Source organism: Carassius auratus, unplaced genomic scaffold (genome assembly GCF_003368295.1).
Source record: "Carassius auratus strain Wakin unplaced genomic scaffold, ASM336829v1 scaf_tig00038295, whole genome shotgun sequence".
In the NCBI taxonomy this organism is placed as follows: domain Eukaryota; kingdom Metazoa; phylum Chordata; class Actinopteri; order Cypriniformes; family Cyprinidae; genus Carassius; species Carassius auratus.
Genome location: NW_020526430.1, coordinates 1 through 120,961, shown reverse-complemented (window position 1 = coordinate 120,961; position 120,961 = coordinate 1). Strand labels below are relative to the sequence as shown.

At 37.9% G+C, this 120,961-nt stretch overlaps 1 protein-coding gene across 3 annotated transcripts; it reads left to right on the top strand.

Moving 5' to 3' along the window:
* Positions 1-46,946: 46,946 nt before the first annotated feature.
* On the top strand, positions 46,947-114,988 carry LOC113083476 (collagen alpha-6(VI) chain-like). Of its 3 annotated transcripts, XM_026254534.1 has the most exons (43): positions 46,947-46,999; positions 47,310-47,363; positions 55,279-55,371; positions 55,939-56,508; positions 56,750-57,319; positions 57,465-58,082; positions 58,201-58,764; positions 58,963-59,526; positions 59,989-60,552; positions 62,231-62,821; positions 68,384-68,727; positions 69,245-69,323; positions 72,718-72,854; positions 73,516-73,608; positions 73,897-73,950; positions 75,724-75,795; positions 76,743-76,769; positions 76,988-77,032; positions 78,447-78,500; positions 78,640-78,702; positions 78,799-78,864; positions 79,628-79,681; positions 80,517-80,552; positions 80,956-81,021; positions 81,161-81,223; positions 81,455-81,517; positions 85,548-85,610; positions 85,708-85,758; positions 85,946-85,981; positions 86,118-86,180; positions 86,371-86,433; positions 87,154-87,189; positions 87,302-87,338; positions 87,521-87,532; positions 87,637-88,133; positions 91,028-91,103; positions 100,384-101,025; positions 101,725-101,815; positions 102,114-102,122; positions 102,159-102,361; positions 102,553-102,723; positions 114,029-114,067; positions 114,411-114,988. In XM_026254534.1, exons 3-43 carry the CDS (start codon positions 55,296-55,298, stop codon positions 114,605-114,607), a joined length of 7,719 nt encoding a protein of 2,572 aa, XP_026110319.1. In that variant the 5' UTR covers positions 46,947-46,999; positions 47,310-47,363; positions 55,279-55,295; the 3' UTR covers positions 114,608-114,988. The 3 variants fall into 3 exon arrangements, with proteins under 3 accessions (XP_026110319.1, XP_026110318.1, XP_026110320.1); XM_026254533.1 differs by having other exon boundaries at positions 102,114-102,361; XM_026254535.1 differs by lacking the exon at positions 102,553-102,723 and having other exon boundaries at positions 102,114-102,361.
* Positions 114,989-120,961: the final 5,973 nt, after the last annotated feature.

Sequence of the window (120,961 nt, the reverse complement as noted above, 5' to 3'; positions counted from 1 at the left end):
TAACTCAAAATCCGTGAAGCCATCACGGAATTGCCCCAAATTCCGTGACCCGGCCACGGATATTTCTCCAACGCAAGTCAATGACACTGACCTCCCGTGATCCACACACGGATACCCGTTTCAATGACGGAGTACAGAAACTCGCTGAACGGACGTGCTTTCTCATTTGGAAACGCAACATTTGACGTATTTGTTTCTTTTCCAATATCAAATGCCATAATGACATTAACCAGACAGCTGTTGTAGTTATTGCATTGTCCTGTCCTCATAAAAATTACGTTTGTTTCAGTTACAAAAGTCCCGTGATGGCACGGACCTCCACAACCTGACCTCACTCACTTGTTTAGGAACTTACAAGCTTTTCGTCGACACTGTTGCAATGGAATGTAATTAACTTGGCATTTTTTCTCGTCCTGTCATCATAAAATCCAGTTTGATGGCGTTTTACACACATTTTGGCTATAGTCAGAACTAAAATCTGTGATAGGAGCACGGAGTGAGTCTGTGCTTAGATCACGGATAACTCTAACGCAAGTCAATGACACTCATCTTCCGTGGTCCGTACACGGATCGTTTCAGTGATGGAGTACAGACCTCACTCAATGGACGTGCTATCTCATCTGGAAACGCAACATTTGAAGTATTTATTTTTTTCAAACACCAAATACCATGACCAACCTGACTGTTATTGTAACTATTGCATTGTCCTGCCATCATACAGATTCACTTTGATTCTGTTAGCCTAACTAAAATCTGTGATACGAGCACGGAGTGAGTCTGTGCTGAGATCACGGATAACTCTAACGCAAGTCAATGACACTCATCTTCCGTGGTCCACACACGGAAACCCAGTCTCACGGCAGTTCGTGATTTTGTCACGTAATTTAATCTATTTATTCGTGGCAGGCACACGTTTATTTCCTTATTTTCATGATTGCAGCACGTTTTTTTAAACTAATGCATTTCAACTGGAGGCATCTTTCGTGCATCAGCACAATATTTTCTGATTAATTATTATTATTATTATTAATTTTTTCACAGGACAACAGAAGAAACTCACTGAAACTTGAAAAAAAATCGGAGCTTAACTTACTGTACAAAACTGAGCAACATACTGTATTGCTGGTGACAAAAACACATTAAAACTTTTTTAGCTGTAAAATGCGCAATGGTTCTTTTTTTTACTTTTCATTGATTTTTATTTTTTTCATAGGCCTAGATTTTAATTTTTTTTAATTACAGAATTCAATATCAAGTCCTTGACACATAACTGTAACACATTTTCAACATTAAGAAACAATTTAGTTTAAATAAAAGAACAAAAAATATCTAAAAATAAATAAATTATTTATTAGCGATAGGCCTACAGATTTATTTTTTTATTTATTTTTTATTTTTTACTTTAGACTCTAAAGTTAAAAGTTTTTATTAAGGCTATTGTAAAGGCTTCTTAAAATGATGTCGCTGATGAGCCTCTGATCGCTCTCAGATTCTGTGATATGAATGTCCGCTAATGGGTTTAGAATGAGCCCCGCTCGGCCCCGTGTTCTGGCTTACTGTAATATTTCACCTGTAATAAGACCGAAATAATATAATTAAAATAAAGAAACATGATAATATGATAACATCTAAATAAATGTTGATAGATTTAGCGTTATAGTTTTAAAAATATTAATAAACAGCAAATCAACACAGAAAGACCTAAATAATAATAATACATAATTAATAAACAGCGCCGCCCCTCCCACTACGCGCATCACGCGCTGTGCGTCAACCCCAAAGCGTCAAAAACTGAAGCGTGGTCAAGCGCCTCTAGCGTCACTGACATGAGATGTTTATCGCTTTGAAATCACGTTCAAGAAGTCTCATTCAGCACACATCGCGATACTTTCCATCAGTTTGCAAGAGCCGCAGGTTGGGTGAGTTATACAGTCTATGGTGAGTAGTAGTAAATATGCTCTTTTAATGCCTGTCCTAAAACGTATTCTGTCTTCTTTATTAATCAGATGAGCGCCTTATGTTTACTCTCTGTATTACATCGGTCATCCGAGGCTGTCTTTGAGTTTCATTGTGTTTAACTAAATGAACACAGCTGCTAACTGGTTAAACTCTATCGGTCACGTGACGTGCCACAGACCTGGGATCCGTTTTATATTCATTTCAGGTTCAAAGATGTAAGTTGTATTTGTAGTAAATCATGGTAACCATGACACCTACACAAGTAGGTAAAACCCAGTAAACAAGACATTTACCATGTTTTTTTTTTGTTTTTTTTTTTTTTTTTTTTTACCACAGTAACTGTAGCTTTACTGTAGTATAGTAATGGCACATTAATCACCAAATTAACTATAGTTGTACCACTGTAATGGTAGTGTTTTAATGTGCTTTTATATGACTTATTTCACAGTAATCACATTTACTGTACCATGCTTGTAATACCTTTTTAATGTAAAAAAAAAAAACATTTTTCCCATCTTGCAGTTCAATTCATATTTGTTTATATCTTAAATATTTTGCTCACAGATCACTATTAACATTCTGTATATAATTCTGTTTTATTTTCTTTCCCCTTGTATTAATCTTTTAGCTGAAAAGACGTAAAAGTAAGCAGTCACCCCAGTGGTGTTTGTGGAGAGGTATTCCTTCAGAAATGGAGAAGACAGAAAGCTGCAGAGGCAGGTTGGTCTGTGATAGTTTGTCCCTTTTATCAAACATTCCTGTTGTTATCATTTGCACAGCATTTTGTTGTTTCTTAAACTGTTGTACGGTCCAAATACCCACACTTGCCATCTTTGCACATTTCCTTTATTTGGCCCAAGTGAGCATGAAGAATCACAATGTGTGTCGATCTTAACATGACAAAGTTCGTTTAAACTTTGTATTTTAAAAGAAACTTCTAAATGTCTTTTCAATAGTCCCTAATAATACATTTTAATGCGCTTTTCTAGAACCCAAAGCGCTAAAATTAGCGCCCTATTAACCCTATTAAAGATGACAATTTATTTTGTGGTGCTTCTAATTAAGTGATAAAAAGAAGTTACAAATGATGTACAAAATAAATATACTTTTCTGTGCACCAAGAAAACATGCAACACTTTGTTTTACTACTAAATTAGTCTCAATTTCTAATTATTATAATTAATATTTCACAAACATTGGAAAGTTGCGTGACCTCTTGTTAAACCCCTGCAAAAAGTCTCACATTAATTCCAAAACATGATGCATGATGGGATACACTAAGCGTTGTATAGCGCTCCGGAGCAGTATTGGAGAGGTTTAGTGTGTGTTAAGGACACCGTGCTTTGGCATTATTAAGACCGGGGACAGTCTCATAGTCACGTACACACACTCTCAAGTGAATAAGACCTCAAGTGTGGGTATCTGGAAAGGGGAAAAGTCTTTAAAATGATCCCTAAATACAGTCCCACATCAAAGTCTTAATAATTCACTAATGCTTTCATGGTCTAAAAAATAATGTATGTAAGTAATGTATAAGTTAAAGTATATAGTAATGTATAAGTTGCATGTAATGAAATAATATTTCCTTTCTTTCTGTCTTACAGGATTGTTTGCAGATAATGCTGTTTCTTCTTTTTCAGAAGTTTTTGGGGAGCCAACCCTCACAAACCTTCCTAAAAACTAAAAGAGCTATTACTGAGTCTCAGCGACTCTTGCCACGATCAGCTCTTCCCAGGTACATTTGTTTACTCATCAAATGCTCTGGTCTGAATCTTACTTTAAATTAACTTAATTATATGTTTAATGAGAAATATTGCTCATTGCACACAGAGTAAGATTATCTTGTTTCACAGAAGAGAAGGAAGACCAAGGAAATGATTTGCTCAGGATGAGAAATGAAGATGGTCATCTTGTGCTCAAGCAAACAGAAGTCCTCTGGTATGTGTGTGTTGAAGCAATGCTGTGTTACAGGACTTTATGATGATCTCTCACAGGACTGGTCATGTCAGCCGTAATTATTCTTTCCAATGTTTTTATATTTATTTTATTTTATTTGATACAGCTATAATAATTATAGCATGTTAGCAAAGTTTGACTGGAACATTTTTAATCTAAAGTTTTAAAAAAAACACCACCTGTTATTCTTAAAAGCATACAAGTGTCATAAAAGTGGTTTAATTGATATAAACACCAATTGACATTATCTCACTGTTTTGTGAATGTTGTGTTATAAATTGTGAATTGATAGTTGATTGGTTTGAGCAAAGCCTTACACTGCACAGACTAAAACACATTTGTGAGAGAAGTCATTAGCTCTGGAGAAAGACTCTAGAGGAAGAAAACACATTTACTGCAACAAAAGATGAATTCTAGAGTCTCTGAGAAGTACACATGCTAATGGAGTCTCATGAGCAAGCCTCTGTAACTTTTTCTAAATTCTTGCATAATGAAATTGTTTATTGCAGTATTTTAACAATTTACTTTGTACAGATGATCTCATCAACCAAATGAGGGGTTTTGACCAAGTGATGCTCTTGAAAGGAGTGAAAGAAGAGGATGTGGTAAATTGTCTTCAGAGAAAAAGCTTCTCAAAAGATCTTAAAACAGCTTGAAGAATGGTAAGTGTACAGTACTACAAGGGTCATAGTTACTCATAAGATGAGCTCTATGTCCATTAAACAACTTCATCTGGATTGTTTGTTTCACTTTGACCAGGTCTGGGATCTTAGGACTGGGAGATCTCACTTGCACCCAGTTAACCTCCATAGAGAACATTTATCAGAAGCGCTGTCTGGGTAGGGCAAGAAACATCATCAAGGATGCCTCTCACCCTAACCATGGACTTTTCACCCTCCTTCCATCCGGCAGGCGTTACAGGAGCCTACGCTCTCGAACTAGTACCTGCTCTTTTACTGCACTGGTCACAGTACTTTACATACATGTATTGCACTACTCATATTTTGCACAGACTGCACATGGTTAAATCCATTACACTATAAACTGTCTAAAGCTGTTACTGTACAAGCACAGTAAACTATTTCTACAATAAATATAATTGCACTACTATTATTTTGCATATAATAAATTGTTAAACTATACTTTTGCACACTCATTCAACTGTATTTATTACCACTGTTCTCAAGTTCCTGCTATTCATAATGTATATATAATTCTTCTTTGCTCTGTTCATAATGTACATACAATCCCTACATTAAATTCATATTTATATTCTGTATATACTCTGATCAATATTGTATATAGCAACTCCACTGTAAATTCGGTATATCATAGCTTTACTTACTCTGCACTTTTATGTATATAAAACACTATATTCTTGCACTTCTGGTTAGATGCTAACTGCATTTCATTAGCTCTGTACTTGTACTCTGCATAATGACAATAAAGTTGAATCTAATCTAATCTAATCTAATCTTCTGGCTGAGGACAAGCTACACCACATCAGTGCTGGATATCAACCAAAAGCGGTTTCCAGACACGAGAGAAGATCACGATGAAACCAGTTTAGATGTGTTGATAAGGAATCATTATTTTCTGAAACAGTATCACATGTCTTATATGTATCACATGATCTGTATCACAGTTGACTGGATGGGACTGTGACTTTTAAGGACATTTCATCACTCATCTGTGTGAACTGATTAATATATGAGGTTAATGTATTTTTGATTATGAATAATTATTTTCCTTGAATCTTATTTGTCTTGATGCTACTTTATCATCTTTATAGTCTATGCTTCAATAAAATGAATATGACGAATATTGTGTTCTGAAGATTCTTGTTAAATACATCATTTTACTAGGTAGGCTCATATGTGTTTATTTTAGACTTGGAAAAACTACATAATCATTATTGGGATTATTTTTTACTTAAGACATAAAAATATTTGATCAGATTAATGACATCTGGGACATCAGTACACCAGAAAGTTATTATTGTTTATATTTAGTAACAAATGGCAATTGTTTTGTGAAAGAAAGGGAGTTACGAGAATAATTATTTTGCATTACAAGATGGTGCCATGGGCTTTATAGTTACAAACACTTGAGGGATAACTGAGAATGTAGCAGGAATGATCAACGTGGATCTTGTACTGCATTAAAACCAAGAGCACACACATTACCGATGTCCAGCACATGAGGAGCAAGATACGGGGGTGAGAGGACATTTTTACACTGATTTTTGCTAATTAGTTATTAGTAATATATATATATATATATATATATATATATATATATATATATATATATATATATATATATGAATGAATTTGTCCTTGTGTAATAGTGAAGTATCACAATGTGTATACATTGTCCTTGATTACTGCTTAACAGTGGGGAATAGATAATGGCATGTTGTTGCAGGTTCATCCATTATATTTATTGATGTTTACTTCAAAAATCAAATAAATAATCTATTATTTTTATTATCAAAACATTTCTTTATAATTTTTCCATGTTTCATCAGATGGCCTCACAATGTCCTGTCAAAAGGTATAATAGCAATGATGTAAGAATTAGAAAACAGAGGACTGTGAAAACTGTCAGATATAAATGTGACTCAGCTCAGTTTGTTGTCCATGATGAGGAGAATACATATATGTAGGTTTTACTGCCCTGCTACCCCCAGGGGCCCAGTAGCACCCCCCGGAAGAGCCCAAAACTGTACATTTCAAAAGGCTGTAAATCAGAGTCCAATTAACATATCAAAGCGAAAATCAGCATGATTACTACTTATGCTATGCTGATAAAATAATGTTGGGCACAGTTTTCAGAAATGAATGGAAAGGTGGCATAAAGGCATTTTACATATTGCATACTCTAAAATACTAAATTTCACCATGCCTCTCAAATATATCATAGTGTTTTACACAGTGAACATATTTATATGTCTAGTTTACCATTCAATATATTATTTATTTCATTTCGTTAATAAAACTTTTTAAACTACATTACCCATAAGCCTCCATCGTTCTATCTATGGAAAGGGAATACTAGGCGCTGTTTTTTGTAGTTCATTGAAGTTATTCTTAGGGTTAGTGTTAGGATCTCGGTAAAAAGGTGATTTTTCTCAACATAGAAACACCCAATGTTGACTTAATATATTTACTAATGTGATAATAGCAGCAAAACATACTTTTGTAACATGATTCGCTGTTTAATATGGGTTAAAAGATAATCCAACCACAGACAGTCCTGCGATGACAAGGGACATTCACAGCCAATGACATCAAAGCTGAGCAGCGTCATCACACTTCCTTAACCATTTATTGTCATTCATGAACGCTGTTTTCCGTTTTTCGGCTAAAGGGATAGATTGGTTAACAATAAATTAAATTTGCCACCTATTAGATAGTGTTTTATTAACGTCTACACCTTCCAACAATAATGCAAATACAGAAATTATTGTTATTCAGCTTGACAACAATTTGGCAATATCGATGTGTACATGTGTGTGTACAACACGTGATGTGAACTGCACAGTCACAGTTGTATCTTATCTAACCAATAGATTCATTTCATTCAATTTAAAAGATAAATTTTTTCCTGACCAAAGACAAGAGCATTTACTAATAAAAAGTAAAGAGTGAAATTATTAAGTTATTAAATTATTTAAATTTGTTTCTGTGATTTGCCTTGCTTTACCAATTAATCTCTAGTAATAAAAACTGAAATAAAGCATAATGAACATACATAATTTTGTAAGAGTTTTCCAGTATTTATTGATATGTCAAACTCATTTAAAGACAAAGTGCGCATATTATTGCACTGTCACCAAGCTCGTTTTTAAAGAATAAAACTATGAAGAAAAAAAAGGCAGTTATGTTGTAAACGTTAACATTTTTCAGTGTGCAAATTCTTTTATTAAAAAACAAAACATTATAAATATGGTATATATCTTTCAGAGAACACCGTAAAAATATACATTTTCTTAAAAGATTCTATTGACCAAAAAGTGATACAACACTTAATGTTTCAAACTCACAAAAAAACATCATGAAGACATGCATGTCAAGTGTGCAATATCATCTATAAAACTCAATCAGCAGAGCATCACGTAAACACTGATTGTCCGAACAATGGAAGAAAGATAAAGTGTTCAGGAAAACAAACACCTGCTACATAAAAATGCAGAAATATAACTTTAACAATAACATCATTCACTTCATGACTGGAACTAGGGGATTGCTGTGCATGAATATGTCCTTTACTAAAACTCCTGATGAGAACTGAAGCTTTTTTATGATAAAAGCACCAGAAGTAAAGTTTACTGTATGAAGCTTGACAAAGAGAACACAATGCTTTATCAATATGATAAATGCTATTTTTTAACTACTGTTGTCATCACTGGTTCTGTATACAGTACAGTATATGGGTTGCTGGAAGGTCACAATGTATTCATTATAAGGTTAATTAAAACAAAGTTACATCTTCTGCAGAAATCAAACCACTGCAAAGTCTTGAGTCACTGATCCAGGAACCATTTCTCTGTGTGTGTGTGTAGGGGGGGGGTTAAAGAGTTAAAGAGGTGAGTCCTTGTGCATGACGGAGAACTACAGTGTTATCTGGAAACAATCCTGTAAGACAGAAAGGATATAAATATTATGTAATTAAATGCAACATTACTGTGTTTTTTTTAGACCATGAAAGCATAATCTGCAAAGATGCTGTATAATTAAATGTTAAATGCATCCATTATTAAAAGCAAGTCATTAATAGCAATATCTAGTCATGGAGATCACGTATAGTGGAAACATGAACTGATGGGGCTTATTTGAAGTAATTTAATGAGAAGCCAATGAACAATATAAACTTTCTGACTGTGTGGGGCAACTGATTTTCCAATATTGTGATAGTGTCAGATGAGATTGTCCAGGGGCTTGTACAATATCATACAAGTGTTAAATTGAATTAGTGAATTATTAAGACTTTGACGTGCGACTGTATTTAGGGATCATTTTAAAGAGTTTTCCCCTTTCCAGATACCCACACTTGAGGTCTTATTCACTTGAGAGTGTGTGTACGTGACTATGAGACTGTCCCCGGTCTTAATAATGCCAAAGCACAGTGTCCTTAACACACACTAAACCTCTCCAATACTGCTCCGGAGCGCTATACAACGCTTAGTGTATCCCATCATGCATCATGTTTTGGAAATAATGTGAGACTTTTTGCAGAGATCTCACAGGAGGTCACGCAACTTTCCAATGTTTGTGAAATATTAATTATAATAATTAGAAATTGAGACTAATTTAGTAGTAAAACAAAGTGTTGCATGTTTTCTTGGTGCACAGAAAAGTATATTTATTTTGTACATCATTTGTAACTTCTTTTTATCACTTAATTAGAAGCACCACAAAATAAATTGTCATCTTTAATAGGGTTAATAGGGCGCTAATTTTAGCGCTTTGGGTTCTAGAAAAGTGCATTAAAATGTATTATTAGGGACTATTGAAAAGACATTTAGAAGTTTCTTTTAAAATACAAAGTTGAAAGGAACTTTGTCATGTTAAGATCGACACACATTGTGATCTTCATGCTCACTTGGGCCAAATAAAGGAAATGTGCAAAGATGGCAAGTGTGGGTATTTGGACCGTACAACAGTTTAAGAAACAACAAAATGCTGTGCAAATGATAACAACAGGAATGTTTGATAAAAGGGACAAACTATCACTGACCAACCTGCCTCTGCAGCTTTCTGTCTTCTCCATTTCTGAAGGAATACCTCTCCACAAACACCACTGGGGTGACTGCTTACTTTACGTCTTTTCAGCTAAAAAATTAATACAAGGGGAAAGAAAATAAAACAGAATTATATGCAGAATGTTAATAGTGATCTGTGAGCAAAATATTTAAGATATAAAACAATATGAATTGAACTGCAAGATGGGAAAAATGTTTTTTTTTTTTTTTTTTTTTACATTAAAAAGGTATTACAAGCATGGTACAGTAAATGTGATTACTGTGAAATAAGTCATATAAAAGCACATTAAAACACTACCATTACAGTGGTACAACTATAGTTAATTTGGTGATTAATGTTACTGTGGTAAAAAAAAAAAAAAAAAAAAAAAACATGGTAAATGTCTTGTTTACTGGGTTTTACCTACTTTTGTAGGTGTCATGGTTACCATGATTTTACTACAAATACAACTTACATCTTTGAACCTGAAATGAATATAAAACGGATCCCAGGTCTGTGGCACGTCACGTCACGTCACGTGACCGATAGAGTTTAACCAGTTAGCAGCTGTGTTCATTTAGTTAAACACAATGAAACTCAAAGACAGCCTCGGATGACCGATGTAATACAGAGAGTAAACATAAGGCGCTCATCTGATTAATAAAGAAGACAGAATACGTTTTAGGACAGGCATTAAAAGAGCATATTTACTACTACTCACCATAGACTGTATAACTCACCCAACCTGCGGCTCTTGCAAACTGATGGAAAGTATCGCGATGTGTGCTGAATGAGACTTCTTGAACGTGATTTCAAAGCGATAAACATCTCATGTCAGTGACGCTAGAGGCGCTTGACCACGCTTCAGTTTTTGACGCTTTGGGGTTGACGCACAGCGCGTGATGCGCGTAGTGGGAGGGGCGGCGCTGTTTATTAATTATGTATTATTATTATTTAGGTCTTTCTGTGTTGATTTGCTGTTTATTAATATTTTTAAAACTATAACGCTAAATCTATCAACATTTATTTAGATGTTATCATGTATTCATTCATTTCTTTATTTTAATTATATTATTTCGGTCTTATTACAGGTGAAATATTACAGTAAGCCAGAACACGGGCAGGGCGGGGCTCATTCTAAACCCATTATCGGACATTCATATCACAGAATCTGACAGCGATCAGAGGCTCATCAGCGACATCATTTTAAGAAGCCTTTACAATAGCCTTAATAAAAACTTTTAACTTTAGAGTCTAAAGTAAAAAAATAAAAAATAAATAAAATAAAAAATCTGTAGGCCTATCGCTAATAAATAATTTATTTATTTTTAGATATTTTTTGTTCTTTTTATTTAAACTAAATTGTTTCTTAATGTGAAAATGTGTTACAGTTATGTGTCAAGGACTTGATATTGAATTCTGTAAAAAAAAAAAATTTAATCTAGGCCTATGAAAAAAATAAAAATCAATGAAAAGTAAAAAAAGAACCATTGCGCATTTTACAGCTAAAAAAGTTTTAATGTGTTTTTGTCACCAGCAATGCAGTATGTTGCTCAGTAAGTTAAGCTCCGATTTTTTTTTTCAAGTTTCAGTGAGTTTCTTCTGTTGTCCTGTGAATAAATAAATAATAATAATAATAATTAATCAGAAAATATTGTGCTGATGCACGAAAGATGCCTCCAGTTGAAATGCATTAGTTTAAAAAAACGTGCTGCAATCATGAAAATAAGGAAATAAACGTGTGCCTGCCACGAATAAATAGATTAAATTACGTGACAAAATCACGAACTGCCGTGAGACTGGGTTTCCGTGTGTGGACCACGGAAGATGAGTGTCATTGACTTGCGTTAGAGTTATCCGTGATCTCAGCACAGACTCACTCCGTGCTCGTATCACAGATTTTAGTTAGGCTAACAGAATCAAAGTGAATCTGTATGATGGCAGGACAATGCAATAGTTACAATAACAGTCAGGTTGGTCATGGTATTTGGTGTTGAAAAAAATAAATACTTCAAATGTTGCGTTTCCAGATGAGATAGCACGTCCATTGAGTGAGGTCTGTACTCCATCACTGAAACGATCCGTGTACGGACCACGGAAGATGAGTGTCATTGACTTGCGTTAGAGTTATCCGTGATCTAAGCACAGACTCACTCCGTGCTCCTATCACAGATTTTAGTTCTGACTATAGCCAAAATGTGTGTAAAACGCCATCAAACTGGATTTTATGATGACAGGACGAGAAAAAATGCCAAGTTAATGACATGCCATTGCAACAGTGTCGACGAAAAGCTTGTAAGTTCCTAAACAAGTGAGTGAGGTCAGGTTGTGGAGGTCCGTGCCATCACGGGACTTTTGTTACTGAAACAAACGTAATTTTTATGCTGACAGGACAATGCAATAACTACAACAGCTGTCTGGTTAATGTCATTATGGCATTTGATATTGGAAAAGAAACAAATACGTCAAATGTTGCGTTTCCAAATGAGAAAGCACGTCCGTTCAGCGAGTTCTGTACACCTTCATTGAAACGGTATCCGTGTGTGGATCACGGGAGGTCAGTGTCATTGACTTGCGTTGGAGAAATATCCGTGGCCGGGTCACGGAATTTGGGGCAATTCCGTGATGGCTTCACGGATTTTGAGTTAAGGACCCGTGGACATTTCACGGAATTCTGTGAGACCAGGTTGGCTAGTCACATGCTAGTCATGTTAACAACATGTTAATCATGCTAGAAACATGTTAGCGACATGCTAGCAAAATGTTAATCATGCTAGAAATCAGTCGTCAGTTTCCCGCCACTGCCTTGTCACAAACTCTGTTACTATGAACCTTATTCTGGATAGACGCTGTATTTAAATGGATAGCTCATCCAAAGATGTCAATTATGTCATACCCTCAAGTTGCTGCAAATCTGTATGAGTTTCTTCTACTGAGCACAAAAGAAAATATTTTAAGAATGTTGGTAATCGAACACTTAACGGTAGCCACTGACTTCCATAGTATGGAAAAAAAATACATAAATACAACTTGCTGTCATTATTTATCTCCTTCATGATCTTATTTGATCAGTGGAACACTTTTTACTTTCATTAAAGGGGGGGTGAAATGCTATTTCATGCATACTGAGTTTTTTACACTGTTAAAGAGTTGGATTCCCATGCTAAACATGGACAAAGTTTCAAAAATTAAATTGTACGTTTGAAGGAGTATTTTTGTTCCAAAAATACCTCTTCCGGTTTGTCACAAGTTTTGGAAAGTTTTTTTTGAGTATGGGTCTGTGTGACGTTAGATGGAGCGGAATTTCCTTATATGGGTCCTAAGAGCACTTCTCCCCGGAAGAGTGCGTGCTCCCGTATAGCAGAGGACTGAGAGCAGAGACATTCACTGATCAGAGTAAGAGACCGAATTGTCACAAAAGAAGTGTGTTTTTGGTTGCCAGGGCAAGACAACCCTGCACAGACAAAAAAAAAAAACAGCATTAAGGGACCAGTGGATGGAGTTTATTTTTACAGAGCATCAACGGAGTTGTGCAAGTGTTTTTGTTTGTTCCCCTGCATTTCGAAGATGCTTGTTTTACAAACAAGGCCCAGTTTGACACCGGATTTGCTTCAAATATCTCTGTGTTGTTAACTTAGCTATCAGCGCGTAAGCACATCAAGTAAACAACATGCGATGTTGGCATCAAACTGCACTTTCCACATGTACAGCTTAAAAAAAAAAAAAAGTTGCTATATGTCAAATCATTTTTTTTTTTTTTTTTGCAGTTTTCACAAGTCAGTTGAAATGAGTAGAACAGACAGGTGTTCTTACATAACTTTCGATATTTATTGCACGTCAAAAGACAGCAAGAGTTTTATCCTGCACTTCAAGTATCATCTTTGTAAGAAAAGTGTTTTTGGCCACTAGCTTTGTAGATGCGTGCGTGTGTCACACATTACATGTATGCACGTTCTTGCCTTTGACCACAATGAAGTATCGCTTATATCTCCACGGATCTTTCATCAGATTGCTCCTGACTTGCCATTTCTGCTGCTGCTGCGAATCTGTGCTGTTGTGTGTGTGTGTGTGTGTTTGTTTGGCGCCGCTGGCGCGTGTGCCGGCATGTGTGTAAAAACACTGGCTCTGATTGGCTACCATGAAACATATGACTCTGCCTTAGCTAATCATAATCGCTTATCTCGTTTCTAACCCACTTCCTCACTCGCTGTGTGAGCCAGGGGTGCGTTCGGATTGCATAGTTTATTAAATCAATGCATAGTAACGCACCGCATTTAACTTTCATTAATGGTAACGGCGTTGTAACGACGAGAAAAGTAATTAGTTAGATTACCCCGTTACTGAAAAAATAACGTCGTTACCTAATGCCGTTCTTTTAAACGCCGTTATTCCAAACACTGGTAATGTCACAGCTTCCAAACGCTCTCAACGCAAAAGCCTACTCGCGCTCGTGATTCTTTAGCTCCGCCCACACGTCACGCCTCCAGGCGCTCGTGTTTTTCCGGGAAAAATCGGTACAGACTATCTTTCTCTTATAAATATAATAAAACTAAAGACTTTTTGGAGTTATGAAGGATGCAGTACTACTCTGTAGGTACTCAAAATTAACAGGATATTGAGTGAAAACGAGCATTTCACCCCCCCTTTAAGAAAGGATGCATTAAATTGATAAGAAGTGACAGTAAAGACCGTTATAATGTTGCAAAAGATTTGTATGCTGTTCTTTTGAACCTTATATTCATGAAGGATCCTTCAAAAAAAATCGTATCGTTTCCACAAAAATATTAAGCAGCACAACTGTTTTCAGCATTGATAATATTCAGAAATATTTATTGAGCAGTAAATCAGCATATCAGAATGATTTCTGAAGGATCATTTGACTGAAGACTGGAGTAATGATGCTGAAAATACAGCTTTGGGTCACAGGAATAAATGACATTGTGAAATATATTCAAATAGAAAACAGTCATCTTATGCAGCCTTGGTGAACATAAGAGACCTCGACTAAAGTGAACTGAGGCTGTGTGGCAGTGTTACCGTAGAGACGTTACTCTTTTTGTTCATGCCAGCTCGCCAGAGGTTTGATTTCACATCATGTGAGAGTCTCTGTATTTAGAGGAGTCAAAAGCAAAAGACATCTATATATTTTTTTTTGCAGCTTATAGACTTCTGTCTAGGGATGGGAATCATAAGGAATGTAACTATTCCATTTTCACTTTATGATTCAGTTAACAATTATTTTAGTACGTTTAGAGGAAGCTGATGTTCTAAAATTTTAAGATGACTTCAGTTTGATTCTTTCTGAAAGATTCATTAAAAAAACATCAGTCCACAAATCAGACTGATCACTCAGCATGGGTTGCAATGCAAGACATATTGCCAATTTATTTGATTTATTTGATTGTTAAAATTAGCAAAAATAACTTTTTTTGTGATTCCTAACCCTACATATGAAGTATTTCTGCAGACACCATCTGTATATTCTTTTAATATTATTTGTTATTGTAGTATTTGATGTTTTGAATTATTAGTTGAGGTATTAATATTCGATTTTCAGTTTCTTTTTCTATTTAGTTGAAGCTGTCAGTAAGTTGTCAATGAGCCTTTACCATTTTTTATATATTATTAATGTATATATGTTATCTACATATAATCATATATACATTTAGATATTATATTATATTATATATAAATGTTTTTTTTCTTCTGCTGAGCGCTGTCCATTCATACAAGTAATACACTTATTTTATCATGTCTTTAAAATGTAGTGAAGAACTCCAGTTCAGGGAGAACTTTACCATGCATATTTAAAGTGTTGTTTTTCTGGTGTTTTGAACATGTATTCCCGGCTCTCTAACATGATCTGAACCGCTTCTGATGTTGTAGAGCTGTTTGCTGCCCTGTGTTTTTCGGTTTAACTCATTCTGTTTTTGGGTTTTTCCACAGATGACAAAAGCAATACAGAATATATATATATCTTTTTTTTTTTTTTTTTCAAATGACTAAGTATATTGACATTTAACATTTTCTGTTACATCCCATAAGTTTTTTTCTTCTTCTTTTTTTGTAAATGTATATATGAATATAAAATATATGTGTATGACAATAACTATATATGTTTTTCTCATTTATTATTATTATTATCATCAATTAAATTTTTTATGGATTTGGTTGCTGAGGCTAGCTTTCCTCTTCCTAATTTCCCGGTGTTTGAGGTTTGTGTGGAGTTGGATTGTGTTTTTTAAGTGGTGATGGTTTTGTATAGACCAGTTGTCTGCCTTCAGATGTGTGAAAATGGATGGCAAACATTACAGCATACAATAATGAAAAAAAAAAAAATCTATTTAAACGAGAATCTTATTTTTTCTATTAAAATGTATTTTTGTATTCCTCTCTGCATCTCAGCGCTCATGGTTTCATTTCAAGTTCTTTCTGTTTATATAGTTCATTCTTCACCGGGCTATACCCATCCAATAAAGCACTGAGGAAGTAAGTCACAGTATTATAATTACTTTAAAGAAAACTGTGGTATTACTATCATGGTAGTGTCTAAAAAAAGCAAAAACATTGTATTACCGTGGATGTCTATGGTATGTTTTTATTGAAATACAGATCTATTTTGTGTAACATGTTTCCCTTTGCCCTACAATATACTTGAATTAATTTCAGGTTGAATCTAAGTGCAGAAATATATTATTTACCTGTCCGCTTAACTTTTGTTGAAACATGATCATCATAAATAAGCAATGAACTGATATTTAACACTGTGGATTTGACTGAAAAATTCAATTCATTAGACTTCATAAGTAAAACATTTTTGTCAGGAAATTAAGATTTATTTTGTGGTAAGTAATCCAAATATTATGTTTCATATTTAGATTTTCTTTTTGTGGTTTCATTTCAGTGGCTATGCAAGTCAGTCTTCAAGTTTTAATGAATAGACGGCGCTGTCACGTAGTTTTCACAATCATTTATTAATATTCATGCCTCTTACTTTTGAGTAACAAGTTACTTTTTCAGTACTTTTCAGTTTTTCGCTCGCTTGTCAGAATAGACCTACCACAGTCGTTTGAGGTTGCTGGAGATGGTATAGTTTGTTATTTTATTTTTTATTTTTTGCTAATTTTATTTTCTTTACTATTGTAATCGTCTCTGCACACCTTGAGCCAATCACTGACAGTTATGTAATTAATATTCATGAGGTACACGTTTTTAATAGTAGGATTCATAAATAACTATATTTTTATATCATAAGTTCGGTCATCTTCACTTGCGTAATTCTAAAATTATTTTAAAACATGTGAATAAAATTCAGGTTGTATTTTAAAAAATCACATGTTCTGGTTTCCAGCCAATCAGAAGACGAAGTGTGGTTGGCAAATTATGAATGTCAGGTGTAATCCGCAATCTGAAAGTCGAGGATGGATTTGATTAACTGAAGTTAGATTAATAGCACTTCGAAACTGAACATTTTATTGTATCCGACAGGTTGTAATCTGCACTCAATTCTTTAATTTTCATAATTATCATCTTAGAAAACAGTGTGTTCGAGGGTTTTTACAAACTCATTGCACGCATTTCACCAAAACCCGTTTTTATGTTGTTTGAAAAACGAAGATCAATTGTTTGCGAGTTACTCGGGCAAGTATTTATTTAAACCATTGTTTGTCCTGATGCATTTCTTTAAAATGCATTTGATTAAAATCAAAAGCCATCACACTGCCTCGGTCAAAGGTCAATCAGCCTGTGACCCCTGTTGTGTCCGTCCCTCTGTCCAAGTGCAAACAGAACTGGATAGATCAAGGTCGGGAGAGCTGGTCTCCCTCCCAGATTCCGGCTCTTAAATGGGACAGAGAGGTTCCTGTGGTTGAGATATCATTGCATGCGTCTCTAAATTTTGATATTTGCAGTTCAGTTTCTTTAGATGGCTCTCAGGGGCCTATGAAAGATGAGGTCCGGGAGGTTTTGTGTGATCTTATCCCAGTCTGTGAATCAAATTCCCACATCGCACCAACTGTTGTCCTGGTGAAAGAGGAGGATGGAGTGTCTGTCAGTCAACAGGCAGAGCCCAAGGTGACTCTGGGAAATGAAGAAACCACCGCAGAGAGCTTTGAGAGTGCACAGGTCCAGGTTTTAGCTCCATCCTTTATGTACTTGTGATAGTTTTACTAGTTTCTCTTCATTATTTACTCTTCCTGGGGCCTGGACCATGGTAGTAGCTGAACACAATAAGAGTTAGAGGATTAGTTTTGAGTTGACACAACCAAACCTTTCCAGTCCGGCTTTGTTGGTACCATGATTCTGATCATCAGCTTTCTTTGTCAGCTCGGGCTTTGATCCTGAGTTTGTGAAGCCTCTGCACATGAATGTGACATCACTGGCGAACAGCCAATCACGAGCCTTGCAACACAAAGTATAAACTACCCCAGAGCAGGTTAGCCATGGAGTGTAAGTTATGGCAATGAATACCGCTAAAAGGAAAAGACACTGTTACATGGCACCTAAAACCCTGGATTGGTGCAAACTAAAACTGAAATTTACCTGACCAGCTAATCCTTCATGATACAGGCCCCTGATGTTGTTTTTAACCAGTTTTTCTGTATTTTGTCTATACTGTAATACCCAGAACATTTGAAGCTTTTTTTTTTGCAATGACCATTAAAATTTGCAACATCTACATTCTTATGAAGCCATATGAATTATTCATGTGAGAAACAGACCAAATTTAAACCTGTAGAGTATTTTTGTAGCCAAACTAAACTCTCTTTTTTGTGTCATTGTTTAACGGTCCCTTTTCCCTCTGAGCAGGTGAAGTCTGAGGTGATTGATCCAGACAACACAAAGACCACCAGCAAACCTCTGGGCCCGTATTCATAAAGATTCTAAGAAAACTCTTAGAAAACTCTTAATTTAGCTTAAAAACTTTTACGTAGGAGTCTTAGCTTAAGAGCGATTCGGGACCAATCTGAGAGCAACTCTGAGTTAGGAAAAGACAAAAACTTTCATCTTGGTGTGGAGGCGGGGTTGACCCCGTTGCTATCTATGACACAATCTTTTGAAGACTGAAAAGAGTGATTTTAAGTATAGGGTCTACTCTAATTCTCACTTTGAATTTACATGCGTAATTTATCCTATTTGACCGTTCTCTCTCTCTCTCACACACACACACACACAAACACACATTATATGTGTGTATATAAATCCTTTTTTTTTTTTTTTTTTTTTTTTTTTTACTGTGCTATTCTTTTCCTATAAGGTATTTGATTGGCTTAGAATGATAATTTTTCCACTCTTTCCAATTACAGTGATTGCTGTCCTATTTACGTGGTGATTTGAATGTTGGTTTTAATGTATCAAACATGGAATCAAAACTAAGAAGGGCTAGAAAGCCAAACTGGACAGAGGAACAGTGTTTACTGTTAGCCCAGTTAGTGGATGAACACAAGGCCATTCTTAAAGGAAAATTTGGGCCGGCATTTGTGTCACAGCAAGGGACAAGAAGCAGACATGGGAGCGTATAGCACAAACTATTAACGGTTCATTCCCCCTGCTTGTGCGCACCTATAAGCCTGCTATATTCATGAATGCAGCTTTTTGAGCCTGCAAGGTGGGAATGTCCAGTGGAAACTAAATGAACTGCGACACAATAAGATGTTCTGAAAGTGCTGTAATTGTTTGTGTGACCACTCTGCTTACCGAAAGTTGTGACAGACCCAAATCATCACTATTGCATTGTTGTTTTTTCCCAGTTGCCAAATATCGTAATGTAGTGATTACTTATATATAAATTAATTTATATATAAAATTATCAATTATTATATAATCTATACCTTCTTACTCATTGTCATCCATTGTCTGCAACACATTTCTTCTGTCTCTTCGCCTTTCTTCCATTTTCTCCTCTACTAAAGAAACTCTTAAGCCTCTTAAAAGTCCTCGTCTGTGCTCCTAACAAGTTTGACCTTAAAGGGGGGGGGGGTGAAATGCTCGTTTTCACTCAATATCCTGTTAATCTTGAGTACATATAGAGTAGTACTGGATCCTTCATAACTCCCAAAAGTCTTTAGTTTTATTATATTCATAAGAGAAAGATAGTCTGTACCGATTTTTCCCGGAAAAACACGACCGGCTGGAGGCGTGACGTGTGGGCGGAGCTAAAGAATCACGAGCGCCAGTAGGCTTTTGCGTTGAGAGCATGTGGAAGCTGTGACATTATCGTGAGGGAAAAACCATCATCCAAAACAAACCATGGCTTACAGTCAGATTCAGCCGTTTATTTATGATCCAGAATCAGATCCCGAGGCTGAAACTGAATGAGAGCAGCAGCAGCAACGATTCGCTCCGAGCGGGGCTCGAACCCAGGTCTCCGGCAGGGGAGGCGGACGCACTAACAAGGAGGCAGAGATATTTGAAGCAGTTTTACTCACCGCTTGCGGTTCCAACACACGATCGTGACTCGTTTTCGTTGGGATTGCATCATCCTTAATTAATAAACGATATGCAAATCCATCGTCAAACTGGGCCTTGTTTGTAAAACAAGCATCTTCGAAATGCAGGGAACAAACACAAACACTTTTTTTTTGGTAATCTGTGCGAGGTTGTCTTGCCCTGGCAACCAAAAACACACTTCTTTTGTGACTTTTCCCGACGCTCTCGCTCTGATCAGTGAATCGCTCTGATCAGTGAAATGTATGTGCTCAGCCTCGCTATACGGGAGCGCGCGCTCTTCCGGCAGAAGTGCGTCAGGACCCATATAAGGAAATTCCGCTCCATCTAAAGTCACACAGAGCCATACTCTATAAAAACTTTCCGAAACTTGTGACAAACCGGAAGGAGTATTTTGGGAACAAAAATACTCCTTCAAACGTACAACTTAATTTTTAAAACTTTGTCCATGTTTAGCATGGGAATCCAACTCTTTAACAGTGTAAAAAACTCAGTATGCATGAAATAGAATTTCACCCCCCCTTTAAGACCTCTTTTAAGGGTTAAGATGCTTTCTGATTACTTTTTTCCTTACTAGGATTTTTTCTTAAATTTTAAGAGTAAACGCCCACATTTCTAAGAATTTTCTTAGAATTTTGTCACTAGCACTACTCGCTGGCCTCCGTTACACTTCATGCTAAAATATGAATCTTCTATCAGAAAAATGCATTTTATTAAGGTTAGAAATGTATTTACAATTCAGTGAGTGAAATAAGTATTTGATCCCCAAGCAAAACATGACTTGGTGCAGAAACCCTTGTTGGAAAGCACAGAGACCAGATGTTTTTGCAGCTGGTCACCAGGTTTGCACTTATCTCAGGAGGGATTCTGATCCACTCCTCTTTTTAGATTCTCTCTAAATCCTTAAGGTTTCTTAGCCGTTGTTTGGCAAATCAAAGTTTCCGCTCCCTCCACAGATTCTATTGGATCTGAATACTGGCTAGGCCCCTACATGAACTTAATGTGCTTCTTCTTGAGCTACTCCTTTGTTGCCTTGGCGGTGTGTTTTGGGTCATTGTCAAGCTGGAAGACCCATCCATGATCCATATTCAGTGTTCTGGCTGGTGGAAGGAGGTTCTCGTTCTGAATGTTTCCTCCTCCGTGCTTGACCGTAGGGATGGTGTTCTTGGGGTCATAGTCAGCATTTCTCTCCCTCCAAACACAGCGAGTCGAGTTAATGCCAAAGAGCTCAGTTTTGGTCTCATCTGATCACAGCACTTTCTCCTAAGCCTTCTGTGAATCATTTAGATGTTCATTGACAAACTTAAACAGGCCTGTACATTGGATTTCATTTCATTGTGTCATTGTATGTAACCAAAGGTTTGCTTGGTGACTGTGGTCCCAATTGCTTTAAGATCATTAACAAGCTCCTCTTGTCTAGTTCTGGGCAGATCTCTCACCTTCTCATGATCATCTTTGCCCCATGAGCCAAGATCTTGCACGGAGCTACGGACCGAGGCTGTGGATATTTCTGAATAATCGCACCAACAGTTGTCTCCTCACCAAGCTTCTTGCTGTTGGTCTTGTAGCCCATTCCAGCCGTGTGCAGATCTACAGTCTTGTCTCTGACATCTTGTGACAGTTCTTTGGTCTTGTCCGTGGTGGTGGAAGAGGTTGGAATGGAAGATACAGATTGTGTGTGGACAGGTGTCTTTTAAACCTAACAAGCTGACAGGAGTAACTTCTTAATGTGGCAGGACTAATCTGGGTTCCACTTGGGCACATAACCAATCTGTGGGAGCCTCTATTCTTTCTTGTTGGCAGGGGATAAAATACTTTTTCAAATACTTTTCACTCACTGAAATGTCTCCAACCTTTATATAAATGATTAATGTCCATTAAAAGAAACCTCCCATAAAAAACTCTTAAAAGACTCTTTTTTTCTCTAATTTCTTTGTAAGTGGGCAAACTTACTAACTCAGCAGGAAATCAATTGTTTTCCCCACTGTAGGACACTGTTGATTGGTGGTGTGACGTCTGTGTTGGCAGGTGTCATCACTGAGCTCCATACTTTGATGAAAACTGGAGGGAATGGACCACACTGGCAATACCCGTCAGACCTCACACAGAGGTAAATATTACCAAACCTGTCAAGAACTTTTTCTGGGTCACGTTTTACCCCCAAATCAAAAGTTTGTTTAGCTGCTTAATTCAGTCTTATGTACCAAGATTGTTGATCATAATTCTTATCATAAAGTCTGGCTTACTTACCACCATCAAACTTGCAAACTCATTGCTATTTATTGAAACAGGCAAATGTGATTTGTGCAAATCAAAAAGAAACGTTTTTTTTTTTTTTTTTTTACTCTCATGACAAGTACTGTTTTTTGAGGGGCCAATCAGCTTAATACTATGATTTCTGAAAGATCATGTGACACTGCAGACTGGAGTAATAATGCTGAAAATTAACCTTTTCCATTACAATAATAAATTCAAATTTAAAATGTATTCAGTTAGAAAGCAGTTCTTTTAAATTGTAATAATATTTTACAATATTACTGCTTTTACTGTATTTTACTGCCTTGGTGAACATAGAAAACTTAATTCAAAAATCTATTCCAAACTTTTGGCCAGTAGTGTACCTCAACTGACATGATTTGTTTGTGTCTATTAACAGAGCCCCTCCACTAGAGGGAGGCTACAGACTCTAAAATGCTAAATTTACAAAACCCTGAGATCCTATAAAGGATACCAGAGTCTGCTTTGTTTGAAAAGAGTGCCTTCTGTCATCTAATGAATAGTTCATGCCTTTAAAGTTAAATTCATTTCAGTGTAATTGCAAAAATGTATTTTGTTGTGAATTTTTTTTTAATCATTTTTAAAGTAAACATCAAACTACTTTTATATTTTTAACAGTATTTTAACTTGAACATCTACTGGATTGAAGTAAATTGGGTTTGCTTGATTTATATAATCTTTAGAAAAGTTATGTTAAAATTTCAGTATCAAATGTGATCCATCAGGTTCTCAATCATCATTGGCTTGCATTGTTTTGTCTCCACAATAAAAACTACAGAGCTTTGCATCATAAAACTAAGCATGTACATCCTAAGACGTACTTTATTTAGAGAGATAAAATGCATTTTATATGCTTTTTATGTCAGTAGCCTGTTAAACTTTTAGAAAGATCTCACTGATTTACAAGCATAAATTGGCCATATATTGGCCATTAGAAAATAAAACGAGCTACATCACATGACATCACAATGGTTCATTGTTTATTTCACAAAAATAAAGCCAAGATGGAAAATGCATGTGTGACAAAGTTAGGGACAACTTATGATTCAATTGCCTGTAGATCGACTATTAGCAGCAAGGATAAGTAATTTTCAGTCTCTCACATTTGTTCTGGAGGAATTCTATCTCATTTACAACGTTGCTTAGGTTTATTGAGGTTTATCAGCATTTGTTTAAGCCAAGCTTTCATCACAGCATTTCAGTCAGGAAGAGGTCTGGACCCCTTGATTTATTTTTCTTTATTTTCAGCTGTTCTGTTCATTTTCTGATGTGTTTGGGATAATTTGTCCTGTTCCATGACCCAATTTTTGCTCTTGGACAGACTCTTTACCTCAAATTTGACTCCAGTATACTATGCTATGGCATATAGAGGAGTTCATGTTTGATTCAGTGATTTAAAGACAAGCCCAAAATCATCAGCCCCTCCACCAGCATGTGTGACTTTTGGTATGAGGTGTTTGTGCAGAATTGCTCTTAAGTTTTCACCAAACATGGAACTGTGCATTATGTATTTTTATATATGTATGTATTCAACTTTGCAAACCTAAACCGTGCTGCCATGTTTGTTTAGAGAGAAGAGGCTTTCTCCTGGCAAGCCTTCCAAATGTGCCATATTTTTGTAATTGAAGTGTTGTGTTAACTGTGGCCTGTAGAGTCTGAGGTGTAGTACGGTCTGTTCTCGGGGTGAATTTCCTGGGATGTCCACTTCTGGGAGTATTGGTGTCTGTCTTGAATGTCATCTGCTTGTGAACAAACCTCCTCAATGTAGAATGATGGACTTCAAATTGTTTAGAAATGTCCACATTATTCTTCCCAGATTGATAGCAGCAACAGTTGCTTCTGTAAGCTCAATTCTGATGTCTTTCCTCTTTGACATTGTGTTAACACACACCTGAAGGCTCCGGACCAGCAAACTGCCAAGACTTCTTTAATAGAGCTGCTCACACCAGGGGCGCCTGCAGGATATGCAAGGGTGGATACATGAGGTGTTGGATGAAAAGAGCATTGAATCATGGAATAAGGTGGATTAGAGCCCTGCACAAGCCTCAAATATAAACTGCAAAAAAGCTTAGACCTAACTGAGTTCGAGCTATGAAAATAGTTCAGTTTCATATGTAATGGAAAAGGTTTTTTTTTATTATTATTTTTTAGTAAAACATTTTGTGCACTTAAATGTAAGTTGTTGTCTTTTAATTACTCCCTTTAGTGAAAATCAAGGTTTAATTTATTTGTCTGTGGTGTTTTTAACATGCCTTTACACAAACTATGTGCCTATCCATTAATCCACACCATTGCTGAGCATTTTCTCCTTAAAACTGTAGTTTCCCTATGGCAGTCCCAGAAATGCCCCTCTGTTTGCAATGTCACAATCCAATGGCCAATCACTTCGAAGAATAGATTAATCACTAGCATGAAAAAAATACAGATACCAGCACAAAAAAGAAAAAAAAATGAGAGAAAAAACTCATGAAGCTGTGGTTTAATGTGTATGTAGAACTGTTAATTCCAAGAGGGTCTGGCTGCAGACTTGCACTTGCACTGTCAGACTTGCATTCTCAGACTTGCACTCTCAGACACTTGCACTTCCGCTAGCGAATTTTTTTTTTTTTACTTTTTGTTTGAATTTCTCAACATTTTATAACAGTAGCCAGGTGGCGAAGACAAGAAAAAAATAAACTAAATTACAATGTCACTTGCAATCGCTACTTGCACTCTGGTACCTGTGACACTTGCAATCGACACAAATCGTGCATGTTGTCAATGGAGACAAGATTAAACGCAACGCGAAGTTTCGCGTTAAGCATTTTTCCATATGGAATAAACAGTCTACAACTCATTTATATCACTGTCTTTGTCCATTAAGCCACATTATGTGTTTTATTTATAATGATTTTCTATAGGAGGAAAACGTTATGTACAATTTAACGCACTGCGTTCTGTACTCGTCTGCTTGCCTGTACAGAGCTGATCCTTTTAAAATCACTTAATGGATTTCATAATGCACGTTCATATTTGCTGGTCTGTATATACATTGAGTCAACAACAAGACAGGCTATGCCTAAATTGCCTATATGCAGGGCCAGATTAACACTTTGTTGTACCCTGGGCAACAATATTCAAGGGCCCCTTCATCACGACCCCAGGATCACCATAATATGGTCACATACAGAATATATTACTGTAATATACAGTAAATATACAATCTGTCAGTTTCTCTGAAGAAGACAAGACATAAATAAATGCTACAATCTGGCAAAACACACAATTTAAGTCCTAAATAATGACGAAGTGCATGTTTGAATTTGAAATGCTCTTCGCTCTCTGGGCTGTAAACGTAAGCTGGCGGTGTAGAAAAGTCCTGGCTAGCTGAGTTGTCCTCGTCGTTGACGGAAGCTGACTTAACAGAACTGTCGGCAACATTAACAGGAGTGAAGGAATTGCCTATTTTAGGTATATACTTTAAATTTTCTGCGTTTCTGATGTGCTTTCCTTTTTTAATTTCTGCTTCGCGCTCCCACTTAGCTTCTCCATGTCAGAGACTTTTTTTCTGTTGTAGAAACATTTGACCCACCTCATGCAGACTGACCAATGAGGAGAGGGTCTTAACTTGAGGTCCTCTCTTCATTGGTCAGTCTGCATGAGACTGACTCTCAGCCGCTCTCAACTATTATTTATGCCATGCAAAAACTACAAGATGACTTGAAAATTACTAGTCATCCTCTGAAGGCAGGGGTGATGAAAATTGTAACTCGGGTATGTTTGAATTTGGATTGGGGGAACTGACTGGCTTAGAGCAGATGCGGCCCTGTTGAGAGGGTGGAGGTTGAAGGGTGGTGAAGGTTTTTGGAGGTGGGGTATCAGGAGGTAGGAGGGGTGTACGATTATCAGAAAAGAATGAAGGGTGGGGATAGTGAAAGGGACCAGCAGAGACATAATCCTGGTAAAAGGGGGGAAAGGGGTGGCCATCATTTTGGGGAAAACTTGGGCGTGTGTGATCCTGAGTAAAGGGACCAGGGTGGGAAAAATCTTGACTAAACCTAGGTGGGTGAACCTGATCTGGGTAATAGCTTGACCCTGTGGCATGGCCTGGGTGAGGTGGTGGCTGGTACGATGGTCTTCCTGCAAGAAACTGTGTAAACAATGTCATCATCTTTAATTCGTGGGCGTGCTGGGCTGCTTGCAATTTAAGCTGTAGCTCAGTATCATCTGCCTGAGACAGGGCTTCTTTGATGGTCTTTGAAAAAACATCCATTGTGGATTCAAGCTTTTTTCGCTTTCTACGTGTGGTAGGTGCACCTGTAAAAAGACAAATGTTTTAGATAATGAGCTATTTGTTTGTTGACTACTTTATCAATTACTACACTATGAGTGTTGACCAATGACATAGCTGTATTGCTGTAATATTTATTTTTGTACAAAAAAAACAAGTACTTAACACCGTGAATGAAAATGAAATTACCTATTTATATAAAAAAAAAATATATAAATTACGGTTATACAAATGACTATTAATCCTACCTGGTGTACTACGGTCCGGTTGATTTGAGCAAGGTGTTGGTGTTGAGGCCCTTGTAGGTACTTCTGTGTGGCTCACACTGGTTGAGGCTCTCTCATTGAATGATGTGGTATCACTGAATGAAGCACTGGTCTCACTCGAGGTGGTCTGTGGCGTGTCCGGGGCTCATCTGTTTGACAAATGTTGACTTGTAAATTTACAAAACGTGGCTGATATGAACTAAAGATATCAGATATTACTCTTAAGAAGTATGACTAACTGTGATCACATGTTTGTCTAGAGTCTATGATAACAAAAAAAAGTAATATAAACAAATGAAGTAATAGCCTATTGCATACTATATAATATTGAAGCATTCATCAAATTAGAAAGTCATGTTAGCTATCATACTTTGTAATGAATGATGTTAGCTATAATACTGTAATTCCTAACATATTTTTCTAATCTGTCGATTACTGAAACAACTTTAAAATGGTAGACTATCAAAAAAAAACTGTAGCTTGTCCTTACCTGTAACGTTAATGTTCTCACACTCCGGCTCTTCACAGTCCGCTGATGAAGCGACATCATCTTCTCTGAAGCTATCTAGTAATTCGGGTGGTCGGCAGCTTGGCCTGTCACCCAAAATGCCTTCCATTTGGTCTAAGAATGGGAATGTTGCACGGCTATTTCCACTATTATTGTTGTGGTCTTTTATCGCTTTGTATTTGCTTTTTAAGCCTTTTATCTTAGGTTGGCACTGTAGCCACGAGCGCTTAAAACCATGCCTCCCCATATCTCGTGAAATGTCTTCAAACACGGATTTATTTCTATAACAACCCTGCATTTTTGCCTGCACTGTCTCTTCGCCCCAAAGACTTAAGAGACAGGAAACCTCCGCATTGCTCCAATGTGTGTAGCCTTCGTCCTCCATCGCGCCTATAATAAGTCATGTGATCTCAGTTGGTGGTGTCCACCTGAGTTGACGTCACTGACGTACGACTCGCATTTTTTGGGGAATATCCGATTTGTCTGCTTACATGGCACACGCAAATGCACGCATCCGATTCGTATCCGATTTATTACCACATATGAATGAGGCTTGAATCCGATCTGAGAAAATCGGAATCCATGCGTTTTTTTTTCCTGCTTACACGTTCACTGGTCATATCCGATCTGTGCCACATGAGAGGAAAAAAATCGGAATTGGGTCACTTGAACCATGCAGTGTAAATGGGGCCTTTTAAAAGACTAGACAATACTCAAATCTGTTAACACTGCACACATGCACTATAAAGATAAAATATAAATCAAATCTATGAATAAAATGCATTTATTGATTCCCTCTGACAATCATCTGTAATTTGAATGTTTATAATTTGACCTGATCAGGGGGCCCATACCATGATGATAGTTGAACTAATTCAGAGTTACAGGATTACTTTAAAATTGACAAAAACAAACCACTTCATTCTGGCTTTGTTAGTATGCTGAACATCATTTTTCTTCGTCAGCTCAGGCTTTCATCCTGAGTTTGTGGAGTGTGTGCGTATGAATGTGTTATATCAAGGCAATCACAAGCTTTGCAACAGAGCGAGGAAGATTCCCTTCTCGCGAGAGTATGGCCCTGTATGACATCATGAAAGTCAGAGTTGCTTATATGGACACTTCTCCTGAGCGTGCAAACAAAGCAAAGAGAGCGAGAGTGCACCAATCAACATGCTTCATTCAGGTTTAGGGATGAGTATCGTTTACAATTTATTGATACCGTAAATGCTTATCGATACTGGTACTTATTTATATTGTTATCAATACTATTTGGTCCAAAAAGATGTAAAGTGAAAAGTTGTTGAAAATTTCAAGTTATTTTATTACTGCTGAACTTTAGCAACTGTATCAAAGTTCTTCAATCAAGAGCAGTGAGTTATTTTATTAACACAATACATTTTAGTTTCACTTTAATTTTCGAGATTCACGATCACACTTATTCATGGAGCGGCAGTACTTACCACACAGTTTACATGATTGAAAGTTTGTCAGTGGTGCTGAGGAACTGCAAATCTTTCACCATGATCCTCAGTCAGGTCAGTAAGCAGGTTTATGTTTGCTAATCAGCTTAGCTACAGCCATAGTGGGATGCCTTTGTCCATAGGGATTTCCTGGCGTCAAAAGTAACTTCTATCATATGAGTCCGATCTTGAATTTCTGTAAGAAACCACCTTGCGGCTTCGAGTATGAATGAACAACACAACGCATGAATGTACAGCGCTCTTTGATGTTCACATCGTTTTGGATGAGAATAAGGTGTCCAAAAAGTTTTATTCACATTGGCCCTTGTAAACCTCTATGTGAACACAATTGGCTGAGAAAAAGTGCATGGGAAAGTGTTTAGGTTTTATTAAAAGTCGGCTAATAAGAATAAACTGCAACCTCTTGTGTACTTGTGAACTGTGTTTGTTTTAATCTAGAGCTCCAAAAACAATTAAATATTTGCATAATATCAGGTGTCTGAAAATCAAGATCCCATGTCTTTCAAAGGTGATGTGTCTGAACAAAGTAAGATTTGTTGTCCGATGGGGGCAATGGATCTCTGGTACTACCACTACATCCTCTGGGTCAGCATAAGAAGTTTGATTATGGAGAAGTTGCTCTGCTCCCTGGAAATTGAGAAAGGACATGTATTATAGTCTAACAATACAAACTGCTTTAAACTCCCATGACACATTTAAGGCTTAAAATATGTCAAACAAATAAATACACAATATATAAAATAACTCAAAATTATGCACCATTTATGATCTGTTATACCGTTGTGTAACTATTAGATGGGTGTAATCCCCCCATCCCCACCCCCATCATTGCATTATTATTACAGTCATTATGTTCAGGGCGCACGCAGAGACGCATCTCAAAGTCTTCTTGCTTTTGTACCGACAACAAATACATACAAAATATGTCAAAATACTCGTCTTGGAAAGTGTGTTCGAAAAAGTCTGTGGTTATGTCTTAAGTGAAAGTAAAGAGTTGAGAAAGAAATTGGATGTGTATCATTACAATGGATGCATTGTCTCTTAAAGTGACCGCGCCTAATTTACTAGCTCTGCTGTCAATGTCTTTAATGTTAATCCAAGAAAATTAAAGTAAATCACTCACTGCTCTTGATTGAATTATTTTGTAGTTTTAACAAGAATTTATCCCCATTCAATCTAAAAATCAGATATAATCAGTGTTGTGCTAGTTACCAAGAAATAGTAACTAGTTACTTAATTCAAAAAGTAACTCAATTACTTTGTTGATTACTTACACCAAAAAGTAATGCATTACTGTTAAAAGTAACTTTTTAGTTACTTTTTTAAAGAACTTTCTTTAATGTTCCCATTAATGCGCTTTTATGCTTTATGGTTTATACAAACACAAAGTAAAACAGAAAGTAATTTTTAAACATTATTTTGAATGAGGCAGACCAGCACAAACTGAATATTATATATCACAAGGATTTCTGAAATAAATAAAACACCTGAATAATATATTCAGAATCAAAAACTTAAGTGGCTTCTGCATCATAAAAGCTGTTGTGTTGAGCCCTTAAAAATTTTCGTGATAGTATGAAAACTATCAACAATGGACAACACAGAACATTTTGAAATAAATAAATGAAAGCAATCTGAATTATTCAGAATCAATTTCGAGAAACATACATACATCCATACATATACATATGTATATATAAATGCTGTTTAAAAATGAAATCTATGTTATCATGCTAAGGAGCTGACTGAAAGCTGGCGACAGTAGAGACAGGCTGCATGTTTCCAACAATTTTTCACCTGTATGAGAAAAACATACAGAGAATCACTTAAAGAGCCAGTAAGATGAAAATTCTAAGCTTCCTATCACTGTTTATAAGTCCTGTACAATAGGTTTAAATCCATCCAAGGTTAAAAAAACATTGTCATTTTGTCAAAATATCATTTTAAAATTACCTCAATTCTCAGAGATCCCCAAACGGTTCGCGCAAAGCTGTTCAAAAGATTCAGTTTCCTTAAACCCCACCTTTTGGTAGCATACTGTGTTCTGATTGGTCAACTAACATAGTCAGGTTTGATTGGTTGTTCCGCACACAACTTCATGGTAAACAATGCGTTAGCATCTTTTTGGGGTGAATTATGTCTTATTCCTCTCATCGCGAAGCAAACAGTAAAATAAAAAAACTTGTACAGTCTCCCTGCTATTTCTTCTGTGTGGGTGTATTCAAGCCGCGCTTCAGTTTGAATCTGAATAGCGCGTTCAGCGTGGGGCGTGGTCACATTAGATATAATGAAGGGAGACTTGAAAAACGGGCATCGCGTTGTTTTCATATGGATTACTTTATCACAGAATATCTGTTAGCAGCACTTGTTTAGTTTTAAAGAAGACATGTCAAGCTTTCTATAGATATCCCTCTCATGTCTCTTCGTTGAGTATTCACGGAGTTACACTTCATTTTAATGACGTGTTTGTAAATGAAGATCAGTGCAGAGAAAGGCTGCAGACAGCACACATACTGATAAGACACTCGGGAGAAAACAAACACATAACTTCATAATCATACTTCACGTTGTGATTCGGAGATGCTTGTTGGTCTAAATAAAGTTGGTAATGAACCCTCTTTTATGGCTTTTAACGCTTTGAAAATCCCGCCTTGTACTCACCGAGATTAGAAAAGCAGTCATCAGTGAAATGTTGTGAACACAACAAAAGGAATTTGTTGTACTGCTCTGTTACTGTGGTAAAAATGAATTTTAGCCATTGGTTCTTCTGATCTTCATTCTTTGGCAGTGAAAATAAAACAAACTTGCCTTTACAATTAAAAACACACTGTCTCCTCGACATGATGCTCTCACACCAACCAGAGCGTCTGTGTGTGTGGGGGGGGGGGGGGGGGGTGGACGTACATAGAGATGGGTAAAAGATTTGAAATCTATAACGACTCGTTTCAGCGATTCAGAGTCGACTCCTTACTTTAGAAGCCAATAACTTTATAAATCGTGTACTTTTTGGTTTTAATTACTTTGCACATTGTTTACACTGATGGACAGCTACATCATACACTGTAATACAGGCAATTTTTGATTGCCCATCAGTGTGGCTCTTTAAGACACTTTGCTGTAGACCCATTCCACATAATAATATTCATTAAAACTGTATGTTAACACGTAGGGGCTTGCTGCATGAATCCGTAAGTAGTCTACAGTTTACAAATCCATGGGAATGGATTGCGAAAGTGTGCGCGCAGATTATGAATTTGTGGGTACAGATTCAAAAAACCGAGGGTACGGTTTACAAAATTACTAATAACATGATACTGCCCAACACTGGACAACACTCTTAGAAAAAAGGGTTCATTGGGGTTCTATATAGAACCATAGTGTTCGCGAACCCGCTCCGAACTCCCGAACTGACTCAAATGATTTGCGAACCCGCTACGAATTCCCGAACTGATTCAAATGATTCGCGATCCCGCTCCGAACTCCCTAACTGACTCAAATGATTTGCGATCCCTCAATTGACTCAAATGATTCGAGAACCTCTAATTGACTCTAATGATTTCCGAACCTGCTCCAAACTTCCAAACTGACTCAAATGATTCGCGAACCCGCTCTGAACTCCCGAGCTGATTAAAATGATTCACGCTCTGAACTCCCAAACTGACTCAAATGATCCGCGAACCCGCTTTAAACTCCCGAACTGATTCAAATGATTTGCGAACCCGCTCCGAACTCCCAAACTGATTCAAATGATTCGCGATTACCAAACTGACTCAAATGATTCGCGAACCCACTCTGAAATCCTGAATTGACTCAAATGATTCACGCTCCGAACTCCCAAACTAACTCAAATGATTCGCGATCCCACTACGAGCTCCCGAACTGATTAAAATGATTCACGCTCCGAACTCCCGAACTGACTCAAATGATTCGCGAACCCACTTTGAACTCCAGAACTCGCGAACCCGCTCCGAACTCCCGAACTGACTCAAATGATTTGCGATCCCACTCCGAACTCCCGAACTGACTTAAATGATTCGGGATCCCGCTCCTCCGAAATTGACTAAAATGATTCACGATCCCGCCCCGAACACACGAGAACTCTTTGACCACGGCTGCTGTGCTTCAATAGCTCTTGCAGCAGCTCAACACTGGTTTTCTCTGAGGTGGTCGGATCACATCAGATTGTGGTTAATCTTGCAGATCATGACTTATATCTACTCTTCCTCTCCCTGCAGTTTGCTTGGTAATTGTTCAACAAAGTATTGATATTTGTGTAAATATTGTCATACTGACAGTTGTCTGAAGTTTTGGTTGATTCCATTACATATCTTTCTATCAAAGCTATCTGACATTATCAAGAAGAATTTGTTCTAACAGAGTTTAACTCTGAGTTCTTGTCATATTTTATTACCAATTTCTAAACTATAACAAATAAACTGTGATAATGTTAGAAATGTTGTCTGAATATATTTTTGGTTTGACTGTGTATTTAATTTTACAGTGAAGACTATGCCGTGCTATTTTAAATTAACAAAAACAAACTTAAAAAAATGTAAATTGTGTAAATAGCACAAATAAATAAATAGAACAAAATTAAACCATTTCAAACAGGGCCCACTGTACAACCTGCACCAGGGCCCCTCTAACACCAGCTACGGCCCTGGGTTAAGGTACCAAGACAGAGCAATGCACTGTGTGTACTGTAAGAAATAAAACAAGAAGGTATGTGGTTTAAAAGATGCCAAGTAAAATAAAAAGCACATCTGTATGCAATACAGTTTCATTATTGTTCATTATTATCCAGAGCGGCTTACTTTAAATAATTTGTGCGACCAAATCATGTTTTGCGCCAGTAACTGAAAAAGTTAGTAGCGCAAGTGCCACCAGTGGAAAAGGTTAGTGTAGTTCCCTGCCTTTACTTCAATCAAAAACTCAGTAGCCAATAAGAGCACGCCATTGCTAGCCCAGCCCCCACAAGAGATTTGTGCCACAATTGTGAGCAAAAACTTAAGGAGTGTAAATGAAAACTCTGGACAGAGGAGAAAACAGCAAAACATGCAGTGTATTAAAAACAAATTCAAATATTTTGCCAGCATAAGTTTTTTTTTTTCAACATTTGCAAAGACATTTTATTTAGTTTCAATTTATATTTTCACAAGTTTCTTGAAAAATTACATTCTATTTAATTGGCATAGAGGTAATCCCACAGAAGTGACTAAAATTGAAAGTCAAACTGGCTGCTAGAGGCGGTCTCCAAAAGGGAGTCAGTCCCCATAGACTCTCAATGTTAAAATGCCCACCTTTACAGCAGAAAAATATATGTTTACAGCCTGGTTCAAAAAGTGTGTAATGAATTCAACCTTCGTAATCATCGGGAAGAAGGAGGCGGGAACCGGCGGACAATCGAATAACATTTTAATAATTCAAAATAAACACAAAACAGCGCACCAGCCCCTCACGGACGACCGGTGCGCATAAATAAAAAGCAAACAAAACTAAAAACCCAGGCCTGGTCCTCTCTCGTCCTTCATAGTCGTCGCTCCAGTTTTATATCCTTCCATCTCCTACGTGGGACTCGAGACCGATGGTGGGGCGCAGGTGTAGCTCATCTCCAATCACTACACCTGGCCTCACTCCTCGTTCCCACGTCTCTCGGCCCCGCCCCACTCGTCACAAAGTGGTTTTGGTCTAATATAGCTAATTTTGCCCTTCATGACAACTGTTCATTATCACCATCGATTTGCGCAGCTTGTCAGTTAACAATGGCTCTGTGTAGTAACAGCTGCTCTGTGAAATCACACACCTGATGGAATTTACCACTGATTAGAGTACCAGCTTTACTGACGAGATACGCATTAATCATCGGCCGATATATATCGTGCACCCCTAAACAAGTGAATTGTTCGATTGACGTTCAGGCAGTGTCCGCCGGAAATTAAACGGAAAGGAACTTCAGCACTGCAACGTTTAGCGTGTTAACTTTTCTGAAATATCTCACAGATCTTTAGGACTTCACACAGAATGACAAAGTATCATCTAGTGTTCGTTCTTTAATGAAGAGAAGACAAGGAGCTATATCGGAAGAGATGGGAAAACACGGCAAAGCAGTGATAGCAGGGGCGGGTAGGCAAAGCTGTGCTGTGAATGGGCCAGAATGGGCAGAATCTGATGAAACCGAGAGTGAAGATCATATGGAGTTTAATCAGGAAATTAATAGACAAATAGATAAACGGGGAGGCGCGACTGTAAAAGTGGGGTCAAAGAAATTTAAAAAGATGAGTATTTCTGATGAAATTAATGGTAATATGGAGGGGGATGATGCTGAGTTCAAGGTAATACTTAGATTTAGTGAAGAAAAGAATAGAGGGGTGATTTGGGGGATACCTGTGGATGTTAATATGGAGGAAATAAAAGCAAACTTGAAAGGAGGAAAATTGAAAAATGTAAGCAGATTACATAACTTTAAAAATGGGATAAGACAAGACAGGGAAAGTGTGCTACTGGAATTTGAAGATGAAATACTTCCAAACAAAGTAACATTAGGATACATGTCATATAATGTGAGGGAGTATGTCCCTAAACCTTTGAGAAGCTTTAGAAGTACAACTAAAATGCTGTAACTGCGGGGGGAATCACAGTGTGGCGTATGGAGGATGTGAAGTGATGAAGAGGCAGGTAGAGATCCAGCAGATTAGAGTACAAAATAAGATCTCGTATGCAGAGGCTGTTAAGATGGTAAACTACAGGGAGGAGAGAAAGTTAGACAAAACAAATGGAAAACTGAGCAATAATCATCAGGAGCAGACAAAAGATGGTCAGGTACTGATTGATTTAAAGAAGTTAATTATTTTCATCGCAGGAGTCATCAATGATACAACGGAAACAAAATCAAAAACGGAAAGGATACAAATAATAGTAAAGGCAGCTGTGAATCACCTAAACCTTACTGACTTGTCCTCGGAAGAGGTGAGGAATGAATTAAGTGCTCAGGCTAGTCAGGAGGTTTTTAACTGTTGGCTGACATAATGGTTCTTATACTACAATGGAATGCAAGAAGTTTAGTGGCAAACGGGCAGGAATTTAAACATTTTATCAATTCATTACCAATGGCACCTGATGTATTATGTATACAAGAAACATGGTTGACACTAAATTTAGATTTTAGAATAAATAATTATATTAGTGTAAGAGGTGATAGGGAAAATGGTATAGGAGGTGGATGTGCTACATTTATCAAAAGGAATATTCCTTATCAAATTATCGCAAAAGGAAGGGAAGAAGAGTATATCATAATAAAAATATGGACTAATCAAGGACAGCTTTCTGTTATAAATTATTATAATCCGTGTAGAAAACTAGTTTTTGATAAATTATGTCAGATTGTGGGAAAAGTGGATAATCAGATTTTTTTATGTGGTGATTTTAATGCTCATAGTTCATTATGGGGAGGAGAAAAAAACTGATTTAAATGGACAAATAATAGAACAGTTATTGGAAGAAAATGAGATGGTGTGCCTTAATGATGGGAGGAAAACAAGAATAGATGTTCACACAGGCAAAGGTTCAGCACTTGATTTAACACTGGTGTCAAAAGAGGTGGCAGGTATTTGTGAATGGGAGATATGGGAGGATTCGACTATAGGTAGTGACCATTATCCTGTTTTATGTAAAATATATGTAGGAAGTGATGAGAGGGTAGAGGAAAGAGAGGCTTAATGGATATTTAATAAAGCTAAGTGGGAAAAATTTGAGTATTTATGCGAGGTGGAAAGTAGTGAAATAGATTTAAACCAAGATATAGATAAAATTGATGTTAAGTTTAGGGAAGTAGTTTTGAGAGCTGCTAAGTTATCTATTCCAAGAAGAAAAGGGAAAATGAATAGGAAAGCAGTTCCATGGTGGACAGAAGAATGTAGTAAAATCATTAAAGAAAGAAACAGGGCATTTAAGAGATTGAAGAGAACGCACAACTTTCAAAGATTAATGGAGTATAAAAAGGCTCAAGCACAAGTTAGGAAAATAGTGAAAAAGGCAAAAAGAAATAGTTGGAGAGAATATTGTAGTAGTATAGGTAGAATAACTCCATTGGGGGATGTGTGGGGAATGATGAGGAAAATGAGAGGAATTAGAAAAGATTGGCAGTATCCAGTTTTAAAATCAGGAGAAGTCATAGCTGTAACAAATGAGGAAAAAGCTGAAATAATAGTTAAGGCATTAGTGGAAATTTATAGTTCTAATAATTTGTCAGAGGCAAGTAAACGGGGGAGAGAAGAGACTAGAGATGCATATCCAGAAGCACTAAGAAGAAAGGAAAGTACAGAGGATGCTATGGATACTCCATTTACATTAAGAGAAATGAATCGTGCAATAGATAAGTCAAAAGTAACTGCCCCGGGAAAAGACCAGATATGCTATAGTATGTTAAAGCATTTAGGATTTTTAACTCAAATGAAACTTTTAGGATTATATAATAAGGTCTGGGTAGAAGGCAGATTACCTATAAATTGGAAAGAGGCGATTATTATACCTATAACAAAACCAGGTAAGGACCCTAAATCCAGCAAACTATAGGCCTATTGCTCTCACATCGCATGTTGGGAAAATAATGGAAAGGATGATTGTAGAAAGAATGACTTTTTATGTAGAAAATAAGGGACTTTTATCTCTTTATCAGAGTGGTTTTCGGAAAGGACGGGGAACAATGGATCCTGTGGTTTGTTTGGAAACTGAAATTAGAAAAGCTCAAATAAATAAGGAGTCTGTTATGGCAGTTTTTTTAGATGTAGAAAAAGCGTATGATATGGTATGGAAAGAGGGATTAATGATTAAATTATATAAAATTGGTATTAAGGGAAGAACTTTTAATTGGATTAAAAGCTTTTTATATGAAAGGTACATTCAGGTTAAAATTGGTACTTCAGTGTCCAATAAATTTAGAGTTGAAAATGGGACTCCGCAGGGTAGTGTGATAAGCCCATTGCTTTTTTCTATCATGATAAATGATGTGTTTTGTAAAATAAAGTATAATATTGGGAAGTCATTGTTTGCTGATGATGCGGCCCTTTGGAAAAATGGCAAGAGTTTAACACTAATTCAAGAGAAAATGCAGGAAACTGTTAGAGTGATTGAAGAATGGTCTTATTCATGGGGTTTTAAATTTTCAGTAGAGAAGACAAAGATGATGGTTTTTACTCGGAAGAGGGTTAAGGATGCTAGGATTTTGATGTATGGAAGACAAATTGAGCAGGTAAATAGCTTTAGGTTTTTAGGGATAATATTTGACCCCAAATTAAACTGGACAGATCATGTAAGAAAAGTAGAGGAAAAATGCAAGAAGATTTTAAATATAATGAGGTGCTTAACTGGGTCAGAGTGGGGCGCTTGCCAAAGGGCATTGAGAGATTTATATATTGCTTTAATGAGACCAGTGATAGAATATGGAAGTGTAGTGTTTAGATCAGCGTCGAAAACATCAATAAAGAAACTAGAAGCTATTCAAAATCAAGCACTGAGAATCTGCTGTGGGGCTATAAGGACCTCTCCAGCTTGTGCAGTTCAAGTGGAGATGGGTGAGTTACCTCTAAATTTACGATTCAAGCAGTTGATGATGAATTTATTGGGCAAACCTAAAAGGGCACAATGAAAGAAGGTACCCAACAGTAAAGTATCTAAACCCATGTTGGGAAAGTACAAAGGGAAAGGTGGAATGTTTTGCTTGGACATCGGGAAAAATAGCAATTGAAATGGAGTTACAGGACAGAAAGTTCAGTCCTACTGTCCCTTATCTAATCACACCACCTTGGCTGTTTCCACCACTAATTGTTGATCTCCATTTTCAAGAGGAAATAAAAAGACATAAAGGGAAGGGCAACTGGGCAGAGATAGTGGATGACAGACTAAGGTCAGTATATAAATCTTTTTTAGCAGTATTCACAGATGGATCAAAGGATCCTAAGAGTGGTCTTACTGGTTTTGCGTTCACTATTCCAGAGTTGAAGATAAGTATTAAAGAAAGAACTTCCGATCATCTAACAGTGTTTACAGTTGAGTTGTTAGCTATTTTAACGGCATTGCAGTGGATAGAACAAAATAAAATTGGCAAGGTTGTGATATTTTCAGATAGTTTATCTTCATTGATGTCTCTACAGTCTTTATCATCTAATAACAGACTTGATTTTGTATATGAAATGTATGAAATTATGTTCAGACTTCAGCATATAAAAACAGAAATCATAATTATGTGGATTCCAGCTCATAGGGGGATTGAGGGGAATGAAGCTGCAGACGCGTTGGCTAAGCAAGCTCTGAATCACGATAGAATTATGGAAGTAGCATTTAGTAAAGCTGAAAGTAAAGCAAAAATAAGGAATAATATTATGAAGGAATGGCAGAAACAATGGGATGAAGGGAAGAAGGGACGTCATTTATATAATATTAAACAAGTGGTAGGAAGAATGAAATCAATAGGTAGACATACAAGAGAACATATAATTATTTCAAGGTTGCGATTGGGGCATACTGGGTTGAATAAAACAATGCATTTATTGAAAAAACATCCATCAGGTATGTGTGAGTGTGGAATGGAAGAAGAAACCGCAGAACATGTGATTAGCCAATGTGTCAAATATGAAAATCAAAGAATAAAATTAAGAGATGAATTAAAGAAATATGGAGTGAATACATTAAATCTTAAAAACCTATTTAAAGTTGGAGATCAGATATAAAAAGCTTTGTGTATTTATTTGAAAGAAACTGGTCTAATTAAAAGAATTTAAGTCCTTGTGGATCATTGTAATAATTTAATCATTGGTTTCCTTAATGTTATATAGGTAGTTAATAATAATAATAATAATTATTATTATTATTATTATTTTTTTAATTATTATTATTATTTTATTTTTTTTCTTCTCCTGAAGTATAAGTTTCTGGTCCACACTCCAGCACAGTAGGGGACGGATATGCATCTTAAACGTTAGTTGCCACCCGCCTTTATAAATACAAGAAGAAGAAGAAGAAGAAGAAGAAGAAGTGAATTGTTCATTGTTTGTTCATGTTAATTAATACATTAACTAGTGTTTACCAATGACACCTTATTGTAAAATGTTACCTATAAAATTTACCTTCATGTGACTTCATATAACATTTTAGGGTCATTGTCAGTGTGAAGAAATACAGAAAATAGGCCCACTTCATGTGGCTAGATAGTTCTTTAACTCCTTAACATGTATTAAGTACTGTAAAAAGTATAAGTGTCTGTTTCTTTTCATCTCTCTGTCTGTCTCCTCTCAACTATCTGTGTTTTCTCTGATAGGCTGTATTGCCAAGTGTAATTTTTTTCAATTGAAAATACTTCAAACTTTCAAGCTATGCCAATCTAACATAAATTTTGGCTTGACAAACTTTATTAATTTAGTTGAAGTTAATGCTGGTTATAAATTAAATATCTAGGTACTCTACAGACAAAGCAAATAACACTTTCTAACACCATCCTATAATATATAAAATATTTTCCTTCTATGGCTCTTCTACCTTTCTTCAAAATTATTTAATATTGCTTTAATATTGTTTGTTGTTTTATGTAAATTAGGTGCCATGAACTGGAGTGCATTTTCTGCACATACAACCAGGGTTTCCGTGTGCCAGGTGCCATGTTCTCTGACCCAGTGCCTACAGTGCAGTGAGATATTTAAAGACTGCTCACCTGGGTATGTGGGGAATGGCTGGAGGGGAGTCCTGCATGGGTTTTATTCATTCAAAAAATCTGAATGGCTACTGCTCAGCTGATTGTTTTATCAGTGATGGAGATGAATTGCAGAACGAGTAGATTATTATTATTTTTTCCTGTGTAATGTCAATAGTCTTAATCTATAGTTGTATATACAGTAAAATTATATTTTCTGTTTTGCTCTTTGAAATAATAAGAAAAGATCACTGTTATCAGTTTAGTTTTTTAGGAGGTACCATGCATAAAATGGGAAGCAGACACTGAAAATATCCTGTAGGCTATGTAGTCAGTTGAACTTGAAACTACTTTATTGGCTTAAATATCTCAGAAGCAGAATTGCCAAAGCAAAAGAAAAATGGCCAAAATTAGAGTTAATAAATAAATAAACAACAACCATGGCAGAGGAAAAAGTTAAATAAGAAAGGCAGTGGCTATTTGCAAGTGCAAATAGCTATATATTATATTTACACTGTTAAAATAGCAGAATTTTCTGCTATTTATACTTCTTATTGCAAATAGTCGCAATTATCTGCAGCTCAGGACTGTAGTACATCATAAAACAGTATGTAAATTATCATTTTCATTCAAATTGTTAAATGGATGCTACCTTATTGGGACAATAAAGCCCTTATTTCCTTAATTTTGATTGAAAATAAATTATTTTCAGGTGTGATCTGAGATTTGAAAAGGGAGAAAAAACTTAGTCTAAAAGCAGATTCAAAGCTGGGTCGATCCCATCAAATTGTGAACAACACGCGTTTTACCATCTACACCACTAGAGCAGACAACTGTTCTTTATATGTTTTAATGTTGACTAGCTTAAGAAATATATGAAGTGCCATTAAAGTCTATTATTACAGCATACACAGTGAAGTAAAGTGCAACAGAATGTTAATATATTGTAAATTGTAAACTCCATATAATTTTACCTCAGATGAAACATGGGTTACAATTTTCCCTTGTTTTTTTCCATCTTAATGTTCTTTATTACTTTAACATTTTATTAGAGTACTATTCTGTTAAGTATGCGCATGCATTTTAACGACGTGTCACGTCATGCACGACGCAAACAACTAACGTCATCGTGCAATGCAAATTACAAATGCATGTGCTGTCACCATGCTCCTTTGCATGCATTATAGACATACCTTATGTCACTTTTCGCATGCACGGTAAACACATACCTGTAATAGGTACGTGATGTCAATGCACTACAGTCTGCACCAAGGGGTGAAACCTTTGCAGGTGTTTTGAGTTGATAAGCTGATTGCCATGTCACCATATTCTAAGTTGTTACGATAGTGAATTGGTGTTTTTTTTTTTTTTTTTCTAATGTGAGCCAAAATCATCACAATTAAAAGAAACAAAACTTGTATGCATTGAATTTATTTAATACACGAGTTTCACAATTTGAGTTGAATTACTGAAATAAATTAACTTTTTCACAATATTCTAATTTATTGAGATGCACCTGTATCTGTATGTACTGAGAAAACTCAATGCCCTGTTAATCCACACATGATCTCTCCTTATTACACATTAAAAACCAGCACTGGGACTAACCATCAACTTGACCCATTCATGTTCTGCAACTGAGCAGTAAAGTCTAATTCTGGCTTCTGGAATACTCTAAACTTCTTTGGAAAACAGAAAAGACTGAAGGACATATGATCAGCAGGCATCTCAGCTTTGTTGAACTGAGGAAATCAGTCTCATTTAGTCTGAAACTTCCAGATAAATTTCTTCAGAACTTCTCAGTGACCATAATTTTAAACATATGTTGTTTTGGGGGGGTTTATGTGATTCCTCCGCTGCAAATGGTTTCACGACCAGTATCAAAACACAGACAAATCAAAACAAATTACAGTCGTAAGTCTTGTCACCTTTCATTGTCAGTTGTGCTTATTCCTGTTACCTGTTTTCAATCTAGCAACACATGTGAGCATCTGAGGAAGAGCCGGCGGGAGAAACAACTCTCTCCATTATTTAGAATTTCAAATACAGTACCCATTTTATCCATTAGCTGTCAATATTATATACTGCCCCTTCAAAGGCCTTCTTTATTTTACTAGAAAGCGTGACAGCTGACAGCCTCACAATACGACAACACTTAAACTTGTATGTGAGAAACTTTTGTGATGAGACAAAATAAAGCATTAGGTTGAAAAGTAAATATCCAAAATGTGGGGGAGTATGTCCCACAGGGAGCTGCACCAATTAAATTGTAAAAGAATGTTAGCTTTACTTGTTTAAAAATATATATATTGGCCACTGGACCATCCTAACTCGATAAATTTGTGATTTCTTTGGAAAAGAGAGTAGAGAGTTTAACAGCTGTAAGCTCTCAGTAGCTCAGTTTGTGTGCCTGGAACTTCCTGAGAAATTTCTTTGGAAAAAGAGCAACACAATACTGTATGTGTGAACGGGCAAAAGAGGTGAAATTGGAGTACCATACTGAATGTGTTTTGTTTATATGTAGGAACTTCTAATTTCTCTCAAATTAAGCTCTTTTATCAGATGAAGAAATTGTGATTTTTAATCAGTCCTTGATGAGTTTTTAATCATGAAACTGCATCATTTCATAAGAACAATGGTATATAGATATTAGAACATCTGCTGTATTTGATTCCCATTCAGAATGGCCCTAAACGACACACACAAAATAAAATACAATGAACTGTGGTAAGTTTACATGTTGGCCCTGTCTATGTAAATCTGCTATGTAAATTCAGCCAAATTTTTATTTTTGGGTCAACTATTCATTTACTTCTTAACGAAACACAACATGTCAAGTAATAAAATGCCTATTGAGATTCCTCTGGTTTATGAAATCGTTCAAGATTGTAGAATATGTGTCAGAAACAGTGGTTCACAACTGGTTTTTCTTTACAAAACTAAACAAAAATCTCCTTAAACTAAAATATCGAATTGACCCTTTCAGAATTAAATTGGTGACCCACCCCTTAAGAAATAACAATATAAATAATATTGTATAAAAGCATAATGTATAATGAAAAAAATTAGCCAAGTTTTTTTGAACCAACACTGTACACATCCACGCAGGACATCTGAACCTGAGCTAAGTGAATAAAATAATGAATAAAGCAGGCAGTGATGTCGAAGATGGCGATAATCTTCTGCAGAGGTGAGGTTAAGTCACACTATTAAGACATAAAATGGCACATTCAACAATCTGTCTGTCACAGCCGTTAACCCATGTGTCCATGAGAGCCACCAGAGGGCACTCTTCCCAGATGATTGCCTTTTGTTTTGGACTACAATTCTCATTAAACTTTGCCAGACTATCATGCCTCATCATATCCAGATGTGTGTAATTTAACCAGTTTAGCCCACCTTAATATATACCATGTGGACTCAGCCTTGTTTGATGAAGTACTGTTTTGTTACTCTTGTTTATTTTATGGCCTAATGGTTAAAGGGGTGGGTTTCGGGTTCGATTTTCAGGTCCGGCAGGAATTTGTAGGTGGGCGGAGTGAATTAACAGGGCTCTCTTCCACCCACAATACCACGATTGAGGTGAGACCCTTGAGCAAGGCACTGAACCCCCAACTGCTCCCAATATAGCTGCTCACTCCTCCAGGTGTGTGTTCACGGTGTGTGTGCACGCATTTGGATGGGTTAAATGCAGAGCACAAATTCTGTGTATGGGTCACCATACTTTGGCACACGTCACTTTAAAATCTGTTTTTACGAGAGAGTTTTGAGCTGTAAAACTTACAGGATGTTTTTATAGTGCTATGATATTTTCTTTGTCAAAAGATCAAGGGCATTTTTATTTCTCTGTTCATGATCCCTTTAATGGTGTAGTCAGTGTGGATTCAGCATAAAAAAATAAATAAAACAAGTATCTGTTCCAGATACAGTTACAGAAATGCTGTTTGCAGATGGATTGAGTTATCAACTTTACTGTTGCTGCCACTGCTGCCGCCATGTTGTAAAGCCACTTTGTGTTTACTTGCGAAAGCACAGATACTTTGTTTGGCCTTTCAAAATAGGACATGACTAAAAATGTGTGGTTAAAGGGGTTATATGATGCTTTTTTTAAGTTAATTATTTTGTGTATTTTGAGTATTTGGTGTTACAAAATATTGGCATGCTTTAATGTTCAAATAACACATTATTTTTCAAATACTGTACATTATTGTAGGCCCCGCCTCTCTCAAACTCGTTGTTTTCTATAAAGTCCCTCCTTCCGTCAAGCACAGTCTGCTCTGATTGGCTAGCTGACCCAATGCATTGTGATTGGCTGAACACCGCAAGCACTGTAACGCCCCTTTCCATAAGCGTCAGCTTCATCTTTCAAAATATATGTAAAGACAGTAGTAATTTCCTTAGTTTTACCATTAGTTAAAGCCCGAAAGGGGAACAGAGTTATGTGACAGACACAGTGATGAAGCTCGTATGTTTTTGCAGTACACAAGCCACGGTTAAAACTGTGATGTGACTCTCTCACTCACACAAAATGCAAAACTCCTCATTTGAACATTCAATAGAAAATGCTTAAACTAATAACAAAACATACTTACAGTAGCTGATTCAGAAGCACCAAATTGTCGTAGCAAAGTCAGAATGACCTCCTCTCCTAGGTTCACCATTGTCCATAAAATGCATTGCAGTTCTGTTGTAAGTAATCTTAAAGATTACAAAATGCATCTACTTTCTGAAGGCCAAATAAAGTACTTTTGCTTTTGTCTAGATACACACAGCATCTCCCTGACATAACTGCTTCAACTGCATGACCATTTAGGCAGCATTACGCAAATATTTCCACGCAGTGATGTAGATGTGGAGCATGTTTGAACGAGCCATTTCAGAAGGGTGTGGCGGAGTCTTAACTTTGATAAGGAATATCTCTTTGGTTTATCTATGCACAATCACCTTGTAACACTCCAAATAGAAAGGAAAACTTGACTTTGCATCATATGACCCCTTTAAGTTGTATTTACAACACTGTTCCAAAACAGTTCAACCCAAATATTCAGATGTGTGCAGCACATTTTATTTTATGTAATTTTTACTGTTTCCTGATCCTGGGAGAGTGTACTACAAGGCCGGCTGTACTAAATCACAGTTTGAACATATGTTTACATAAGTAAAGGAGTTGCCACTGATGATTCAATGTGAGTTTTGAGCAGTGTAGAGTAGAGCTTGTTGTTTGTCATTTCTCTGATCACAAATGCAGACAGGATTTTCTATTTAAGTGGCACGATATGCAACGCTTGAGATATTCAGCCAATCACAACGCACTGGATAGCTGGCCAATCAGAGCACACCTCGCTTTTCAGAACGATGAGCTTTTAAAAATCATTGTGTTTCAGAAATCAGGGCATAGAGGAGAAACAATAAAGTACAGTATGTGGAAAATAATATATATATATATATATATATATATATATATATATATATTTTTTTTTACCTTAAACAGCATAAATACATTTCATTACAACAAATACACAAATTAATGTTCATTTTAGCAACATCATATGACCCCTTGTCTTCACATAATGGTGGCCAAAATATTTTTTTTTAAGGATTTGCAAGAAGTCACTCATTCTCACCAAAGCTGCACTTATTTGATCAAAAATACAGTAAAAAAACGGAATATTGTGAAATATTATAGTTTAAAAGAACTTTTCTATTTTAATATATTTTAAAATGTTATTTATTTCTTTGTTCTGCATCATTACTCCAGTCTTCAGTGCAACATGATTCTTTGGAAATCATCAAAATATGTCAATTTGCTGCTCAGTTATTACTGATGCTCAGTTCTCAATGGTTTTAATTATTATCAACACCAAGTTTGAGGTCATTGAGGGCAACGTTGCAGAGAGCCAGTATGAATGGCAATACATTTTCAGCGAATAGCGACTTAAAGGCAGCCTGTGTCTTACAGCTATCAAATGAGTTCAGTAGATCTGCAAATTTAGAAAAAAGCATATGGGAGATTTTTTTAGTGCTTATTCCATAGAGAGAGAGAGAGAAACAATGTTTGAAATGACATTAGGTTAAGAAATTGACAGAATTTACATTTTTAGTGAACTAAATTATTTTTTATCTAAGAACGTAGGGAAACAACAAACACAAAGCTGTAAACATCTCCAATAATCCAAAAGTGGAATATGAACACATTTCATTCAAGCTTTGTAATGTGAAGCTAAATAAATTAAAAATATATAATCCACGTGCGGGTCTGTATGTACATGTTTACTTAAAAAAGTTTCTCCTTAAAAGGAAATTACGATGTTGAGGAGTGGCTTGATAGGTTTTTGTGTACCGTTTCAGATGTTCAGTTTCTTATCCACAGTCTCGGTTTAGACTCATCTCATTCGTGCCTGGGCTCTGTGTAAGTTCACCTCTTTACTCTATTTCTATATTTAGATAGTTTTCAGAGCTGTTTGCATTGAGGTAATTGGAATATAAACCATGCAAAAGCATTATAATATTATAATGTATTGTGTTTTTAATCTGAAATTTTAAGAAAATAAATTTACCATTAGCTTGCAGAGATGCCTATGTTTTTAAGTAATAATTTCCAGAAAAGGTGACTGACTTTTCCAGGTGTGTTTTATATACAAAAACTATTAAAGCAATCTTAAGCATAGGTTTTATTCACATAATTTATTCAAGTGCCCTTTTCTGTTTCTGATTTTTAGTTTCTCATCCAGTGTCTTCGGTTTAAATTCATCTCATCCGTGCCTGGGCTCTGTGTAAGTTCACCTCTTTACTCTCTTCTTATAGAGTATACTCCATGAAAAAGCATGATGATATTATTATGCGTAGTGTTTTTTTTTTTTTTTTTTTTTATAAAAAAATAGCTTGAAGAGATGTTTATAAGAGCTACTTCTCAGAAAAGATTATTGACTTTTCCAGGTGTGTTATTATAAACAAAAATTATTTAAGCAATCTTAAGCATAGATTTTTTTTCACACATTTTATTGAAGTACCTGTTTCTAGATTCAGATATATCATTTTATTTAAATAGGACTGTCATGGTATTTAGTTAATGAATGTTTAGGCTCCACTTTGAGTTTGGATTGTCATAATGGTGCAAAATATCATTTGGAATGCACTTGCCAGAGGGAGCGAGGTAATTTCATCATTAACTTCAGCTGGTATGTTCCCTTGACAACGAAGCACGGTGTCTTCGCTTATGGACACAGGTATAAAATAATATACATTTTACATTTAAAAAAGTTTATATATATATATATATATATATATATATATATATATATATATATATATATATATATATATATATATATATATATATTTATATATATATATTCGAGTTCACATACAAAGTATGTAAAATAGGCTAATTAAATTTGTCTATTTTAATGTAAGACAAAATATTTTTCGTCATTGATAGAAATATGATGTAAGAAGGTAGTGCAAGCAAGTTTAGTTTGAAAAAAGTTTAAAAGTAAATAAGACATAAATTGACAATATTTGAAAAAATAATAATAATAATTATTTGCAACAACTGATGGAGGGCTGAATGCAGGTTTGCAGGCGCAGAATTGTCAAGGTAACACTTGGTCAGTCATTCCCTTCGCCAAGGGAGGTTATATAATGACAAACGCTTTTATGAGACAGCAATGCCAAAGAACACACTTCAAGGGCTCTGCCTTTCGAAGGTGGGAGGGTATAGGGATTCTCATTTCCTTTTGGAATTCTTTTGCAAATATGGCTACATCCTTCTGAAAGTTACAAAAAAATGTATAAGTAAATGTATTGAACCAAAAATTTTAAAGACAAGTAATTTCCTGGCAAATAAAAGTGTTATATAGTCCACTGAATCAAACTCAAACTTAAAGTTGGCAGCAGTCGAAGCACTTAAGGAAAAAAATGCTGGGTGGGTCAATATCACTGTAGGGTGCCTTTTGGTGTCCTGAACATAAATAACTCATTTGCCATGATAACTCAACATACAAATGGCTATGAAAGGTATGTTATATTAGGCTAAGTTTTTTTTATTCATAACAGAAGCATTACTTGGCTCTTTAAATTCATTTTCAATAATTTCTTTAGTTTTGTATGAGAGGATGTATGTTGTTTTGCTATGTCCCAGACACTGCTCATTAAATTCGAATGAGAGTAAAATAGTCGAATAGTAATAAAAATAATAATAATTGTTTTCCTATTAATATTTTGTTAAATAAGATATTACTCAAATTGAGTGTATTGATCATTTTGTAATAAAAACAATATTTTTATTTAATAAAAAAGAAGAGTTTGTCCATGTCCCTTGAATGGTTGTCCACCCTGTCGTATTGCGGAATCTGTCCCTTTAAGAAGAGGCCTTCACCATTAGTGACATCATCACAACAGATTTTTTTTATATCTTCAGTGGCGGGAATTTCAACTGCTGAGATGAGTAGCAGCTGACTTTTCAACTGACAAATTTTCTTCATATAAGTTTGCTTACTTGTTTTGCCAAAGCTTAACATGTCCACCCTGTCGCCATAAAATATACAGGAAGTGATTAAAATACAATATTTTAAAAATATGTAAGTTTAAATATACAAAATTGTTTTCAACAACCAGACTAACTATTTAGCTAGTCACAGTTTGTTGTAAGCTAATATGCTAATTGAAGCTCAAAATGTCCACCCTGTCATTGTTACAAAATGTCCACCCTGTCGGCCACTTAGACTCGATGGGGTGGACATACACATGACAGGGTGGACATAGCATTAATTTGTAGTTAATATGGCAATTTATAGAAATGTTATATTACATTTTATAGAAACATCTGCTGTAGATAATAGTTGTAATAATAATAAAAAAAATATCAATGTGATTGAGAATGTAATTATATATATATATTTTTTAAGTTGAATAAATGTTTCATTGTCATATTTTGTCATGCTTTTTGTGTTCTGCTTTATGTGTCCACTCCGTCGTGGGCTCGTCCACCCTGTCATCTTGGTATTTTTAGATTATATTTAAAATAATAATGTAATCATACCTATATAATCCATTGTGCTAGGTGTGGGGTCAATAACATGCAAACAAAAAACTGCGTCCAAATATTCAAATATTTCTCCAAATAAGAAAAAATACATGTGCGAATTGTATGAATTTCTTTAAAAAAAACATTGTTTACACAAAATCTTTTATGTATTTATAATTTGAAAGCAAACAAATAACCCTGTTTAGGAAAGGGACATCATACCTTTCAGAAAGTATAATTTGTATCTTAATAGTGCAATGAAAACATATTTAACTGTAATTTATATGTCCACGACAGGGTGGACATATCTATGCTTTATGCTCTAAAAAATGGCCCATAATAATAATTTAAAAAAAAACATTGTGGGAGCTCAGATAATATATTTATTATAGTATTTGAGTGTCTACTATTATGACATGACATAAAGTGAATGGTAAATTAAAATCAAAATGTGTGAGTATTGTGAGGGTTGAAAGGCACCCTAAGGTGATACTGACCCGGGTGACTTAGCATAAAAGAGGACAATGGTACAAGAGGAATACCATATAATTGTTTTAATTGTGAAAATATAGCAGAAGTAGCACCGACATTTAAAAAAAAATTACTTGTGATAAGGCTTCATAAACAATCAGGTCTTCTCTTTAAGTTTTCATTTAGTGATGGGTGAAATTTGCTAGAATAAGAGCAGGATAAATAACACGCGTGTCTAAGAGCTGACAAAAGCTATGAAAAGAATGACACTTTATCTCACAGAATATGACGCAGCCTGCAGAAGTACAGTATGAAGGTAAAACAGTAGCAAAACTCAAGAGCTTGTTGATCTGAATGTGAGAACTTGTCATATTAACATTAGTATTTGTAAGTTAACATTTTTACTCACAGCTCTGATGTGAAAAGCTGAATTTTCACACACTGACAATTATCAAAACACCTGTGTTTTAAATTGGAAAATTAATAGTTACAAATGTGTAGAATGATATTCACATAAAGAAAATGACGGACACAAATGTTTACGACATATTTACTTTTGCACTTTACTTCAGTTCAGTGCCAAGTCGGCACTTAAAACCTCTCACATCTGACAGTACAAGTTCAAATCCTAGCTCTCTGACTTTTGCTACTCCTTTTGCAGTATTGCTGTTGCAAAACTCACCTGCGCACTTAGATGTGAGAGAGCAGAGCCGGGGGCGAGGCTTTGGTGCGAATAAAGACATTTCATTGGTCGATGCCAGGCCAGTGAACAACGCCAGCCATCATGACTTGCCAAGAAAGAAATTTGTGTTTTTTGCATATGTATCAGTTATTTGTAAAACACAGCAACATCTTTCCTGTCTATATCCATGTATACAGTAAACTCGCTGTACCACAGCAGCTGAGAAACAGTTGTGACATGCTTTGATCTCACCACCATTCGGTCACGTGCTTCATGGAGCTATCAATCATTTTACACAAATCACGCTGTCATTATGTTTGAATGGGATTAATCAGGACAGACAGCAGTTTCACTATGTTTGCAGCTATTTCTAGTAATTATTAGCACATAAAGTGCATTGATCGTGCATTGATAAGCTGACTTATGCTTTACGATAGCAGTCGAATGTGATCAAACACCTTAAGTGTAACTTTTAACCAATAAAATAACTGTTCCACATTTTAGATAATTTCTGTTTAGTTAATTTGAAGAGATTATGGTACTAAATAAAATGGGCAATAATTATGGTCCATGAATTACGATTCAAAATATAACATTTTCTAATATGCTTATTATTTATATTACAATGAGTGTAGTATTTAAGGTTAAAATAGAGAACATGTATTTAAATTCCAGTGCAGAGACAAATTAGAGGCATTTGGTTGCCAGAAAGATAATATTCATATGTAATGCCATTGTTTAACCACTAGATGGACTTATGGATGTTTAATAAATGGCCTACATGCATTTAGCTCTACTTCAGTAATAACTGATACATGAAAAAAAAAAACAAAAAAAAAAAAACATCTTTCTATCTTGGCAAGTCACAATGACGAGTGTTTTGATCATAGTGTGTGCAAATTGAAAGATTTAGCTTTTCACATCAGAGCTGTGAGTGTAAAATTCAACTTACAAATACAAGTATTAATATGACTAGTTCTCACATTCAGATCAACAACCTCTCGAGTTTAGCTACATGCATGCTTGTTGTCACCACTACTATAGCAAAGCAAAATAAACCAGTCCCTTTTTTGGCATCATTCTCCCAAGGTTAAAATCTTTTATTTCACCCAATCGCAATGCTCTTGATCAGCTGTGGGGGATTCTGTTGAGTTGAGCTAAGCAAAACTCCTCATTAAAGATCAGAGCATTTAAGGAGGTCGTCCAGGAGTTAAACAGGACAGATGTGAAAATTTGCCATGAAGTTGTGAACATGAACACTCAGTGCCAAGAAGCGTCAGAGCAGTGTTCTTCTGGAGTACAAACTAAGTACTAGAATATTATTATTTTCTTATTCTTATTATTTAAATCTAGGGTGTACTCATTTCTGTAATCCTTAATTTAAACAAAATGGGCTTTTTTTTTTACTAATCTTACAAAAAATATTGGCATACATTTTGTTTTTATTAAGTATATATTTAATATGTTTAAATTTTGCCATCTTTCCATGAATTACAGTATATTAGTGATCTTTAAGAAAATACATTTCAATCGTGAAATCTCTCTGAAAGTTTTAGCATGGTAATGGATATGACACTGGTAATGTATTTGTTCTTGGTGGAACAGATCTCGGCTGAGTTTCCCAAAGGCTTCGTAAGTCTAAAAAGTTCGTAAAAACGATCGTACAAATGATCTTAATATCACGATCTGTTTCCCAAAAGCATCGTAACTCAAGTAGCACTTGAAAATCATTGTAGATCTACGAGTGCTCTGGAGTAATCTCAAAGCCATAAATGCATCTTAAAAAGACAGATTTATGCAGTCACCTGCAGGACAATCAGCAGATTACACCTTTAACTTGATTCAAGTGCAATGTGATTATAATATAAGGATTTGGTTGTGCTTTATCGTACACTTTGACTCGTTTTCTTTATTTATTTTTAATTAATTTATAAATTAATTAAATAAAAAGGGCAGTAAAAAAATAGAAATACACATTTAAATTTAATTACTAAAAAGCAACAACAACGTAATTTTACGATCGTTTGTTATTATTTTACGTGCGTCTCCTCACATGCGTCATATGATGCTTTTTTAAAGATCATAATTTTGTGTATTTGGTGTAACAGAACATGCTAACATATTTACTATTGTAGGTCCTCTATGCCCCGCCTCTCTCAAACGATCCTTTGCATAATCACGAGCTTCATCTTTCAAAATAAATGTAAAGACTATACAGGCTATAAGAAATAATGTCCTTATTTTTACCATCAGTTCAAGCCTGAAAGAGGAACAGAGTCACATGACAGACACAGTGATGAATCTTGTATCTGTTTGCAGAACACAAGCCCCAGATGGTTAAGACAGCTGACTCCACTGTGGCACCCTCTCTCTATCTCTCTCTCTCTCTCACACACACACACACACACACACACACACACACACACACACGCACACACACACACACACACTGTGCAAAACTCTGCATTTGAGCAGTCAATAGCAAATAAACTTACAGTAGCTGATTCAGAAGCGCCACATTGTCGTAGCAAAGTCAGAATGACTTCCTCTCCTAGGTTCACCAAACGGTTGTCTATCAAATGCGTTGCAGTTCTGTTGTAAGTACTGTAATCTTAAGATTCCTAAATGCATTTACTGTTCTTTTGGAAGGCCAAATAGAGTGCTTTTGCTTTCGCCTAGACACACACAGCGTCTCCGTGACACGACTGCTTCAAAACTAACTGAGGTTACTGAAACCACGGCTACTTTCTTTGCGTGAACATTTGGGCAGCATTATGAAAATATTCCTACATCTTGATGTAGACGTGTGGGGGAGTGTTTGAATGAGCCGTTTTAGTGAGGCATGGCAAATTCTTAACTTTGATAAAGTGATACATCTCTTTGGTTTTGAGACTTAGCATCTTTGCATCTTCAGGAATCTTTTCTATGCACAATCACCTTGTAACACTCCAAAGAGAAGGGAAACTTGAAATCCCTTTAATGCAATTGCACGTAGCCGTGCTTTAAGTGCTACTTAAGAGTTGCAATCCATTTCTCAAGAGCTTAAATGTCACCTTATAGAAATGTTAACCTTATGCTGTATTCCAGATAAAGTGAATACACATACACACATAAACATTGAACACACATCCAAAGCAGTGGGCAGCCTTTTGCTGCGGCACCCGGGGAGCAGTTGGGGGTTTGGTGCCTTGCTCAACCCACAACCCTAGGATTAGGAGTCAAACTCTCTAACCACTTGGCCACAACTTCCCCTTAAACTCGGATATAATAACAATTATTCTATTATAATATACTTTATATAACAATATATATATATTCTAGGCTGCTTTATAGGGATGTCCCCGACTAATTTTCTTCATAGTCGAATCAGAATTTTTGAATCTTGCTGATAATCGGCTGATAGTCGAATCATATGTTTTGGGGCGGGGGCAAAATACAATGCATCCATGTGCCGTAGCCTCTGTTGGCAATTGATTCCACCTGGAATCTTTATTTGTCAAGCCTCTTTCTTCCAATCATCCACATTTCATTTCATGCTTGTTGGTGATGGTGTGCAGTTGACATGGCGACTTGGCTGGGTGGTTGGCTACGGAGGACCACATGCACAAGGCTCTGATGATCTGTGTGCAGTGACATTGCCTTGGTCACCACTGGTGTAGTAGCTGCTGGAGATTTGTCACACTGTGGCCTTGCGGTCAGTGTGAACAATGCTCAATAGTCTCCGCTCCTCTCTGACATCAATGAGCTGTGGATGACACACGGCTGGATGGCAGTTCAACCATTGATCCCTTTTGAAACATACTTACTACAGCGTTACGTGAACAACCCTACAACTGCTCCATTTCTAGACCAAAGTTACAAGGTGCTGTGCCACAAACATTAGCCTTTTGGAGGAGAACCCTCTCAGTGCCATACCAGGTAAACAATCAGACTGCAGTGGATGTGTTTTATGTCATCTTATAACAAGGACATGCATACATTACATATTTTTGTCTAAAGATGTATTAAATATATGTATAGATACAGAGCCTTGGCCATCTACGTTTTGCTAATTGCTGAATTTGTTTGCATTATAACAAATCTGTAAGGCTGAAATGTAATTTCGGCAAATGTTGATGCATGCATGCTGTACTAGAGTGCATTTCATTAAGTTTGATCTGATTCTTCCTTGTGGTTTTGCTTACCAGATGCCCATTGTTTACACAAGTAAACACAAAGTGTACATTTTTGGACAAGGCCATTGTGTGTTAAAAAATAAGTTGTTGAACAGTAACACACAAAAACAATAGCTCTCACATCTCAACCTGACAATTTTTAAAAGCGTTCCGTTTTTCATACAAAACAGGAAATGGGAAAATGGGAAGATCTCAGTCTCTTTCTACTTGTATATCTTTCTTGAAGTTGAAGTGTGTAATTTGTATTTTTAATGCGTGCTGTATTTTCAATTCTATTTGTGAAATAAGCTGTGCAGCAACTTTTAAACTCATTGTTTTTTTTGTTTTTTTTTCAGGAACAGGGAACTGAAGCATGGAGAAGGAGTGGAGATTACTTGGTTTCCTTGTTCTGTCATTATGTTTTCTGTTCAGCAATGGCCAAAACATTGGTAGGGACAGATTTTACTTGATCAGATTATTCAGCACGGTTTCTGTATATTACATTTGGTCTAGTTGTTGATTAAATTAAAAGTCTCTGGTTTCCTTCTCTTAGTCTCAGATGAGAAATCAGTAGCAACAAACAACTTAAATTCTAAAAACTTCAGAATTTTTTTGATCCGTATAATATTAGTGTGACAAAGCCTTTGCTTGGGTGTTAAAAACATTTTGAGTGTTAGTTTGAAATCCGTAGGTTATATAGTTTGAATATTTGTATCAAATCAAAAACATTCCAAGCAAGTCTCAGAGTATTCTGTCAATGTAAATTGGGATATATATATATAAATGAATTCTGATTACATAGAAAAGACAGAGGAGGTTGAGTCAGAACAGGCTGACATTTAAAATTATTTTGAAGTCTAGGTTAAGGCAACATAGAAACAGTGGCACATTTGCAGCAAATACTGATTACACCCTTAAAATAATCTTTGTGTTATTTTGTTATTTGTGCAAACGTAAGAACTAAGACCAGAATCAAGTGGTCAAAGTTAAAACAAAAATTCTTCCATTTGGTTTAGGCTGCACCGAAATTCAAGCAGACATTGTGCTCCTTGTTGACTCATCTGGTAGCATTGGAGAGAGTGATTTCGAAGAAGTGAGGAAGTTCCTCCATTTTTTTGTGGACAGTTTTAACCTTGGACCCGACAAGGTGAGAGTGGGACTTGCTCAGTACAGTGACAGACCGTACCAAGAGTTCCTGCTCGGTGAATATTCAGATAAGGGAGACCTGCACCAAAAGTTGAATGATCTCATCTACCGTAAAGGACGCACCAACACTGGTCAGGCTCTGACTTTCATCCGTGAGAATTACTTTACACAGGCCAGAGAGAAAGTTCCTGGCATTGCCATAGTCATCACAGATGGGGAATCAAATGATGATGTGGAGGAACCTTCCCAAAGACTACGAAGCCTAGGAGTTTCCATCTTTGTCATCAGGGTGGGAAGGGCCAACATGGAAACACTGCGTACCATTGCTAATATCCCACATGAAGAGTTCTTATTCAGTATCGACAGTTATCAAGAACTGCAAGGTCTAAAAGAAAGTATACGGAACAAGGTGTGCCTTACTGTCACACTCCAGTCACAAGGTAACACATTTTATTTGCTATGCTTTCCTATTTGTGTCTTTACTGTGGGATTGTTAAATATGAAAACCTTAGGATTAGTACAAGCAAAACAAAACCTTTTCTTAAATGTACTAGCTTTGAGTCCCACTCCCATAATACAGTGAACTCCTATCTGCTCTTTTATGTGCTCTAGTATGGTACAGTTTATTGATGTATTGCTTAAATGCAAATCATTTTATTCATTGATTTCCATTCTCTTCAGCTCTTGAGCCAACATTTGCTGATCTCTTCATATTGGTTGATAGTTCAGCATCTAGACAAGAGCTGCAAATAATAAGGAATTTTCTTCAAAGACTGATCCAGCAGCTCAATGTGGGAAAGAATACTAATCGTGTCGGCCTGGCTCAGTTCAGCGAAAATGTCAAGGAGGAGTTCTTGCTAAATACTGATAAGACCAGGAATGAGATTTTCTCATCTATTCGCAGCCTGACACTGAGGCCTACAGGGGAGCGTAGAATTGGCAATGCAATTGAATATGCTCGTAAAAATTTCTTTAGTACTGCCACTGGAAGCCGAGTCTCTGAAGGCTTTAAGCAGTTTCTGTTAGTCATTTCAGCTGGAGAATCCGCCGATGGTGTAATCCAAGCATCCCGCACAATCAAAGAAGATGCAGTGACAGTTTTTGCTGTTGGCTTGAGCAAAGCTGATGCAAATGAAATGAAGGACATCTCTAGTCAAACACACAGCTACAAATTAGTAGGTAACATCCAACAAGTACTACAACAAATTACGTCTGCCATTGACAAGTGGGAAAATGCTGCTGTCACAGGGGGTGAGTACATGCATAATCTTCAAATCTGTCCATAAAACCCCTAAACATTTGATTTGCTAGGTTTAAGCTTGAAAAACTATTATGTATTATATAATCTAAAAGTTCTAAAATTCTTGTGTTTTTTTTTTTTTTGTTTTTTTGACAGAGTGCACGTTTGACAGGATGGCAGATATTGCTTTTATTGTTGATCAGTGCGAAAATATCAGATCTGAAAAATTCCAACTGGTGCGCAACTTTCTCAAGAACACCATCGGAGGTCTTGATGTGGGTGAGGGAAAAATAAAAATAGCTTTGGTCCTCTATAGTGACATCCCTCGAGCGGATGTGTACTTCAACACCTTCGATGATAAGACTGACATCCTGCGCTATATCAGCAGCATGCCATATGGTCGTGGTAAAACAAACACTGGAGCTGCTCTCACGTTTGCCAAAGACAAAGTGTTCACCAAAGAAAGAGGTAGCAGAAGAGATCAGAATGTTCAGCAGGTTGCTGTTGTGATCACTGATGGAAAGTCAACAGATGAGGTGGCCAGTGCTGCGGCAGCATTGCGGCGATCTGGCGTCACTGTATTTGCGCTTGGTATCAAAGACACAGAGGAGGAGGACTTGAGAGAGATTGCATCATATCCATATAAAAAGTTTGTTTTCAATGTGAAAGACTTTGATAAACTAAATTCACTTTCAAATATTTTAACCAGAACACTTTGCAATCAAATCACAGATTCCTTGATACCTACAGGATCACAGCGCTTTGCATTACAAGGTTGGTAAGATGTTTTTACTAATTTTCTCAAATGACTAAGAGCACAGTAATTATGAAATAATAATAATAATAATAATAATCTGTGTACTTTTCAAAATCTCATTTCACTCCACTGCAGGTTGCAAGCAGGCAACCAAAGCCGACATATACTTTCTTTTGGATGATTCAGGAAGTATTCAAAATCCTGAGTTTGCTGATATGAAGGCCTTTACTAAACAATTGCTTGAAGCATTTGAGATTGGACAAAACCATGTGCGCTTTGGGTTGGTTACATTTGCAGACAATGCAAACATAGTTTTTAGAGTACATGAATATAACTCAAAAGCTGATATCGAAAATGCAGTGACATCCCTCATACATAAGGGAGGGGGCACCAGGACTGATCTGGGATTGAGAAAAATGATCCCGCTGTTCGGAGAAGCTGTACGGACACATGGGGAAGAGGTCCGAAAGCTCCTGATTGTCATCACGGATGGCAAGTCAATAGGGACAGCCGAGCCTGTAGATGTACCTGCTAATCTGCTGAGAACAGAACATAATGTCATCATTTATGCCATTGGTGTGAAAAATGCATCTGTGCCAGAGCTGGAATTAATATCTGGCAGCACAGAAAGAACATTTTATGTCAAAAACTATTATTTACTTGATGAAATCAAGAAAGGGATCATTACAGAAATATGTGGTGAGAAATTAAATTATGGCATATGTTTATTGTGTATTTTTGAACTGTTACTTGCTTTGCAAAATGTTTTAATTGAATGGGTGATAAAATAGTACAGTGCGTGCAGATAAAAAATTTTTTTCTCTTGGTCTAAATAGAATTTGTTTCAAGATTCCTTTCACAGGAGAAGAGATCACTTTATGAATTTCTTATTTTCAGGTTGTGAAGGTCTTTTTGCAGATGTTGTCTTCCTGCTTGATGGATCAGCAAACGTTCATGCTGAGGACTTTGAAAATATGAAGGAGATAATGAAGCTTGTGATAGATAAGTTTGCAACTGGACCATACAAGGAGCGTGTTGCGGTTGTTCAATATGGCACAAACACAAAGGAGGAGTTTTCCTTAAATACATTTGATAATAAAGATGCATTATCAAAGGAAATTATGCATATTAAAAAGATGAATGGAGAAACGAACACTGGAAAAGCACTTACAGATGTATTCAATTTTTTTGACATTTCTAAAGGAGGACGCTGCGGTGCTTTAAAGTTCTTGATAGTTCTTACAAATGGAGAGAGCAGGGATGATGTAGCCGAGCCTGCTAAAGTCTTGAGAGACAGTTTCACCAACATTATTGCCATTGGTATGAAACATGCAAACAGATCACAGGTTCTTGACATTGCTGGATCCCATAATGGATCAGAAGAAGGAGCATTCTTTGTAGAAACATTTGTTTCCTCAAGAGACTTAAGTAATGCCATCCTTCCTACGATCTGCAACACAGGTACGTAAACCAAATCTGAGATTTTTAGAAAAGATCACATCATGTCACTTCTGTAACTTGATGTTAAATACCCTGAAAAAAATGTTTTTAGTCATTGTCTGTTATGAAAGTGTACTCCTAAAAGTGAAAACATTTATAATAGTCTTTATTCTCCATTAAAATGGAACAAAAGTACTGATAACACATCTTGCACTCAAAATCTGTTCCATTTCCAAAGTCCCCTGAGACTATATGAATCTGACCAGTGTAGCATGTAGACTTGTATGGCTCATGTCTGTTTTGCAGAAGGATTGCACATTTGTAATGTGTACATCCACTAAAAGTTTGTAATTGTTCATTACAGTTGTAAATGTAATTGTATTACAGCAAAAACCACTTCAAATATTAGCTAAAGTGTGTTTGTCTCCTGCTAAAGTGACTTTTCCATATAACTTCTAAGATTAACATTATATATCTTTCCAGAATGCAAGATGAAAACCATTATTGACGTAATCTTCCTTGTTGATGCCTCCGGAAGCTCCAATAAAGATGGTTTTCAAGAAATTATGAACTTAATGAAATATATGGTGAGCAAATCTGCAGTTGGAGAAAAACAGGTACGATTTGGGGCCATCACCTACTCTGACAACCCGCAGCTGGAGTTCACACTAAATCAGTACTACAGTCAAACTGATATTCAGAGGGTTATCTCAAACCTCAAAGCTTCAGGAGGACGCAGAAACACGGCCAGAGCCCTGAAGTATACACTCAACTACTTTGATAAAATTCATGGTGGACGACGGGAAGAGAATGTTCCCCAAGCGCTATTTCTGATTACAGATGGCAAGGCTGATGACATTGATAGTATGGAAAGGCTTGTTAACCTGGCAGCCTCAAATGTCACAGTTTTTGCTATTGGTATCAAAGAAGCTGATACGGAACAGCTAAATAAGACAGTGGGATATGATGGAATAATACACCATGTGAAAAACTACAAGGATCTGTGTGGACTACAAACACAGGTCGCCCAAGAGCTCTGCGAACCAAGTAAATCTTATTCTTATCACCATACACCCCTTATTTCCATACAGACCCCCACCCCCCACCCAGCTGAAATGCATGTCTGATCAGTTTTAGCTGAAAGTAACTTGGTTTTAAGCTCGGAATAAGCTTAAAACATGTCAGTTCCATTGTTCTGTCTCTGTCTGCACAACAGTAGTGTTTCTATCTACGGCACATTTATTAAAACTACTTAAATTTCCTAACTGGACTATGGCCTAGTCCTGGCATAATCTAAGCCCTGTCTGTGAAACCAGACCGTCATGTCATACACTTTTTCTGAACCTAAAAGTTCTATGTGAATGTATCTTCTGATAATAATATCAAAGGAATAATATACATTTACAAATATGTTGACCACTGCATTTAGTAAGTAACTACTTTTTCAAAAGAGTAAGTTGACTTTAAGAGATTCATTCACTTTAAAACTCTTCGTACCCATATGATGCTTAATGTTTGTGTCTCATGGTTGCTTTATCCATGATTGCTTGGCCAGGTGTGGATTGCTTATGTGGTCAGGTCGCATCTTGTATGTGTCTTAGACCATTGGTTCCCAAACTTTTTGCAGCTTGCACCCCTTTCTAGTGTTTGACATGTGCCAAGCACCCCTACCACCTTACACCAGTTAAAAACCACATTTTTAACTGCAATAATGCAAATATTTCATGTATACAGGGCTTGACATTTACGTTTTTGCTCACCTGTGGCTAAGTGCAAGCCACTCATCATTTTCAATGGCCACAATTTTGTTTTAGGGAAATAGTTTTACATGTCTAGTTACTGCTTACTTAAATATATTTAAATTGATTTCCAGTCATGTGTTGCCTATTTAAAGGCCATTTTTCCTAAATGTATTAAACGCATGTGTCATCTTTCATATCAAATTCTTATTATTTTATCAATAATTTTACTTAATATATTAAGACAGTATCAATACATTATCCATTATCAATCACCATTTACACCAAATGTAATAAAATTTGAGTCATTCTCGCTGAAATTGCAGTCCTTCCCTATTTAGATGTACTGATCAGGTTAATTGTCCAGTCGGGCATGTAAAATTATCTTTCAAAAAAATATAAAAATAAAAATAAACACTAAAAAAACGACAACAACAAAACAAATCCACTTGTCCCAGACAAGCATTAATGTCAAGTTCTGTTATTGTATAAATTTAACCAATCAATGTGGGAATGACCATGTTACCTGCCACTCCTGAAATCCACCCACATTTGGGAGGTTGGCAGGTGTTAATGTCAAGCCCTGACTTAATATTAGAAAACATTAGAATATTAGTTATAAATAAAAAAAAAAGTTTTTTTTATTTTTTTTATTTTACTTCCTACACTTTTTAGAGAGATGGATGGGCCACAGAACATCCAAATTATTCTCTTGCGCAGCCCTGTTGGTCAGTGTGCGCACCCCTAGGGGATCTGGGGAACTTAGGGGGTTGGGGTCTTAGACCACCTATAAAGCTATCTGTAACTATCGGTATAAATAAAAAAGAAAAATAAATAAAAAAAAATGTGTGATTTGAAGTGTAAATAGCTCCTAAATGATGAGAAACTTGTGGCTTGCTAATCTACAGATTCACTGTAGTTTTAAAGAACTGTCCATTAATGTCCATTAATCCTAATGTTTTTTGTTTGTTTGTTTCTCTTTCTAGTTTGTGAGACGAAGAATTTAGACCTTGTTTTTTTAATTGATGGATCAGAGAGTATTAAAGCGTATCAGTGGGATGCTATTAAAAGATACATGATTGGCATTGTGAGAGAGCTGGATAATACTCAAGTCAAATGGCGAGTGGGTGTTGCCCAGTTCAGCGATATATTCATGCATCACTTTTACCTGAACACATACAATAGTTTTGTAGAAGTGAAGGAAGCTATAAAATATATTGTTCAGCGAGTACAGGGCACAAGTACGTGGGAAGCCCTGAGAAATATTCGATACTACTTCACAAAAGAGAATGGATCCAGAACAGATGAAGGAGTCCCTCAGAATCTCCTGCTGATCACAGATGGGGATAATAGACAAACGGAAGAATGGAATACAGTAGACTATCTCAGAAACAAGAACATATCTATAACCGCCATTGGGATAGGCAAAGATGCAAATAAAAATTTGCTGTCTAGAATATCTGAAGGGAATACGGTCCTTATAGATACTTATGAGGGCCTTTCACTGAAGATGAACATAAGGAGAGCATTACATTTCCTCTGTGAAGACAGGCAAAGTCATGATGATCCCACACCTGGTAAGTGACTAGATTTTATAGTATTTATAATTCAGAATTTTTTAATATACCAAATACTCTACATGTAAGCTTGGTTCCTAAACCTGATTATCTGTCACCTGCCTCCAAATTACTATTTATTATGACTATTATCTTTTGACCTGCTGCTTGAGCAGGTTTTGGAACAGAGCAACAGTTAACAGGACTATGGAAAGTTAATTTGATGAGTAATCATTTAATTGAAATTTCATTAAGTTTAAAAATGAAAGTAAGTTTCGACAAAACATACTATAACTTTCAGAACTCAAAGACTTAAGTTCAGTAAGATTTGTTAACATCACATTCACAAATGTCAGACGTCAAACAAATAAATGCAATGAACATATGACAATGCACAAATCCCATATCTTCTATCTTGTCTTTGATTTTGACTAGGGATTTAGATGGTAACTGATTTTATTTAACAATTTCTTTGATTAAAGCTATGATTTATTTTACATGTTTTATTGCAGCATGTGTCTTTTGCTTTATGTTTTTAAGAAAGGCTTCCACTTACTGTTGTTTAAATGTGAGAATATATATATACATACAGTACAGACCAAAAGTTTGGACACACCTCCTCATTCAAAGAGTTTTCTTTATTTTCATGACTATGAAAATTGTTGATTCACACTGAAGGCATCAAAACTATGAATTAACACGTGGAATTATATACATAACAAAGTGTGAAACAACTGAAAATATGTCATATTGTAGGTTCTTCAAAGTAGCCACCTTTTGCTTTGATTACTGCTTTGCACACTCTTGGCATTCTCTTGATGAGCTTCAAGAGGTAGTCACCTGAAATGGTCTTCCAACAGTCTTGAAGGAGTTCCCCGAGAGATGCTTAGCACTTGTTGGCCCTTTTGCCTTCTGTCTGCGGTCCAGCTCACCCCTAAACCATCTCGATTGGGTTCAGGTCCGGTGACTGTGGAGGCCAGGTAATCTGGTGCAGCACCCCATTACTCTCCTTCTTGGTCAAATAGCCCTTACACAGCCTGGAGGTGTGTTTGGGGTCATTGTCCTGTTGAAAAATTAATAAATGGTCCAACTAAACGCAAACCGGATGGAATAGCATGCCGCTGTAAGATGCTGTGGTAGCCATGCTGGTTAAGTATGCCTTCAATTTTGAATAAATCCCCAACAGTGTCACCAGCAAAGCACCCCCACACTATCACACCTCCTCCTCCATGCTTCACGGTGGGAACCAGGCATGTAGAGTCCATCCGTTCACCTTTTCTGCGTCGCACAAAGACAAGGTGGTTGAAACCAAAGATCTCAAATTTGGACTCATCAGACCAAAGCACAGATTTCCACTGGTCTAATGTCCATTCCTTGTGTCCTTTAGCCCAAACAAGTCTCTTCTGCTTGTTGCCTTTCTTCAGCAGTGGTTTGCTAGCAGATAATCTACCATGAAGGTCTGATTCACTCAGTCTCCTCTTAACAGTTGTTCTAGAGATGTGTCTGCTGCTAGAACTCCATGTGCCATTGACCTGGTCTCTAATCTGAGCTACTGTTAACCTGCGATTTCTGAGGCTGGTGACTCGGATGAACTTATCCTCCGCAGCGGAGGTGACTCTTGGTCTTCCTTTCCTGGGGCGGTCCGCATGCGAGCCAGTTTCTTTGTAGCGCTTGGTTTTTGTGACTGCACTTGGGGACACTTTCAAAATTTTCCCAATTTTTCGGACCGACTGACCTTCATTTCTTAAAGTAATGATGGCCAATCGTTTTCCTGTACTTAGCTGCTTTTTTCTTGCCATAATACAAATTCTAACAGTCTATTCAGCTGTGTATCCACCTGACTTCTGCACAACACAACTGATGGTCCGAACCCCATTTATAAGGCAAGAAATCACACTTATTAAACTTGACAGGGCACACCTGTGAAGTGAAAACCATTTCAGGTGACTACTTCTTGAAGCTCATCAAGAGAATGCCAAGAGTGTGCAAAGCAGTAATCAAAGCAAAAGGTGGTTACTTTGAAGTAGTTTCACACCTTTTTGTTATGTATATAATTCCATATATAATTCCACATGTTTTAATTCATAGTTTTGATGCCTTCAGTGAGACTCTACAATTTTCATAGTCATAAAAATAAAGAAAACTCTTTGAATGAGAAGGTGTGTCCAAACTTTTGGTCTGTACTGTATATATATATATATATAATAACAATATATAATATATATATAACGGTTAACTAGTCGATTAAAATCAATCAATCAATCATGTACATCCACAATTTTCATAATTTTGGAATTAATTTTAGCAAGGAAAAACACATTTCTATTCCCTGAAAAGATACAAAATTAATAACCTTTTTTAAATCACCTGTGGATGGCAGAAAATTCTTAAGTGATTTTGGGAAACTCATCTAACATGACAATATACTGAGGAGTGTACATATGTATGCATTTGCAATAATGGTAATGATGTATATGGAAGGATATTCCAGACTGTTTTCTAAATGGTTTGCAAATAGAACTTTCAATTGCATTTTCCATATATGGGCACATTAATTCTGATGCAATCGCAAAATTACTGTTTGCGTTTTCACAAACATGCAGTGACTAGCAAATTTTAAATTGAAAAAGCCAAGTCCATTTGCAACTTTATTTCCAACGTCTCACAAGTTATGAACCTGTCATATTTAAATAGCAATATTATTTACCACGTCTGCTTTTTCACTCTCTGTGTGTCGTGCATGTAAACTGCCAAAACTCAAATGGAATTGCAATTCCTTTTGCATTTGAATTTCAGATGCCTTACACAGAGACATTTCAATATACTATGAGCCGTGTTTGTATTGGGAAATGAAATTACTCACAGATGATTGTGCCGAACACTTTGAACAATAGAATAAGGCATCGCTAAAGGCAGCTGCCAATCTGATAGGTGCGTTTGAATGAACAGACAGTGAAAACCAGGTCTCCTTATATATGTGATTGGTTAAAACCTCTTAAACTCTGCAGACCCGGTACCGGGTCCGAAAATAGCATGTCACATGTTTGTGTCTCATTTGCATATCCTTCCTTATATGGCATTTGCCCAAAAATGGGTTCATTTGAAAGCTTAGAGTGTTTTCTTTACAAAGAATACCATTAATTGGGGTTTTATGATACATAAAGTAGTCAAATTAAGCTAAGAAATATATTTCCCCCCCCCATAAATTTCCATCTAACGATTGCGAATACGTTTTCGTAAGAATGTGTATTTAAAATATTTTTCACAAAACAGTCAAGTCATATATCACAAGAAAGCTCTCATTCTCAGGAATCTGATGATGTAGATCATTTTATTGTGTGACAATCACAGATCGAATGATCTTCAACAGAATCGCGATGTAAAATTTCTCACCTTATTATTTATACATTTTGCACCGCTTCAGTCAGCCGCAAACAGCCACGCATACCTATATACTCGATATAATCTTTTAGATTAGAATCTCTTCTTTCCAACAAGACCATTTTTACGTTTCTGCGTGCTTCCATTGCTGAGATATAAAGCGTTCTGTACAAGTGCGCAATAGAGGTCCAAAGCCCTGTGAGCGCTGACCAGACCTCTAACTCATATGATGCGCACTAAAGCCTTTTTCCTGCTATACAGATCTGATCTCTTTGTGAAGCGCTATTAGTCCAAATAGCTGTCACTCAAAAGCCGTCTGAACCAGTCAGAGGTGCGAATAGCCGCAACAGGGGGGTCACTTACTGCCCCGTCCTGTTTCCGTCCGGTGACGTCACAGAACCGCTGACCGATGGGAGATTGAGTGTTTGGCTGCTTCTAAACAAAGACCACGCGAGGGGGAAACTACACGCGGAAGAATCTCCGGATTAACAATGAATAATATTCATAATACAAGTTATGGAGGACCACCGTCGCCGTGGAGAGGTCAGGACGCGCATCTGGTAAGCGTATACGCGTGATACTTGCTTTTATACATTTCATTCTTTATTTTGAAGCCTCGAAGCTCCGCTAGCCATAAGCTTATCTGTTTATTTTCATAATTTTCATATTTGACCGCATTTCAGTGAATATACAGTAAACAGTACAGTATACTGGGTGGATGAACATAAATTAGTTTGTTGACGCTCCGAAGTTCGCGTTGAAGCTTCGGGGACGCGGATTTATCGCTGGTTTTGAATAATAACAAACAGACACGCTATAAATATGAAATATCATACATGCTTGAGACAGGCAAAGTCTCTCAATCTTTACATGATGCAGAATAGACATAAATGAAATGATATTAAGCTGGAAATTGTGGATTCTATTTAAGACTGTGACAGACCAGATATTTTAATAATTCTATGCATGTCGCTATTGCCTAATATGATTTCAGAAAACATACACACAAAAAAGCACATTGTATTGAGATGGTTCATCATATGTGAAACAACATAAATAATACTATTTGTCACAAACAGCAGCTTTTTATGTAACTTCTGAGTGTTTTCTGTAAAATAATATACAGATATCACATTATTCCATACTGCAAGTGTGCAAAAGATGACTTCATACTTATTTAGACTAAAATTTTGTACAAAAATGGTATTATTCCTTCCTTCAGTTGGAATAGAATAACTTTTGCATAGATTAAGATAGAAAGAAATTTCTTTTTTCCTCTATTAGCTGACATGTGCTAGAAAAACATGAAATTGGTCTAAAGTTACTAGGCCCTTCATTGCCTGAGCTATACTATTTCAAACTTCAGTTTACACAAATAAAATAAAAAAGCGCCTTGTTTTTTCCCCTATTTATTATAACACAGACAGCATATATTGTCATTTTTATCAATTTCAACAGTGTTTTATGTAATTTCAAAGGGTTTCCTTTAAAATGATACCAAACTTTGTCATCTCACACTTTTGAATGTGAATAGGGAAGCATTCAAAATTAGGAAGGAAAATGAAAAACGGAAATCCCCAAAATAGCATTTGTGCTTAAGAGGTTAACATGTACAACACTTTAAAAATGCCTAAAATGACATATGGTGCAATATGACCAGGTCTTAATTTGAAAAACAAAAAACAAAACGATCAGTCAGTTTAAGAAACTGAAAACGATCAGTCAGTTTAAGAAACTTAATAGTATTTTTATTGGGGGTTTTTTAACCTCTGATTCACGCAATGCCCGAACTGTTAGAACCCTTGTGAACGTGCTTCACAGCAGCAGGCACCTGAGGTATATCGTCTTCTTCTACTTGCTTTATGGCGGATCACAGACTTATAAGTGCATTACTATCTCATTACTATCTCTCAAATGGACCATTGACTCTCCTAACTGAGATTGTAGATAGTTTCAGTGGTCCACTTGAGAGGTAGGTGACGGTAATCCACTTATAATAATACATTGATTTTCCATTTGAAATTTGGCAGTTGCGTTTGAATTATATCACAATTATTGCATCCACATATGGAAAATGCAACTGAAAATACAATTTGCAATTCCTTTTGAAAATAATCCAGAATATCCTTCCATAGATGTATTTTATTTTGTCTATACCCTTTCTTGAAAACTGTGAACCATTGTTTTGTTTTGTTCAAACAGATTGTGATATTGACATTGCCTTTGGGTTTGACGTGTCCAGACCAACAAGCACACAAACTCTGTTCAGACCTCAGGTGGAACAGTTGGTTTCTGCAGCCATCCATCGTATCTCCATGATTGGTGATCTGTGCTGCATCGTAAAGGACAAGATTATAACTAGATTTGGCTATAGGCTTGTGTCTGGGACAGATGGGAGTGTTCTGGAAGATTTTGGCTTTGAGAAGTACAGCGAGGATGTGGTGGAGAAAGTGATGTCATGGCAACCTACTTCACCCCTGGAATTCAACACGCTTCTGTTAGATTCCTTCAGAGAAAAGTTCGCCTCTTCCAAAGCCGAGGCAAAGGTGGGAGTGTTTTTGAGATATAAAACTAACCATCAAAGTGATTGTCAACTCTATATTATATTATTTATGTTAATGTTCCCTTAAATAAACGAGCACCCCTGCTGATGTTATTTTCAAATGAATTTAGTTTTGTGATGTTTTACTTCAATACTATAATTTTCATGAACAATGGAATACTATGCACTGGCTATGTTTTGCATGATATTTCACTCAAAATTATGCTTTCAAATTAAATTGTATCAGTAAGAGCAGTGTTGGAAAAAATCTGAACTTCAAAAATGTTAATTTCCTAGTATGCAGCAGGATCTACAACAGGCTGTAAATGATAATAGATGGAAGAGTCCAACTAAACATGGTTGGGAAATCAGATTCAGCTCATTGGTGTACTTTTTATTTTTCTTTGGTCCCTTAGATTCATATCGGGCACCTAGATTCCATTAAATATTTATTGCTTATTTAGTTGATGGCACTTTGAAAACAGTGTTCACAATCCCCTGACATTTAATCATGTGTCTAGGTTTTGATAATCTTCACAGACGGGCTGGATGCTGAAATTGAGCATTTAAAGGAGAGATCAGAGAAACTTAGGCAAAGTGGTAAGTGATGTCTTTGGCTGTGTCCACATTAATCTGGATTTATTTGAAAACTTTAGTTTTGTCTACTCTACTGCTTTCAAGTGGTTTCCAAATGATGTATGCTCACATTGAAATGTTTGAAAATGCATGTCACCTCACTGCATGTATGTAAAATGCAAGCTCTCTGAGTTATAACAAAAGATTAAACATAAAAAAGTTACAATTTTATTAGAAAAATATCCAACCACTTGCTGGTGCATCCAGGTCACACTTTAAATCACTATTCCATATATTTAAATACACAATTGATTTGTTTTGCCGCAGATCAGCAATGGTGTGTAAATTTTCTGTCATATTTGCAGGACTGTGAAATTAATGGGGGGGTGAAATGCTCATTTTCACTCAATATACTGTTAATCTTGAGTAGTAGTACTGCATCCTTCATAACTCCAAAAAGTCTTTAGTTTTATTATATTCATAAGAGAAAGATAGTCTGTACCGATTTTTCCCGGAAAAACACGACCGACTGGAGGTGTGACATGTGGGCGGAGCTAAAGAATCACGAGCGCGAGTAGGCTTTTGAGTTGAGAGCGTTTGGAAGCTGTGACACCGTGAGAAAAAACCAACCAAAACAAACCATGGCTAACAGTCAGATTCAGCGTATATTTATGATCCAGAATCAGATCCCGAGACTGAAACTTAACGAGAGCAGCAGCAGCGACTCGCTCCGAGCGGGGCTTGAACCCGGGTCTCCGGCAGGGGAGGCGGACGCACTAACAAGGAGGCAGAGATATTTGAAGCAGTTTTACTCACCGCCTGCGGTTCCAACACACGATCGTGGCCCTTTTTCGTTGGGATTGCATCATCCTTAAGAAATAAACGATACGCAAATCCGTCGTCAAACTGGGCCTTGTTTGTAAAACAAGCATCTTCGAAATGCAGGGAACAAACACAAACACTTGCACAACTCCGTTGATGCTCTGTAAAAATAAACTCCATCCACTGGTCCCTTAATGCTGTTTTTTTTTGGGGTAATCTGTGCAGGGTTGTCTTGCCCTGGCAACCAACAATACACTTCTTTTGTGACATTTCGCGACGCTCTCGCTCTGATCACTGAATGCCTCTGCTCTCAGTGCTCTGCGGGAGCGCGCGCTCTTCTGGCAGATGTGACCTAGGACCCATATAAGGAAATTCCGCTCCATCTAACGTCACATAGAGCCATACTCGAATAAAACTTTCCGAAACTTGTGACAAACCGGAAGGAGTATTTTTGGAACAGAAATACTCCTTCAAACGTACAACTTAATTTTTGAAACTTTGTCCATGTTTAGCACGGGAATCCAACTCTTTAACAGTGTAAAAAACTCAGTATGCATGAAATAGCATTTCACCCCCCCTTTAAAAGTAATGTGATATTAAGTACAAAGTAGCATTATCTTTCACAACACTATTAAAGTGAAAAGCAGGCACAACAATGCTGGTGCAACCATAGATATCTATAGGTACAATATTATATGGCATAACATGCATCATTTTTTTCAGATACTTGCGTGTTTAAAGTCCACACTTTCGCTGCATTAGATTTACCTAGGAAGTCAGAGCAGGGAATGATGTCACGGCCAAAAAGACCATGTTCAAGTCAGAAAGAATGTAATTGAGTTCACTCATGTTAGCGATAGCAGTGTTAGCATTTTGTAACTGCACACACTAGCATACATCATAGCATCATAACATGTTCACTGATAGAAGTTGGGTGGTAATTAGTGTATGACTGAATAATGACATGGGAATACAACAGAAGCTTTATAAATATTGTAATACCTATAGCTTTCACTTACTTTTCATGTAATGAGCAGCTATCTTGAATTCTCAACTTGGAGTTGAGCAAGGCGAACTGAGTTCCCAAGAAGAAACTTGAACTTGCGTAAGCATTCCAATTGAAAATTCCAACCTGGAGCTCTGAACTCCCTACCTCCAATTATATATTGAACCCAGAATTTATTGCTGAACCATAAATGTCTGAGAAGTTGGTCCACCCAACCCTGCGCTACAGGTTCCTTGTGTGTTTGCAGAACTTTAATAACTTTTGTAAAATGATATAACTGTATATTTGGCTATTTGGAAACACTACCTTTTATCCTAAAGCTGCATTCCATAAACCTTGCCTCTTTGTCACCATCTTTGTCGGAAACCTGCAATTGCAGTTATTTGCGGAATTATCTCCTTTTCGTGGCTTGTGCATTGGTACACCTCCTCAGCGTGGATGAATCTAAAGTTTTGAGGTCTATGTGTGGTCTGTCAGTCACTGCACAACTGTGGATATTCACTGTGCTTCAGCATTACAGATAATATGTCTTGGAAGTATGAACAAAATAGAAAGTTAATGTAGTGTGTAGCATTATCTGTAGATTTATGTTTTTGTAGTCTAATCTAATTTTCATACCACTCAAATGCCATTGAAGAAATGTTTCTTTTAACCTTAAAAAAAAATATTTAATGTTTCTTAGAACTCTTTGAAATACAAATAGTTTATAAGTACAGTGTAATCCCACGTATCTGTAATCAGATGCACATATAAAACTGGAATATAATCTAATTTCAGTCACATGTGTTTCATTAAAATATTGCATTGTTTAATTATTCTAGCTGCAGTAATAACGAATTAGAGTAATGCAATGAAGTGAAAACAACAACCAGTTTTTAAAGAGATTTGCTGTTTCTGACATGAGCGAATAAAATAATATTATCTGAAGACAAGATCATTGTGATTAGCTGTTCAAGCGACAAGACCGAATTAAATAATAGGATACAAACTGACTGATAAGGTCAGAGCAGTGAGATCCACGTCATATGCATCAGGTTTTAAAGAGAAAACCTTGAACTGTTCTAGTCACTGATTCACTTTTATAGCTTGAATAAAGATGAATCTATATAGTTTGTGCATATATAATTGTCACGGTGGTGCAGGGATGAACTCAAGCGCAGACAGATGTGGCAAAGAGTTAGTTTTAGGCCCTGACTATAAGCATTTACACATGCAATATAGCTTACTGGCTGGGACTGTTTATTTATGTTTACAGACGTGATGCAATAATGCAAAGACGAATGACCCAGACCATTCAAATTAGAAAACATTATTACAAGCTTACCATTGCTAATTGGGCTGAGGTAAGAAGATTGAACACTGATTCATTATGAACTTGTACAGTAATTTATTTTGGATAATTTTTAACCAAAATAAATTATGGAAAGCAGCTTTAATTAGCAGTCCTGTGTAAGTGGCCCCCACTTACGCCTGTGCCAGGCCTTTTTTGTGGGTCTTTACTTCTGCAAAAATTTTAAGGCAACTGAATAATTTTTACTGCATTCCCTCTGTACTAAACCCATGTGTGCTCATTTCTGATGTGTAAACTAGGGGTCAGTGCACTGCTGATTGTGTCTTTGGAGGGAACAGTAGACTTTCACGAGCTGGAATTTGGCAGAAGTGTCGGCCCATCGCAGCCACTGTCCATCAACATGCTAAATGTAGGCAACGCTCTCATGAAACAGATTGTAAGTATCAAAACAATGCTTAAAGGTGCATTTCACTCAAAATAAATTAAAGAAGCATTTTACACTTCTTGCATGGCTTATTTATTTAATGTAATAATTTATTTTACTCAACAGCAGCTGTTCTGAAAGAAATCTTATATTGAACCTAAAATTTTATTTTGTGTATTTTAAATGAAGGCTTTTCATAGCTACTTCCCTTGAACTTCTTTAGATACAATCGTGTTGTCAGCTTTATTATTATTTTTCTTATTAAATAAATGAGCTCTTCACTCTTCACTGTACACTCCTCAATATTTTTCCTGTGGTCTTCATGAGCACCATTTTACATTGAAAAAGAAAAAGAATAGTCTATTGTATAATCATCAAATATTGATGTTTATTAACATCTTTGATTTCCAGATTCTGTTAGTAGGCTTTAAATCACCACACAAAACACATTGTGGTCAAAAAAATATTGCAACTGGACAAATATTTAAATAATTCTTGATTTTAACTTTTGTATATGTGTTTATAGTTTTCACTGTAATTTTCTTAAGCTACTACCAAGTGACTCATACATTTGTTAGTAAAGTACCTTAAAATTTGACTGGATGCCTGGCTTGTGACTTCAACAACAAAATACAAACAGTTTCACTCATTGTATGCTTTTCTCTCCCCTCAGGAAACACTAGCGCGGATGGAATGCTGTGATGTGCCTTGTTCATGCACTGGTGATCCTGGACCTCGAGGACCCCCTGGAAACCCGGGTGAAAAGGTCAAAGCCCCTCAATTCTTATAATGTAGATAATAAATGTTGTGGATTTACAGTATATATATATTTTTCATGCTTTGTTTCCCTTGGATTTTTTTTTTCTCACTGAGCTTGAAGCATTATATCGTTATGTCAATTTTACATACATTGCTGTTTTAGAATTTAACTAAAATGAGATATCAGTATGGCAGTATGATTTTTAATGGCCTTCGCATCAGGAACATGGCTATGATGCCTTAAAGAAATTCAGGTTTTATGTGTCAACATCCCTGTTTTTCTTTTATTATTTAGGGCTTCGATGGTCAGAAGGGCCATCCTGGATTTCCAGGAGATGAAGGTAGTATGGTAAGTGAAACTGTCAGCTAACATGTACTGAAGGCAAGACATCACAGATTAATACGGTAAAAAAATAACTAATAGATGTCACCGTACTCCCAAGTTGATTGATTAAATTAAAGATAGTTAAATGAAAAGTTATGTTTAAATAATCAAATGAGATTGTGTGTATCTAACAAATCTGCATACATTTCCAAAACAGAAATCTGTTTACTGGATATTCATCAGGTTTGAACATTATTGGAAATTCATTGTTTCAATTTGTTGACATATTAGATTCAAAAGCTTTTACAGATTGGACAGATCTTTTACAGATTTCTTTATCCCTCCATAAATCCGAAAATACTGTCAAAAGTCAGAAAAAAAGAAATCACTGTGTTTTTAGGAATAAAATGTTATATAAAATAAGGCAAATTATACATGAACAAACGTTTCTGTAAAAAACGTCAGAATATAGATGGGAAATTTTGGTGTTTGCAAGGTCTGCTGAAGTGGAGAAAGACTCATTTTGGGAAAAGGATTTAAAAAAATATGTTGGAATTGAAATCTACCGACACAAATAGATAAAGAGCAATAAACATCTAAATAATACAAGTTTTAGAGCAACCTGATCTCATAGGAATTCATATGTATTTTATGTAAATGTAGTTCTAAAAAACGTATATGTATACTTATGTTTGCACAGACATTGAAATGTACAATACTGACGCATTTACAGCATCAGCTGTAAACGCACAATACTGATGCATTGATGACACATAAAACGTAAATGATTTACATATGAACAACTTTACAAACTTATAAATGAATCCTTATGAATACTGAAATCACGGCATTATAATTTTATTATATTTTATTCAGCTGTCCCTTTAAATGCTTGCGTTATGTGCGTTATGCTTTCAACTGCAGTTTCAGTTAAATTAAGTTTACTCATTTGCTTAATATTAAATATGATCAAATTATGTTCTGTTCTGTGTGATTTCTGCTGCCAACTCATTTCAAAGTATAAATAATGTTAAACAAGCCTACACTTTAAATGTTCTCTAAATGTTCTACCCTTAAAATTAATAACATTTCTGCTATCGTTTAACAATTACTTATCAAGTAATATTTACTATGTTTGCAATGCATGCCTTCATGGAGTAGATAATTCATGGATAATAATCTAGATAATGTTTTCAGGGATTAACAATTTAAATTTTGCTGTGCAATCTGCGCAAAACTATTGTATTCTGAATAAGAGGACTGCGGCTGCAATGATTCATCATTTGGATTACTTTTAGTTCTGCTTTTGACATTTTTGTAATACAATTATTGTGATTGCACTTATCTGTCTGTCATGTTATACTGTACATATTTTTCTAGAGGTAGGAGAGGGATTAGCGAAAAAAATATCATTTTAATGAAATCTTGTTACTAAATTGGTCATTTCCATGCATTTTTCGGTCAGATACATTTTATATCTTTTAATATATTCGCTATAAAATATAAAATGTGTTGGTTTGGGGTAGGTTAAAGGGGGCTAAAAATATAAAATGCATTGATATAAATAGCTTTAATGATATAAAAGATTTTTAAAATATTTTACCTTTTTTTTTTGCTTTAAATACACTGTAGTTTTACATTTTAAACATTGTAATACCACCAAATTGCAAGTTTCAGCAACAATCAAAATGTACAAAAATGTACACTTCGTGCTTGTATACTTTACGAACTAATAGCTACATAAGAGGCAGTTTAGAGAGGATGAACGTTGTATTTCTCCCTTCTTGTTCCTGGCAGGGAGAGCGAGGACCACCAGGACCGAATGGATCTAAGGGACACAATGGTTGCCGCGGAAACAGAGGAATGAAGGTAATGTAACATATAATTATCATTGGAGATGCATCTCTTGATGTAATTTTTATTAGTGCAGTGATCTTGGGTCCGTTCTTCGTGCCTCGCTTAATACATCTGAGATGATTTGACAGATGCCAGATCATTTAATCGTGATGACTGATTACTGACAGCATTAATTAAATTTTCTTAATCCATACAATCCATCTTATGACATAATTGACTGTAAATAAATTAATTGTGCATTATAAAATAATTTTGAGATTTGAGAAGTGAGAATTGAGTGTGCATCTCCTGCGATGCATTAAAGCCACCCACATCAAAGCTCACCATTCAAATAATGCATGGCTCGGACGAACTGTATGTAATGTGTGTATGATTGAAAAAACTATTTAGATGGTTACTCCTTCATGAATAAACCTCTCAATGAGTAAACTTGTAAAAACTATTTATTATTATTATTATTAAAACATATGCCAGCAACTCCAGGATGAGCTCCAAGGAACCTACAATCCTGTATCATGTCAAATCATCAACAATAAAATCCAGCTAACTGTGTAATCCACGTATGAAGAACAGGCCCCTGATTGGAATTTCAGGATTTATCTTAGTATGCAAAATAGTACAATACTCTAGTCTATGTCTTCATACACCACTTGTAAATAAAAACTATAAACTGGTACTTTTTCTGTTTTTACATTCAAGTAGTTACCATGAATCTAGAATTTGACATAGAAATAAAATGGTTTAATTTTTTGTTATTTGGCGCAAACACATTTATACATTAAGTGGGACTGAATTAATTGTTTTAGGTATTGATATATGCTACCTGCATGCCTATTACTAACTGCATGGCTAGGATATGATTATGTCAGCATATAAAGTTCCTGTGTATGAGGACAGATGAGATTATGTTTTACAGCTGTGCTGAGTAAAGGAAATGTTTTCAAATTCAATTTCAATAGGGCCAGAGAGGCATCGCTGGAAATAAAGTGAGTAACAAGATTTATTATTCTATTCACTGGCTGTTAGTAATATCATTGCTCCCACTTAAACAGTTTACTTTTTGGAAAAAAAATCTAGACTGAGAAAGATAGTGCTTTAATTTTAGGGTCATAAGTGCAAGTATACGTTTTATTTGTTAAGTGTTATTAATGACTTCCCTAAAGAGATTTTAAGTGTGTGACCACCTTTGACCTCTGTCTGACAGGGTGAAGCTGGGGAAGATGGGCTGGATGGAGTGGATGGAGAACAGGTCACATCTTTATTTCTCTCCTCTGCCTATTTTCTACACTTACATTCACAGTGTCACAAATGCAAATAAATGTACTTTATTAAAGGGTCATGAAACCCCAGCCTACTTTTTCTGAGATTTTAGCAGAGGTATTTGTGTTTCACATCATAGAAGACAATGCTAGCAGCATCCAATAATTGTAACTATTGGAGAAGGTCCATTTAAAGCTTTTTTTGCGCTTTTCATCTTCCTGGTTTAAAATCCACATCATGTTGACATCAGAATTTGTGACGTGGCAATCGACTATAGTATGTTGGTGATGCTTCAGTGTCTATTAACTTATTCATGAGAATGAGTGTTCTTATCGTTTGAATAGATGCTTCGCTTAATCATTCACAGCAGCATGTGTTGATATGCAATGACAGGCACTTTAGACTGTGTGAAATCGCATGCATTATCTGAGAGAAACGTTCATGCATTGGAGGAGAGTATTTGTTTTGCATTGTAATAAGAGTGTGGCACAAATGCGATTCATTCACTTAGTGAGTATAACTGTTTTTATAGCCTAATGACACAACCGGTCAAAAAGCACATATAATCGCTGCAGAATAAGCCTTAAAATTGATCAGGGGTGCAACAGCATGTCCATGTCCATGTTTTCAATGCAGAGCGCAAATGGCTGTGTATTTAAAATGTAATGAAAAATAGGTCTGCTATCTAGATGGAAATCAGGCTTTCGTTCTGTACAAATCAGTTTGAGTCTCATTTTCTGTTTTTGAGCATGAATTTAAACGCGCAAGCAAAGTCAACATTGGTGATTGGCGATAGAAACTTATTTGGATGCAAGAAAGTTCATAATACACATACTGTCCACACAAGTCAAAATGCATAAAAATGCAACTGTTGATGTCTGATTTAAAAAAACAAAGAGAAAGAATTAAAATCCTAAATTGTATCAAATATAAAGTTATACCTTCCATATAGTATAAAATGCCCTCTTTTGATTGATTGATTGATTGATTTATTTGCCTGTTATGTATGGGATAAATTTTCTGCCAAATTATTGCAGTGACAAATAAAAAAAGAATAAGTGTGAAACCAAAATTTTAAAATCCAAGTAAATGGAAACAAAGTTTTTAGAATAGCAAACAATTCTAACAGGTCAAAAAACAACAAGCATAAATCCAAAATCTAATAATGCATTAAAAAATAATAACAAGCATGAAACAAAACTTTAAACACATTTAAAATGATATTGCGCAAAACTAAACATTTTTTGGAAAATAATCTGTCTTGCACACCATATCATGTTTTCCTTGGTTATATTTCTCTTTTTTGACCTACTGTATGAAACTGCTCAGTAGAGCAACACGTCCTCACTAAAAGAGTTATTAAGACATTTGATTGACTGTACTCTTGTTTCTGTTGCGTGCAGGGTGATGCTGGCCTAAATGGGCTTCCAGGACCTAAAGGAGACCCGGGCAGTGCTGTAACTACATTATAACACACATTACAAATGCCTGTTTTGTTTGCTCACATCTGTCTATTTATGTATCATTGTTAATATAAACAGAAAAAATGTAAAAACAACCCAGTGGCTTCCTTACAGTAGTATTTCTGTTTTTCAGAATATGAAGGGTTTCAGAGGCAGTCCTGGACCTAAGGGACACAGCGGAGTGAGAGGAGATCCTGTAAGGATTTCTCTGTGTTTAAAGTAGCTAATTTTTTTGCCATCTAAACAGACTGACTTGATTTGTCTGTGCTTGATTCTCTGTTTGTGTTAATAGGGTGCACCAGGAAGAGACAACACATTCCGAGGTCCAAAAGGCGAGAGGGGAGATACTGGGCTCCCGGTGAGGGTCTTTTTTTATAGTCCTTCTGAAAAATGTTAACTCAGTTTGAATGAAATGATGTTTCTAACGATGTGCTGTAAATCAGCGTTATAATGTCTGCACACTACCAGTGCTGCGTGACCTAATCCTTGTTTAATATTGACTAAAATACATTTAATTAAACTTTAATATTGGACCATTTCTTTAAGACAGAAATGTTAAAGCTGCTGTCATCTCTTGAATATATGGACATCAAAATGTGTAAACTCAGAGTGAGAGTTTTAGATTTTATTTTAAAGTCGCGATGAACAGCTCGTGTGTTCAGAAGGATATTGATGTATTCTCCTGTGTTTGCATAAGTTTATAAATGATTTACCTTACAAATCTGATGAAATGGCACATGTAAATGAACAAACCACTGACAACAGCCATCACATCACATTTTTTTAACACAATCTATAGAATTGTTCTGTTTTGAGTGTCTTTCAATTTATTTTAAATGTATTTATTTTGATAACTTGTGCTTGTGTGTGTGTGTGTATTTGCTGACAGGTACAGTATAATACAGTTCCACCTTATATAATAGCCTAAATTACTTCAACCAGACATAACTATTAATTCACAAAAATAAATGTATAGACTGTATTTGTCGACAAAACTGACAGATGCACAACAGACATCTACATTCGTCTCCATTTTTCGACGTGTTTTTAAGATTATCCGATGTGTGAACATTATCAGTAAAAGTGTATTATGACTGTTCTGTTCTGTTCTGTGTGTTCAGGGTGACCAGGGCCTTCCTGGACCCTCAGGCAGACCTGGAGATAACGGTGATCCTGTGAGTATCACCTGTACATAGAACTGTCATTATGACTTACTGTAACTGTGACTTACTCTCAGAAGAAAGGTACAAAGCTGTCACAGATGCAGTATTGTAAGATACAAAATCTAAAAGGTATATATTTTGTACCTTATTTACCCCTAAAATGCATATTAGTACCTAAAAGAGTAAAATCCTAGTTTTGTACTTTTTTTCTGAAAGTGTATAGTTTCTGTACTATTCAGTAATGATCTTGCTCACACTTTTTTGCACTATCATATTGCATTTTTAGATTTCACAGGTGTTACAGGTAGATATTTAATACCATTCAAAAGACTGTGTTCAATTTTTTTCTGATATGTTTATTAAAAAAGGACAGATTAAATTGATCAAAACATTTATAAGAATGCATATTTCTGTTACTAATAAATGCTGCCTTCTGTTCATCCACGAATCCTGAAAAACGACACTGTGTCATGGTTTGCACACTTTCATTAAGCAACTTAACCATTTCCAGCTGTGATAATAATAAAAACGTTTTCTTGCCAAATCAGCATATAGGAATGTTTTCTGAAGGATCATGTGAAACTGGAGTGGAGTAATGAAAAATATTGTTTTATTTAAATAGATTAAGAGATGTATTATTGCAATAATATATATTTCTGACCAAGTAAATACAGCCGTGGTGAGCATAAGAGAATTCTAAAACATGAAAATATCTTACAGATCCTAACTTTTGAATGGTGCCTGTTTTTGATGTGACATTAGGATGTCGTTTATCAGAAGAGAAAATTAATGAAATAAGTATTAAGATGTTTTATCCTTCAGATAACATCTCAGTGTATTTTGGTAGGGTGCTCCAGGAAGAAAAGGCCGACCAGGAGCACCGGTAATGTAGCATGACAAATACACACAGAATTCACTGCTAATCAGTTCTGGTCTATTCTACTTGGTTGTGTTTTAATTTAATTATATATATATTATTTTTTTATATTGTCTGTTTTAATCTACTCTTAATTCTAGCATATTCTATTGTTTCTTATATTCTTGTGTAATTAATAATAATAATAATAATAATAATAATAATAATAATAATAATAATAATAATAATTAGTATTATTATTTGGTGTGTATTATATTAAATAATCTGTTTGGTATTTTTCTATTTTTTCTGTTTTTCTACTTTCAATTCTTATGTACTATTCAAACAGAAATTCCATTATTATTGTAATTATTGTTGTATGCAAACTGCTGTTGTAATGTGCTGATGGTAAACGTGTGTATCTGTTTAGGGTGCATCTTCAAATGCAAAAGGAGAAGCTGGACAGCCAGGGCTTCCTGGTTATCCTGGACAAATGGTGAGAACTACGACATTTTACCTTTATTTAAATAGAAATACACAGATAAGAGATGTCCAATGTTAGTGTTTGATTTTATGATGTTATACCTCCCTGATCTTTTTTTTTTTTTTTTTTTTTTTTTTTTTTGTCTGTTCAGGGACAACCAGGCCCAAACGGGTTTCAAGGAGACAAAGGTCCTCCGGGTGTACCTGGAATGCAGGTGTGCATTCAGTTAATTACTACTAGTTGTATGAGGTGCCACGTAGGATTTAAATCATACTTCGCTTAATACACAAATAAGACATGTGCAAATACACCTATAAACATGTATATACATGGCGCCTCATGTAGTTGCATGTTCATGTTTTAACATTAGAGTATGAAGCATATGATATAAAACACAGAAAGAAAAATAAAATCTATGTTGAAGGAACCATGTGTGTTTTCATAGGGTCCTTTTGGCTCAACTGGACCTGAAGGTTCAAAAGGAGGTCGAGGACCCAGAGGGCCAAGGGTATGGAAGACTGTTGTACTGAAGTTTTCTTCTTACTTCCTTATTTCTCTTTTCCTTATTCTGTGAAAAATGCATGAGTTTGTTTCTTCATCAGAGCAGATTTGAAGAAATTTAGCTTTACATTACTGGCTCACCAGTGCATCCTTGTGACGGTGGGTGAAAGGACAGTCTGGAAGCAAATGCAAGTTTACTAATTTAATGAGAAGATATAGAATGAGTACATAAACAAACAATGACGATGAGACAGCGACACTCTGAGGGGATGGTGAAGAGGTGAGGAATCCAGCTGATGGCGGAGAGAAGGTGAGTAATCCGGATGATGACGGCGTGAGGCAGCAGGAGAGGATGGCACAGGAACTGCGGGGAATAGAGCCGAAGGTAAATGTCCGTGGCTGAGTGAATGTGCGGAGAGAGGATGACGTTCTGGGGAAACACAGACATCCAAACGCAAACAACGCTGAGAGCCAAACGAACAGGGGAACCACATCAAAACATTATACAACGATCTCACAAACACAAGACGTGAGACAAGCCATTATATAGTGCATGAGTAATGAGTGGTAGCTGTTGCTGATACAATTAACGGAGACGCCCACAATTAATCAGTGCAGACGCGGGACACACATAATTCACCACTGTGGCGAGTGGGGCGGGGCCGAGAGGCGTGGGAACGAGGAGTGTGGCCAGGTGATTGGAGATGAGCTACACCTGCGCCCCACCCCTCGTTCCCACGCCTCTCGGCCCCGCCCCACTCGCCACAACCACAAAGTGTAAACACCCCGAGATCACGGTTTACCAACCGTGACAGTAACCCCCCCCCACCCCCCTCTAAGAACTCCTACTGGAGTTCCCAGAAGGGCCTACCTGCTGATTGTAGTCATCAATAAGGGAGTGATCCAATATGTCCCTAGCAGGTACCCAACTCCGGACCGTAACCTTCCCAGTCCAACAGATACTGGAATCCTCGTCCCCTCCGTCTCAAGTCCAGAATACGATTAACCGAATATGTCGGTTCCCCATCTACGAGACGCGGCGGCGGGGGAACCGGAGTAGGCAGATTAATACGTGCATAAAACACGGGTTTCATTTTGGACACATGAAAGGCAGGGTGTATCCTCTTGTACGCAGGAGGTAGTTTGAGGCGGCTGTCACCGGACTAATGATTTTGGTGATAGTGAACGGGCCGATAAATTTGGGAGCTAATTTATTAGAAACGGATCACAGAGGAATGTTACTGGTAGAAAGCCACACTTTTTGACCCACGACGTAGACGGGAGGCTTTGGCCGATGGCGATTGGCCTTGGCCTTAGTACGCTCCCTCACCCGGAGCAGAGTCTCGCGGGCTCTGGTCCAGGTGCGGTGACACCTCTGGACAAACGCGTGAGCGGAGGGGACCGCGACTTCAGATTCCACACTGGGAAACGCTGGTGGCTGGTACCCTATACTACATTGAAACGGAGAGAGGCCCATAGCTGACACTGGCAACGAATTGTGGGCGTACTCCACCATAGAGAGTTGTTGACTCCAGGAAGAAGGATTCTTGGAGACCAAACATTGCAACGTCCTCTCTAAATCTTGGTTGGCTCGCTCAGATTGTCCGTTGCTTTGGGGATGATAACCCGATGACAAGCTAACTGACACCCCTAACAATTTGCAAAACTCTTTCCACAATTTGGATATAAACTGAGATCCCCTGTCTGAAACCACATCTACCGGGAGGCCATGAAGCCGAAAGACGTGATCTAAAACAGTGACCGCTGTCTCCTTGGCTGTCGGTAATTTGGGCAAGGGAATGAAATGTGCCGCCTTAGAGAACCGGACCATTGCGGTCAAAACGACCGTTATGCCATTAGAGGGCGGGAGGACGGTAACAAAATCTAGAGCTATATGGGACCAGGGTCTCGAAGGCACAGACAGCGGTTGAAGAAGCCCATCAGGAGGTCGGTTAGATGACTTACCGCTGGCACAAACTGAGCAAGCCAAAACAAAATTGCGGACATCGTGAGCCATACGTGGCCACCAGAATTGTTGTCTAACCAACCCATTAGTTCTACTTATCCCTGGGTGACAAGCCACGTTAGAACAATGACCCCACTGGACATAGTCGGAGATAGTCGATGTGAAAAAAACGCGCAAGGGTGTACCTTATCGTCCGAAGCAGCACGTTGGGCCAACACTGCTCCTACCCCCACCTCTGACGTGTTGACCTCCACCATGAACTGCCGTGTGGGATCAGGGGCCACAAGGATGGGAGCCGAAACAAAGCGGTTCTTGAGGTTAGTGAACGCAGCCTCAGCTGCGTCCGACCACCTGAACGAAGTACTAGGGGAGGTCAAGGCTGTCAGAGGTGAAGCTAGTTGGCTGAAATTACAAATGAAACATTAATAGAAATTGGCGAACCCCAGAAACCGCAGTAGGGCCTTTACGGGAGGCTGGAAACGGCCAATCTAACTTTGTCAGGGTCCATACGTATTCCCTCGGACAAAATTTTATACCCTAAGAAGGGAACAGATATGTTATAACAAAGTGCCCTCTTGGGGTGTTAAAAGCGGTTTTCCATTCATCACCCTTACTGATGCGGACCAAATGATAAGCATTACGTAATCAATACAAGGTTGCAGCGAACCATCCTTCTTACCCACAAATAAGAACCCTGCCCCCGCTGGAGAAGAGGAAGGACGGATGAATCCAGAGGCTAAGGAATCAGAAATATATTTCTCCATGGCCTCCCTCTCAGGATTAGAAAGAGAGTATAACTTGCCCTTAGGCGGAGACTTACCTGACACTAAGTCTATGGCACAGTCGTAGGGACGATGCGGAGGAAGAGAAGCAGCACGGGACTTACTGAACACTTCCTTCAGGTCCAGATACTCAACGGGCACATTTGGCAAAACCATGGTCTCCTTCTGAAAGACAGAAACAGGAACAACAGGACAAGCAGAAACAAGAGAAGACTCATGACAACTTTCACTCCACAATGTTACACTGTTAGAACCCCATTCCACTCGTGGATTATGTTTGGACAACCAGGGGTGACCTAAACAATGGGAGCAACAGGGGAGTCCATGAGAAAAAGGATATGGTTTCTTGATGGTTTCCAGACATGATCAGTGTGATGGGTTCTGTATGGTGCGTGACGTGAGGCAGTTCCTGGCCGTTGAGTGCGGTGACATGGATGGGGAGAGACACAGGAAGGACAGGAATGTTCAGGTGATGTGCAAGTGAGGAATCAATGAAATTACCTTCGCCTCCGGAGTCCAGAAGGGCTTGACACTCATGATGTTGATTCCTCCACCGCAGTCTCACCGGAAGGAGGGTCGATGATGTTGGTGAAGACTTCTCAGTGGAGATCCCACCCGATAGTAGCCTCAGATTTACTCTCTGGTTGGCTCTTTTACCGGGCATGAGTAGGTGTTATGAGCAGAGCCTCCACAGTACAAGCACAGTCCTTGGGACCTCCGCCATTCTCTCTCCCTCCGGGACAGCCGAGCTCTACCCACCTGCATGGGTTCGTGATCGTCAGCAGAACCGACCGTGTTCTCTCGACTCAAGCACCCCCTAACAGGAGAGATGTTAGATCTGGAAGGACTCTTTTGGCGACCCAGGCGATTAAACCTTGCGTCAACTCGCAACCATTGAGAGTAGGGGGCAGCTCGAGGAGGTAGATCTCCTGCTGAACACGGTCGGATAACCCATGCAGGAATCTATCCCACTGCGCCGCCTCATTCCACTGGCACGCGGCCGCCAGGGTGCGGAACTCGATGGAGTAGTCGGTGAAGGAAGAAGATCCTTGCCGGAGTTCCGAGGGGCGATGGGCTGCCTCCCTGCCAGTAATCTACATCTTACAGAAACAAAGTCATCTACATCTTAGATGGTCTGAGAGTCAGTAAATTTTCAGCAAATTTTCATTTTTGGGTGAACTATTCCTTTAAAACCTGCTTGGTCTCCAGTATACTATGTAGTAGTGCTGCAGTCGTATAATGTTGTAGAGAAATTCTCCTCTTTTCACACCGTCCTTGCTTGTGTTTAGGGTCCACCGGGTGACCCGGGGCTCAAGGGATCACAGGGACCAGAGGGATTCAAAGGACCTCTGGTCAGTTAATGCATTTGTGCATTGTTGAATTGAAAATGATAAAATGCCCATTTAAAAGTGAGACTTTCCAGTCTAAAGTATGACTTTATGTAAAAAGGGACAAGATGGAAGAGACGGGTATGGACCTGCGGGGCTCAAAGGACACAAGGTACCTGTGCCATACCTGTACCTGAAACATGCTATAACTTATTTTAAAAAGCAACTTGTAAATATAATGCAATGAACATAAAGAGCAAAGTGCAAAACATTATTTCCTGCTAAATATGGTAACTTGTTTTTTTCTCTTTTTGTGTATGTTTATGGATATTCAACTAACAGAATAAAATTGCTTTCAGGGAAACAATGGATACTTTGGCCTCCCTGGTTTGCAGGTCTGTTAAAGCTAGTTAATCATCTGTTGCAGCTCATCACTAGGCATTTTATGTAATTCTATAAATGGTAATAATAATAATTACAAATTAATAGTTCATGATGTAACATTATTAATATCAGTGATTATAATTATAGGGTGAGGATGGTACCAAGGGATCCAGTGGAAGTAAAGGACATAAAGGTTATCGAGGAAAACCGGTAAACTTTAATTTAATTGACTTTGTGCTTATTTATTAATGTTTTTAAAAGATAATGTCCAACAGAACAATCATGTCTTTTAAAATTATATATATATTTTAACTTAACATTATAGAGAAGGTTCTGTATGTGCGCAGCATACTTTTTGGAAGTAATGCAGTTATGTTGTATGATGTATTTATGTGATCAGGGAAACACGGGACGTCCGGGTACTGAAGGTCCTCCAGGAGACAATGGGATAGATGGACACAGGGTCAGTCATTTGTCATCACTTTTTTACAGATTAAACAAATACTTATATACATCACAAAATATTGACAGTTTAACTCTCTGGTACTCTTTGGTCAGTACTGACCGAAATAAATATGTTTTAAATGTTTTTTTCCTTTTTTTTTTTTTGCTTTATTGGAATGGGAAGACTCTTGCTGACTTTTGTCAGATTCGCTATGTGAACACACACACAAAAGTCATGGACATAATTCGAATATGTTAAAGTGTCTAAAAAAGTAACACTTGATACCTTCACAGTCAACCATTACTGTGGAAAAAATACCTCCTAAAAATGTTAAATGTTGTATAAATGTATAAATGTTACATTGAATCATAAAATCCTTCTAAATGATAGTAATTTTATATATATTTTACATTGGTTTTCATAAAAAAGGCTACATTTGAAGGCTTTGTCTTTGACTGCAAATATATAACAAAACTGAAAAAGAAAAAATGGACAAACATAAAAAACAGTTACTAAATATTTATTTTGAGTATCATAAATTCCCCTCACAATACTAACTAACAATATAAAATATATTATATAGATTTTCCTGAACAAAAAAAAAAAAAAAAAAAAATGAAGGGGCCTAGAGGCTTAAGCAAATGTAAATAAGGTGTTCTGAGATACTTCATATTTATTTATTTATTTGTTTGTTTATGTACTTTTGTAATTGTTTATTTAATTTTATTGTATTTTTAGGGTGAAAAGGGACCTCCTGGAATCAGTCCGTGGCCTGTAGGCTCATATAAAGATACAATATCTTTAAATAATATTAATTATTAATATTAATACTGTTCCAAAAGTTTGATTGTTTTCCTTCTGTCTTTTTCTGCTTCTGAACGTCAAGGAGTGTGACCTGGTCGAACACATACGCAAAAACTGTCGTAAGTTCAGAGAACCTAATATCCAAAGAATACCAAGCAGAATGACTGCTAGTGATTTTAGTCATTAGCATGATCTCATTCAGTTATTTTATTTATTATATGTGGCATTTAGCTTTCTGTATATTAAACCTTGAAATAATTTGAAATGGATCTACATTTTATCTTTTATTTTGTCTCCACAGCTTGCTGCTCCGGTATGCTTTGCCTTACACTTTAACATTTCAGTGCCTTATTTATTAGTAACTTTTTGCTAAATTGTAAATAAAAAATAAAAAGTCCCTTTCCAAAATGCTTTCAGGTAATGGTACCCAGTGTCCAGTTTACCCCACAGACCTGGCGATAGCTTTGGACATGTCTGCGGGTGTAACTCCTCAAGTTTTCCAGCGGATGCGTTTTGCGGCTCTTTCCTTATTGGAAGACATTTCCATTGCTGAAACAAATTGTCCACAAGGAGCACGGGTGTCTGTGATCGCCTACAACAGCGAGTCCAGGATCCTGATCCGTTTCACAGACCACCTGAAGAAGAAGACCCTTAAGGAAGCTGTAGGAGCATTGGCTCTTGAGAGAACCACAAAAACCAGAAACATTGGACAAGCCATGAGCTTTGTGGCTCGGAACATCTTCAAACGTGTCCGAAGTGGCAGGTTAATGAGGAAAGTGGCTGTGTTCTTTACAAACGGTCCGTCGAGGGATGACTCGAGCCTTGCAACAGCCATGCTGGAGTTCAAGGCTGCAGACATTGGCCTCGGAGTGATCGCCTTTAGTCCTGCTGATGATGTGACCCGAGCATTGCAGGTACATAAGAAAACATCAGATTTGCAGTAATAAACAGGAAAATAACAATGTTATTTAACATTGTTAAATAATAACTAAAATTTAACATTTTAGTTATTTGCTCAGTTTACTTAAAGGGGGGGTGAAATGCTCGTTTTCACTCAATATCCTGTTAATCTTGAGTACCTATAGAGTAGTACTGCATCCTTCATAACTCCAAAAAGTCTTTAGTTTTATTATATTCATAAGAGAAAGATAGTCTGTACCGATTTTTCCCGGAAAAACACGAGTGGCTGGAGGCGTGACGTGTGGGCGGAGCTAAAGAATCACGAGCGCCAGTAGACTTTTGTGTTGAGCGCGTCTGGAAGCTGAGGAAAAAAAAACAACTAAAACAAACCATGGCTAACAGTCAGATTCAGTGTATACTTATGATCCAGAATCAGATCCAGAGGCTGAAATTGAACAAGAGCAGCATCAGCAATCAGTCTCTATGTGGTATGTAACGTACTGAAACTGTATATATTTGCTTATCGGATTTGGAAAATGACTAAGTTCCACTTTGTCATCTTTTTTTTTTAAGCTGTACATGTGGAAAGTGCAGTTTGATGACAACATCGCATGTTGTTTACTTGATGTGCTTACACGCCGATAGCTAAGTTAACAACACAGAGATATTTGAAGCAGTTTTACTCACCGCATGCGGTTCCAACACACGATCGTGACCCTTTTTCGTTGGGACTGCATTATCCTTAAGAAATAAACGATGTGCAAATCCGGCGTCAAACTGGGCCTTGTTTGTAAAACAAGCATCTTCGAAATGCAGGGGAACAAACAAAAACACTTGCACAACTCCGTTGATGCTCTGTAAAAATAAACTCCATCCACTGGTCCCTTAATGCTGTTTCTCTTTTGGTAAAGTGAAGTGACATTCAGCCAAGTATGGTGACCCATACTCAGAATTTGTGCTCTGCATTTAACCCATCCGAAATGCACACACACAGAGCAGTGAACACACACACACACACACTGTGAGCACAGACCCGGAGCAGTGGGCAGCCATTTATGCTGCGGCGCCCGGGGAGCAGTTGGGGGTTCGATGCCTTGCTCAAGGGCACCTAAGTCGTGGTATTGAAGGTGGAGAGAGAACTGTACATGCACTCCCCCCACCCACAATTCCGTCCGGGCCGAGTAATCTGTGCAGGGTTGTCTTGCCCTGGCAACCAAAAACACACTCCTTTTGTGACAACTCTCGCTCTGATCAGTGAAGTCTGTTGTGCTCTCAGTAATGTGCTATATGGGAGTGCGCGCTCTTCCGGCAGACGTGCCCTCAGGACCCATATAAGGAAATTCCGCTCCATCTAACGTCACACAGAGCCATACTCGAAAAAAACTTTCCGAAACTTGTGACAAACCGGAAGTAGTATTTTTGGAACAGAAATACTCCTTCAAACGTACAACTTAATTTTTGAAACTTTGCCCATGTTTAGCATGGGAATCCAACTCTTTAACAGTGTAAAAAACTCAGTATGCATGAAATAGCATTTCACCCCCCCCCCTTTAAAATAAGCTTAAACAGCAAAATCTTTATTTTTCTTATTTTTTTTTATTAAGTTGTCATTTGCACTCAATTTTATTATATTAAATGAAATTACATTTGTAAAATGTTAACAAACCGTTGAAGTTAAGTTGGGCCTACATGAATCATTTATGTTGCATTGACTGAAACTGGGCAGTGGATTTCTAGTTCCCAGCATGCTTTGCATAAGGATAGATCAGGAGAATAAATGTTGAAATTAAGTGCTGTTTAATTTGTTTTTGCTAAAGGTAAAGGCATATTAAAATTTGTTGTTTAGTAATTTTTCACATTCAAAGAGTTTATGTTGATTTTTGAGGCTACCATTATGGTGAAGTATAGACTTTGTGGTTAGGCTTTAGCCTACATGAGTTGTAACTGTGGTAATGTCATGGGAACCATTTTACTTGATTATTTCTTGCATTCTACAAAAATTGTACTTACAGTAGCATGTGAACAAGTGTTGTGTTGACTTTTGCATTCTCATGAGAATAAATATGAGAATTAAAAAAAGAAAATAAATCTGTTTGAGGGCCAGCACGCGATTCACACAGTCTATATTGTCAGCATTTCTACCCTTCACAATCAAACAATCATAGAACATTTACGTGTGTGTATGATAGCTGTTGAAACCTGAGCACAAGCTCTACTCTTCACCACAACAGTAACCAATATAAAAAAAAAACATTAAATGTTCAAAATATCTAAACATTAAAAACTTAAACTCTAACAGGGCTTTCCATTTTCATAAAAATGCAGAAAACCCACGCAACTCTGAACGAAGTCACCAGTCTGAAAGGCAACAACAGTGTCACAAAAAAGGGTCCTAGAGGAAATGCGGTCCTAAACTGCATCCTGCGCTATTGCAGGAACACAGTATTGGGGTTGCTTTTTTTCAGACCAATGTGAAAATCAACCCATGTTTTTACCCTGCAAACACACAGAGCTGTAAATGAGAACTGGTGGAATGATAAGAAGATATTTCATTATAAAAATCTAAACAGTAAAATGAATTTATATGTTATTTAATGAATATAATAATGTATTGATAATCATTGTTTCAATTAATATAACAAGCCTTTTAAAGGCTGAAATGTGAAGCATATCATTTAATAAAACTTTTTGTTTTTGTAAAGATTTGTATCTGAACTGCAAATCGTGTTTTTTACAGTCATTTTACAGTGTAATATGTTACTACAGACATTGCCCTACCTTGTTCATATAGTATTTTCTTTATTTGTGCAGGTCTTATAAAAGGTCTTAAATTTGAGCTTTAAAATCCTGCAGAAACCCTGAAAATTTGTGCTTACCATAAAATTTCTACCTCAAATGTCTGTCTCAGGTTGATGACACAGGAAGCTACATTATCGTTGATGGCAGAGGAGTAAATCGCATTAAGCAGTGCATCATTTGTTTTGGTAAGTCCAAAGTGCAGACATCCACATTTGATTCTGTTCATCTCTTTGAGCATCCAAACATTTAAATGTAATTTATTAATAAGATTCGGGAGGAGCGCGTCAGATACTTAGCCTAATCAACACAGGTGGACCATAATCAAGTAATCAATCCCATAGTATAAATATCGCTGGCTTACCTCTATCCATTGACGGTTTATCAGCATGCTGGTTCACTTCATCTGTCACCTTATCACAGACCCAGTTTTCGTAACAACGAAGAGTGCTACACAGGGGATTTATAAGACCTGCTGCTTTTGCCAGACCCGAGATCATTTCTACCCAGCCAAACACGGCCGTTGAGCAGCATTAAGCGTCATCGCGACAGCTGCTCTCCTCGCCAAGCCACACATCGTGGCCAATAGACCGTGCAAGCTCCGAGCTCGTCTCGCTCGATACACGATCGTGCCGCCCCGAGACCGAGCTCTCGTCGAGCGCTGGATTGCAGCAGAAAGAATCCAACCAGCCTGGGCTGAACAATTCTCACCGCGGCTCAGTCCTTCACCACGGCGTTCCGGCCGAGTGGCAGTTTGAGGCCGCTTCCTCTAGCGGCGCAGACTGCGCAACGTTAACCAATACATTTCCATGCGAAGATGCTAAAAACAGGATCTTCTTTTTCTTCATTGGATTTTTACGGCAGTTTGCATCCAAAGTGTTACATCTAAAAGCAGGTTCGCGGCTAAAGTTTGTTAAACGACGTCATGACCTAGTTCCGTCTTCTTCTAGTGTTTTATGGCGGTTTTGGCAAACCAGCGTAAAGGTGCATTACCATTATATATATATGAAACCTTGTAAGTCTCTGGATAAAAGCGTCTGCTAAATGCTTAATTTAATTTTTAATTTTAATTCCCATGCAAGTCTTCTGGTAGGACCAAATCATTTAAGGACCTATTTATTGAAATTTTATTGTTGAGGATAACCCCTTGAGATGAAGCATCTCGTTTTCAAGGGGGTCCTCGAGACAACATAGAAATAATACAGCACATATACATTCATACACACAAAAGCTCTCCCTCATCCCACCTCATCCGCCCCTCATACATATAAATATGGAATGACAGTACAAGGATAGGACATATGTATCTTAAATATGTATACATTCGCACACCTAAACCCATAATCACATTTAAAGAAATAATAAAGGAAAAAAAAAAAAAAAAAAAAAAAAAAAAAACGTCAAAAATGAGGAAAACATTTACAGCAACAATTTGCTTGCAGGTAAACAAAAAGAGATGTTTTGAAGGAACACAGGGAAGTAATTGATCTTAGAGACCCTGGCAGACTATTCCATTCTGAAGGGGCTTTAAATTTAAATGCACGTCTACCACTCTCCTTGAGAATATTGGGCACAGTAAAGAAGAAATATTCAGTATGTCTTAATCTATAGCTGGGTCTATAGGGAATTAAGTATTCCTTTAGGTAAGAAGGATAATCATAATGCACACATTTAAAAATGACCTGATACCAGTGATACTGTCTTCTGGCCTTTAGTGACAATAATTTCAGTGAGTCATACATTTCACAGTGATGAGTGGTAAATGGGCATCTTAGCACAAATCTACATATATTATTGAAAATAACATTCAATACTTTCAAGTTTGTTTCTGAGGTGTTTTGATAGACAACATCCGCATAGTCTAGTATGGGAAATATTAACTGCGACACAATTCGTAACCTAATCCTTTGAGTAAAACAGTTAATAGAGCGAAACAATATTCGCAAGTTACAATTAATCTTTTTTACAACAGAATTGATATGACATCTAAAAGAGAGTTGTGAGTCAAGCCATATGCCCAAATATTTAAGTTCATCAACTTGTAATAGTTGAGTATCGTCTAAAAATCTGAGTGACAAATTGTTAACTTGATTCTGTGTAGCTGATCTGGTGGGGAAGAGTATACTATATGACTTTTTTTTATTCAATAAGAGATGGTTAAATTGGAACCAAAGTTGAATAGTATTAAAGTTAGTTTGCAGTGAGGATTGAATCTTAGAAACAGACTTATTGGATGTATAAATCACTGTGTCATCTGCATATAGATGAATACAACAGTCTGAGCAAGTTAGAGGAAGGTCATTAATAAACAAAGAAAATAAGAGAGGCCCTAATGAGGAGCCTTGGGGAACACCTTTCTCCATTATTAAGGACTGCGATACACATCCATTAACATAAACACGCTGACTTCTACAATGGAGATAAGAATTAAACCAAAGAAGAGAGTGTCTAGACAGGCCTATTGCATATAATTTGTCAAGAAGCAAATAGTGATCGACCATATCAAAAGCCTTAGTTAGATCTATGAATATTGCACCGGTTGACATATTATTATCTAGAGAAGATGAAACATCGTTGGTAAATTTTAGAAGAGCAGTAGTTGTAGAAAAGTTTGGTCTGAAACCAGATTGATTTGGTGACAAAATAGAGAATTCATTAATATATTTAAATAATTGTTTGAATACTAGTTTTTCAAACACTTTTGCTATACTACTGATGATAGAGATAGGTCTATAGTTATTGAGATCAAGTGCATCACCACCCTTATGTATTGGTGTAACTCTGGCAGATTTCCACATTAATGGAACCACAGAAGTGGATAAGGATAAATTAAATAAATCTGATAGGGGAAATGCCAATACATGAGACGCAAGCTTGATAAACTTGATCTCCAGACCGTCAGGATCAGTACCATTACCTAACTTTAGTTCGGAGATTGCCTGTTGAACGTCAGTAGGATTTATAGTAGCAAATGAAAAGGAACTGTTAGGCTCATCTACCAAACTAGAGAAGGAAGAATAAGAAAATTGTGAGCTACAAATAGAGGAGAAATGTTGGTTGAAGGCATTGGTAACCGCGGAAGGATCACTGATAACCTCATCATTAACTATAATTTTGGTAGGAGTGGTTTTAGTGGACTTGTTTAATAATGCATTAAGACTTTTCCAGAACTTCTTAGGATTATTTAAACTATTAGACAAGGAGTTTTTGTAGTAATTTGATTTAGCATTTCTAGTTTTTCACCATTCACTGGCGTGATCACTCAAAATTAATCTAAAACGCATCTGCCTTCGTGTTTTGATGCAGGATAGCAAGTGTGAGTAAAAGTACTGTCGCCTTTTAAGGACTGTAATACGAAAAAACTGGCAAGTATATATCTTTAGAAACCACTTGGAAGCGAATAGCACATAACTGCTGTTAACCCATTTGCTGCAAGCACCGCCAACGGCCCCAGCCTATTATCGTTTCACTTTCACAGCACGTTAAACATCACTCTCTTACTTGATCTGGATAAACCGCGCATCAATTGAAAGTCTAAAGACTTTGGCTTTTATATTTGACCAATATTTCGATAAAACATAATTTCAGTGATAATTTTCCATCATGTCAGGAAAACTATTTCTATTCCTGAACGGTAAACGTCGAAGTGTTAGCTCGTGGACAAATGTTGATCATGGATCTAGTCAGAAAGAATCATGAACAGAAACATCTTTTTTTTGGGTATGTAATTTCTGTCTCCATGGCAAAAATGGGGGGTGACTGGTAAGGGTTTAACGTTACTGCTATAATCATGTCTTTCGGTACAACGTCTTACAAGACTAAACATGCTTCATCGTTTCCAAAAGCCTCTGTTTCCACAGTCCATAATACAGCGTGAAAACAGCGTTTCAAACGTATCCGCTCAGGAGACCGTCTAAAGAGTCCGGAGGCCAATTGAGAGGAAAGATGCTTTTCCAACAGGAACATAATAAAGTGGACAAGGCTCGAGGAATTGTCAAATCAGGCAACCATTTGCTAAGCTGGTAACACAGTAGGCTACCCATTCATTTTTAGCTTGCCCCATCAAATGTTACTAACCCTTTTTACTCTTCCCACAGCCAACATCTTCAGCAGCCGAAGCAAGTAGCCTTTCCTGTACCTCCTCACTGACGCAGCAGTGTCTATTCCCACAGGAGCCTTTCCTATACCTCCTCACTGCCATGCAGTGTCCCGCAAGAGCCTTTCCCGTATCTCCCCACTGCCGCAGCAGTGTCTGCTCCTGCAGGAGCCTTTCCTGTACCTTTTCACTGCCGCAGCAGTGTCTGCTCCCGCAGGAGCCTTTCCTGTACCTCTACACTGCAGTGTCTGAGCCTTTCCTATACCTAAATATATATTATAAAAAAAAAACACACATCACCTCCGCTTAAAGGCATGCCCTGCATCAGAGGTTGCGGTGATCGCATCATGTATCGACAATAGCCAAGACGATATTAGGCCCATTCTCCAACCAACGTTTTTTATAATAATCATTAGGCGGCTTACCATAATTCGGCTATCGGAGGATGATGTGAGCCCGTAGGTGGCAAAGAAGTCTCCATCCACAAATAGACATACATCGTTTGCAGATTTAAGATATTCCATCGTACTTTAACAGGTAATCCGATACGTGCCATTTTTTAAAGCAGCTCGAACTAATGGAGTTAATGCCACAATTATGTTAGAACGCATCTCATTCTGGTTTCAGGGGTGGCGCGTCGTCCCATTATGAGGCATGTGGTCCGGAGCGCGTACGACCAAGGCATCATTTCAACCGAACTCACTCCAAATATATGAACTCACCAGTTTTTGAATACCTTATATTGAAGGCATTAGTTTACGTCCATATTAGGGTTAAATCGTTGGACTTTAAATGGAATCTACTATCGTATATATATAAAAAAAAAATAAAAAAAATTCACAGGACAAGCGAGATGACAGTAGTGCCGACTACATGAACTAGCAGTATTTAAATATAGTATTTTATACTTAATGCCAGTTTATCAGTACGTCCAAAAGTATATTTTTCGATTATTGGTGATTCCATAGGCTCTTTTGGTGCACCTGCATGGTCAAAATGGCAAATAGTAAGCTCAGACAAGTATAAAGAATCTTTCTCTTACTCCACCCATGCACGATTACATCGTCGATATGTACCATCGATTTCACGTGCTGACAATGACCACATCGCCGATACATGGCACCTATTTGGGGTACACTGGCACAAGAAATCCAATTTATTTTTGCACGCTTAATTTCGAACACTATGACTGCACCAAGATTTTTCAGACTCATCATCGGAAGCAGCACATTGGATTTGCTAAACAATTGTTCAAGTAAGCCTCACAGCGTCTACCCTCGTAGACAAACAGATCATCCTTAGTATCGAACTCCCTGTCAAGCGCTGCAAGAGTACTCCCGGTTGAGCCAACCTTTGCCTTCTCCGTTCAACTATCAGCAAAGCTTACTCGTATGACATCGCAAGTATTAAAATCCTGTCAGGTGCTTTCCCGCTTAAGCAATCTTGGACTTTCCATCCGACCACCAGCAAAGCTTACCCAATTAAAAAAAAAAAAAATCAGCCAGCGACACTTACCTATTGAACACCAAACAGTACATCGCAGCCAAAAACTAATTTTCCCTCCGATGGCAAGATGTACCCATCCAATACCGCAAGTTACGCTTTTGCCGAACACTAACGGGTGCTTCGCAGATTAAACAATCTAAATTTTCCCTCCGATGGCTGGAGAGACTACCCATCTGGTGTCACAAATTGAATAAAAAATAATAATAATAAATAAAAAGAAAAAAATAAATAAAAATAAATAAATAAAAAGACACTGGATGCTGGCCATAGCCTCCCGGCCAGATAACCTTATCTTTTTCAATCCTATGGCCGGCAAGGCTTCTCTCTTCGATGCCAAGAGCTTGAGCTCCCATCGGATGCTGACGAGAGCCTCCCGGCCAGACAACCTCACCTTTTCCGTTCTGCGGCCAGCAAGGCTTACCCGTTTGTTGCCAGGAGCTCACACTCCCTTCGGACGTAGGTGAAAGCCCCCGGCTACCTGTTTTGCCATTCTGTCTTACGTACGGAGAGGTTTACCCATCCAATGCATGGAGTCAGGGCTCCCATTGGATGTAGGTGAGAGCTTCCTGGCTAGACAACCTTACCTTTTCTGTCCTTTGGCCAGCGAGGCTTAACCGTTCGATTCCGGGAGCTAAGCTCCTGTCGGACGAAGGTAAGAGCCTCCCAGCTGGACAACCTTTTCCATCCTTCAGCCAGAGAGGTTTACCCATTCAATTCCTGGAGCTAAGCTCCTATCGGACGTCGGTCCGAGCCTCCCGGCTAGACAAGCTGACCTTTCCCATCCTTGGCCAGCGAGGCTCACCCGTTCGATGCGAGTGCTCCCATCGAACGCCGGCGAGAGCCTCCTGGCCAGCCAACCATGACCTTACCACGTGGTTTAGGTTACAAACCTACAAGCAAGCTGTTCGATGCCGCAAGTACCAAACACACAAATAAACGCTCCCTCCTTCCTACGGTCGCCAAGGCTTACCCGTCTCTTGCCGGGAGTAGCAAACTCCCATAAGACGCTGACGACAGCCTAACGACCACACAAACTTACCTTTTCCATCCTACGGCCTGCGAGGCTCACCCAGTTTTTGGGGAACAGGAAGTCCCCGCTGGACGCTGACAAGAGCCTCCTGGCCACCTATCGTTACCTTTTCTGTCCGCCATCCGGAGAGGCTTACCCATTAGATGTGTGTGCTCCCTTCAGACGCCGGCGAGAGCCTCCCAGTTAGACAACCTTACCTTTTCCTTTTCTATGGTCAGCGAGGCTTACCCGTTCGGTGCGTGTGCTCCCTTCGGACGCTGGTGAGAGCCTCCTGGAGAGACTTGCTTTACATTTCCACTCTACGGTCGGCAAGGCTTACCCGTTTGATGTGTGTGCTCCCTTTGGACGTCGGTAACAGTCTCTCGGCCACGAAACTTACCTTTCCATTTGACGGTAGGCGAGGCTTAACCATCCAACGCTACGAGTCTCGTCCTCTCACCAAATCCTGCAAAAAAAAAAAAAAAAAAAAACTCTCAGCTACTCCCACATCTTTTAACCCCACCAGGCGAGGCTTACCTGTTCGATGTTCTGAGTTAGAGGCCCCATCGGATTCCTTTCCAACTCTCCCCGTCCGCCGAGGCTTACCCGTCTGATGCGTGTGCTCCCTTCAGACGTCTGGCGAGAGTTCTCCCGGACGGGCCTATGCTTGCCGGCCGCAAGTGAGTCTCATCCATCCGATGCCGTGAGTCGGGATCTCCCTTTGGATGTCGCCAGAGTCCTCCTTGTCGGCCAGCCCAAAGCTTTTTATCTGCCAAACCGAGAGGACCCAGACGTCCGTCAGCCTGAGTCTCAATCTCCTGTCGGAGGCTTCATGGGCCCTCTCGGTCAGCGTTAGGCCCTTCACCCACTGAATAGCAGGGGCTATCAGCCAGTAGGGCCCGTACGCCGACACCGTGACCTATTCCAGTCGAGGCAACTCGGGTCCTCCCGGTCGGGCACCACAACCACCCTGCTCTTCCTCATCGGCCGGTAGGGCTCACCGTTCCAATGCCAAAAAGCTCCAGTTGAGCATCGGCTCGAGCCCTACTGACCGGGCTACAACCACGTAGTTCACTAGATCCAGCCGGTAGGGCCTACTCTCCCAATGCCCAAGTCGCTCCCTCCGGAGTACGTAGGCCCTTCCAGCCTGCCAACGAGATGACTTCTCAGAAACCAAATCAGCCCCCGCCAGTACTCTATTCTTTTTGGGGGGGCATTCTTTAAACTGGCGGCTGTCCTCTTGTACATTTGCCTTTTTGGGGGGTACTCTAGGTTCGGGCCATTCCCGAGCTCGGAGCCCTTCCCTGGACAGCACGCCAAATACGCAAACCATACCTCAGCTAATTATATGTAAGCGTATACTAGTGAAATGTAATTTATTAATAAGATTCGGGAGGAGCGCGTTAGATACTTAGCCTAATCAACACAGGTGGACCATAATCAACTAATCAATCCCATGGTATAAATATCACTGACTTACCTCTATCCATTGACGGTTTATCATCATCCCTCCTCCACCCCATCTCCTCACTTCAAGTTCACTTTATAAATAGACGGGGAAGGGGGGGGTACTCTAGGTTCGGGCCATTCCCGAGCTCGGAGCCCTTCCCTGGACAGCACGCCAAATACGCATACCATACCTCAGCTAATTATATGTAAGCGTGAACTAGTGAAAGGAATAAAAGTAAAGGCTCTGTTCCAAAACCTACGTAGACAGCATTTTAAATAGTCATAGACAAGCTACCGATGCAAAGTGTAAGCTGTTCCAAAACCTATACAGCATTATGCTGCCTCTAAAAATATCTAACTTTATTCAAATTCTAAGGGAACATTCATTCAAGGTCTAGAAATGCATTTTTTTTTTACTTATTATATCTTGAGCTCTGTGTTTTAGAATATGGTGTTGAGTGCAGTGGTGTAGTGTTAGGGCATGCAGGGTATGCAGATACAGTACGTATAGGCCCAGGCAGTTTGGGGGCCTGCCGAGCTGGTGGGAACTTTTAATTGAAACGACGAAAAGAATAGAGCCCTGCATGGGCCCAGTCCATGTCAAACAGCTTATGCGAATTCTCAGCCCAAGTCCAACTGGATGCTATGTCTTTTTTGTCTCTTCCCCATTTCACAGCTATTAAAATAGTTCAGTTTTATTTTTTAATGGCAAAGTGGTTAAATTATTATTATTTTTTTTTTTATGGGCCCAGGACTGACTCGCTATGCCACTGGTTGTGTGTCAAATTGCAAAAGATGCAAGATATGATTGTCATGCTCAAACGTGTCTGTCTAAGCCATGTTTATGAAGAAAAACAATGAAAAAGAAGTCTAGGCAAATGCAGAAACACATCTGTGTGAATGTCCTCTAAGGCAGCAGCTAAATGCCATAAAATCAATGGTGGACAAAGTTAGAGAAATGTTGATTATAAATGTAAAAATTGCATGTTATGACCAATATGTGTGTGCATTAATCATTTTGTTCATTACAGGATTACTGTATGATATGTCAGCAAGCCAACTTCCTAATGAGAAGTCAATCCCATAATGCAGCTATGATGGCAGGCAAAGTTAGAAAAATGTTGGCTGTAAAACAACAACAACAAAAAAAAACCTTTTGACCAATTTATATTTGATTTATTTGTATGCTTAGTGTCGTGTAGTTATCTTAGCAACGTCAGCATGCCAACTTCTTATGTCAATGAGGAGCTCTTTTTGTATGATACACAGAGTTGCTGCTTATATCTAAAGTGTTCCAAATCAGTCATTAATGAGGTTCTATTTCTGTTAGGTTGTGGCTTATGTAGGTAGGTTTTGGATCATGGATGTCTTTAATTACATGCCAAGGGTTTTTATTCTCTCTTGCCAGATCGTTGTAACCCAGACCCAGTGTGTGGTGTAATTCTGCGGCCTCCACCCCTGCGGATGGATCTGGATCTGTCTGTGCTGATGGATGGGTCTGATAACGTGAACACTCAACGCTATTTAAACATGAAGGAGCTTCTGGTGTCTCTGTTGGACCGGATCGATGTGAGCAGTGAACCGAGCAGAGCCGACAGAAAAACCAGGCTGTCCGTCTACCAGCAGAGCTCCGTTTATGGCTCATCTTACATCAACGAGGAGTTCAGCTTCACTAAATATAAAGATCGCAATATCATGAAGAGGCATATTAAAGATACAGTGAAGCAAGTGGGCGGGACATCCCACCCCGACTTTGCTTTGGAGTGGCTGATTACTAACGTTATCCTTAAAGTAGAAAGACCACGAAGCAAACGAATGGTCATGGCTGTTTTTGGTGAAGATTTTAAGCACAGCAAAGCTCAGCTTGATTATTTGTCTAGACTGTGTAAGTGTCAGAATGTTGTGATGTTTATTCTCATGGCGGGACAGAGATTCGACCGGACACAGATGGAGGAGCTCACCAGTTCTCCTCTGGACCAGCACCTGGTGTTCCTGGATGACAGAGGTTATGGCACACGCTTCGCTTACGCTTTCCTGCATATGCTCCACAGTAAGAAATATTCATGGTTGTGTTTTCACAAGGCCGCTGTGAAAGATCCTGATCTGTTGTTGAAACTTGCAGACTTTTTCCTCTGAAAATCAACAGATGCTCACATCCTCTTTCATCATTTGCAACGCAATGTTTGTTAAAATCTAAAAAAACATGTGGTAGTGTTTTTGCCTTTTTAAAACATTATTTTAAAGTTGATTTAACAGTCTTAGATTTTTCATTTTCATTTAATCTGAAAGTTTTTCACATTTTAAGAGGTTTTCTGCAAACAATAGCCCCAAAACTCTCTACATTATCTGCTTTCTTCTTAAAATGAACAGTTGCTAACATCCTCTTTCATCATTTGCAAGTAGTGTTTAACCTACAATATTATTTATTAAATAAATATACTTTTTATTATTATATTTTTTCTATTTAATTTTTAGTTGTAGTAATTTTGATGTAGTTATTATGTCACTTCTGCATACATGCTGAGTTATACATATTCTTTATTTAATTTTAGTTAAAATTTTAATAATTTTCTTTTTCCAGTTTTAGTTTGTTATTTTAGTACTTTAAAAATAAGAAATGTAAGGAGCAAAGTAGAAAGTACGTTTCTTTAATGTTTTATTCAATTTCACTTTTTGAGGGGGTGTGTGGCTTATTTTTCATTTCAGTTAACTATAATAACCCTGGTGTGTATCTGCTGTTGTTTTGCAGAAGGAATCTTACCCCAGTCATTAATACCTACTCATGATTGTCATGGGTTTGTGGTGAGGCCTGTTGGAACTGGACAACAAACCACAGAGAGGTAATGTCATTTGCTAACCACAATCTTTAGACATAAAATCACAAAGGTTAGTGCATGGATTGTGTATTCTCAAAGCCATTTGGCTTATTAATCCAAAGGTTTTAGAGTCTAAAAATGTTACTGTTTAGAGTCTTTGAGCACTGTGCCAGAAATGGGAAACCTGGGCTTCACGAGCCATATTTTGTTTTTATTTGCACATTGAAATACAAATCGATGCTGCAATATTGAACAATAATTAGCCTGTACAGGACACATTCTGTGCTTTTTAATGATATTAATGTGTCTAACTGTTTTTCAGTGCTATTCTGCCCACTGAAGAGCCCACAGAAGCGTCCACCGACGAGCCCACTGAAGAGCCCACCGAAGAGCTTTATGAAGAGCTCACTGAAGAGCCCACCGAAGAGCCCATCACAACAGAAGAACCTTATAACTATTATGAAGATGAGCAAAACAGAGAAACATTCATTGAAGCCAGTCAATATGATGACACTGATCAATATAGAGAAGAGTTCAAAAAGGACAAAAAGGAGCCCTCCAAGACTAAAGGTGGTGAATCCAGATCTTACTGGCCAATTTAACTCTTGATTTAGCTTTTTTGGAGTAGCACATATCTCTGGCGTAGTACTGTATCCTCACTAACATTAAAAATGCACAAGCTTTTAAGCTGTTTCTCTGACAGAGTTCTGTATTCATTAGATTATTAGGAATTAGTGGAGTGTACCGTTTGTTTCCAACAGCACGCTGCTTCCTTGAGAAAGATTCAGGCCGTGTGTGTGGATCGTATATGTCCAGATGGTATTACAGCCAGCAAACTAAGAAATGCATGCACTTCTGGTATGGTGGTTGTGGCGGAAATGAAAACCGATTCTTGACTGAGGATGAATGCTTTAAGGAATGTGTGTCTACAGGTAAATTGACCAAACTTGCTTACTGATATTTAGGCTATTCATAATCCATTTTTTTATTGATGTAAATTCTGATAATTTACTTTAATATTTTACTTTTACATATTGATTTAGTCATTTAGCAGACACTTTTATCCAAAGCAACTTACAAATGAGGCAATGGAAGCAATCAAAATCAACAAAAGAGCAATGATATGCAAGGGCTATAACAAGTCTCAGCTTAACGCAGTACACAAGTTTTTTTTTTTTATTATATAATAAATACCTATTAATCAGACAGAATAGAAAAAGAATATAGAGCAAGCCTTTTTTGTCTTTTTTCTTTTTTTCTTAGCTTTTCTTAATTGCATAATATATATCTATACAATACAAAAAGATTAGAAAAATTAAATATAAGAAAATTATTAAATATTAATTATTATTATTAAATATAAGAAAACGTCTAAGGTTACGTATGTAAACCTGGTTCCTCGGAGGAACGAGACGCTGCGTCGAGAATGTTTGGGGAACGCGTCCAGCGTGACTTCTCTGAATAATGTGTATAATCAGTCCAAAGGAAGGGCGAGACGTCATAGGCGGGTAACATCAGAGACCAGGAAGCATAAAAGCATGAGCGGCGAAGCCGGTAATCAGCCTCAAAAGATGAAGCAAGCGCCGGCCAGAGATGCCGGAAGTATGGCACTGCGACGCAGCGTCTCGTTCCTACGAGGAACCAGGTTTACATATGTAACCTTAGATGTTCCTCTTCAGGAACTCGAGCTGCGTCGAGAACATTTGGGGAACAAGAATACCCACGCCGCCAGACTTTCAAATCTCTGCCTAGTGTGGAAGAGCACAGCTAAAGCAAAAGGAGGAGAAGGAGCCTGACAGAAATCGGGGACAAACCGTCCGATGGCCAAACTTCAGAAGGAGTGAGTCTTGACCCCCAGGAGAGGGGAGATCAGAGGACTCGAGGCTTAGGATAGCATCCTGATCACCGCTAAGCATAAGCTTCTTCTGGCCGGAGACCTCAGCCTCAGCACACCATTGAGGAAACATGGCAGTCTCCGCACCAAGAATTGAAAAGCTTCCACTTCAAGGCATACAGTTTCCTCATTGAGGGAGCTCTGGATTGGAGAACGGTCTTACAATCTCGGTTGAGAGACCGGAAGCTAAGAGTTGTGCCTCCTCAGAGACAACACCTACAGCCTCTAAGCTCCATGCAGGGGCGCACCCTCTGCCTGCGAGAGGAGATCTCTCCTGACAGGAACCTCCCATGGAGTGCCGTCAAAAAGAGAAATCAGGCCCAGGAACTATACCCGGCCCATCCAGAATGGAGCTACTAACAGCAGCCGGACTCCTTCCCAGCGCACTCTCTCCAGAACTCCCGAGAGCAGAGCAATCGGGGGAAAAATGTACAGATGAAGCCTCAGCCATGTCTGTACCATGGCGTCCAGCCCCAGTGGAGCTGGATGAGTCAGAGGAAGCCAGAGGGGACAGTGCGATGTCTCTCGATTCGCAAACAGATCCACCCGAGTCTGGCAAACATCTCCAACTATGCTTCATCACCTCAGTGTGAAGCTGCCATTCCCCGGGCCTCGGCCCCTGCCTCAACAGGATGTCTGCTCCCATATTAAGATGCCCAGGAATGTGAACTGCTCTGAGCGTGAGGAATTCGTCCTGGGCCCAAACAAAGATCTGGTATGCTAGTTGTACAAACAGCGTGAGTGCAGACCTCCTTGGTGGTTGATGTGAGAGACCACCGCTGTTTTGTCGGTGCACACCAACACATGGTGACCTCTTAGGTCTGGGAGAAAATAAAGAAGTGCACGAAGCACGGCCAGCATCTCCGGGCAGTTGATGTGCCATGTCAGATGGCGACCACTCCACAGACCACGGGCAGGGTGGCCACTCATGACCGCACCCCAGCCGGTGAGGGACGCGTCCGTCACAAGGATCATGCGGCGACAAGGAGCTCCCAGCACCGGCCCTGGGACAAGAACCAAGGATTCCTCCACATATCCAAGGCACGTCGGCAGAGCCGCGTGACCTTTAGCATGCAAAGTGGGTTTCCCCTCAGGGAGAACCCCTTGGTCTTGAGCCACCACTGTAGGGGTCTCATGTACAGCAGGGCAATAGAATTCACATTGGACGCAGCTGCCATCAGACCCAGCAATCTCCGTGACTGCTTGACAGTGAGTGACCGGCCTTCTCTCACTCTCGCGACTGCAGTGAGGATCGAATCGATCCGAGCAGGTGACATACGTGCCTGCATCGTGGTCGAATCCCACACCATGCCCAGATAAGTGGTTCTCTGAACTGGAGAAACCACACTTTTCTTGGCGTTAAGTCTTAAATCCAGCTCTTTCATGTGAGCGAGAACGACACCTCGGCGCCGAACCGTCATCTGCTCAGATTGAGCTGATATCAACCAATCGTCAGTGTGGTTGAGTCATGAAAGTGTGGGGTGAGAGTGCAAGGCCAGTGGAAGATCCGTATTGGTAGGCTTTTGCCCCAAAAGCAAACCTCAGGAACTTCCGATGAAGAAGGATGGAGATAAGTGCATCTTTTGATAGATTGTGACACACCAGTCCTTGGCCTGTGCAGGCGTGCTAAACTTCAGTCCCCTGACTTAAATGTTCAAAAGCACAGATCTAGAAAAAGACACAACACCTCATCCTTCCTCGGAACAGTGAAGTACTGGCTGTAGGACCCGGACTCTGCAACCCAAGGAGGGACCACCTCGATGGTCTCTATCCTCAGAGAGAGTCTACTTCTGTTCCATTAGCAGAGCCTGCTTGCGGCCCACCAGAAATGGATTCTGTGGCCTCTCACTACAGTGTGCAGGACCCACTGAGACACATTTGGCAGTAGTTTTCACGCTGCAATATAGTCTACTAAGGGAATCAGCCTCTCAAGACTGATCTCTTGTTGCATCAGAGCAATTAGCTTTCGGCAGGAGACGGCCGAACTAGCTGCTCTGGAAACCTCCCAGGAGGTCGCGAGCCTCTTAGCATCGCTACGTTTCCGGGCGGTAACTGAGAGAAGCGCTCGCTGGAGCCTGCTTCGCCCTGGAACACCGGCAGGGTTGGCAGATCGATCTCCTGAGTGCACTGAGGAGAGACGGGTACCGTGTAAAGCGATTTACACTGCTCTTCCCCAGAGGGCAGCCCTCCGAGGTCCTGAGCCGCAGCATCAGGACTCTCGTAGCTGAAGTCTCCTAAAAACGACGGTCCTCAGACCCACATCGTTTGCTAGGAAGACTAGACCAGAGCCTGCTCGGGGCAGGACCCCGTGAAGTACACTTGGCAGGGGCTCCCACACCGCCATGTGACCTCCTAAGGGAACCAGTCTCGCGAGACTAGCCTCTGGTGCGCCTAGAGCCACTAGCTCGGTGCCCTGAAGCGGTGGACTGGCAGGGGACGACTGTACTAGCTGCTCTAGAGACCTCTGCAGAGGTAGCGAGCCTCTCAGCACCGCTATGTTTCCGGGCGGCAACTGAGAGAAGCGCTCGCCGGAGATCGCTGCACCCTGGAACACCGGCAGGGTTGGCAGAACAATCTCCTGAGGGCACTGAGGAAAGACGGGCACCGTGTAATGCGGTGTACACCACTCTTCCCCAGATGGAGCTGGCCCTCAAAACGTCCTAGGCCTAAGCGTCAGGACGTTATGATGAAGGCTATCCAGCAAAAACAACGGTCCATAGAACTGCTTTCCACTAGTAGCCTTCGGCCTGGGAGCGCCACTTTGACTCTAGCGTCTGCGGAGTACAAATGTAACACCCCCGGCACGTGGGGCTGGAACACAGTTGGGACTGCTCTGCCCAGCAGCCCCTGACCGCTTCAACCTCCTCAGAGGTTAGAATTAAATGTAGTCAGCAACCAGACTAGTCAACACGGTCTGGTGTAGAAAAAACTCACATAAAAAAACATATATATATATTATTTTATGCTACTCAGTCACACAAACAACATCAATCTCCTCAGAGAAAGATGGATGCTACAGCGAGCTGTCTCAGAGGGCGAAGAAACTGCAGCGCTGGTTTCCAAGCCTCGAGAACGAGCTCTAGATCTAGTGAACACGGGTGGAGATAGGACGAGCCGTCCCCAACCCGTTAGCCAGATCATGTGCGATTCCCGCTATCGTGGTCGCCGCCATGCCTCAGCAACGGCGTGACCGCAACTGCAAGATTGCATGCACAGACACGCTCCTCGGAGCATGCCCAGCGAGAGAGCATGCAGCAGCAGCGAGCTGTCTCAGAGGGCGAAGAAACCGCAGCACTGGTTTCCAAGCCTCGAGAACAGGCTCTAGATCTAGTGAACACGGATGGAGATAGGACGAATCGTCTTCAACCCGTTCGCCAGATCATGTGCGATTCCCGCTATTGCGGTCGCCGCCGTGCCTCAGCACCAGCGAGACCGCGACTGAAAGATTGCATGCACGGACACACTCCTCGGAGCGTGCTCGGCGAGAGCGCAGCGCTCAACAGCGAGAAAAGCACAATCAGCCCCCCGAGAGCTGACTGCGCGAGCTCCGCTCTTCATTAATGCTGCTTATGTTAATATTAGGCATAATATGCTTGTGTAACTGGTGCTTGTGTGACTGGTGCTTGTGCAACTGGCGAGCTCATCGACGCTTATCCACATCAATCTCCTCAGAGAAAGACAGGCAGCGAGTCACGCCTTCTCATCAGGGAGAAAGTACCGCAAATGCGGGCTTCCGACCACCGAGAGCGGGCGCCGGATCTGGCGTCACCCGCCTATGACGTCTCGCCCTTCCTTTGGACTGATTATACACATTATTCAGAGACGTCACGCTGGACGCGTTCCCCAAACGTTCTCGACGCAGCTCGAGTTCCTGAAGAGCAAACAGTAAATTAATAGAGTGTAAGTCTAAAAGGGACAAGTTTTTTTTTAAAGAATATTTTAAGTTGGGCAGGTCATTCCGATTGAGTTGGGCAGGTCATTCCACCAGGAAGGAACATTTAAAAGTGAAAGAGATTTTGTGCCTCTTTGGGATGGCACAATAAAGCAATGTTCACTTACAGAACACAAGCTTCTAGAGGGCACATAAATCTGAAGTAATGAATTAAGGTAAAGGGGGTGCAGAATTAGTGGTGGTTCCGTAGGCAAATATTAATGTCTTGAATTTTATGCGAGCAGCTATTAGTAGCCAGTGCCTATTGATAAACAGAGGTGTGACAAACATTATTTTTGGCTCATTAAAAATGTATCTTACTGCCATGTTCTGGATTAATTGTAAAGTTTTGATAGAATTGGCTGGAAGACCTGCCAAGAGAGCATTGCAATAGTCCAGCCTGAACAGAACAAAAGCTTGAACAAGGAGTTGTGAAGCATGTTCTGAAAGAAAGGGCCTGATCTTCTTGATGTTGCATCAAGCAAATCTGCAGGACCAGGCAGTTTTAGCAATGTGGTCTGAGAAAGTCAGCTGATCATCAATCATAACTCCAAGGTTTCTGGCTGTTTTTGAAGAAGTTATTGTTGATGTGCCTAACTGAATGGTGAAACTGTGAAGAAACGATGGGTTTGATGGAACCACAGGCAGTTCTTTCCTGGCAAAGTTGAGTTGAAGGTAATGGTCCTTCATCAAGCAAAAAATGACTGTTAGACAAGCTGAGATGCAAGCAGCTGTCGTCAGATCATCAGGATGGAATGAGAGGTAGAGGTGAGTGTCATCAGCAAAGCAGTGATATAAAAAGCTATGTTTCTGAATGACAAAATCTAGCGATGCCATGTAGACAGAGAAGATAAGTGGTCCAAGAACTGAGCCCTGAGGCCCCCCAGTAGTTAGATGTTGTGACTTGGACACCTCATCTCTCCGAGATACTTTGAAGGACCTATATGAGAGGTAAGACTCAAGTCACTGTAGTGCGGTTCCTGTGATGAACTTTGCCAATAGGGTTTACAGGATGATCTGGTGGTTAAAATTGTGAAAAGCATTGGACAGATCCAGCAAAATAAGTATAGGGCTTGGGCGTTGTGACGTCATTACTTGGCGTGGCCGCCATGTTGATGGCCTCCTTTACTGCTACTCGGGCTACTGCGCAGGGTTTAGACGTACTCCCTCTCAGGCGTGTGTAATTAAAAATCTAGTTCAACCATGGTAAACCATTATGCTGTATTCCCCATAATCGCCATGGGGAAAATAAAATGTGAATGGATTAACTTTCCACCGCTTTCCTGCTTGAAAGCGTGACCTCGGAGACCATAACATCTGAATATTAATTTATATAGCTTAAGTCAACATTGAACATTGAAAATAAGGAAAATTTCCTAGGTTACTCATCCAAAATATGGAAAATTTCAACATTCATCTTTCTGTTGCTATCCCTCTGCTGACAGCAAAAATTTGCTGCATTAAAACTGCTGCATTAACTAATGTTAAGCGATTTGTGAAGCTAGGTCTAACGTGACTTTCCTTACAGATTGGCGTGAAATCGTGCTCTCACAACAACCACACTATCTTAAAAAGCCCAACACGCTAAGGTTGCTTTCAAGTAGGCAAAATGATGCTTTGAAAACATCTGTTTGCTGGAAGGGCCAGGAGTGGCAACAGGACAACAGCACAGAGACTTGACAGGTCTGATGGAGGGGCTAACGGGATATTTTACAGGAAAATACTAAAACGGGAAGACAGCGGGAAAAGAGCTCAAATACGTGAGAACCCCGGAAAAAAAACGGGAGGGTTGACAGCTAACTACACTTTTGAAACACATAGTTAAAAGTCCATGCGTGAATGGTTGTTAGCACTACCGGTTACTAAACTAGCAGCTAAGTAGAGCGCAGCTTGTTTGCCGGTTCTATGATTTCCAACTCTTGAACCCATCCATTTGTGAACTGCACATGAGACTCAATGACTTGTAGCTTCGGAACTGTTCTGAGGAAGAAAGGAAACCAGTCTGTAGTAGAGGTCTTCACAGTGCACCCGAGACCCGTCGACCCCGGACCCGACCCGGGACCCGTACGGGTTCGGGTCTATATTTTAAATCATCAGCCGGGTCCGGGTCGGGTCCGAATCTATTACCTCGGGTCCCGGGTCTGTTTAACATTGTGTGTAATACCCGTGCGATCGCCGATCGGAGTCATCGGACTCGGAGAACATCCGGCCGTTATCAAAGACTGCTTGTGTTTCTTGTAACTTGCAACTTGTAAAATTAGGAAAAGAAAAGAGTGAGCCAAAAAAGTGATCTCTCTCTCTCTCTCGCTCGCAGACTCAAGAGTTAATACAAGTGCACACACGGTAATGCTTGCAGACTTGACACACTCATGTTTAATATATTTCAAATCAGCAACACAATCTGAGGTGAACTGTCACATGAATGTTTTCTATTACGCTCAAATTGCGTTAAGGCATTTTAGGTTGATAAAGCTAGCACGCATGTGCAGTCATGTTTCTATGGCAAGCACTGAGGGACACTTCGACCGCCAAACCGCGTTTTACATTTTCTCCCATTTTTATAATATTATAAATGAACCGTTTAATCTTAAAGTTTTAGTGGTTCAGATTCAGACTCGATGCAGAGCAGAGAGCACAGACAGAGATCAGATGATAGTAAATAAATAATGTCAGCGGCCATGGCATTGCACGAGCGATCGTTATTATAGTTCAAAAGGCAAACAGTGTAAGTTATTATGCGAATTAACTCGAGTCAGAATGTACATGTGCACAGTAGCATTTGTCATCCGTCACCGTGACATCAAGTGGACTTTTGAAGCTGAAATAATGAGTGGATTCAGCTTGGACTTGGAATAACGAGAGGAATAACATGAATAACTTTCTTGACGGAGGATTGCAATGCATCACAGGCAGTCAGGTACAAGGAAGAGAGACCACGGCTCTTTAAATTAGGTAAGACAAAAAGCTGTATTCTTCGCAACAGGTTTATTGACTTGTAATAGCAATTTAAGGTGGAATATGTCAACGTCGGGTCCAGGCGGGTCTGTGTCTTCCCGGCGGGTTCGGGTCCAGATTTCAAGTAATATACGGGTCCGGGTCGGGTCCGGGTAGGCATTTCTCGGATCTACACGGGTCCGGGTCCAGCTTTTGAAATAATAGACGGGTCCGGGTCGGTTCGGTGTAGTACATTACGGGTCTCTGTCGGGTTCGGGCAAGAATTTTTGGACCCGTGAAGACCTCTAGTCTGTAGTTCTCTAAATGAGGTGGATTACAAGTGGGTTTCTTAAGTAGTGGGGTTATATGAGCCTGTCTAAATGCTGAAGGAAAAACACCAGTGTGAAGGGATGTGTTAATGATGTGAATGAGTGCAACTGCAGGAGAAATGGCTTGAAGGAGATGAGATGGAATAGAGTAGGATGATAAGAAAAGATGAGTTTGGAGACTTCTGCCTGAGAGTGAAGAGAAGGTGATTAACAAGTGTATGTTTACTGGTAAGATGTGCTTGACTGATTGTGGTGTGGAAAATTGTGCACTGATGATTTTAATTTTATTAATGAACGTGGCAGTCGTAAGCTGTGGGAGTTGAAGGAGGGGAGGAGGATGACAAAAGAACAAGGAAAATGTTTTAAAGAGCATGCGAGAGTTAGACGAATTGTTATTTTTGTTATGATATTATCCCTTTTAGCAGTGGAGACATTAGCAGAGAAGGAAGAGAGGAATGACTGATACATATTAAGGTCAGCGGGATTTTTTGATTTGCACCACACCCTTTTAGCAGTCCTGAGCTTAGAACGATGTTCATGGAGAACATCAAATAACCAAGGCGCAGAAGGGGTGGAATGGGCTGGCAAGGGGCAGATTGATGATGATGATTGATGTTTTAAATTGTATTTATGTAATTGCTAACCTGTTTGTACTGTATTTCGAATGATTTGTATTTATTTTAGCTCTACTTCCCTTTCCCTAAGTTGTTATTCCACTTGACAGGCCACCATTGTAAATAAGAACCTGTTCTTAATGACTTGCCTGTAAAAATAAAGGTAAAAAAAAAGCTAAGATGAAATCATAGCAGACATCCGGGGGGGTGAGAGTGAGCATAGGTTATGTCGAAAGATGACATTTGGAGGGGTATGTGTTGTGTCAGGAACTCTGTTGAGGTTAAGAGTGAGGAGGAAGTGATCTGAGGTGTGCAGTGGAGTAACCAGCACATGATCAGTGGAACAGTGTCATGTGTAAATAAGGCAAGGCAAGTTTATTTACATAGCAAATTTTGTACAAAATGGTAATTCATAGTGATTTACATAAAATAAAGTAAAATAATCATAAAGAAATAATAATCACTAAAATAAAAAAACTTTGAAGACGATTTAAAATGTATTTAAAATTAATTTAAAAATAGAAAATTATTATACATACATAAAATACAGTGCAGTCAGTTCAGACATCTCACAGTGCACATTCAATAAATGCAAAGCTACATGACTACTGAAACTAAGGTCTGTCTACAGAATCACACCAAGATTCTTGATTTGATTTTTAGTTGTTTGACCCCTAGAGTCAATGTATGCATTCACCTTGAGAATTTCATCTTTGTTTCCAAATGCAATGACGTCAGTTTTCTGCTTGTTTACCTGAAGAAAATTTTAGCACATCCAACTCTTAATTTCATCAATGCATTGGCAGAGGGAGTCAATGGGGCTATAGTCATTTGGTAATAAGGGTATCATCAGCATAGCTGAGAAATTTAATCTGTTTCTTTCTCATTATTTTACTTAGTGGGAGCATATACAGGCTAAACAAGAGCTGTGCAAGAATTGAGCCTTGTGGGACACCGCATGTCATGGACATCCATTTAGACTTATGCTCTCCTACACTCACATAACAAGTATAACCTGAACCATTTGAAGAACCATTCCAGAAAGCCAAAGCCAGTTTTCCTGTCTCTCTAGAAGTGTTATGATTTACAATGTCAAATGCAGCACTGAGATCTAGTAGAACCAGCATTGATATTTTGCCAGAATCAGAAAGTAAGCAGATATCATTTATTATCTTAATGAGCACTGTCTGTGTGCTGTGATGCAGTCTGAAAATTGTCCAGGTATCATTTGAGTTTAAGTATTTGCTCAGCTGATTAAAAACTACCTTTTCAATGATCTTGCCTATAAAAGGAAGATTTGATATTGGTCTATAATTGCTCAAAATGGTGTTATCAGAATTGATCTTTTTCAGAAGGGGCTTAACAACTGCAGTTTTCAGGGAGTTTGGAAAAGTCCCAGAAAGAAGTGACTTCTAAGAGATCTGCTTCTAAACAGTTAAGCAAAAGAAAAAAAAAATATGTGGGAAGTGTGTCAACAACAACGATTTTAGGTGCTGCACTATTTCTTCCAAAATTTTGCTATCAATTGCTTCAAATATAGACATAGTATGTTTTTGATATTGCGTCCGAATCTGTCTGACCTCTGCAATACTTGAGGATGTGTTAATCACCTTCCTGATATTGATGATCTTCTCAGAAAAGAAGGTAGCAAACTCATTGCATTTTCTGTCAGAGAGCATTTCACTGGGCATCTAACTTGGGTGGGTTTGTCAGTCTCTCAACAGTAGCAAAAAAAGTGTGAGTGTTGTTTAAGTTACTGTACAGGTATATAAGCTTTGAGAAGTCTTTCAAGCTGTGGCTAGTTCCACATCGAAAGCATGAAGGCTTTCTTTATAGATGTTAAAGTGCATTTCAAGTTTGGTCTTCCAACACATCTATTCAGATAAGGTGTGAGTAGCCGTAGTTAACACTATCTTGAGATCAAAAGAGGCAAGCAGAGTGTGGAAGTCTGCAGCCTGAGGTTTATCTAGGTGGATGTTGAAGTCTCCAAGCATAACTAGTGGAGTACCATCCTCAGGAAAAGTTGAGAGCAGCACATCTAATTCATCCAAGAAGTTACCTTGTGGTCCTGGGGTATTTTAAAAGTGTAGCTAATAGTGACTGAATGTTAAGGACCTGTAAGTACCCAGAGAATGTAAAGGAATACATTTCCAGTCATTAGAGATAGGCAGACCAGTACCTCCACCTTTTCCAGTCAGACAGGGACTGTGGGAAAATGAGAAATTATTGTAAAGTGCTGCAAGAGTAACAGTTTCCTCTGGTTTGATCCAGGTGTCTATCAGGGCCATTAGGATTAGTCTTGAATGACTAGCAATAGATGTAATGAAATCTGCTTTGTTTACTGCAGACTGACAATTCCATAACCATTTTATACCCGTTTGACAAAACAGAAATTTAATTCATCTGAACGCACTTTACTGTTTATCACAACAAAGGGCAAAGCAAGCACAATTTTTAATGCATATATTGGACGCTCTATGTACTGTAGGCCATTTACCTGTACATAGTTTTGAGATTTTCAAATTTCTTCCACAGAATCTGAAAATCTTCAACAGGATGATTCCAGTTTCAAGGGTAAAAGATACATTTACTTGACGGATATGCAGTAGACTACCACTGTTTTTATTTAAAGCTGATTATAGTTTCTATAACCTAACCCAAACCATAAAATCTTTCAAATTTTTTGAGTTAAATCAATTTCATCGCTTTAAAAAAAATGGAAATACATATGAGAAGCATTGTTGATTCATTAAAACAATCATGTAAATCAAGTATAGAATTATTGCTTAGTACAATATGCATGGTGAAATGTGCATTAATCAAAAGTGTGACTATTTTAAATGGCTTCAAATTGATCAGCCTAATTTTCACTGGGTGTAACTTAAAACAATTATTTCTATCTTCTTTCTTCTTATAGATGTTTGCCAGCTCATACTTGATGCAGGAACTTGCTCAAACTTTTCAGTGAAATGGTACTTCAACGTCAGCAGTGGTGAATGTGTCCAGTTCTGGTATGGAGGCTGTGACGGGAACAGCAACAGGTTCAACACTCAGGAGGATTGTGAGATTCGCTGTCTCAGGGCCAAAAAATATCTCAAAACATCTAAACAGTGATACAGTTGTGGTGAGAATTGTATGGAAATAACCCATGGAAATAAATCTGCATTAATTCTTTTGACATTTTATTTTAACATTTTACAAAGATCTACCTTTTAATTGGAGAATAAGAATTTAAAATGGACGGAAAATCTCATTATGAAATAAAGGCTCAGCAATTTTCTTTAACTCTTTAGCTGTGGTCCTTGGCCACTCAAGCTATCCTCCTCAGCTTGCATTAAGACAGTCTATACACACATCCTCTTTCATAATTTTACATTTTTATATAACTTTAATGCTCTATCAGAGCACTGCCTTTTGACTGAATTGCTTATCAACTTTTATGATGGCTGTTGTTTATTGATTATTATTCAATAAATAATATTTCATTTGCCATCTTGAAATGGTCTATGTGTCGTCATTTACTGTAAAAAGTTTCCAAGATGCCACAACATTGCACAACATCTGGTTGTAATATTTGCCAAATTTAAATTCACAAAGAAATGGGATAACCTTTGATAGTTAAAAATGTGTTGGTTTGTGTTTTAATATGTATTTACTCAATATTACAGCTTTTATAAACTCTGGTAACTTTTTAATGTTGAGTTAGCCAATGGTTTCCTCTTGAAACCATTGTGTTGATTGTGTTAGCTCAGCAAAATCATCTGTTGAAGTTTATTCCAGATATGGATATTCATACAAGCCTACAACTACAGTTGCATTGCAGATGCACAGGCAACTTGCTCTCCAGTGTTCACAAACTGGTGTTTTGAGTGTTCCAATTTGGCAGAATGATTATGTAGTGGCCCATAGAAAGAGCATCTAATAAGGCATCTACCTACAGTATACACATATCTGATTTTTACTTTAAACTACACCTTGTAATGCATTGACCAGCATTATGCTGGTAAATCCCTTAACAGTTGAAAGGATACTACAAAAAAAGATTTTGCTTTCCTGTGCGGAAATTCAAACTAATATTTTATTGTGAATGTGAGACTGACCTAAAGAATAAATGCTGTATTCGATGTAGGTAATGGGAGAACATGCAAATGTTCAACATACACGTTCACAAGGCATTTGGCATCACTGAACTGTGACTGGGTGGAGATGGTAGGAAGTGATGATGGATCAGGAAGAAGCTGGTGAGGGAAAGTAAGGAACATTAAGTATGCAAAAACACTGTAACGGAAACGATTATATGCCGAGATGAAAAACAGAAAAGGCACTGCATCCTTGAAGGGGCACAATAATTAACATCCAACTAAGGCAATATATTTAAAATGTTGGGAATATGAAAAAAGTCTTATATATATGGTCATACAATACAAATGCCAGCAATTCCACCTTGGATGTTTGTAGTGCCTATAGACCTTCATTTAATAGAAGAAGTGAAGAAACAGGTTTGTGACCCAATAAAAAATAAGAGTTAATCAATATATTGACCAGAAATATTGTGATATGACACAAATATGTACAGATAGTTCAAAGGATCCAGAATCTAAGGAAACGAGTATAGTAGCAGCAGTTATACCAAACATGAATTAGTGTTTAAAAAGGACCCCCAGATATTTTATCTGTATTTACAGCAGAGTTTGGTGGCTACACACTCTACGACACTCCAGTTCAGTTGGTGGTGATAATGCACCAATAAGATATTCTGCCAACAGCCAATAAACAAAAGAAGAAAACTATGCAGGCACTCACTCAATCTGTTTCTCTCTGGTAATATATACAGTATGTGGATGTAATATATTCACACGTCTAAAGCTACAGCTTCTAAACCAGATTTTATTGTATTTTACTCTGCATTAAAAAGTTTAGCTGATTTCCTGTGTAAATTAAAATAACATTATTTTATGTATTTGGTGTAATGAAATGTGTTTATGCAGTTAAGGTTAAAAAAAAAAAACACATACTTTTCCACATTATGTAAATTATTGTTTCTCATCTATGCCCTGCCTTTCTGAAAGCTCATTGGTCTGAAAAGCAAGGTGTGCTCTGATTGGCCAGCTATCAATTGCGTTGTGATTGGCTGAATACCTCAAGCATGTGACCGAAATGTTATGCCCCTTGTCATACTTTGATGCATGTCCCGGTCACAACACCGGCGCAAACAAGACACAATCACTAAAACCCATGAAAAAATGTGTCATTTGTTGCATCCAGTGGGGACATAATTACAAATTCTAATGAATTAACGTACAAACAACAAGCATTACTTTACACCAGAGGTTCTCAATACCAGTCTTCATGTCCCCCAGCTCTGCATATTTTGCATGCCTCCCTTTGATAACCTGATTCAGATAATCAGATCATTAGAAGTGAGCTCCGTGCATGAACTGTGTTCCCATTGACATGGTCCCTATACAGTGTTCATTGCTCCCTACTGCCTGAGCAGGGGAAATCTGTTAAAGTTTACTTCTCTTCGGAACATTCATTCATGTCTGAAGCCATAAGAGAAACATACAAAATGTGCAGAGCTGGGTGCACGAGGACTGGAATGAGAACCGTTGCTCTACACTGCTCAAAACTCGCGTTTGAATCATCAGTGGCAAGTCCTTTACACATGTAAACATACTTACAGACTGTGAGTCAGAACAGCCGGCATTGTTAGTGTTCTTTCTCATGATCAGGAAACAGTATCTAAATATCTGGGTTTAACTGTTCTGGAACAGTGTTGTAAAAACAACTTTAGCACCAATTTCTAGCTGTGTCCTCTTTTGGAAGGCCAAACAAAGCATTTTCTATTGCAACTAAACAGTGCTACATGACATGGTGCCAGCAGTAACATTGAGAATCAAAGGTTATGCATACTTTCTTTGCTTGAACATTTGGGCCGCATTATGCAAATCTTCCCACATCATGACATAGACATGTGGGGACGTGTTTAATGAGGCATTTTAGGAGGGCATGGACGAGTCTTAACTTTTATAAAGAATATCTCTTTGGGTTTGAGACTTTAGTTTTTGCAGCTTTACAGATCTTCCTTATGCACCGAGAGCTTGTAACACTCCAAAGAGAAAGGAAACCTTGAAATCATATGACCCCTTTAAATTCTGTTGTTAATATACTTCGACAGTTTTACAATGTCAAGTATTATTTGCAAACTGTTAATAAAAAAAGTAATAGACTCTACATGTAAGCAAGGTATGCGAGGCCATGCTTAAGTCACATCTGAGGGGCGTTGTTACACTGTAAACAATTTCTGTAATATTTACAGTAAGATACTGTAAAAGGTGTATATTACTGTACATTTTCCCTATTGTAAATCCATTTACAGTGAACCTACCCACGAATAACTGACCAATGGCAAGAGAGATTTCTTTTCAAATATATGTACATATATATAGATATTTTTTACTCTGAGGTGGAAGTGGCGGTATAAATAATGAATAAAATACCAGTAACTTAAGGATAGTATATTATTATTATTTTTTTTTTTATCTTATATACGCTTTATCTATATTCACATCAGAAGGATTTTGGGTTATTTTTTTCTCATGGTTGTCTGGATTGCCATCGTAAATGTAAAAAACACTGACCTCTATCAGCTGTTAGGGGTGCAAAACATGATGCAGGCCCATCCACTCACTGAAAAAATATAGAAAGAAATATTCCTTTTTACTTATAACTGAAATTCTGATGTTTTTTTAGTATACAGTAAGGGATTGACATTAACACCCACATTTGTGGTCTATTCTCCCGATTATTTTACAATAGATCCCATTAATTATTCACTGGAATGCACAAACAATCTCTCGTGTTTCTTCTTTAATCCTCATGTCTCTTTCCAGGTTTGTTTGTTTTCACAGTTAAATACAATAAATTATCTGTCAAATGGCCAAAATCAGTAATTATCAGAAAATAATCATGAAGAAAAATAATAACAATAATAAAATAAGCAATTTTAAAACTTTTAAAATTATAAAAAAATTTACTTAAAATTTATTTAAAAACAGTTGATTTTACATTAAAAAAAAAAAAAACAGTGAAAATATAGTGCAATCAGTTCGGACATTGCACAGTGCTCATTCAATAAATGCACAGCTAAACAGATGGGTTTTGAGTCTAGATTTAAAATGTGACTAGTGTTTTAGCACATCTGATCTCTTCTGGAAGCTGATTCCAACTGCGGGCAGCATAGTAACTAAAGGCGGACTCCCCTTGTTTTGTGTGAACCCTTGGTATTCTAACTGACTCGATCCTAATGATCTGAGTGGTCTGTTAGGTTTATATTCAGTGAGCATATCTGCAATTTATTTTCGATCCTAGTAAAAGTACTTTAAAATCAATCCTAAATGTAACCGGAAGCAAGTGTAAGAACCTGAGGACTGGGGTGATATGCTCAGATTTTCTGGTTCTAGTCAGAATCCTGGCAGCAGCGTTCTGGATGGTCTGGTCTTTTTACGAAGGCCGGTGAGGAGCCCATTACAATAGTCCACCCTGCTGGTGATGAAGGCATGAACAAGTTTTCAACAAGTCTTGATCTTGACTGAAAAAAAAAATCTAATTCTTGGAATGTTTTTAGATGATAGTATGCTGATATAGTTACTGCTTTGACATGACTACTGAAACTAAGGTCTGTTTTCAGAATCACACCAAGATTCCTGACTTGAATTTTAGTTGTTGACCCCTAGAGTCTCCCACCTTGAAAACTTCATCTTTGTTTCCAAATGCAATGACTTCAGTTTTTTCCTTGTTTAACTGAAGAAAGTTCTGGCACATCAATACATTGGCAGAGGGAGTCAATGGGGCTGTAGTCATTTGGATATAGGCTAGGTAAATCTGAGTATCATAGCATACTGTAGCTGTGATACCCAGCATTACCTTCCTCTGGCCTGCCTGGAGATATGAGGCCCCTCTGTGCCAAGCCCTAGTGGTCCATAATCTTCATCAGAAACTGAAACAAGGGAATCAGTTTTTATACACACAGTTGTTTGCAATGCAATAATATCTATTTCACAATATCAAAATGTAAATTTACTCAGATGACAATACATGCAAATCAATTCAATTCGATTCAAGTTTATTTGTATAGCGCTTTTTACAATACAAATCGTTACAAATCAACTTTACAGAAAATTATGTTTCTACAATATTTAATAATAGCTTATAAGTGGTGACTGTCAGTCAGGATTTGTAGAAAAATGTATACAAGTCGTAGTCAGCCAGATGATGAACATTAATTATCATATGATAAAGTCACACTTGTAGCAATATTTGTTAGTTCTGTTGTTGATTCAGGGTTAGCATCATCTGGGGTCCTCTGAGGGTCAGCATCATCTCTTCTCAGGTGTTCTGGATCCAGACTGGAGCTTGTGTAAATCCTAGTTAACACAGGATGTAGATCCTGTGGCAAAACATAGAAACAAATAGAGACATCATTAGCATAGCTACTGATCCAACAAAGAAAATTAATTATTTTAACCCAAGCTAAAGAATAAGAATGCACATTTGATCAGAGACAACTATATTCACAATGTAAGATACATTATTCAAATGCTTGACGAAAGAGATGTGTTTTTAATATAGATTTAAAGAGAGAGTGTGTCTGAATCCCCGAACATTATCAGGAAGGCTGTTCCAGAGTTTGGGAGCCAAATGAGAGAAAGCTCTACCTCCTTTAGTGGACTTTGCTATCCTATGAACTACCAAAAGTCCAGCATTTTGTGACCTTAGGGAGCGTGATGGATTGTAGCATGGTAGAAGGCTAGTTACAGTAGGTACGCAGGAACTAAACCATTTAGGGCCTTATAGGTAAGTAATGATAATTTGTAACTGATACAGAACTTAATAAGTAGCCAGTGCAGAGACTGTAAAATTGGAGTAATATGATCATATTTTCTTGACCTTGTAAGGACTCTAGCTGCTGCATTTTGGACTACCTGTAGCTTGTTATTGACGAAGCAGGACAACCACCTAGAAGTGCATTACAATAGTCCAGTCTAGAGGTCATAAATGCATGAACTAGCTTTTCCGCAACAAACAGACAACATTTTTCGTAGCTTGGCAATGTTTCTAAGATGGAAGAATGCAGTTTTGGTAACACTGGAAATATGATTTTCAAAAGACAAGTTGCTGTCTAATATAACACCCAGATTTTTGACTGTAGAAGAAGTAACAGTACATCCGTCTAGTTGCAGATTGTAATCTACAAGATTCTGTGAAGTGTTTTTTGGTCCAATAATTAATATCTCTGTCTTATCCGAATTTAATTTACATTTTTAACACACTCTGTTAGCTTAGATAATTTAGAGGTTTCATCTGGTCTCGTTGAGATATATAGCTGAGTATCATCAGCATAACAGTGGAAGCTAATTCTGTGTTTTCTAATAATATTAACAAGAGGCAACATGTATATTGAAAAAT

Coding starts and splice junctions, on each gene's coding strand:
- LOC113083476 (XM_026254533.1), top strand. CDS start 55,296: ATGGAGAAGGAGTGGAGATTACTTGGTTTCCTTGTTCTGTCATTATGT. Junction 62,822..68,383: donor TCATGATGATCCCACACCTG/GTAAGTGACTAG, acceptor TTGTTCAAACAG/ATTGTGATATTGACATTGCC. Junction 85,982..86,117: donor TTGGCCTCCCTGGTTTGCAG/GTCTGTTAAAGC, acceptor TTATAATTATAG/GGTGAGGATGGTACCAAGGG.